At 38.8% G+C, this 121896-nt stretch overlaps 1 protein-coding gene across 4 annotated transcripts; it reads right to left on the minus strand.

Moving 5' to 3' along the window:
* Positions 1-3288: 3288 nt before the first annotated feature.
* On the minus strand, positions 3289-102285 carry arhgef7 (Rho guanine nucleotide exchange factor 7). 4 transcript variants are annotated; one of them, XM_012957889.3, is made up of 22 exons: positions 101482-102285; positions 92375-92458; positions 79125-79209; positions 76253-76383; positions 71902-72103; positions 65812-65900; positions 56189-56283; positions 52739-52834; positions 43153-43275; positions 33442-33580; positions 32076-32135; positions 30339-30485; positions 28460-28546; positions 26207-26285; positions 24907-25046; positions 23798-24022; positions 21555-21648; positions 19553-19642; positions 14661-14837; positions 7328-7427; positions 6908-6962; positions 3289-5578 (listed from the first exon to the last, which is right to left on the minus strand). In XM_012957889.3, the coding sequence occupies exons 1-22, from the start codon at positions 101644-101646 to the stop codon at positions 5456-5458; spliced, it is 2586 nt and encodes an 861-aa protein (XP_012813343.1). In that variant the 5' UTR covers positions 101647-102285; the 3' UTR covers positions 3289-5455. The 4 variants fall into 4 exon arrangements, with proteins under 4 accessions (XP_012813343.1, XP_012813345.1, XP_012813344.1 ...); XM_012957891.3 differs by lacking the exon at positions 101482-102285 and adding an exon at positions 92670-92805; XM_012957890.3 differs by lacking the exon at positions 101482-102285 and adding an exon at positions 92615-92805.
* Between the last annotated feature and the right edge of the window lie 19611 nt (positions 102286-121896).

Below are 121896 nucleotides of genomic sequence, written 5' to 3' on the forward strand. Positions count from 1 at the left end.
TATGTCATATATTTTTAACATATTTATTTAGGGATCAGTTATTCATATTATTTTTCTAATTACATATAACCACTAACCTCCTCCACATGATGTTTCTGCACCTGCAGGAATGGCATTGGTCTGGGTACAGACACACTGAGTGGATATTGGGACAAATGTGCATTCCCTAAGGATTTTGTTATGAAATTCACTCCATGCGTCTTCACCCAGGCTGACACCAACCCTGCAGAAGCAGAAACATCATGGAGTGAACGCATGTGGTCAGGCTTGGGAATGCACACCAAAAACAGCCTTGTCTGGCTGTGTGATGCCACACTGTGCACTTCATCATCCAGCAGGAAATCTCTCCTTCCGTGGGAGATTAAGCCCCAACAATACCTCCTCTTTCCTTTCCTTTCAATTGACACATGTAAAACATATTACACGCAGCAATCCTAGGTGATCGCTCAAAAAATGCCTCCTTCCAGATTTTTGGACAAATACCAGAGATCGATGCATGTAATGCGTTTTACATGCTGCGATTGACAGGACAGGTAATATCAGGCGCTTCATTGCCATGGAAGAGGGGAGTTTTGAGGACCGATTAAGCACCCTGCGTGTCAGGACCTTTATTGTTAATGCTATCAGCTTTATATATTGTTCCAGCGGAATTTTATCAGTGGCTATGCTGAACTCAATAGACTCAGTTATGCACTGATAAAATATTTTCATGAACTGTCCCCTTAAAGCCCTGCAAAATAAAAAGTTTTTTTTGGTTAATAAAAAAATGTACTTCTCTTGTTCCAGTTATGATGCTATGCAAATATAATTCAAGAATGTAAGCGATTAGTACACAGTGGGGAAAAAGTAATCAAATGGCAAAGACATGAGTAAAGGTGACCATACACGGGCAGCCTTAAACTGCTGATTTACAGAGCTGTTAAATGTCCTATATTACGTGGGAGACTGACGATAATCCCTCCCACCACCCCAGACTCCCAACAGGATTTTAAATCTCCCAAATGCTCCAATTGCATGTGCAATAATGTGATATCGTCGGCGTGTTGCGTGCATCTATGGTCCTTCTGGATTTTTTTCATTTTATCTGCCCTTATAGGGCCCTCAACAGGCCTCCCCGATCGGACAGGCTTGTTGGATGGAGGACCACATTGGCTTATTGATGTGGTCCTTGTTCTGACTAGTCATATCTTCTTAATTGCAATGTGATAGTTTGGCCAAACGATCGCATTTGTATATCGCCCACACAAGGCTGGCATATTGGGGGGTAAGGTTCTCTTGTTTGATGACCTCGCTTAACGAGCGAATCTTACCGTGTATGAGTAAATCAGAACGGAAAGGCAAAAATAAGAATAGAAATGCCAGGGTTAACCTAGAAAAAGTGCAAACACTGAATTTTAGAGGAAAAGCCAACACAAATGATATTCTCTGCTCTGTGCTTAGAGCCCTAATCAAGAGTAAAGATAAGAAAACTTCCTTTTCTATTATCTTACATAACGTCACATTTATTATAAATTACAGCTGATATTAAAAATGTTACAACCGCTTTTCTAAATAAATCCACTAAACATATGTTTAATAACTCTGTTTTACAAGTGAAGTTGTAGTAACTTATTGATTTATGCTTCCAATTACAAGCAACTTTCTATTTATGTCTCACTTTGTCTTATCATTATAGGCTTATACTGAGCATAGCCGGTGGTTGTAGTTGATTTCTGGTTGATTAAACTCGGGTGGGGGGGGGGGTAGTCACATTCCTGTGCTACCAGTAAAGCTGGGGATATGATTTGGTTTGTAAAAAAAAAAAAAAAATAATAATCATATTTTGAGTTTCTCTTTAATGAGAGTTTTGTGTATGTTCACAGATTGTGTAACCATTCAGTGGAATTCAGGACCAACACATGTGCAAAAAGTAAAGGGGAAATTAAATATAGTTGTAGACAATAATAATAAATAGGGTGATCTTAGAAAATGCTGCATTATGAGAATGTTACAGAATTTGTCTTATACATATGATTTTTTATTTTTTTTTACAGTAATACTGATCGGGACTGTGAAACCTTCCCAACTTTTCCTGGCCTTAAACTCCCAGCATTCTCTCGAACAAACAACCAGCGGAATGAGAGATATATGGTTGATGCACAGGTTTTTTAAAATAGTAATTATCATAAGTATTATGATGTGTTACATTAGCACAGAAAAAAACATGTTTCACCTGTTGTTCAGGCTATAACTAGAGAGCAACAGGATCTACACTGATGTAAAGCAGGCCATAAAACATTGTTCTCTTGGTAAGGTTGCCATATAAACTCTGCCTGATTTGGCCACCCACGAACTGGGTCAAATAGAGCTGATCACCAAGGATCAACAGGATTACACTGTGGGCCAACAGCACATTGATACAGTCCTTCCTCGATGTGATTTTCAAACCAGTCAGTGCTCCATCAAAATGACTAAGGGCTTAAAGTGATTCTGACAGCCAATTAAACATTTTTTTTTACTCCGGCTGTTGTGTTTTAATTTGTTTTTTCGCTTCATAACTATGGTAGCACTAATTACAGACCCACGGAGCAGCCATGTTTGTTTCCCTTCCCCGGGTTTCAATTTAAATGCCTCCCAAGTGAATAAATATGCCCAATCACAAACCTGCAATGCCCCTCCTGCTTTTAGCCGGTGTGTGACAAGCTCAGCTCCGTTGTCTATGTGTAATGGGGAGGGGGGAGGGAGAGCCCTTAGAAGCAGGCAGGCACGGGAAAACTATTTCAATTCTTTGTGGGAAGAGCAGAAAGGGGGGGGCAGTCCTTTGAAGCAGACAGACAATGGAAAGATCAAGCCTGCCTGCTATCTAGTTCACAATGCGAGGATCGAGGGAGGGAGGGGGAACTCTTTGAAGCAAATGGCAAGCTGAATCCTCCAAGTTTATGACATAGTCCTTTTGACAGATTGAGAAGTTACAGTCAGGTTGCCAGTCGGGTTCAGGATCTTCAGGAAAAAACAATCAGCATGACCTATAGGTAGGTTTGGAAGTAGGTTCATATTTTTAAAAAAAATTTTTTGGTGTCAGTATCACTTTAATCCCATTTAAGATTCTAAAAATTACACGGTTCCAACTTTTTGTTACAACTGGTTTTTCCTGTGCAGAAGAAGTGCTCCCTTATGGATTCACATTAAGTTCTACAGAGGCATGGAAAATTTCAATACTTATACACGAATAATACCCATTCTCATTCATACAGAATCAACACATTTTTAGCAATACTTTATATTTAAAAAAAAAAAATCAGCACTACATATTTGTAGAAAATGTTTGTTATTTCCAGGATAAGTTCAAATGTTTCCCCCTCCTATATACAAAACAGTCATATTTTATGCAACATTTCTCTGACATCCAAAGTACCAAAACACAACTATACTGATTCTTAATATTTCACATGTAAGGCATATAGGAGAACAATACAATGACAATATGAGATACAACATTAGACTGCAGAGGATGAGCCCTATCATAATATTTAGTATATATGAAATAGTCTCACATGCTAAATCCAGTGTTGTTCATGACAGATCCTAATATTTGGCGGCCGTTGTTCTTTGAGTTTTTGTCATCTACAATGGAATGTTTCTCTACAGTACTTCTCAGTGGAAAAATAGGGAAATAGTTTGTGCATTTGTGAAGCTAATTACCAATGGCTTTTCTCCCCAGCAATTATAGTTTTGCACCCCCATGTAACAACGAAAAAAAAATGACAGTTTAAGAAAAGTGGAGGTACAGGGAAAAAGAATATGAATACGTGTTTGCAGCATTTTTATTATGAATGGCACAGGCAGTCATGTTGTGGGGGAAGACTAGTGCTCAGCAGGATGAGGAGCAGCATTTTGGCAAAGTGTTCCTCTGTAGAAACAAGAATGCTGAGAGTTGGAACAACTTCAGTCTGTAAAGTGTGAAATACCAACAAAGTAACACAGTGCTAAAAAAGCAAAAGCAAAGCTCAGTAAGATTATCTCAAATGGATTGTCAAAAAAAGTTGGTGATGGCCTGCCCACTATAAGGCAACTACATTTATATGACATCTTTAATTAGTCTGCGTTTCAGTGTTTTCAGATAAGTTGTGCACCAAAATGATGATGACAACTTTTAGGCCCACAATGCACAATGAAGAGCTCAACCCACTGTATAACTTGCATTCGTGTTAGTGCCAGGTGCTGGTCCGGAAAACCCCTCTCCTGCAGAGAGGTCAATATTTGGCCAACAGAAAAGAATCCAGTAGCACTTCTATAATTGCATAGCATAATAGGTGATTTTATTCAGCCCATATAGATATGCACAAGGGCCCACAGCACACTGGGCGTAGTCTCTGCTGGAGTTATTGCACCATCACATAAGGACCCGAATATGGTGGTGCAGCCTGTCATTTACTACCTGTCACTACTAGTGCCTGGCAGTGAATGACAGATGGCAGGGCCACATTTTTTCACTTCTGTTTGAAAACCACCAGTGCAGAATAAGGCCCAGTGTGCCTTTTTTTGTTTTAGGTCAATATATGGAAGGTCATAGGTTGCTCATAGCTATCACATTGCATGTGCTGCACTAAAAACTCAAGCAACAAATGTGTCCAGTTTCATTTAAAGTAACACATTTGTTAATGGTGTACAAGTTATAGTAGAATCTCAACAAAAAAAAGCTGTTAGGTGCCCAACAAAAATAATTCATGTTAGTGTTTGGTTTAGAGAAAAAACAAAGCAATAAATATATATTTATATATGCATAAACATAGGGCATGTGTTATTAGAAGTTTTACATTAAAATGGCTCTAGATTCCCATTGTTTGCTTCAGCGTTTTTTTGCTCTTTTTTAAACTGTGTTGTTTACATGTATATAAATAAGGCAATTAAATTACTTAAATACATGGCCTAACAAACTATTTCACATAGACTTGATCATGTGAAAGCATTTGAGATGTTGACTTTTTTCCATTCGCCACTTCTGCTTTAAAGGAGGCTATCATAGTAGAGACGTCTACTAATGACCATTAAGAGTATTTAAAGGAAAAACTAGGAGGAAAAAAAGATAGAGCCCCAAGTGCCTTTCACATGTAAGCATTCAAAACATTATATACAAGAAAAAGGAATACATTATCAATAGTTCTATAGAAAGTCAGTCATCAGGGGAAATGGATTTTCAGTTAGCAACTGCACTTTATGCAAAATGAGGTAATTAATGTGTAAAGGTAAAAACATTATTGGTTTGGTACAGTCCAAATTCTCTGAGTTTTACACCTGTAGCTGTTGACGTGTCTGGGGGCAGTCACCTATGCATGGTATCAAACCAGTGCAAGTGAGAGTCCTGCTAAGATCCAGTAAAATCTCATTCTGCAGTGCCCCCAATGCAACAAGGCTCTCCAAATGTCAGAGAGCTCCACTCTTGATCCCTGGGCAGAAAAGAGGAAGACACGAATAATTACAAATTGGTTTCATCCCAAGAAGGATCGTTCATGTTCTTTAGGACTTTTCTTATAAGTTTTTCAAGCTCCTTGCGAGCTCTTTGTTCTTCTTCCAGAGATTTCTTCATCTTTTTACTATCCTAATGATGAAAGAAACAAACACAATCAGAAATATGACAATGCTTTTGAAGGTACAGATTATATACACTTATTTATACTTTTTTAACAATATTCTGCATTTATTTTTAGTCTGTTAAGAGGATACAAGTCAACAGATTCAATCTGAAATAAAATGCATTTTATGGTTTTAATCTAAAAAACTGTACTGTAGGCTCTAAAATTGAACCTGCAGGTAAGCTTCTTCTCTTTAGTTAAAACCTTAAGGGCAAGTAAACCAAGTAAGGTAATTTCAATGAAAGCATCCTAGCATTAAATTCAGCTAAAGACCAAACTGAATGCTAACCCCAATCTGTGCATTCAAGCTTCAGCAAAATGAAAACTTTCATTCTGTGAAAGAAAACTGGGGTCTTTGGTTGTCTAGGGGTTGAATGTTTGATTTGGTTTCGCTACACATTAAAAAGGATTAAGTTACAGTATAGCAACATGTTGCTCAACACCCCCTTTGATGGTGCTCCCAGTGGCCTCAAAGTAGGTGCCCATTTTTAATTCTTTGGCTTGGAGGCAAGTTTTGGAAGCAAAGAGACACAGTATTACTCCAAGCAGAAGCTCTGCAGTCCATCAGTCCACATGGGGCTACCAAATAGCCAATTACAGCCCTTATTTGGCACCCTTAAGGAACTTTTTCATGCTTGTGTGGCTCACCAACACTTTTGAATAAAAAATGTTGGGGATCTCTTTATTTAGGGCATCTCTAGCTGCTGAATCCTGCTGAAAAAGGAAAAATCTTGGCCAAATCCCAAACCGAATCCTGGATTTGGGGCATCCCTAGTAACAACCAAGCTTACATTAAATTTGTATAAATGATGATTACAAGTGCATTTATTTTAATGAAAGGCAATAATACAACTGCCTCCTACTCCTTCAGCCAGTAAATGGCAGGCACTCAATTCTGTAGCCAGAAAGAACATGCTAGGAAAAAGGATTTGAATATGTATTTTCCACACTGGAACAAATCATTTCAGTGCAGAAGATAAATTGTGTAATCCCAAATTGCCTAGTTAATAAACCTTCGCGGGCAACACTAGTGCAGTATAATTTAATTAGGTTTTCTACATCATCATTTGTAAAATCTGAACATAAATCTGTGACTTTAATCACAGCAACAGGGCCACAAAGGTGGACAAGCTCAGTGGCCTTCACTTGCTTACTTACTAAGGGATATTGTTATGCACGGTTATTCAGTAAATATTTTACTTGCTAAATAATTCATGGGAAAATTTTGAAACTGATAAAACATGAAATTATAGGCTGAACAAAAACAACAACAAATTGAAAACTAAAACACAAACCTGTTTTAGTTCCTGAACTTCATCTTTTAATGCATAAACTGTATCAACAAGACTCCTAAAATGTTAGAGGGAAAAATTGGTCAAAAAAATAAGATTCTTAAAAACTGTGGGATCTTACTGAAAAAGTACATTTCATATTATATTTCATATTACATTTCATATTACAACAGAAAAAACAAAAAAATATTGCTGGCCAGGACAAGGACAGTGTGAATTTGCTGGCACTATATCAAGCCCTCGTCACTAAAAACCATGTGACTTTTCTAAGATGTAAGTCATTCAATGAAATGGTGAACCTTGTATTTCACAATCTGTGATCTGTACTGTAGAATAAGTTACAATAAAATGTCAGGTAGTATGGATGACATTCTACCACATAAGACAATACCAATATAAGACTATATTAAATTCATTACTCACTTTTCTTCTATAACTGTCTGTCCATTGCTCCTGGTTTCTTCTACTATAATTTTCTCCTCTTCAGGGAGCAATACTTGAGGAGTTGATCCTTTGCGGCAGCCTAATAGGGAACAAAAGGTAAAACAGATGAATATAAAACAGAAGCTGGCACTTTTTCTGTACTATTAACCACATTGTTAAGTCTTAACCTCCTGAGCATTCTGCAGTCAATCTTTATTGAGTCTGATCCCTTTGGTTTCGTTCCCTAATTCTCACAGTGACTGCCACCTGTAGAGTGCAGAGCTCTCTCACCTACTGTCTGCATTATCAATCTGCATATTTTTATTAGTATTTGGCAATTAAAGTTCCTGAGCTTCAAAATAATATTGTATACATACACAGTACTTGGTGGGTTTTTAAAATATTTGTAGTCAACTTAAAATTGGTCTAAGCTAAATGGATTTTAACCTTTAGTACAGCTTGAATACAGAACTAACTGGTTTTAACATACCTGAAAAAGTTTTTCCATGCCACAAAGATAAGAACCACAAATTACACAGCTCATTACAACATCAATGAAGTATTACATATTCAGAACTTACCTAACATAGGCATTTATATAAAAAAGAAATAAATTAAAAAAATGCATTATTACAAATAGCACATTTGTTAAACCAGATCTTAAAATAAAGAATACATTTGAACAAAGCATTATTACAAATGGCGTCAAAAATCAGGTCAAAAGTTATAATGTTACACAGATGTATACATAAAACATCAAACAAAAACACAGAACAAATTTTGCTTTTACTACTAAATAGGTTTCCTTTTAGTCCAAGTTGTTTACATTATGGTCAGGGTTTAAAGTGGATACCAAAACATTTAAAGGACAATGTTTTCTGCACCCACATCTGTACTAATGACTATAATCACATTATAGAAATAATTTTATATGATTACATTCTAAATAAAATGGTGCTGTAAACACCAGCCATGGGCACTGGACTTTTGCCTAGAAAATTTGACTTGCACACTCTGTACTCCGTGTAACATGCTAAAAGAATATAGAAGCATTTTTTGCAATTCTGGTGGAAGTACATTTCCAGAAAGCATTGGATAAGGAAGAAACAGATTTTGTCACTTCTAGGAGAATGCATTATACTGGCAATTACTGTGTGCTTTTGACATTCTACTTGGCATAAGTACAATGCTAAGCCTGTCCTATATTCTCACGTAACCTTCTTCATCCCACCTGCTGCTGACATCCTAACCTACGTCATATCTCTCTGCTGTTCTGTCTGACAGATGCTGCTATGTCATCGATGTTTAGAATAATAACAAAGGTATACTGGTTATTCTAAACACATTTACTTTCTTAAGAATTTTTGTTGTTTTGTCACCAGTGACAAAATCATTTAATGCCCACCCTATGCACCCAAACCTTATATCTGTTTCACCTACTAGTACTAAAAGTTATAATTATTAGCCAAAAAGGTTGCCATTAAGTTGCTAACCTGCTGTCAATGACAATAAAAAGTTATTTGTAAATATAATGGCTACTGAAGAAGTGTGTCCCATACTACTTCAGTAGTCAGCTAGAAGTGTAAACAATGTAGCTCAGCCAGCTGATTAACAGACTTGAGACATATGGAGTTGTGTCTGGAGGACAGTTAACCTTTGCCAAACTGTTTCAAAAGTAAGAACCAGAAGTACAGAGGCACAAACCAATACTGCTTTAACTTGCAATTACATTTACAAATAATTTCAAAACCATCAAAATGTTGAATGCATATTGAAAATATGTATATTTTGTGTTTTTCACAATAGATGCCTATGGAAGTTTATCGCCAGCAATAAAAGTACACATAAATAAATATTTATATACAAATTATGAAAAAAAACCAGAATCTCTCCCCCCCATTTGTGAGAAGGAAAATTCTCCCCAGCAAGATGAGCTAAATCACTACAAGTGATCTTAAAGTACATCAGTGTCATTCAAGTTTACTGGCTGCTTGCTACTTTTTAAAGGCCGTAAGTATTAAATGCATTACAAGCACATTAAATATGGATTGTCTGTAGCAGATGCACAAGAGCAATGTGTCTGGTGTCAGGCAATAAGTTTGTTTTCCTCCCAGCATCAGCCTATGATGCCTATGTGGTGTGCAAATGCTAGAAGCTATGGAAATGTAATGTGTGCTAATGAATATTGATATCCTGTACATCTACAGGCAAAAATAGCATAATAGATTCCTTACCCAATGACTACAGTGTGAGCGCTGCACTTATGCTGAGCAGGGAACAACATCAAAAGCAGGAGCAAATTGAACCAAATTACATTTAAACCAGTGGAAAATATCAGACTGTTCATGGGACTATTGTACAAGTTTTGGACCAGTTGCAGGACTAGATCCGATATATGCAGTCAACTATGCATTGTTCCATGCAACCTCTCCACCAACACAAGGAATAAAGAATAATTCACAGTTGAAGGCACAGACTAGCAAAGGCAAAATTTATTTGAACTGTACATAACATAAAATTGTTTGTTTTTTCCTTTTTTTAATAAAAACAAATAAGTGTAATAAGGAACCACAGAGCATATGTATATTGTACAATACAACATTCAGATATACATCTGTTTCATTCTTTGAAGTCTTAAGAAAGGCAATGTGCCATCCCTTGTATCACTTAATCATACAGCTGTGAAATAGGTTTGGTTGGGACTAGCAAAACGTTCTAACAGATGAACATGATACTGTACTTGAAAAACTGTGGAAAAAACCATTTCATGTGGGTGGAAAGGGATCCAAAGTGTACAGTCTAAACTCTAATTGGGCTCCAAAAGGAGTCACTCAGAATACAGCTATGTACATGAATATATGTATATTTATATATAATATGTATATATGATACAGAATTGCATAAACATAAATCTGAAGTCCCACAAAAATAGAAACATTGGTGTAATACTGCAGTTAAGGTACTAATAAAATTGCTTCTGTAATACTTTGCAGTAGTTCACAATACTTTACAAACATGTTAACATTTTATAGATAGATTATGAGAGATTGGAGGTTTCCGAAGTAAAACGTGATTAAAAAAATTCAAAAGCAAAGAGTTAAATCAAATAAAGAGATAAAGACCGGCAAAATGCAACCACCTTGGCATTTTATAAACTCTGAGGGCAGGGATGTGCAATAATGTCCTTAAGCTGTCATGGAGCTACAACTCCAGGATGACCACATAACCCAAGAAGCAGCATACTTCGTTAGAAAGGCAGTGGAACCCGTATAAGAGGGTAGCTTGTGGTGGTATAAAAAGATATAAAAGCACCATAGTAAAGAAAAACAAAGCATCCATTACGTGATTACATGATTCTGTCCTGTATGACACAGCCACAGGACTGCTCTCACCTGTTGTTACTGGGGAAACATCAGAAAGCTTTGGTATTATTACTGATGCTTGGTAGAACACTAAGGGGCATATTTATTATAGTGAGCAAGTCAACATCACCGGTGATGCATCCAATCAGCAATCAGAATTTAAGTCACTTCTATAATTTAGAAAACAAAAGCAAAGATCTGATTGGTTGCTATGGGCAATATCACTGATGATCTTGGCTTGGAGGGGTCTTTTATTATATGAGTTCTAAGGAGAACACATTGGAAGTTGCAGCTTAACAAACAGTAAGGCTACAGATCGGACATCCATACTTCAATAGAATGGGTAGGTATATGCTGATCTGGACTTTTTATCCACCTATGACAGTATTTTTTGGACAACTGGACAAAACCATTATGACTTATGCAGAGGAATAAATCATATATTATTGGTTAGTCATCAGAAACCTTCAGTGGCCCAACTGCTGCCAAACTGCAGTGATTATATAAATGGTGAAATTCAGCACACAGGATGTGATAGTGTCATTGAGACATTAATAGAATAAAGCATGGGAAATATATGGTTGTATTTAAAAAATACATGTGTGGCATTGACTATAGGAACGTTAGTATCTGTATGCATGAGCTATCCAAGTAACGTACAATAGATGATGAGAAAATTAATAATTGAAATATCATGGTTTCCAGAAATTTCTGAATAACTAATGATACCCAAAATATATTAAGGGCTACACTCAAGTGTACCAGTGTATATTTCCAGCGTATTATTCATTTTCTGAGCCAGACTTCCATCTTATATGTAATTTATACATTTCTCTAAATATTTACTATGCACTGGGCAGCTTAGAGTTATTTGTATGTGAGCAGTAGCTTTCCAGGATTGACTTACAGAAAATGATGAATGTCATCCATGACACTAAAATTAAGGCCCATCAAGAGAAAAAAAATTATGAAGAATATTCCATATAAAAGGCATGATGCCACAAGGAACAGGGCAAAAAGACAAATATTCCAGAGTTATTTTAGGGCGGAGTGTGTTGATTATGTCAAATACATATGAACATGAATTGTAGCCTCTCTTTCTATGAGGTTAAATCAGTTTTAATTAGTACACTATATGATTGGAAGGCCTTTTAATATGATATTTTTGCCAGTCCTTAGGTGTGGTTCCATTACTTTGGAATGACTGCTAGTTCTATTTAGTATATTAATCAGGTTACTGGCAGACAAAGAAAACCAGAGCATGCACCTCCCCAATGGCCAGCAAGCTGAAACAATGGATCAGTGCAATTTGGGTATTTTTGTAGTTCCGGGTAAAGTTTTGGTACCATGTTGAAAAAGTTATAAAACTATATAATAGATATTATATTTATTCTAAACATTTGATATAAAACATAAAAGAGTGGTGTGAAGGTGATACCTTTATTGTAATATCTTACTGATGGTCCTATAGGATGATTACTTGGACAGGACTCACATCACCTAAATTTAAGTACTTTATTTGGAATGGAAATGACTAGGTAGGGAGGCACACCACAACCCAGATTTTGTAAATAATGACAAAGTGCTTATTAATAAACCAGGTGCCCCAATTCCTGCTGTTACAGCTGAACACAGAATGTATTTTTTTTTTTTACCTTTCAGACTGACCTCCGTTTTTTTAAATGTAATTAGATTAGTCACTCTAATTACAACAACCAAACTGAAAAGCTATGGGTTTTGCAAATGAATAACGTTTGTCAAGCGAACGGATCTTCTCCCGATATCCCCACCTACGGGCGGGCGATATCAGGAAAATGTAGGCTAATGCGATCGTTTGGCCCCGGGGCAACAAGCCGATGCGGTCCCCAATCCAACCGAATCTTTTAACCTGCCCGATCGATATCTGGCCAATTTCAGGCCAGATATCGGTCGGGTATGGCCGTCGTTCCTGCCCCTACACGGGCCGATAAGCTGCCAAATCGGCAGCTACAATCGACCCGTGTATGTCCACCTTAACTGTGCATCTGGCATAGAGCACAGCTTTTGAGTGCCCTGTACTTACCACCTGTGGTAGGAAAGCACATGAAAGTCTATGAATGGCAGGCCAGGAAGCACATGTGGATCAGCATGTGAAAATCTAAGGGCAGCCACTTGTGCTCCATTCACTGTGAGGTACAAATCTGCGTGCCTGACAATAGCATACAAATACAGTAAGGTGCATTGCGGGCACATTTGTCAAATAGTGGAATTTTTTTTAGACACATTTATCAAATGGCGAACTCTCATAGGAATGAAATGAGAGCAGTGGAATTTCACTCTGGCAGACTGTGACAAGCCTTCATTTAGATTATATTTGAATATGCCCCATCATGTCTGATATTTTGCACTTAGTCAGGATATCAACCAGGCTAAACCCATGATTTATGGCCTATGGCATACAAACCATTTGACTGCCATCATGATGAAGGTGTCCTGAACAATTCTATAGCATCGAGGCTAAATCAGGGGTCTGTTATGCCATGTCTGTGTAGTAACAAGCATGAATGGAATCTGCCTGTCACTGACCACATAGCGTGGTCAGTAGCCAAAAACTTTTTTTTTGGCTACTGGCCCATTAGATATCTCTTGTGTATTTTCTAATTAAGCCTAACTTCAAATATTAGGGGATGATTTATCAAAATATGAATTTAGAGATTAACAAATAAAAACTTACATTCTACTTATTTCTATGGAATTTTTATAGGTGTATATCAATGGGTGAAAGTTAGAACTCACCATTTGATAAATACGCTTCTAAAAAGGAATAATAAAACATGGATGAGTTTTTATGTATTAAGCTCTAAACTCACTTTTGATAAATCTACCCCTTAGTGCAAGACTGCATGATGTTAAATAAAATTACAGTTATTACCTAGTCAAGGTTCTATACAATTTCCTGACAAAATTCCAAAAGACTTTATGACAGAGAAATTTAAGTGTATGCCCAATATTAATGGGAGCTTAATACAATATAATTATTGGTTCAGATAAGAACATATTTTGTGAAAAGGAAAGTACTTTACATCCCTAGAAAAATTATGATCCCTTATTGCTACTGACATGTTACCAGAATTTGTAATACCATAGAGAGCATAAGGCATTATTTCTAACAGCAGGCTGCTGATCTTACTGCCGTATAATAAAATTAAAAGATTTTGGAGTAAGATGTTTTCAGAATGAAAATGTTGCATTCATGCAAAGAAAGGACAAAAATTAAAACAATGGGGTATGGCGGCAGCAGCAGTAGTGGCTGGGAATCTGCTGTTTCATTCCTCATTCCCGATCGCTTCTTAAGAAAAGAGAGTCTGCAAATGAAGTAGTTATTTTAAAAAGCCTATGGTATATGTTTGACATTGCCTTACCATTGCCAGATACATTGAGCAAACTCAATCCACTGCCAGCTGCATGCAGAGCAGAGGATGGATTCCACAGCAACTTACAGTATGTATGAGTTAACCTCTATACAAAACTAGATCTTCACAAAATTCCTCACAAATAGGTATGGTTTCAGTTATTCAAAATACAAAAATGCACATAAAATTATTCCTTCAAATTAGACAAGACAGAATATTAATCTGTCCCATTAAAAATAAATAAACCCCCAGTCCCCCTCACATAAACTAAACTATAAATGCACTACACGCATTAAGAATGTGAGGTATTTTATCAATACATGTATGACTTTTTTCATTACCTTTGTAAATTGATAATAATAATATAGAATGTTATTTGATGTTGAAAAGGTTCCTCACTCTGCATGTAGGAAGTACCAGAGACTACCTCAGTTGTCAAAACAATCACATTAAAGAGACAAGAAACACGAATAAACATCTAAGAAAAAGTAGGTTGTGGTATAACAAGCATTTTGTTAAGAAAAAAAAGTTTAGAAGTGCATTAGTTCTGGTGAGAGATATATGAGCAACAGCTCTTACGAGAAGTAGACCCCATTCTGTAACTATGGGCTGTCCATATACTGTCATAGTCAGAGTCTTCGGAGAGGTCTGAAGGCTCCAATCGAGAAAGACTACTGCGACGACCCAAGGAGTCTAGACTTGATTGGTCATCATCAGCCAAGACGTGATTATGCATCAGGTCAGTGCCTTGCCATGCTAAGGATGTATGGGTGAAATGAAATAGCAATGGTGGAGAGGCAGAGATGGATGGAGGAACAAAGGAGGAGGAAACAGGATAGGAGTAGCCACAACCAAAAATGTAACATGAAACAAAACAAAAAGCAAAAAGGGTGATGGGAAGAGAGGGAAAAAAGAAAATATTGTTAAAAAGGACACCAGAGCTTTGTAGTTTTAAGTTAATAAGTTCATGACATAAAGACTGCAGCCAGGGGGGGAAAAAATTGAGTACCAGTCAATGCATTTTGTGAACTTTGCTTTAATAGACAGTTCCAAAACACATTGTGGAGATTAGCCCTTGATTAGCTTTGGAGGGCAGGGGGTGGCTCTGCATGTGTATTTGTATTTGTGTTTGAAGGGTGCTACATTATTTTTTGTATGGCCACTGGCAAAACTCTCAGCATTATTAAAATGTATGTTTTGAAAGGGATTTCATTAAACTGGACCAGAATTACCTTAATATCCTTAAAATCTGTCAGGTGCTTCTGAGTGTGCGATGCAATATGCACAACAATCTCTAGGTTACTGGGCATGCTGACGCACACAACTGCACAAAGCAGCAGTAATTGTAGTAGTAGTAGTAGTAGTGTAGTGTAGCTGAAGTCTGGTACTGAAAAAATACTTATAGCAAGCTAGGTAAATGCTGCAATAATATAGATGAATGTAAATAGGAAGCTAACAATGAGAAGAGCCAACTGATCTGCACTTTTAAGCAGACTTTTTGACCACTCCACACTGGGTAGAGATGTTAAGCAAACAATTTCAGAGCTACCACAACATGCTAGAATGTCAAGAGAAACAGGGTAACTGGACTAGGAGTGGATATTATATTTTTATGAAAAAAAATGTAGTTCGCCTCTGGCAGAAATGAAGCAGAATACATTACTGAAGTTCTATGACAGCTTTTTAGAGCAGGGTTTCAATCTTACATTGCTAAAGGGTTTGTTGAAGGTGGTTAGAATGAATAGAATTTAGTTAACAGCCACTACAAAGCCTAGTTGGACTCCCCCGTTCCAAAGAAATCACTCTAGACAATATATCTTAAACTATTAGTTAATCATATTGATAAATTTAGTTGGACTGAACAAACATTACATATTTAACAAGTGCTCAACATTTACAGAGCATTCTGCATCTGGTTTGGTGTAAATTTAACACAAATGAGAAACTCATTTTGGCTAAAAGAAAAAAGTAATTGTGCAGAGCATAAAGGCTAAACATGGAGCAAAAAGCATTTGGGAAAAGCCTGAAGAACATCCATGTAGGGAGACTGCAACAGCCACTTAACTCTGTTTGATACTTCAACAATTAGGCAGCAGAAGCACATGGGAGGAGCACACTTAGGGTGATAGATAAGCAGGCCAGCAGAAGCAGCAGCAGCAGCAGAAGTGAATACTGTTCATTACAACCTTACTAACAGTTCACAAGAGTGTGCAAGCTGTCAGACTGGTCTCTTCTTGGTCTTTTCTTACCTGCTGTATATTAACACTGTAAAAAAATACAACCATACTACGGTGCCATAAAATGCATAAACAGAATAGAGCATACAATATATAGAAATACAGGAATAGGACTTATTACCCAGAATGGGTAGGGCCTGGCATTATATAGATAAAGGGCCTTTCGATAATGTGGACCAAACTGCCTAAGGCTACTAAAACACCCAGAATGCGTTAATCCTGGCATTTTATAGATAAGGGGTCTTTCCATAATGTGGACCACACTGCCTTAAGGCTACAAAAACACTTAACGTTGCAGAAAAAAAGCAGATGAATCTAAAATGTTGTTTGTTTAATTAGGGTAGAAAGGGAAATGGCACTTTCATATTTTGGTGCTTCCTGGACAAAGTGTATATGGATAATAAATCCTATTCCTGTACTTATCTAAGATTATTCGTGGTTCAACCCACCAAATCTCTAAATACATTTCATTTATTCAAGTGGAAATTCAATATATAGATTTTCTTATTACCATGAAACCTTATGGAACAGCTTAGACCTGTCTCTAAAACATTGCCTGTTATAAATTTGCTGGAATAGTCTAAGACTTAAATACCATAAAATGGGCACACAGAAGTTACTCTAAGGCAGAGGATTGTCAAAATTGTGGGGCTGGGCCAAATTACAAGGCCCTCATCCAGCCTTAGTGCCACTTAGGGTAAAATTTGTGGTTACAAGCTATTAGCTCTCCTAAATACACCAGCAAGTAAACACTAAGGCATCAACTGTCAGTAGCCTAGGTATTCTTGGAAGGTTGGCTAAATACCTAATAGAGAAATGTTTTCACACATTTGTAGAATTCCATGGGGGTAGCTCAATTAATTAATAGGAAACCCACTTGATTTCCAGTGTATGTGTTTGTTGTGATGTGTAACCAAGCATAAAAGCATATTGGAGTCTTTTCCTAATGTCTCTTTTCTATAAAAAATCTATTTATTTTGTAACGTGTAAGGTAACATTGTCTATATTTCAGTCGTAAACCAGGACTATCCTTAGGTCTCACAGACATTTGTGGTTGTAGAGTTTGAGGCAGTTTAATGAATAACTTCTCAGTCTAAACTGGATTAAAATCACAGATAATGTTCTATGACACTTGCACAGCTGGTCCAAAATTGCAACACACTGATTTGATTTAGATTGGATTTATATAGTCATATATTCATATAGTAGTAAACAGGGTTTTATTGTATTGATGCAAATCAACCAAAGTGGATATTTTGTTTAAAATGTCTAAAACATCACTACTTCAAATCACTGGTAAGTTATGGGTTTTGAATTTAATTTTTTTGGTGCGAAGCTTTTAGTCTTGGAATGGTAACAACTATCTCAGTGAGAGGGCATAAATAGGAGTTGGAAGCCAGAATATTAGATGAATAGTACCAGGGGCTAAACAGAAATATTATACAAATACCAATGAACTGAACTGAAGCCTCAAAGACTAAAAGCCTGGTGGTTCCAAAACACCTGAAACAGCCCACCCACAGACATGAAAGCACATCAACCAACAAACAGTAACACAAGAATTATCAATAGATTTTCTATTATTTCCACAAAGCATGGTGTTTATTCATGCATCAACAAAGCTAAATAACTTAAATTACTTAAATATATCCATTTACAAAATATAATTTTTCTATTTATAATTTTTGTTTACAGAATGTTTAATAGTCTAATTTACTAGAGATTTTTCTCATACAGATATTCTGTTATAATAATCATCCCATCCCATTTAAAATTGTTCAGGAATTTATCACATTTAATTTTGCTCAGTTTAATATTTGCTATTCAACCAGAATTTTTCTTATTTATTTAAATGAAAATTCTTTTTCATCCCATGTCAGATAATTATGTTGTTTCACTGTTTATCTAAGCCTTGCAGCTAACGGTATTATTTAAATCACTAATTAAAAGTACTTCATTAACATATACAAGAGCCATGAATATCCTGAAAATGATATCCTTATAAATGGTGCTTAGTGATGTAATTTCTGTCACATGACTCAGAGACTTGTGTATTATAATAAATAATGGACACCATTAAAATATAAGGAAGTTCCATTTGGCCTCATTCTTTTATATAGTCATGGAACTCCTTGGTGACTTATAATCTCCTTATATTTTACTAACCCTAACCCTACAGGGGTTATATCTATCTGTAAGACATCACAACCAGCACAGGTTTTGCCACCTGTTGAGAAGCCTGGACTGAAAGACGAAAGCACCAGGTGGTCATTTGTTCAATGCAGGGGCAGTTGTTATACCAGCTTATAGAACTCCATCTCCGTATAATAGCACTTACAGTATGTGCATGAGATACTTTATTGCTTCTCTCAGCAGAAGCATTCTCCATAGCTTTTTCTGTGGTGACAAGGCTGCACTAATGTCTGTGGACAATGTGTAAAACCATATGACTTATTGCATATCAATGGGAGCAAAGTATCGCAAAATAATAATAGTAATAATAATAATATGCTTAGATGTACTCCTATATAGAAAGAAGAGGAACAATATTTTTATATATGTTATAATTTCCCTTTTAGCTGTACAAGAGGCAAATTAATTATTTTCCTCAATCTTATAAGTCATTGTCAGTGGTTCTCCCTCTTCCCAAAATCCATGGTTTAATTTCTAATTTAGACTCACTTGGGAAATATTAAAAAAGCATCTGCTGCACACAAAGCTAACTATATTCTGAATTATATTCAATTCCTAACAATTTATTTTCTCCATAACAGGCTAGCCCTCCTGTTTTTTTACTACAAGCACCAACCTTCCACGGTATTTGAAAGCCATTTTGGGATGCTGGTTGTAGCATTCATGTAATGCAGTAAAATGTATGTCATTACTAAATAGATAGCCAATATCAAGCTTGACACAGCCAAACAGCATTTAGAAGCTTCCTCCAATCCATATTAGCCAGGAAAAGCACTTTGTGGGACTGAAAGCAGCAGCTAAAACTAAAAGGAATGATGCAAGCATTGCCTATAACTCTTCCTTAGCCAAGGAAATTTCATAATTTATTAACAAATATTTAAACATCAGTAGATGAATGTGGGAAGCTGTCCATTTAGATGTACCTGCTCTGTTACTATAGAGTGCTATGGGTATGGTGCAGATTTGTGACATGAAAATAATTTGCATAAATGTTTAGGTTCACTGAAATTTAACATATAGAATACAAATAAATGCACTTACTGGAATTTAATGTTTGCCGTGTTTTGGCACTCGTGCAATAGGCCTCTATAACCTTGAGAATCTGAGCATCTTCTTCTAGTGCAGCTGTACCTGTTAAGACAGCAAGAGCAACTTGGCTTAAAATTTGACACATTACGGTACACTGTTATGATATGCTTAACAATCTAAGGTAAACTGATCCAGTGCAGAAGTGGAAAGTATGCTACATAAACCAGCTGAGCACCTGGAGTCCTTTAGCATAGATTAAGCACTCCATGAATTATTAATGGTTCTCAGACTGAGAACGTGGCACACGTTAGTTGATAAAGGTTGGTAAAGGTTGGTCAGCCTTCACTCAGCCTTTTATGGCAAACATAGAAAATAATTCAGTTACCCCATTATGTTATAAAAAGGCACTAAGCTGGCCCAAGTGTATTAACCGATAGCAATCAGTAAGATACTTGCCATTGACCAGTAAATGCTAAATGTTTATTGGTAAGTACACGTTACTGCACCTGCTTCTGCATGCATTTCTAATTAACACATTACTGTCAGAATACTTTTTAGCTTTTATAAAAAGATAGAGAGAAACAACTCTACCATAAGAGAAGTACAATTCGTAAATTAGTAGTTAGTATGGCACTACTGGACCTTTTCCTTCCTCCATGGATTTTACTATGGGATGGAGATGTTTAATAATGTATATTTATATTTTTCTTTGCTTTGTTTCTGCCAAGCTTCAGTGAAAGGATTACTGGTTCATTCTGCTATTTTAGTCTGACATAAGCAGCCAATTCCTCACTGCAGCATGCAGCAAGGCCACAAGCCTCCTTATCAACTTCCTAATGCTTATAATCAAGGCTGTGGAGTCGGAGTCGAGGAGTCGGAGGCAATATTGGGTACCTGGTGTCGGCAAAAAATGAACCGACTCCTACTAAATTTAAATGGGAATTAAAAATAAAGCAAATTTAAATGTCCCAATTCACAAACAGTCATAATTAATTACTTCTTTAAACAAGTGGCTGGATAGTAATAGCTGGCATAAAATCAGGAACAGCAACTTTACCAGTTCAAAACAAACCACATTCTTTGGTAGTTTTAACTTTTGTCTTTTGCTTTAATTGGGCAATACAGTAGAGTGTTGGCTTCCTAGCCAGTAGTTCTGTGGTTAAATGACATGTATGTCTCCTTCCTTTCCTTCAATGAATGTATAAAATACATTAGCATGTTAAACACAGAGGAGCCGGAGTCGGAAGTATCAGAAACTGAGGAGTCGGAGTCGGAGAATTTATCTACCGACTCCACAGCCCTGCTTATAATACCATTGAAAGGTGGCAGAAGGGACGTGGCCTGATGTGGCATGGTAAGACTGAAGATAAATAGCATTCTCCTAATCAGGGGCAACTCTCTGGGTTTTCTCATAGGATGTCAGAGAAGTTCCATTAGTGCAGCACATGTATGTCTGCAGACTACTGGCTAAAGAAACACACTTGTTTTAAGGCAGTTTGGGATTATTACACAAAAAAATTATTGAAAGGGTGGAAATTGCTTCAAATCAAATCAAAATATCTATTTTTTTCCATAGGGTTCAAGACAACAGTGACACCTTTCTCAGTCTATAATAAAAGTCTTTAATGTGCCAAAGGCTACAGTAGAGCTCTCATTTTATTAGACTGAGTGATATAGTAGCAGCTATCTGTCTTGCTCACAGGGATTGCATGCATTACTTTTCAGAACCTAAGGCAGTCCTATCGGATCAGATCAGCTGACCTGGCAGCATGCAGTGTATATTATTAACAAGAAGAGGCAGCACTTCTACATAACTAGAATTTAACAGATCTACCTGACAAACATTTTGATTTGGTTCATACTGCTGTAAAGCTCATATACAGACCAGTTTCCCACATAACTGTCTTTGCAAAATTAAGCTGAGAAGCCTAAGAGTTACATAGATCAGTTTATATTGACAGAAGCATGGTCGATGGTTTAAAGTTGATGAGAGGTGTGCATAATGGCATCTTACTTTTCCTCAATGCAAACTCCTCATCTGATGGCTTCCTCTCTGGCTTTCGTTTAGGGAGTAATTTTTTCATTGTTTTTGGGCTTTTGCTGAGGTCCTAAAATACGAATAAAAGTCTCATCAAAATTATTAGACACACTTTTTGGTCAGCAAAATATACTAGAATTAAAACAAAACTATTTTTTATATAAATCCAGGATTTCAAGAAGATGAGCTGTCAATCATATATTGCCTGCCTCGCATCTATGTCTGAGGCATAGAGGCGGGGCAGGCAAAATATAACTGTCACCTCCAATTTTTTAATTACAATCACTTTAACTTTCCATTCAGCACTTCCCAGATATCACCTAGATGGCAAATGCATAAGATTTTGCAGTGATACAAAGCTTGCCTTAATAACACTGTTCACAAAATGGTGGCTGCCTGCTTGCTGTGATTCTAAATTCCAATACTGAAGGGAAAAAACGACTTTATATAGTGTAATTAAAGTTTGCTTTTGCTCAACTATATATATATATATTACATGATAGAAAATGATTTGGAATTATTTTTTAGGGTTACAGGTCCCCTTTAATGCTGTTAATGTGTAAGCACTACATAATGGAGCGCATCATGGGACCTGTTAACCAGAATGCTCAGGACCTGTGGTTTTCCGGATAAGGGGTCTTTTGGTAATCTGGATCTTCATACTTTAAGTCCACTCTAAAATCATTACATAAACCAAATAGGATTGTTTTCCCTCCAAAATGGATTAATTATATCTTAGTTGAGATCAATTACAAGGTACTAAACAATATTACAGAGAAAAATTAAATCATTTTTAAATATTTGAATTATTTGATTAAAATGAAGACTATGGGAAATGGCCCTTATGTAATTCAATACTTTCTGGATGTTGGGTTTCCGGATGATACCTGTACTAATAATAAATACAATAGTTTGTTCAAACACTGTTCTCTCTAATGCTACATATTAAACATTATATTGGTAGTGCCCCTAGGTGCAGAGCATTAGCAACTTTTTACTTAAAACATTTGTAACTGCTTATGTTTGAAACTATCAGCAGAGCTAAAACACTGATCCAGCCCAAAGCTATATAAAAGGAGGGGTGAAGACTGCAAGTGATAAACAAGCACAGAGACAGTTTATTGTGTTGAGTATCAAGTGAGACAAATCAATTTGGGTAACCACTAAAAGGAACAAGGGCAGGAGGAGTGAGGATTTTGTTAAGGATAGAGGACACCTTTTGTTTACCATGAAAGGAAAACAAGTTGTCTTACTCAGAGGGAGAAGGCCTCAAGATAAGGTGATTAGCCACAGTGTACAGCGGATCTGCTCTACAGCATGACATGCCATTCCAAAAGAACAGACAGATTCCTATTCCTTACCTTGAGTATACATGACATCCTCTAATATAATGTGGAACAAAGGAGCAGAAAACAAAGTAATGAGCAAGAAATTGCATATGGGCATCAAATGCAGTTTCAAACAATTCTCATTTTAGTCTGCATAGAAAAAATGTTTCTAAATATAAGCAGTGCATACTGAAGGCACATTTTTGTAAATGCCCTATTTTTTTTATTTACTTAAAGGTGGGTTTAATTGCCTGTAAAACCAAGAATGGCATATATGAAAACACTGGGTGCCTAGAGATCTGTGAGTTGCTTTTATTCAGGCAATCATACTTAATATAGTTACAGACACAACAGGTAAAATGCATTCTCCAGTAAAGCAAAGGAAGCAATCTTTCTGGGGGACTGGGGGTTAAAATTGAAAACACTCTTCCCACTGCTGTTATTAAAGGACACATAAAGAGTTACATTTCAGTAAAATGTTTTCTTTGTGTGTTTCCTTGCAAAATTGCTTATTTTTTTTAAGATGATCTGTAATTTCAGCAAATATTGAAACTGTAAATAAGACCTGCTGCACTCATGTGCATCAGAAAGCCACTGAGCCTGCTGCCTGTACCTACACATCTGCACAAAAAATTGCATCTGAGTAAGACTTGTTTTTACTTAAAAAATACGACCATATGCATTGATTAAAGAACAAAAATACACATGAACCAATCTGCTATTATTGTATAGCTGCATAAAAGTTCTATTATCATAAAATACAGTACTTTTTGGCAAATTAGCCACTTATATAAAGTCATGCTGGGTCTAATAACAATAAGATGTGTCTGTAGATGTTTTTATTGCAGGCTTTAGTTATCTTTAAATAAATGTATAACTTATTTCTCTTACCTCTTTGTAACACAGTGCTGCAGAGGGACGAAGAGGAGGGGCAGGCCTTAAGCAACTTAAGCTCCAGGGTTTGGGGGTCTTGGGTGGCTCCAGAGGACTCCAGCTAATGGTGCTATGTGGAGTTCCATGGTGTGAAAGGTGTGGTAATGTGTGATAGGCTGGTGTTAGTGGCATGAGCTTGCAGTCTGAATGCTTGCTTGAAGGTGTGACAGGATGAGACGGAAGCTGAAGATTAAAAACAACTATTAGCATAACATCCAAAGAAAATAAGGCAAATACGTGCTACACATGTGATTCAGGCTCTTTGAGTGCATTTTCAAAGAAGCCTTGTTGACTTCCACGCAGATTGCCAGCAAGCGTTTATCAGTCATTGCCATCTGGAAATGCAGACTGCTGTTGTTTTAGGCAACTTCAGCTTGGCAAGTGCTTGTAGGCAATTCATATGGAGTCAGTAGTAGTGGTTCAGGACACTCTGGTTTCACATGTTTGGGGTACATAAAGGAGAAGGTATAATCACTTGGGGGAGCCAACTGTTATGCACCCCAGTAATTATAATCAGTTTTCAGGCCCCCAAGCTGGTGGGCCTTTGAAGAATGAATAAGTTTTTAGTAAACAGGAGCACCACCCTGGGTATCAGGTAAGTAATTATAATCACTGGGAAGGGTGGGGAGGGGCAGGAGTGGGTCTGATATGGTACCAACCAGTGCATATAACCCAGTTCTCAAAGCAGTTCTCTTTAAAGGTTTTGTACCTTCAAAAAGACAAAATTTCTAAGCTCATAGAAAACATTCCTGATCTGCCATTCAGCATTTCAGAAGTTTCCATATTGATTTACGATGCATTTAGATCTTAAACATTTGATCGCACAATGGGCACATAAAATGCTATTGCTCTGCATCTAAAAATAGCTTAATGGCTTTTTCTGTATGAAATAGTATTCTATTATACTTCGACATGACTAACACTTTTGGCTTTTAAAGCGTGGGTTTTTGATACAAATGAGCCACTTTAGAGTCCCACATCAATTGGCTGGTGTCTCAAGCTAAAGTATGGCACCCTGTTTCTCAGGCTCCACACATAAACCAAGTGAGACTTCAGATGATCCTTACAGTGTGACAGGGCACAGAGTGGGGCTTGATTGTAGGGTTTATCAATGAAGTATACTTTGTTTGCTTATGTAGGTAGTCAACCCACTCCTGCAGATCTTGTTGGTTGTTACATGAAACTATGATCCTCTCAATCATGTTACCTACAACAACATCGGAAAAGCAAAATCAGTAAAGCTGAAATGCTCAATAATTATGTACAATTTCTTCATTTAAGTTGAGTTATAAAGTTCACATACACCTAGCAAAGTGTATGAAACCTATTTACCCACAGTAAAACAAAAATGGTAAATAAAAGCTGAAATAAATCAGTATATATATATATATATATATATATATATATATATATATATATATATATATATATATATATAGTGCTTGAGAGAGGGTCCGCACTCACAGGACTTATACAAACAAATTATTTTATTAAAGAGGAGACTAACGTTTCGGCTAGCACTCTTTCAAAAAGGCTAGAGTGCTAGCCGAAACGTTAGTCTCCTCTTTAATAAAATAATTTGTTTGTATAAGTCCTGTGAGTGCGGACCCTCTCTCAAGCACCTTCAACATTATTTGGACCTGCACCCAGGCAACAGCAACTTATCTATACGTGAGTGCCGGCATTTACTTGGAAGTTTACATATATATATATATATATATATATATATATATATATATATTTTATAGAAAATAATTATCTGTGGCCAGCACACCCTTCAATGTTTCATCAAAATTTTTTTTATTGTAGATATATTGTTAAAACCAACGAGATATATATATATATATATATATATATTACACTGTGTCATATACTGCCTTTCCATAATCTATGTCTGAGGCACAGCTATTAATTCAGGACCCCCTTTCTGTTGCATGCATCAGATTCTGAAATGATACAAAGCTTGCCCTGATGTCCATTTCCACAAAAAAGGCACCCTCTTACTTGTGGATTTCAAAGGAATGAATGAAGCAAGATTTTGTTTATTAGAAAGTTTACTCTGCTTAACTGACATGATAGAATAGGATTAGGAATTATTTTGTAGGGTGGCAAGCCCCCTTTAATACTGCCAATTATATACTTTCTGCCACACATCTTACTGCAATACCTAAATCAATATTCTAGTTATTACAGACAAAAAAAACCCTCTTCAATAAATTTTTGTTTCATTGATTTCTCTGCTTATGGCAACCAGTTCTTGGTCAATGAATTTAAACTGATGAGTGAACATAATAAATGACGAAGTCTTTGCAGTACTATGATCACATCACATGCATTGAAAGAAAGGTTTGGAAATAAATACCTTACCTGCTATTTCATAAGCATTTTTATGATTTTCGTTATCTTCAAGTTTTGTGACACACATTCCTGTTAGCGGTATCTTCCCCTGAAAATTACAGGATATATGGGTGAAACCTAGTTTTTATGGGAAATCTCTGAAACTGTTTATTACACATTGCTTTTTATACACCACCATTAAGTAAAAAGACAAAACTACTGTATGTAAGACATTATTGTAAGACATTAAGTATGGTCCATTCAAGAGTCAGTTTTGACAGATCATCCTGCAGCCCCACTGCATGGCAGTCTCTCCAAAAATAGCAATAAATACCTAATGTGTTGCATTTCTCCAAGAGAGCAGTTTTTATGGACTTTGAGATTCAGGGTACATTACTACAATAGTGGGAAATATAATAAAAAAAACAATGTTTAAGTTTGTTGGTTTAGCATAAAAATAATTAATCAGGACTACTACTTTCTATAGAAATTACATATGAGTTTTACCTTTAAATTACATTTACTTTTCAAGGCTAAACGTGTGTCTGGTTTTCTGCCGTGTGTCTTGCTATTATAGTAATATCCTTCTTGTGTTTAACCATCAAGAATTAGTATTTTAATTTCAAAATTAGACTATTAGAGAGAGAGAGAGAATGTTGAACATTAAATTCTTGCATTCTGAACACTAGATGGCATTATAAGCAAACAATCTGGGAGGTTAGGCTTATAACATGTGTAGCTATTATGTCTTGTTCTTACATTTATGAGAAAAATATATTAAAAAACCTAAATTTTATGAATGCAGAACAATCATGCAGTAAAGATTAACTTTGCAGAGTACCTAAAGACAAATTAAACAAGCAAATACTATTGATCACTCATGTATTTGGAAAAACTTTTCTGAATGTAGAATGAATAGCAAGCCTTGAATTGAGATGGCCATTTATTAAAATAAAGTAGAGAGACAGCTGACTAGAGCTTCGTAATCCAGCAACTGGTTAATTAAGTAAAATGTCAGGAATGGGATACATTTATCAGAAGAGAATATCAGGAGCAGAACATTAAAACTATTAATTAAAAAGTTAAGCTATCAGAGCTGAGATGTAGTGGTTAATAGTCTTAAAGTGTCACGCAACATTTGACAACAACTGTGCCCAGGTGGAACTCTTATCTACTTGCCACTGCTACCAATACAGATTTATTGAAAACTCTGGAGCGATTAGTTGTGTGGAAGTTGACATATTATAGCCAAGTCTGCGTCAGGCAAAGTATTTGCCAAATATGTCTATTGGAAGCAGTAGCTGTGATTTTAATGCCAGCCTCTAAGAAGGGTAGAGCAAGCATTACACATTAGAACTGCTTTCAGGTAAACTATTGTTTCTCCTATTCCCATGTAACTGGAGGAGTCCCAAGCCGGACTTGGATTTCTTACTATTGAGTGCTATTCTAATATCTAATGGGAGCTGCTATCTTGCTACCTTCCCCATTGTTCTACTGATCAGCTGCTGGGAGGGGGGTGATTCACTCCAACTTGCAGCGTGACGGAAGTGTATCAGAGTCACATGGCTGTGGCACCCTGAGAAATGAAGAATATGGCTAGCTCTGTGTAAAATTATCTGATCTATTAATTTTTTAACATTAACTTTATTAAAGTTTTGAAAAAAAAAAACAAACAAACATGGTTTTCCCATTTAAGTTAGGTATAAAAAAAGAGGTATAAAAGAGACCTTAAGTCATAAAGGGAGTAAGGCAGTGAGTCTGCAAGGTTAAATTAAAGGTAACACTTAACTGAGAGTGAAACCTAAGGGAAATATAGAGATGGGGGAAATAATGAATGCAGTTTTATAAAATTACCGTTTTAGTTCACCTTAAAGAGATACTGACACCTGAAGTTAAACATTTTTAACATCTATCATAAAACTGTGTTGGCATGCTTTTTTTAGGATTTTGCCATAAAAGTATTTTTTGTGATGTTTTTACATTACCTATCTAATCCTTCATATTCCTCTATGAAGGGGCTGTCATATTTGTGCAGCATTAGTCTTTAGCATTAGAGGCTATAGCTAAAAGGTTGAGCAGAAACAGTCAGGCTGGCAAAATAGATTTAGGAACTGTTACTTACAAGAGTAGCCCTATTAGTGAAAAACGATCAACGTGACCCATAGGTAACTTTTATTGTACTTGAATATTTTGTAGAGTAGTTTTTAAGTGTCAGTATCACTTTAATAAAATTTACTGTTAAAAAAAAAAAACTTTACAAAATCTTAATACAAAATATCTTACCTGGTATATGAAACCACTCATCCTTGGACTGGCTGACAGCATTAACAAGACATTGGGAAACAGCAGCAGATATCGTTCATTCTTTTCCTTAATAAGATATAAAAAAAAGTGTTACACTGTTATCTGTAGAATTTTTTGTTTAGAAGAGCAAGATGATAGGAAAATACATTGTTCTCTAGTACTCCTGACAATGCCCTTTAAAGAGATTTTTAAAGAAATCGCCTAACAACCTCTTGCAAATTGTCATTTCTTTAGTTTCTTCAGTGTTAAGTAGTGATGAGCAAAATTTTTCATCAGGTTTTGCTGCAAAAAACACCCAAAGACTAATGGCTGTTAAAAAAAAAATAAAAAAAAAAAATTGTTGAACGTTAAAAACAAACGTTGTGTGGTAAAAAAAAAATTGTCACCTTTGAGTTCAGTGTTTTTGCAAATTATTTTGTGCAGCGAAACAGGACAGATTCGCCCATCACTAGTGTTTAGAGGACAAGCACAGACTGTGTTAAGGTTACAATCCATGGGGCATGGGGCCCTAGCCAAACAATTGTATTAGCACAATACTGCCCACCATAAGAGGACAATATGGGGGAAAGATCCATTTGTTTGGCCAACCTCGCTAAGTGCTAATGATGGCAGAGAGTGTAGCCCCCTCGATCTCCGCTTCGCCGCGAGATTTAGTGGCAAGTGTCTGGTGACAGGCGGGTGAATTTTTTTGGCATGCATTTTTCTTTTAGATAGTTACCGAGGACTGCCCTATAAACTACACTAAATTATGGTGTAACTACCATACAGCAGACCCTGCGACTGCACTGGTTGCGAGCTACTCGCCACCTTGCATCCTTTTTCCTGCCTTCCAGCTACCAAGTGAGCACGCACACGTAGGGAAGACAGCCAGTGTAAAATTGCAGCTTAGGTGCCAATCAAAAAAAATTGTGGTCAGGTCATTTTCTTTATTCTTCTACAGACAAAATTATCCTCATATGTATACCTCATAATCTTATAGGGATACAATTACTTGCAGGCTATTAATGCACTATTACAGAACCTTATATGCAGTACCACAGGTGCTTCATGTTTTGAATTTTGCTCTGCATATAAGATCCATGCATTGGAAGTAAATAACATCCAGAGTTGATGAAGGCCATACATGGCTTGCAGTTCAACTGATCATCCTGCAATCTTTTATGTGCCTGTGCACCATGCTGGTGAGTACATCAGCAGAAGAGAAAGTGAATAAATGCCATAGCTCCACTTCACTACCTGCAGTTCAGCCCATTGGCTGGAATGTGAAGGTGACTATACACGTGTATCAACACTTGATCAGTATCTCTTCATTCGGCCAGTGTATAGTCAACTTTATTTACAAGTAGTTTTCAAAGAGCAATTGCACACAAGCCTATTTTAGGCTCTTTAGTGCCATGTTTTTTCAACACTTCTTAAGGGATAGTATTCTGGAAATGCAAAGAGTTGACACAATTATGCGATTAACATAAAAATGTATGGTGGGCTGCTTTGAGAGCTTTCAAGTATAAGGGGACTGAATTTAAGGGGTACCAAAAAGTAGGGAACTTAAAGCACCCGACATAGCCTTTTATGTATGAAAATGCCATATTTTTAAACTGAGCATAATGCACCATCAGCAGCTCTATAAAAGTAATGGACAAATTAATAACATATATATCATAAGACTATGATATCAGTTCTAAACAGGCACCAATTATTAGTTAGTATTAGTATTACTGGTTGTATATATATAGTTTATGTATGTGAGTGTATAGATTGGTTAGTATAGGTTGTGTGCTGGGTTTACTCGGATGGGTTGAACTTGATGGACAATGGTCTTTTTTCAACCCTATGTAACTATGTAACTATATGTAATTACCTCGCTTCCTGCACATTGTATCATAACCTGGGACATGTATATAACTGTGCCTAATGTCTTAATGTCTTCCCCCTCCCATCCACGAATGGTTTCTGTCAGGATTTGCAGCTCCAATTCTTTTCTTTTTCTTACTTCTTGACACTGCGCCTATAGAAGCAAATAATGGTTATTACTAAACTATAAATAAAACCCAGACTTCAAATGCTTATGTAGCACCAATTTCTTACTATAAAGTGCTAAGATAATTGATGCTTCAGTGCACAGAGTAAAATAAATATTGTAATTAAATAATGGAATTAATTTATTGCTCTATACATAATCAGCAATAATTCATAATAATGCCCCATATTCTGTTCCTGCTAGAGACTCCAATTAAATAAACAATTAATCATTGAAATTAAAAAAAACATGAAAGGAAATAAGTTATAGAGAGGCACATGAGATGTGAAGATTACTTGAAACTTGCTTTATTGCTACATAAGATTGAGTTTGGTGCCGGGTTTACATTTTTACTTCTATGAAGCAGTGTTTTAATGTTTGTGCTTTTTCTTAGATTATAAAAATTCTACTAAATAGTAGCAGGTGTTTAAAGGTGAAGGAAAGTTAAAATCACTGGGGGCTGCTGAATATTAGCCACCACCCAGTCATTATAATCACTTATCTTATATTCTAGGCCGGTACCCTGGGTAACCTCTGTATGAGCACCAAATAGCGATCTTTTTTTCCCCGCTTCTTTTTTCTGTTTCCCCAGCACGTGTATAGTAGAGAAGAGGTATTAGGCACCCACAGTGATCACTGGGAGTGCCTAACAGTTGGCACTCCCAGTAATTTTAACTTTCCTTCTCCTTTAAGGACACAGGGTGCTAACATGGCAGGTATTGGCAGGTGATGAAGTGTCCACCAATACCTGCCCCTAAACCTTCCCTAAAATTTCCACATGTAAAACACATTACATGTATCATTCCCTAAAAATCTAAAAAATGCCTTCTTCTGCATTTTTGGACAATTCCAGGGAAAGTGAAGAGCCAGGTGTTGTTGAGCACTTCATCACCCATGGGAGAGGAGATTTCCAGCCAGGTGACGAAGAGCCCCATCTCGAAAACCTTGGTTTTGTAAACATTATTTGTTGTTATTTTTTTTGCCAATATATTTATTCGTACATATGTTATTCAGCAGCATTCATGCTGTGAGTCGCAGAAAGGTTTCACCTGATCTCGCAGGCTGATATCAGCAATCTAAGGCTGATGCCAGACGCAGGCACATGTAGCCAATATACGCATGAAAACACGAGACTTTGCATTATCTCGCGTTTTCATGCGGATATCGGCTACATGTGTCTGCACCCGAGCGTATCTCATTCATTTGGGTGCAGGCACAAGTAGCAGGCGTAGGGCTGTATTTTCGCCAAGCGTTTTTCCGCTTGCCGAAAATATCAGCCCTACGTCACGTCTGGCATCAGCCTTAACAGCACGGTTGCACTGTTTTTTTTAGTAGGACAAAAAATGCTGGATTAAAAAAAGCATACTAACAAACAAAAAAAGTACAAAACCTACTTGTGAAAAAGTAGTAATTAAGCATGAACTACACCCTGTGGTAGCCAGATGTATAAAAGGAAATATTTCAAGAACAAGTCCAGTGTACATCATATCACCAAAATAAAAATAAATGTAAACTAAACACATGGTATACATTCAAAGCCTGACTCTTTCCCTAAATATATAGATGATTTTATCTTACAGAGAGATTCTTAAATGCAGTCATAGACTTCTGGATATCTGGTCGATCTGGGTGATAGTCCTGAAACAAACAGGTACAAAAATAAACATCATACTTTTTTCTCAGACAAGCAGTAAAAAAGCATAAAGGGCCACAGCACCCTCAAATCTTCAGCACAAATGTTTGCTCAAAGCAGATAAATACTTACGCAAGAATACATGTATGGAATCTTTGTACAGGCTATAAGATAACCCAGGGAGTAGTGCTTGGTAAGAAGAGTTCAATTTACATCTTGTCAATGACCCCAATAATATAATGCCCCACCCCATAACCAACTGTCGACACCCCCACCTAGAGGGAACTATATTGCAATACAAAGAACAACATAGCTGCTGTGATTAATCAGACACAGTACTCCTCTAGCCAGTTTTATATTCTGCATTACTTCAGTCAATCAAGTAGAGTTTGATCAATCAAGTGGTTGGCCCTTAATAATTAGAAAGAAGGCAAACTGGAAGGACCATGGACTTTGTATATTCAAATTGCCTTTCTTTACCCACTAGGAAGGAAGTTGAAATGTTCTTGGTAAATACTGGTGTTTTACCTGTCACCCCAATAAAAATTAACAGATCAATACAAGTGCAGTCATTTCTCATATAAACAGAGAACAGATATGCCTGAACAGTGAGGCTCTAGTCATAGCCACTGAAGATTCACTGAATAAAATCAGTCTGACACTCTCTTTTCACATGGCACATACAGTAGTAAGGCCACAGAAATCAAAGATAAACTTACTTTTTTCCTTTAACTTGGCAATGGTATTGCGCCTCTAACTTTTCTATTTATGCAACAGTGAAGCAAAATGTGCAAAACTTAAAAGAGAAGTGTACTGACAATCAATTATGACGGTCCAGGGCAACTGCATTCTAGATTTGTTTGATTTATAAAAGGGAAGCCCACAATCAATAGTAGAGACCAATCAGATGAACATGAAAGTACAATTCTAACCATTTTTAGATTTATACTTTTTAAAATGTTATATATTTTATTGAAATTCAGTCAGCAGAAATCATTTCCTTAAATGTTTTATATATCAATCAGAGTAATGTTCCTTACAGTACCGTGATGCATTATGTTAATGCGCACTTTGGTGTTGGATTTATCCTAGAGGACATACTGCATCTAATACCTTTTTAGTGCAAGCTGCACAAAACAACACAGAATACTACAAACATGCCTGATATTAAATAATGTGATAAAGGAATATTTGCAGTGTGATCCACAAACAAAGCATTATTATTGCAAAAACACAATGAAAACAATTGTGCTTGTGTTTACAATATACAAGTCATTCTGATTGGCAAATAAAAGAAAATTCCTAAAATACCTCCATATGTCGTTCTAACTCTTTTAGCAGTGTTGGGTATTTGTCCAGACGCATAAATGGCTTACTAAGACCTGTTGTCAGTACAAGGATCCCTGGGCTGTTGGCACCTTTCATTTCCATGAATTCACCAAGTTCCTCACTATCAAAAGAATAATAATAAGAGAAGCAATCAGTGTGCATCATAACTACTGTTAACTGCATATAAAGTAGAACACTGTATGTATAAAGCATTAAGTAACTTTCTTAAAGAAGAGCACCAAAGAGAAGAAAAAACTTCTCCTGGAGTATGTTTCTGATGTATGGAGTGCACTCCTCAACTGGAATCTGAAAATGTCTTAGTCTGCTTCAACAATCTCCTTGTTTATTAGATTGACAATTGAGATAAATATGCAGTATATTATTATTAACATTTATTTATAAAGCACCAACATATTCCGCAGCGCTGTACAATAAGTGGGTTTCATACATTGGACATACAGAGTAACATATAAAGCAATCAATAACCGATACAAGAGGTGAAGAGAGCCCTGCCCAAAAGAGCTTACAATCTACAAGGAGAAAGGGTTGTGAGACGTGTGGCACAGGTTATTGCTTTTAGCAGCACACTGAGGTTATTTTAAACAAGATTAGGGTAAGCTTCTCTAAATAAATGCGTTTTTAGAGATCTCTTGAAGGCAGAGATATTGGGAGAAAGTCTGATTTGTGGGAGCAAATTCCAGAGAAGGGGGGCAGCCCTTGCAAAATCTTGAATGCGAGTGTGTGAGGAGGGAATGAGAGAGGAGTTGAGGAGCAGGTCAGTAGAGGAGCGCAACAAGCGGGTTGGATGGTACCTAGAGATAAGTTCAGAGATGTAGGTTGGGGCAGAGTTATGAACTGCTTTGTATGTGAGATTCATTAGTTTGAATTTTATCCTGGATGGTAGGGGAAGCCAGTGCAGGGCTTGGCAGAGTGGCATGGCAGAGGAGGAGCGGTTGGAGAGGTGTATGAGCCTGGCAGCAGTATTCATTATGGACTGGAGAGGGGACAGTCTTTGGAGGGGAAGGCCAATTAATAGGGAGTTACAGTAGTCCAGGCGAGTTATTATAAGAGAGTGAATAAGAATTTTGGCAGCATCTTGGGTGATAAATGATCGTATTTTGGAAATATTTCTTAGGTGAAAGTGACATGATTTGATAAGTGACTGGATATGAGGAGTGAAAGACAGGGCAGAGTCAAGGATAACCCCAAGGCTACGGGCCTGGAAAAATGGGGTGATGGTGGAATTGTTAACCTTTATAGATACCTCAGGAACAACGTGGGCATTGGATGGGGGAAAGAGAACCAATTCAGTCTTAGAGAGGTTTTAATTTAAGTTAACGTTGGGACATCCAAGTGGAGATAGCGGACAGGCAGGAAGAGACGCGAGTTAGAAGCTCTGGGTTGAGATCAGGAGAGGAAAGATAGATCTGAGTATAGTCAGCATAGAGGTGGTACTGAAAGCCAAAAGAATTGATTAATTTGCCAACTGAGGAGGTATAGAGAGAAAATAGTAAGGGGCTCAGGACAGAGCCTTGAGGAACCCCGACAGAAAGAGGCAATGGAGAAGATGATTCCCCATTGTAAAGGTGCCCATACACTATAAGATCCGCTCGCTTGGCGATGTAGCCAAGCGAGCGGATCTTCACCCGATATCCCCACCTACAGGTGGGCGATATCGGGTAGCAACGATCGGATTACATTTGAGGTTATGGGGCAGTCGGTTCGGGGACCGCATCAACGAGCCGATTCGGTCCCCAATCCAATTTCAGGCCAGATCTCGGTCGGCCAGGCCGCTCTGTTCTGCCCATACACGGGCTGATTAGCTGCCGAATCGGTCCAAGAGACCGATATCGGCACCTATAGTCGGCCCGTGTATGGGGGCCTTTAGAGACACTGAAGGATCGATCTGAGAGATAAGATGAAAACCAGGATAAGGCAGTGTCACGAAGGCCAAGAGAGGAGAGACTGGAGGAGAAGAGGGTGATCCACAGTGTCAAAAGCAGCAGAGAGATCGAGAAGTATTAGTAGCGAGTAGTGTTTTTTGGTATTAGCCGATAGGAGGTCATCTGTTAGTCTAAAACCACACTGTAGGGGATCCAGGAGGTTGTTGTCAGAGAGGAATAGTCGGTTGTAAACTAGGCGCTCGACCAGTTTGGAGATGAACAGGAGCAGAGAGATAGGTCGGAGGTTAGTAGGATTGGAGGGATCAAGGGAGGGTTTTTTCAGAATAGGGGTTACAAGTGCATGTTTTAGTTGGGATGGAAAGATTCCAGTAGAGAGCGAGAGATCGAATAGATGAGTTAAGGCTTTGATAAGACAGGGGTTGGCATTGCGTAAAAGTTTGGTAGGAATGGGATCAAGCGGGCAGGTAGTAAGGTGAGGGGAAGCCAAAAGTTTTGAGACTTCCTCTTCAGTCACTGGGGAGAAGGAGCCAAGAAGAGACTGGGTAGCATGTAGAGAGGGAGGGGAATGGTTATGGGTATTAAGTTGTGCAATGTCACTACGGATGGTGTCAATTTTATTTTTAAAGTGCTCTGCAATGGGTTGAGCAGTGACCGTAGCACACGGAGGAGGTGGAGAAGGGGACAGCAGAGTTAAAGGTAGAGAAGGTTTTTTAGAGAGGGAGTTAATGAGTGCAGTGAAGTAGGTTTGTTTAGCTTGGCAGAGGGTGATATTATAGGAGAGCAGAGCAGATTTGTAGCTGCAGAAATCTGATTCTGATCTTGATTTGCGCCAGTGGCACTCAAGTGTACGAGCAGTGTGCCAGGGTTGGAGTGGTTTGGGCCTCATGCATTTTGTCTTGGCAGGAGCAAGCTCATTAAGGGCAGTGGCGAGTGTGCTGTAGTAGACAGAGGTAGCCTGCTTAGGACAAGAGACAGTTAGGATGTTAGAATGAAGAAAGTCAAAGGAAGAAGAGAGGTGTGACGTGTTTAGGGATTGCAGGTCTCGGTGCATGTGCATGTTTGGGGGACAGCAGAGGGTGTAGAGGGAGTTAGCGAGAGTTATTGTGATCAGAGAGGGGGAAAAGGGGAGTTAGTGAAGTTTGAGATAGAACAACATTTCGTAAATATAAGATCCAGGGAGTTTCCATTGGAGTGAGAGGGGGAGGGGGAATCAAAGCACAGAGATAACCCAAAGGAGGATGTTAGTGAAAGGAGTTTAGAGACAGCAGGGGCATTAGGATTGTTAACAGGTAAGTCACCTAGTACAATGGATGGGGAATCAGAGGAAAGGAAGTAAGAAAGCCAAGCAGAAACGTTGCCACAGAATTGTAAGGTCGGTCCAGGAGGTCGGTATATGACCACAATGCGAAGCGAAGCAGGGGAGAGGAGCCTAATAGAGTGAACCTCAAATGAGGAAAATGAAAGAGAAGGTGGAGGGACTTTAAATGAATAGCGGGGGAGAGAAGGAGTCCTACCCCACCCCCCACCCTGTTTCCAGGTCTGAGAGTGTGAGTAAGGTGTAGCCTCCCAAAGGACAGAGCAGCAGGTGAGGCAATGTTAGAAGAGGAAAGCCAGGTCTCTGTTATTGCAAATAAGTTAAGCAATTTAGCGATGAAAAGGTCATCAAAATTATACACCCTCTGTAATTCAACATAATAACTGAAGATATTATTGTGAATGCTTTTTTACTTTAAACAGACTGTATTATAACTGTCAGGAAGCAAAATTATAATTTTAGGGATAAATGTACATCCATCAGCAAAACAATCATGCTGTTTTAGTGTAATGGCACACAGGATATCACTCGCAATACATCTTCGCTACCACGGGTGACAATGTCCTTTGTTTCCTTTCCACTGACTAAAATGTTATTTGCCGGTGGGGAAACATACGCATTGTGAAGCTGCAAAAAATAAAAAAAACACCAATACCCTAAAGAGACAAACCTATTACGCATTATAAAAATAGGCTTCATTAAAAGAAGAGCACTCCCATACTAGGCACAGATATGGGATCTTTCCGTAGTTTGGATCTCCATGATTTAAGTTTGCTAAAAAATAATTCAAACAGTAAATAAACCCAATAGGAGTGTTTTGCTTCCAATAAGGATTAATTATATCTTAGTTGGGATAAAGTACAAGGTACTGTTTTATTGTTACAGAGAAAAAGGAAATAATTTCTAAAAATTAGAATCATTTGTTTAAAATGGAGTCTATGGGAGATGATCTTTTCTTAATTCAGAACTTTCTGGATAATGGGTTTCTGGAAAATGGATCTTATACCTGTACTGCAATTTCCATTTCAGCAGCTCAGATATGTGGAAGATATTTAATGTTATTTTTATATTATCTTTATGCAGATACATACAACTTCAGTTTTCACCATCCCCAGCACATTTTGGTCAGGTGCATCAAGCTCTGGCCCAGGAGAATCTTAAAAATTACATCCCTATAAGCTTGTAACACAAAGCAGAATTACTAACTAATGGCTACTTACAGTCAGCTACAAGGGCAATATAAGACCAATTGCAAAATTGTTAATAACTGAGAATGGAAGAATGTTTTTAGACAAAACTATATAAAGGTGGCCATACACAAAGCAATTATGAAAGATCGTACCCATATAGGAATTTCTCTAAAAAGGTAAACCCTAACCATACTTCTGGAATTTTGAAATACAGGAGTCAATAAAAACTGAAGTTACAGGAGTACTACAGCAATACCATGCATACACCACAGGAATTAATACATGGTTTAACAAAAGAATCTGTTTAAAATTGTCTGAACTAATGCAGCAAATGACAGAAAAGGGGACATTTCTAGGTCCTTGGTGTTGACTTCTTCACGGTGACAGAAGCCCAGTTATCTCTGAAAAGGGGGCAACAAAATTATAAGGATTCTGTGTTCCCAGCTGTACAAAATAGGACAAAAGTTCTTTTATAAAACTGTTCTAATAGCTGTACGTGCTATGCAGTACATCTCTGCATTCGGCTGACAGGCATTGTAAGCAGTAGGACACACAATAAGCCCTAGCACAAAGACCCAACACAAGCTTTATTTATAAAGACCCCAACAACTACCCCATCAAACACAAGCAGAAGATTTGAGGTATCACCATAAAATAGGTTAAGAAATCACTAGTTAGCCAGTTTCTAGCAATCTAACAGCACACAAACCTATAAAACTATGACCATAAGGTGAGACAAAAGGCAGCATATATTAAGAGTGCCAATCAGACACTGCACAGATCATGCCTGTTGTGTAAATAAATTACTAAAGAAAGTTACTAAAGCTCCTATGCCAATGAAGGTTTATATGTATCATAGCAAACAATAATCACAAACCCACCCTAATTTATTTATTAGCATTGTAATATTAATGCTGTAGTGATAACTAGATATTTTTCTAATACAAAGGAGGTGAGTTGCTAAGACGTAAACTAAATTCAGTTTAGCACAACACAACAGTTTATATTCTGCCTTCTCCATCCTACCCTACTGTGCGTGTATGACCTTAGCCTAAGATGTAATCCAATTACATCTCTTTTAGACAGATGGCTCACTAGGAGAGCCGTTAGCAAAGAGGTAGGAGCAATGGCTAACTCAGAAAGAAGACTACTTTATAGAAAATGCTGGTATGACTCACACTTCTGATGTTGATCTCTGTTTGTAATAAATAGAGCAGGAGCTTTCAGCACTGACAGGTCTCAGGACGGCACACAGGCACCGCATTGTACGATCTGCTCAAAGTCGCTATGCTGCTGTACACTTGCTGGATGGGTTTTTGTGTCCTTAGAACTAGAAGGCTGGGACTCCTTTCTCTGGGCTGCTGATGGTAGAATGACATCACCCCTTGTGCATAAAAGCCAGCTCAGGGGAGGCAGTGAGCGGGACAGACAAAGAGCTCCTTACTCGGTTATCCATGCTCCAGTTGTCAGGGATGAATCAAGCTTTGACTTGATACACTTACCTTAAGATAATGGCATGCAGTGCAAACATGCATTATCACTTTCAGCAGCTGAGCCCAATAAAGATAATTTGGTTTAGGATTTCTATTAACTACCAATTTACAAGAAAAAAAATGACCTCCCTCATCTCAGCTACAAGAGGCCTTTACTAGTTGAGATCCACTATCACTGTGCACAAGGAATGCACTTTATTTCCGTTTTATAGCTCATGCTTTGTCTCCACAGTTAAAACAAAATAAATTAATACATGAAGTTCCCACTTTGTCAAAAACTTTGCAGGGTGCTACAAATTTGTAGGCATTCTCACCATTTTCCCTACTCTTATATTTTTATTACTGATAATATAAATTCCACCAGGTATGAGCAGGTGAATTTTCAAACACATTGCTAAATTTTTCATTTCTTTGATGGGAAACAAAGTTACTGGTTGTAGCAAGGGTGTGATTAGTTGCTTCTCGCTCACTTGCCACAACAGTAAATAGATTAAAAAAAAAAAACAGCAGCACAACAGCTTTAGCTAGTATGCGTTAGTTACATGGTAAAAGCAAAATATAAGCACTTAGGCTTATGTCCCACGGAGCAAGTTAGTCGCCTGCGATAGATCTCTGCTAGCACGGGTAGCAGAAAAAAACATTACCAGCCGCATGGATCTTACATTTTTGATTTTCAATTTGATCTGTGCAGCTCTGCATGTTTATTAGCAACAGGTGCCATGGACAAGATCAAAAGTAAATAAATTATTTTCAATTTATAGTTAATGGCCCTTTAATTATTTTTAGTAATTCAAACCATAAAATGTGTTTGTGCTTGGCCACTGAAAGGTTGTACAAGTTCAACCCCCTTTCCAAAGAAATTGGGACACGCTGTAATAAACAAAACAGAATGCAAGGATTTGAAAACATTTATTAGGTAGCATTTTTCAGTTTGAACATTTGGTCTGTTGTCTTTGCTGCAATCGAATATTGGTTGCATCCTATTCTTATTTTACATAGTGTCTCAACCTTTTAAGAAAATAGGTTGTATGAAACCCGTTATCTGAAAAACTCATGTCAAGATTGCTCAAGGGCTCAGTAGACTTTAGTGTATGAGTAAGAATAAGTGAATTTCAAGATATTGTCTTTTTTCCGCAGTTTCAACACACACCATCCACAGTGTGATAACAACTGTACAATGAGATTTAGGAACAACACAGAAACTGCAATACTTCAGTCTGCAATATATCTATTATTGGTGCATATCACAACATGTTTCGGGAACTTGTCCATTTTTCAAGTGAAAAAAGGGACAAGTTCCCGAAACATGTCAGTCGTGATATGCACCAATAAAAGGTGAACTGCAGACTGAAGTACTGCGGTTTCTACATTGTTTCTAAATCTCGTTACTTCGACTTCAGTGTATAACACAGACATAAATATTTGAACACAACCCAGCCCTCAAATGCAGCATTAGAAATAATTGTCCCTTTGCATGTAAACAGTTGTACACCAATGATTAAAGTACAAATCTCTAAACACTTAAAAAAATACACACCCACAGATAATTTCCTGTATTAAGCTATAAGATTTTTAGATCCTTCGTAATTGCCTAATAGTCTAGGCTTTTTATTTGGGGGCTTAGGTGCTTAGTTAGAAAATTCACTGACCACTCATACATTGCAAATGACACAACAAACAAAATCTGCCCCTTATTATCATTTAGTGAGTGGGGTGGAATAATAAAACAAAATGGGTTAAATATGCCACAGAATAGGAGGGGGAAGTATATTAAACTGCATGCTGCTTCCTTTGAACACAGAGAAAAACATGCTGCTAATTCCCCTATGCAATGTAAATGCATCCCAAGATACAGAATAGCTGGACTGTTCTTGTCACCCACAGGAATTCCAACATTATCTTGGTAAGCAGGCCCTACACCTTCACAGGGCTATTGTTAACTTAGTGCTAGGAAACATGCTCTTGACAGTGGAACTTTCTGCTGAGCAATGACTTCTCCACACATACGATATATGCTTTTTCTTTGTCTAGTGCTCAAACACTGGTGGGAAAACTTATAAACACTGTGCAAGTAAAACATTATTTAGTATTTCACAAACAAAACCCAACCCAACACTTGCCTTTTCTGATAAATTGCTAACTGCTGGCAAAGTAAGGGAAATACTTCTTCAGAATAGGCCAGTTAGTCAAGCACTGGACCAAAACACACTGAGCAATAACGACCAAAACACACAGAGCAATAATATTGTTAGCACCATGATATCATATATTTTATAACTAATAATCTATTTATCTGTTATTAATCCGCCCCTGCTGTGTGGTTTTTTTTTTTTCATTTACCTTTTTTTGTGTCTGGAACTAAAGTTGTGGCAATTGTTTCATTCTCATCAAGGATTTATAAAGTGGCAACATAACACAAGAGCCGAAATTGAAATTACACTCAAAAAAAAAAAGAAATGGTGGTCATTTATCATTGGAGCAGGCCATGCTATGGGGGCAGAAAGAGGCAAAATACTGCCTGTTCTCTCTGGCCTCTATCATGCAAGAGTGTAAGTAACTTAGTCTTGGCCAGCATTTGGAAGCTGTGCCAGTCAGGATCAGGTCTGCCGAGCTCTTCTCTGCTGAATGATTTCATTTAGTATTGTAAAAAAAACCCTATCCATTCAGCTGAGAGGACACAGTATAACAGCCTGATGATGATACAGATTCCCAGAGTAAGCAACTCATTATAATGAAAACACACTTTTATAAATAATATTAAGCTGTTGTTGTCCATTTGCATCCCCAATAACAACTATATAGGGTGCACCAGGAGGCTGCAGTTTTAATCCATTAAGAACTGTTGGGTTGCTTCAGTCTGTAATAGGCACCTGTCTGTTTCTGAATAACAGCATCTCTAAAACAGCAATATGCAGCAATAAGAATAAAGAAAAAGTGAAGGTTGCGTAACTGGTGCAGATAAGAAAGCCAGAAGTCAGGAAGCCATGTTTTATGATGAAATCTACTTGTTTACTCGTCTTACTTTGTAATAATTGTAAAAATATGCACAAATGTAATACATTCTCAGAAAAACAATGTATGGGACCTAAAACAATCAACTTCTATCAACTGCAAAGAGACTAACACTTTCTTCATGCACTAAAGCATGGCAAGAGGCAGCCCCAAGCTGAGAATCATCAATGGAAAGTGAGGGTGTGTGTGTGTAGAGTGCAAATTTGGAATTGACTAGATTATGATGACCCAGGATGCTAGGAGTTGTTTCTCAGCAACAGCCGGCAAGTCACCGGTTACAGATATCCGGTTACAAAAAACCTCTTAAATATTCTGCCTTAAAACAATTTTTATTAGGTAAACAAAAGGACAAAACTATAAATGGGCAGAGCTAATTTCAGTAAGAGGTAAGTATGCATTATTTAGTAATATTGCGTAGAACAATGCTAACCTGTAAGTCAACTTGGTTTCATTTTTATGCTCACTTGCAAAACATATAATGCTAAGTACAATGGAATAAGGAATAGCAAAAATCTTTCCAAGTCCAGTATTCCAGTTCAGCTACCTCATTCAAGCAGGCTATCACTCCTGTGCTCCTGTTGTAGCACTAATTGCATGTAGTGCTTTGCCCAAAACATGTAGTGGAACACACTATTAAACACTATTTGCAGCAAAGCCCTGCAGTGTCAGGTGTCCTCCATTACCTTATATGATGTCTACATGGAATAAGGAATAGCATGGGCAGGTGAGTGAATGTCTGTGGCTCTGACACCTTACACAGCATTAGGAAGAACACCTACCTGTGTTGTGTGAGGACATTAACTGCGGAAGGATGATTGGCACAATAGGCAATGTACAGACTCTTCATTTGTGGCATCAGACTCATAAAACATCCCCCAACCCTCTGTTGCCCTTCTGGTAACCTAGAACATAAAAACAATGAAAGTCAAGAAGAAAGGTTTGATCACTGTAATAAGTGTCCCACTCAGGGCTGCATTTAGAGTTAACCTGACCTGTCATAATATCACAGTGGGTGAGAAGTGTTAAAGGTGGTTATTTCTATATTTAAATCAAACCAAAAATATTGTTTGTTAACAAGCGTTTTATGGCAGTTTTGAATTTATTGCATTTTTTTAATATCGTTGCTGTTATACGGCAACTTTTTTTTTATCTTTTCTTTTTTGTTAAGGACAGTGGGGTAGGAATTACAAAACATTAACTCCCAATGCCATCTCGGCTGAGGTAAGGGCAAAAGTCACTACTCTAGGCTGTGTGGCCAAGTATTTAGGCGCAATCTATCAGTCAGATGATTGTCAACCCCAAAGACAAAGCACTGGGCATTGCTTACCAAAGTCATTGTCAGTGAGTGTCTGACATCAGAGGGCATATTTGGAATTTTACTTTCAAGCCCAGGCCTAAGAGTGAACACATGTTAAAGGGAACTGTATTACAGTTTAGCAAAAGTTATTGTACAGTACAGAGAATTGTACAGTCAAATGCTGTAGGGAAGTATTTAGAAGGATCAAACAAAAAAAAGTATTTTAAAGTATTTAAAATATAACATTTGTTGCCCTATAAAAAAAAAACTAATGATTAGTGACAAAGTATAACTCAGTGACAAACTTTTCAGCGGGGAAAAGAATGGTTACTATAGATAATGTGCAATGTGCAGACAAAGCATGAAAATTCTGGCTATGAGACCAGTGCTTGATCCTTAGCATCAAAATGAATGTGCATTTATTCCCTTTTATATATTTGAGACAGACAGACAGCAATTAAGTAGGACTGGACTGAAGATGCCATGCACAATGTATCTATTCATCCACTGAGGAATTATATCACCTCTATTTCTGAATATATATCAGGTTATGGAACACACAAGTATTTTATCCTTTACTTAAAGGGGTTGTTCACCTTTAAATGACCTTTTAGTATGATGTTGTTATTTTGTGATTGGTCTTTTTTTTTTATTTATTCAACTTTTATTTTGTGGTATCAAGTATGAGCATTTACATTTTCACAGACATATAAAGGTACTTTATCCATTTTGTTTTGAATTCTTATACATTTGTTACATAAATTGTGACATTGTGCTTAACATTTACTTAAGTACACTTATATAAAGTTGTATCTTTAGTTTGTTTTGCATGGTTATTACCATCGAAATAAAGAAAAGAAGAAAAAAAAAAAAAAAAAGAAGACAAAGAAAAGGAAACTTATCAACATTTAGGGGCTGATTTACTAAGACACGAATTCGAATTGGAAAAATTCCGATTGGAAAACGAACATTTTGTGACTTTTTCGTATTTTTTTCGTCGCCTTTACGACTTTTCGGAAATTGTCGTGACTTTTTCGTAACCATTACAACTTGCGCGAAAAGTCGCGACTTTTTTGTAGCCATTACGATTCGCTCGTATCTTGTCGCGACTTTTTCGTATTGAACGCTCGTAAGCGGTGGCCGAAACTTTCAGACTTAGCATGATTTTAGAAACCTCCACCCATAAGACTCAATGGCACCCTGCAGCTCCAACCTGGCCCAAGGAAAGTCACCATACTGAAGCTTGAATGAATCCGAATCTTTCGTACTCAGCGCGAAAGCTTGCGAAACATTCGGAATGGCTACGAAAAAGTCGCGAAAAATTGCAAAATACCGATCATTACGAAAGAAAACGCATTCGGACGCATTCGGCCCGTTCGTGGGTTAGTAAATGTGCCCCTTAGCATAGGTAACATAATATTCGCCCTTTCTCGCTCAAAGTGTTACAGTTTTGTACGATTTACTGTCTTTTCTCTATTTTTCCCTTCCTTAGGTATCTACTTCCAAGTTATTGTGGATCCTGGTAAGTGCCTATATTTTTACTATATAATTCCCTCTTTTTTTGCCATATAAGTTTATGGATGTCGTTTTCCTTTTTTGTTTTTTAGTCCCCTACCTTAGGTTGGGGTCTTAGGGTCCCCTATCCTCCACTTTTCCCAATACATTCCTTCCAGGGGAGCCATATTGCTGTGAATTCTAAGTATTTATTATGAATGGATGATGTTAGGTCTTCCATCAGGCATATTTCATTTATTATTTGGTACCATCTCACTATTGTTGGGGGGGTTCTCTTTTCTCCAAATTCATTGGAATAAGGGCTTTCGCTGCTAGTAGTAGTTGAAGTAATAGGTATTTTTTAGAGTTTTCTTTTGGTTCGTACTTGTGGAAAAGAATTAGTGCTTGCATATCTAGCGATACTGGTTCATTGATTATTTCTGCGCATTTCTCCTTTATTTGGGTCCAGTAGTCTTGTATGTTTGGGCAAGTATACCATATATGTGTTAGGTTCCCTGTGCCCATATCGCATCTCCAGCATGTGTCTGTCGCTTATACCTTAAATTTATAGAGCAAAGCTGGTGTCCTATACCATATGGATGTAATTGGTCTTTTTTATGGATCCAGTTATTTAGCTTTTTGTTCAGCAGCGCTCTAATTTGGCATTTTAGCAGCTATCTAGTTGCTACAGTCTTATTTTCCCTAGCAACCAGGCAGTGGTTTAAATAAAAGACTAGAATACATACAGGAGGGGGACTAAACAGAAAAATAATTAATAAAAAGTAACAATAACATTGTAGCCTCACAAAGCAAGAGTTTTGAAAGCTCAAAAAAGGGTAGAAGGGGAAGGCAAATAATTAAAAAAAACTATAAAGAATAAATAATGAAGACCAATTTCAAAGTTGCTAGGAATAAGACATTCTATAACATACTAAGGGAAAAGACACACAGAGCTACTTAGTCGTAGCTACTTGTAACGGCTACTAAATGCCAGAAAATACCCTGTCATAGACAATACTGAGAATTGCCTCTGCTAAAACACACTTAGAGACAATTATCAATAAATGATTAGCATTGTCTATTTTTGTAGCCCATTTGTAGAAAATGAGTTCAGTGCATTTTTTATTAGCTAAACAGGGCAAACACTGTGATTGAAGCTACTCCATATTTCATAATTGCAAGGTACATAATTAGATTACCAATATACAACCTCCTTCCTCCCTCCTTTGTTGTAAGAAGGAGTTCATTATGCAGGGGGTTTATCTGTGCAGTAATACAAGTCTTGTACTATTTCTTACTGCTGCCTATACCATGAAAATAGTACATCTCAATTTGTTTTCAGCGCATAAATGAGTCCTCAAGTTCACAATTTAACTTAACCAACTGATTCAAAGTTAATTGGAGCTAAAGTGGATCAAAACCACTCCTAATGCTGCTTTTACCTTTGAAGGCTGCAGCACTCATGGCAGAAGTGATGCCAAATGAAAAATCAACCTTGGGGTTTGATTCAAATTGTGTCGCATGGAATGTCTGAAAGCTACTACAACCTGTAACATAGTAACATAGTAACATAGTAAGTTGGGTTGAATAAAGACATACGTCCATCAAGTTCAACCATAATGCCTATACCTAACCTGCCTAACTACAAGTTGATCCAGAGGAAGGCAAAAAACCCCATCTGAAACCTCTCTAATTTGCCTCAGAGGGGAAAAAATTCCTTCCTGACTCCAAGATGGCAATCGGACCAGTCCCTGGATCAACTTGTACTAAGAGCTATCTCCCATAACCGTGTATTCCCTCACTTGCTAAGAATCCATCCAGCCCCTTCTTAAAGCTATATAATGTATCAGCCAGTACGACTGATTCGGGGAGGGAATTCCACAACTTCACAGCTCTCACTGTAAAAAATCCTTTCCGAATATTTAAATGGAACCTCCCTTCTTCTAAACGGAGTGGGTGCCCTCGTGTCCGTTGGAAGGACCTACTGGTAAATAAAACATTAGAAAGGTTATTATATGATCCCTTTATATATTTATACATAGTTATCATGTCACCTCTTAAGCGCCTCTTCTCCAGTGTAAACAGACCCAACTTGGCCAGTCTTTCTTCATAACTGAGACTTTCCATACCCTTTACCAGCTTAGTTGCCCTTCTCTGGACCCTCTCTAACTCAATAATGTCCCGTTTGAGCACTGGAGACCAAAACTGAACAGCATATTCTAGATGGGGCCTTACCAGCGCTCTGTAAAGGGGAAGAATAACCCCCTCCTCCCGTGAATCTATACCCCTTTTAATACAGCTCAAAACCTTGTTTGCCCTTGCAGCTGCTGCCTGGCATTGCTTGCTACAGCCAAGTTTATTATCTACAAGGACTCCAAGGTCCTTCTCCATTATGGATTTGCCAAGTGCAGTCCCATTAAGGGTATACGGGGCTTGCATATTTTTACATCCCAGGTGCATGACCTTACATTTATCCACATTAAATCTCATCTGCCACTTAGCTGCCCAGATTGCCAGTTGGTCAAGATCCTGCTGCAGGGATGTCACATCCTGGATAGAATTGACTGGTCTGCAGAGTTTTGTGTCATCTGCAAACACTGATACATTACTCATAATACCCTCCCCTAAGTCATTTATGAACAAATTAAACAAAAGTGGACCCAGTACAGAACCCTGAGGGACCCCACTGAGAACCTTACTCCAAGTAGAGAATGTGCCATTAACAACCACCCTATGTACCCGATCCTGTAGCCAGTTTTCTATCCATGTGCAAACGACTTCACTAAGACCAATAGACCTTAGCTTAGAAAGCAGTCGTTTGTGGGGAACGGTATCAAATGCTTTGGCAAAATCCAAATAGATTATATCTACTGCATCCCCACTGTCCAGCTTCTTACTTACCTCATCATAAAAAGCAATTAAATTAGTCTGACATGACCTGTCCTTCATAAAGCCATGCTGATTACTGCTCATAATGCCATTCTCCACTACATAATTTTGAATGTGATCCCTTAACAAGCCTTCAAATAACTTGCCCACCACGGATGTCAAACTTACAGGCCTATAATTGCCAGGCTGAGATCTTACTCCCTTTTTAAATATGGGAATGACATTCGCCTTCTTCCAATCCCTAGGTACCATACCTGATGAAAGAGAGTCTGAGAATATCAGAAACAAGGGCCACTGCAATTCTGCCCCTAGCTCTCTCAGTACCCGAGGGTGTATTCCATCTGGCCCCGGTGCCTTGTTTACATTTATCGTGTGTAACCCTTTAAGCACCATATCCTGTGCCAACCACTGTATAGTTGGAGCTGAGGCAACAGTGAAGCTATTGGGTGGGACTTGGCCCACTGGCTCCTCTACTGTATACACAGAAGAAAAGAACTGGTTAAGCACATCTGCCTTTTCTGTATCCGCTGTAACCATATTGTTACTATAACTCAATGGGGCCACACCCTCAACCTGCATCTTTTTACTATTAATATACTTAAAAAACTTTTTGGGGTTAGTCTTGGCCTCGGCCGCGATGCGCTCCTCATTTTCTATCTTTGCCTTCCGGATTGCTGTTTTACAACACTTATTATAGTGTTTATATTCATTAAACGCAGCTACTGTCCCCTCTGACTTATATTTCTTAAAAGCTTTCCTTTTTCTCCCTATTAACTTCTTTACCTCAGAGTTAAGCCACATAGGGTGATTCTTAACACTTCTACTTTTTCTTATTAATGGAATGAATTGAGAACAGTAATGATTTAATATCATTTTAAATGACAACCATTTCTGCTCTGTGTTTTTATCAGAAAACATAATGCCCCAATCTATGCCCTGAAGCGCTGCCCTTAAGGAGCTAAAATTTGCCTTCCTAAAATTCAGTGTCTTTGTTGCCCCCGTGTAAATTTGTTTCCTGCACCAAACATCAAATGAAATAACATTATGGTCACTATTACCCAGGGGTTCAACCACTTGCACATTTGCTATACGTTCTGGGTCATTAGAGATCACTAGATCTAGTATAGCATGGTTCCTGGTTGGCTCCTCAACAACCTGTGACATAAAGTTGTCATGCAGCAAGTTTATAAACTTGTTCCCATTTACTGTCCTGGCAGTACTATTGCCCCAGTCAATATCAGGGTAATTAAAATCCCCCATTATTATCACTTGCCCCAAACTAGCAGCCTTTTCTATTTGCAACAGGAGCTGGGCCTCCTCCTCTTCGCTTACATTAGGGGGTCTATAGCATACCCCTACAATTAGTTTGGTAGATTCTTTACTATCTGTGAGAAGCTCAACCCATAAGGATTCAGCTCCCTCTGTTCCCCCCATAACTTCCTCCTTAATATTTGCTTTTAAGTCGTGCTTAATGAACAGACACACTCCTCCTCCTTTTCTATTGCCCCTGTCCCTCCGAAACAATGTATACCCCCCAATATTGACTGCCCAGTCATGAGACTCATTCAACCAAGTTTCAGCAACACCAATGGTGTGTTCCTTCAGTGGTTTTATGTGCAGCTACTAAGCACTGCTTGTCACAATTATTGTGGAATTTCATGGTCAGGTCATGGGTAATATGATTACACTCACAGCAGAGTTCCTAGTTCTACTCCTAAACACATAAGCTTCCTTCTCTTCTCCTACAGTGCAAACAAATAATTATGCACAAGTTGCCTAGAAAATGAAAAATGCAGTGCAAATTATATAGCATATGTTTACATTTGACTCTCTATTACTGTTATTGCTGTTGAGTGTACAAATGGAACAGACTATAAATAGCAACTGAATAACAAATGCACAAAAATACATAAAAAGGCCTGCTTTTGAGATTTCTATGCATATATGTAATTATGTACATTTATCTTCAGACTAATGGAGTCAACTAGTTCAATCTCTGAGGACCAGGTTAGTGATGGTTAAAGAGATGTTGTGATCCATATCTGTTAAAAACAAACATAACTCCCCATAACAAAGTTAAATAAATAAATAAATAACCAGTTTAAAAACTGTTTTGCTTTGCTGAGAAGTTGGTTGATGCATTTGATTTGCAGCTTCCTTACACACAGAATTTCAGATGCAGTGAGTGGTTAGTTAGACAGTGCATGCTACTGCAGGCATGGTTTGCAATCAGTAGCACTCTACTAAAGAGGGGCCAGTGGTCCCATCTTCTATCCATCCTCTTACATTAGCATAATTCAGACATGCAAGTTAGGGAATGGCAGAGGGCAAAGGCTGCAATAGGGCCCTGCCTTTACTGTCCAGCAGAGATGCTGAATGCTGCCTGAATGAGGGACACTATCTTTTATTCCTTAGCAGTCTTGCATGTATGCCTGGGTGGATTTGGAAAAATGACCCTTTATATGAGGTCATAAGAAATATAACGCACTACATTTTTAATAGTTAACATAGTGCAAATTTAATTTTAACGTGGACTGGCAGCCTACATGGGACCAGGGCTGGCCTTGGGCCGATTGGACCTATTACCCGCAGTTGGGCCCCGAACCCTGGACATGAAGTCACAGGAAAGCACTTTTTTTTTTTTTTTTTTTCAAAGCAAATTAGTTAACAGAGATCGTCATTTGTATTGTCTAAGTTTGGAGCTGGAGTGCTTACTGGGATGAACACTGCAGACAAAATTTTGCATATGCAGAACTACTACTATAAAGAACAATTACTTTGCCCAGTGTCTATAAATCTATACCCTTACTATATTGCTTATCCTGCTTAACCTCTTTTATGTGTTGCTAAATAACATCCCCATAGCCCCTTCCATCTGATTTCCTGTGTGACTGATAACATATTCTGCTATCAGAAGACAGCTCAAAAGGGCTGAAAACAAACTGCTAACATTTCAGGCTCACAAAACAAACAGTACTGTGCTGCAGCAATAATGCCCTTCTGTAAAGTTCACAAAACACCACAAGGTGGAGCTGCTTACTGGGTTTGCTATTACCGGTAGATGCAAATACATATTCAGAATGTTTGTTGTCTTATTAGCAGAAAATCACACCAGCCCAGGGTACATGCAGGTGAGCAATCCTCTTCCTTTCTTCTGCTTTTGCGGAGATCCTGGGGGGCCCATTAATGAGCAGTAGAGTCTGCTGCTTTTTTAGTGGCAAATGCACGGCCGGCACAAAGAAAAAAGACATAAGAGGTTTGTTTGCCTGCATGTGCCCTGGGCTGGTGCGTTTTTTTGCTAACAGGAGCACCAGCCTCTGAATGCAATCGCTGGGGGGGTGCCTAACATTTTGGCGCACCCCAGTGATTCGACCTTTCCTTCTCTTCAAATAACCCCAATAGGATTTTTTGCCTCCAATAAAGGCAAAATAATAAGGTTTAAATTTGAATTATTTGATAAAAATGGGAATGGCCTTCCCGCAATGAGGAGCTTTCGGGATGACTGGTCTCCAGATAATGGATCCCATAACGGTCGATTATTGTCCTATTTTTTCCTCTGTAACTGCCATAAACTCAAAGCGATTTGTAATTAGTTTTTCTGTATTAACATCACTAACAATTAACACAACAGCATGGAGGTGAGCAAATACATAGTTTTAGGGGGAGATTTACTAATCCACGAATCCGAATCCCGAAAGGGAAAAATTCGGATTGGAAACTAAAATGTCACCGTTTTCGTCACCGTCGCAACTTGTTCGTATTTGTCGCGACTTTATCGTATTTTGCGCGACTATTTTGTCACCGTCGCAATTTCTTCGTATTGAGCGATTGTAAACGGCGGAAAAACCAATCCGATTTTTTTGCGACGCCGACGAAAAAGTCGCGGAAAATATCTGAAAAAGTCGTGGAACATAAGAAAAAGTCGCAAAAATACCGTTCATTACGAAAAAAAACGCATTTGGACGCCTTCGGACCATTCGTGTATTAGTAAATCTGCCCCTTAGTGTACCAGTGAAGAAGTAGAGTGATGAAAAAGTAAACAATGTTTTTTTTTGTTTTGTTTTTTTTAAATGTGCTGGCTTTTGTTAGATTAAACAAATCTGTTTTTGAGATTTGTTAAACAATGCAGTGCAGTACTCTGAAATTACAAGGATAATTTCATTTAACCTTTTACACAAGAAAAAGCATTCTATTTTTATCTGTTGCATTAGAGGCTTATGCCCATGAGGTTTTAATTCATCCAGGTATTGATAGACTGTAATTATATAGCTGTGGGTTTTTGACCTGTATAATTTAGGAACCTTACTAACCATATATACTGTGTACTTAAGAGTGTTGGACTTCCAAAACTGCATTTAAAATTATTTCTCACTATCTATTTCTGCATATCCTAGGTTTTTGGTTTTTTTATTTAGAGACATATTTTGTTAGCTACAAAAGCAGACCTGCACACTACATTTATTTTTTTACTGATATATCCCTGTGGTTTTTATAGAAGGACAGACAGACAATCAGGTCTACAGTTAAGTTTATGTCATAAAAAGAATAGAAAGTATTGGCAGTCATGTATTGCCTCCTACCAGATAGCACTGCAATCATCTTCTATGTCCTATTTATACAAAAATCAAAATGCAAGAATGTCAGGAAAAATATCCAAAGCAGAAAAAACTGCACAAATAACTTACTTGGTGCATTCTTCTAATGACTGTACCAGTATCTGCTGAAAAGCACATATCTCTTCCAGATTACCCAATAAATAAGAGATATTTGTGGGGCTTAATCTGAAATTAAAAAAGTATTTGTTAAGAGAGTGCTATTGTATCCATGCAAACTCTGTTCATAAAAGGTACTTGCATCAACATATTCTCCTTGATACCTGCCTTGCGACAATATGTGCGCAAGTTGCAAAGTATGGAAGAGAGCTCTGGAATTAACACCTGCCTTGAGGAGGTTCGACTTCCAGGTCTCCCTGTGTCTACACATGTTTCTGATTTCATTAAAGAAGACAAGTATATAGAAAAGGGGGGATTGATTGATTAATTCACATTCCCTGGTCCTATGATTCTTTAGTAATTTAGTATCTGTGAAAGATATATATACATGTGGCTTGCAAAAGTATTCGGCCCCCTTGAATTTTTCCACATTTTGTCACATTACAGCCACAAACAAGAATCAATTTTATTGGAATTCCACGTGAAAGACCAATACAAAGTGGTGTACACGTGAGAAGTGGAAGGAAAATCATACATGATTCCAAACATTTTTTACAAATAAATAACTGCAAAGTGGGGTGTGCGTAATTATTCAGCCCCCTTTGGTCTGATTGCAGTCAGTTGCCCATAGACATTGCCTGATGAGTGCTAATGACTAAATAGAGTGTACCTGTGTGTAATCTAATGTCAGTACAAATACAGCTGCTCTGTGACGGCCTCAGAGATTGTCTAAGACAGTGCTGTCCAACTTCTACGGTGCCGAGGGCCGGAATTTCTCTAGCATACATGGTGGAGGGCCGCTAATGGAAGCCAGTTTTGACCACTCCCCTTTTTGAAACCACACCCACTTCAAACCATACCTATTTTATCACAATGGTGGTAGCACAGCAAAATCCCAAATGCTTGGTCCTTGCTGTGGGGATATCAACCATCATTCATATGTGAAAGAATTATGTCATATTAAGATATACCCTTAAATTCCATATGCCTCCTCCTCCCCTGTGGATAGCAGAGCAACCCCCAGTACATAATTACACACCTTAGGGACCATTTAATGGCTATTTCCAACTGCTAACAAACTCCCACAACAAACCCCTGCGAGGTTCACCTCCCACAAGCAGCATAGGGCTAGCAGAGTATGGCACACACAGGCAGCACTCTGCCTGCCCTACCCTGCTTGTGTGTGCCATATTATGCCTGCCCTACCCTGCCTGGGTGTGCCATACTCTGCCTTCCTTATGCTGCCTCTGTGTGCCATACTCTGCCTGCCCTACCCTGCCTGTGTGTGCCATACTCTGCCTGCCCTACCCTGACTGTGTGTGTCATACTCTGCCTGCCCTCCCCTTCCTGTGTGTGCCATACCCTCCCTGACCTATGCTACCTGTGTGTGCCATACTCTACCTGCCCTATGCTGGCTGTATGTGCCATACTCTGCCTACAGTACCTATGTCTGAGGTGTGAAGAAGTGAACAATGGGGGTGATTACAGGCTGAATCTGAGGTGAGAACCATGCAGGGGGCCAGTTAATCTCAGTACTGATACCATTTAAAGCTTACTCAAATGTAAGCCATCAAAGCAGCCAGACAGGTGGGGGGCCACACAGAGGGGGGTCGCGGGCCGCATGCGGCCCGCGGGCCGCCAGTTGGACAGCACTGGTCTAAGAGAATATTGGGAGCAACAACACCATGAAGTCCAAAGAACACACCAGACAGGTCAGGGATAAAGTTATTGAGAAATTTAAAGCAGGCTTAGGCTACAAAAAGATTTCCAAAGCCTTGAACATCCCACGGAGCACTGTTCAAGCGATCATTCAGAAATGGAAGGAGTATGGCACAACTGTAAACCTACCAAGACAAGGCCGTCCACCTAACAGGCCGAACAAGGAGAGCGCTGATCAGAAATGCAGACGAGCTGCAGAGATCTACAGCTCAGGTGGGGGAATCTGTCCATAGGACAACTATTAGTCGTGCACTGCACAAAGTTGGCCTTTATGGAAGAGTGGCAAGAAGAAAGCCATTGTTAACAGAAAACCATAAGAAGTCCCGTTTGCAGTTTGCCACAAGCCATGTGGGGGACACAGCAAACATGTGGAAGAAGGTGCTCTGGTCAGATGAGACCAAAATGGAACTTTTTGGCCAAAATGCAAAACGCTATGTGTGGCGGAAAACTGCACATCACTCTGAACACACCATCCCCACTGTCAAATATGGTGGTGGCAGCATCATGCTCTCGGGGTGCTTCTCTTCAGCAGGGACAGGGAAGCTGGTCAGAGTTGATGGGAAGATGGATGGAGCCAAATACAGGGCAATCTTGGAAGAAAACCTCTTGGAGTCTGCAAAAGACTTGAGACTGGGGCGGAGGTTCACCTTCCAGCAGGACAACGACCCTAAACATAAAGCCAGGGCAACAATGGAATGGTTTAAAACAAAACATATCCATGTGTCAGAATGGCCCAGTCAAAGTCCAGATCTAAATCCAATTGAGAATCTGTGGCAAGATCTGAAAACTGCTGTTCACAAACGCTGTCCATCTAATCTGACTGAGCTGGAGCTGTTTTGCAAAGAAGAATGGGCAAAGATTTCAGTCTCTAGATGTGCAAAGCTGGTAGAGACATACCCTAAAAGACTGGCAGCTGTAATTGCAGCAAAAGGTGGTTCTACAAAGTATTGACTCAGGGGGCTGAATAATTATGCACACCCCACTTTGCAGTTATTTATTTGTAAAAAATGTTTGGAATCATGTATGATTTTCGTTCCACTTCTCACGTGTACACCACTTTGTATTGGTCTTTCACGTGGAATTCCAATAAAATTGGTTCATGTTTGTGGCTGTAATGTGGCAAAATGTGGAAAAGTTCAAGGGGGCCGAATACTTTTGCAAGCCACTATATATATATAATCATAAACAGAATAGAGATTAGCAAAACCAAAGCATTTGTTTTTCAGGATTAATCCTCCCCTGCTTGTGGCATTTAAACAAGAGAGATCACCCAGACCAATACCCATTTTTTGAATGCATAATGCCACCATTTAAAGAGATGGGTGAGAGGGTGCTGCAACCACATGGAAGTCTGGTCATTCTTCCTGCATTTATTAAGGGGTCATTGATGAAGTCCCCTGAGGAAAAAGCATTAGTACTTTGCACCCGGCCTTCCAATCTAGATGAAGTGACTTCCCCCACAGCTGTCACGGGTCTCTGTGCACCAAAATAAGCACAGAGACCCGCAGAAAATCATCTAAAGTAGAAGGCGATGTGGACTGTAACATGAAAAAAATGTAGCTGCACTTTGCACCCTGCTTACCACTTCATAAATGACCTCTACAGTTGTCCACAATCACACCACTTTTACTTATACACCTAGTCCTTTATCTAAAAATAGAATATCAATATTACATATTAATATGCATTAACGTAAACACATACTTCTCACTAGTTTGCAAATGTCGCAGGTAGTTGGAAAGTATGTCCTGAAGTTCTTTAGAGTATTCGCCTTCTGTATCTAATATATTCTGTAGCACCTATTTAGAAAAAAAAGAAAAGAGTTAAATGGAAGAGTACATAAAAGTTATGGAGCAACAGAAAAAAACAACAAAATGGAAAATACAGTTTCAACAAGCTGGGCCAGCACATTATATGTTCCCACCTCTTTAACTATGAAGCATGCGATAAAACCAAGTTGCAATGCACTAGAGTTAGAAATCCTTTGCATAGTCATTATAATAAGGTTGTGCCACACAGCACTGCAGGATGCAAAAAATAACAACACAGGTACATAGGACATTTTGTTGCCTCCACAAAATCTTCTCCAGTTCAGGTGATAAAACTTCCAATTCCTATTGGCATTAAAGGACATGTAAACCCCACACACAAAAATGTAATCAGTGAAAAGCCTCTTTGAAATCCTTCAATACATGCCACTCTGGTTGTCCAGAGGTTAATAGTAAGGCTGCAGCATCCCCTTAGTCACTTGGATTTCCTTCTCCTCCTGTAACCCACTTGGCCCCCACCCTCAGGAATTTGCTTTGGCTGTTGGCTCCTGGGCATGCTCAGTTGTTCTAAGTTCAGGTTACTAAACACACCCTCTAGTCTAGCAGCCAATGTAGAGATGGCATATTGCTGGTTCCCATATGTTTACAGGGTAACCCTTCTGAAATAAGAAATAACAAAAGTGGTATAAAGGTGACACCTTTATTGGTTAACTAAGATAATCATAGCAAGCTTTCAGAACATTCTAGTTCCTTTTTCAAGCTGATTACCATCAGCTACCAAGCTGGTTCCCATAGAAACTCAGCTCCTAACCGCCTCTCCTGAGCTTAGCTTAACCATTAAAAGTGCTCAAACAAAGTAGAACTTCTATCAAAGACAGTTCTGCCTGTGTGAGCCTTGATCCTTGATGAATTTAAATGTAACTGATTATGTATCAGAGGAAAAATGGCTGCTGGTGAAAGCTGCTATTTGTTTTATGAAAATGTGATGGTGCTGGCAAACAAAGGGGATATATGTAGTACAAATAATGCCATTTGGGTGGGGGAGACCTGCCCAACTGATATACATTGTACGAAAATGTAGGGCTTACATATCCTTTAAAGGACATGTCAACCCCAAAAATAAGTTTTGCCTAATAAAAGAAAACTCAATTCTAAGCAACATTGCAATATACATTCATTACATATTTGTAATGGTTTTTAAGTTATTTGTATATATAATTGCTATTAAAATCAGTGTTTGCCTGTGCTTTCTATTCTCTGCCCTGGTGGCTCTGGCATTTGAAACAATGTAACAAACGCCAGGAGATTTTACAGACCTTACAGATGCTGCTTTCTTACAGCAATCACATTTACAAATAACTTTTAAAGCACTAATAATTTTTAATGAATTGATATTGGAAAGTTGCTTACAATTATGTTTTATTTTATTAGGCAAAACATTATTTTTGGGGTTGACATGTCCTTTAAGGTAAATTACTGATAGTCAATGCACGCGTTTTCCTATGCTCCCCATAGTAGCTCAAAGTTGTCTTGCTCTGTTTTACCAACTTCATTCACTTATTAAGCTGGGCAAACACTAGCAGGTTAAAGTTGCCGATTTGGACTCTTCAGAAAAAGTCAGTTGAAAATTAGGCAGGTTTGGAAATCCCATCGGGCAGGCACTCTTTACGATCCGACTGTTGGCCTGCAGAACACACAACTGGATTAGCCCAATTTGGCCCAGCATGAAGGTGGCCAAATCAGGCAAAGATTTCAAACAGTAAGGCCAGCTTAATACTCCCACGGTTACTACAGATGAAGATACATAATGGATCCGATGTGTGAGAGGCAAACCATAGAAGAGTGTAGCCTGCTAGCCAGTGCAAGATCACCATAGCAATAGTTTTGGTGCAACACACTGCTCAGTGAAAAATGAGGCACCATAAAGTCACACGCAGCTTTAGCTACAGAATCCCCATAATACAATAAAACCTAAACGGTATATAAAATTGTCAATTTGGCATTGTTAGAAGCTTTGTGTAAAAAATGAAAATATTACTCTTTAAACTAAGGGAGACCAAAGTAATGTAATCTAATCCCAAAGAAATGTTGTGTTTATAGAAAGATTAAACCCTACAATCTCACATTAACTTCTGGCAAAGGCTTTTGGAATTGCAGAATGTTAATAATTATGTGAACAAAGATGGTGCTTCTATTTGTAAAACCTTGTAAAAGTTAATTTACTTGTGCAATCAGTTTACACAATTAATGGGGAAAAATACATTCTGAAAACTTTACCAATAGACCACTTATATCCTAATAATTACCTATTCATATTCTTATGTGGATAATGGCTACATGGTGCACCTGAGCGTATTCCATTCATTCGGGTGCAGGCACAGGTAGGAGCGTATGGCGTGTATTCAAGGCAAGTGTTTTTTAACTTGACAAAAATATACACCGTACACATTGTGTGGCATGAGCCTAAGGTCCTTAATCACCGCATCATGAATAGCTGTTTAATCTGTTCACCTGAGGCACAATTTTTCTTTTACAAAGAGATTTTTTAAATAGCCCAAGAGGAATTATGTGTAAACAAAATTACTAGTTATTTATAATAAAAAAAAAAAAAAAATCATAGAAAGAACAATTACAATAAAAAAAGGAAGACCAATAACAAATTGTCTTAATTACATTTTAGTATAATGTAAACAGTTATATACTACTACTTTAAAAATATAAAACACTTTAGTGGATTTTACTAATCTAAATTTATACAAACTGTGCAAATACTGTACCAGCAACGAAATGAGACTGTTGTGGACTTCCAGTGCATAAAAAAGCTTTGGCCTGAACATCTTTATAAGCAAAGAGTAATGAGGGCCCAGTACATGTACAACTGCTCACTACATTAGTGCCCCTGCACAAGCTATAGAGCCTGGATCCAACCTTACCTCTGAAGCATTGCTCTCATAGGAAAAAAAGATCAAGGGATGAAGATATTACTCCTATTGCAGCTTTAAACAGTATAAAACAGTGAATGGACAACAATTAGCGGAGGAACGCCTTGATCTTTTATTTTGTGAATACACAAGATGCTGTTCATTTTCTATGAATGCTTCCATTCATTTCAGTCTATTATGAGAGAAAAAAGAGAAAAAAAAGAATTCTTGTTGCTTTTTGACAGTTCATTCACTGCTGAGAACCAAACTGCTGACCTCCAAGCCAACTCTATCTATCCAAGGCCATGTGAATCTGTTTGGGGGACACTAGCTCTTTGGAGTAAGGGTCCTATAATACAGAAATTAGATAACAGAACACAATAAAGGGTGCAAGTTCACCAAGTAATATAATGTGCCCTGTCCACATACATGCAAGCCTTGTATAATTTCTATAGCTGTAGGAATGAAGTGGTGTAAACAATGCATTTGACCATGCACGTTGAATGTATCACAACTTCCTTAATTGTTATTAGCATTATGATTATTACTAATATGTATTTATAGAGCACCAACATATGCCATAGTGCTGTACAACAGATGGGTGTATACACCAAACACATAGATAACATATAAATATTGGGGTTGTTTTCTCTGGAAAAAAAGGCACTTGCGAGGGGATTACCCTGTACAAGTACATTTAGAGGGGATTATAGGCAGGTAGGGGGTGTTCTTTTTTCCCATAAAAACAAGAAATGCACCAGAGGCCACCCCTTTAGAATAGAGGGACGGAGTTTCCATTTGAAGCAGCGTAGGTGGTTTTTCACGGTGAGGGCAGTGAGGTTGTGGAATGCCCTTCCTAGAGATGTGGTAATGGCAGATTCTGTTAATGCCTTTAAGAGGGGCCTGGATGAGTTCTTGAACAAGCATAATATCCAAGGCTATTGTGATACTAATATCTACAGTTAGTATTAGTGGTTGTATATATAGTTTATGTATGTGAGTGTATAGATTGGTAAGTATAGGTTTGTGTGTGCTGGGTTTACTTGGAAGGGTTGAACTTGATGGTCTTTTTTTTTCAACCCTTTCTAACTATGTAACTATATGCAACTAATAAAAGATGTAAATCCACCTCTTCTTGTTTATACACTCAACACAGAATGCTGTTCAAACAAAATAAGCATGTACTTTGAGCAAATGTATACAAGACACCATAGAACTGCAGGGGTATAAGAGAATAAGATTAATAAGAATATATTAGGCAGTATTCTTCAACCAACAGCTCTTTAGTGGTTGCTAAACTACAATTAACAGAATACCAATAACAGCTGTATAGTAAAAGGCTGAAGATCACTGGCCTAAGAGGTTACACAGCTGGTTTACCTTACAGAAGTTCAGGTCGGTAGAACCAACAGATCAGAGAGACTGTTACCAGGTATAACATCATCCTAAATTATCTGATCTGTACATAAGTACAGAATACCTGGTTAGGCACACAGCCACACAAACATATATTTTAGTTTTTGCCACCACTGCATTCAATAAATAAGACCAACACAGTGGTTATACCTCTTTTTAACCTGACAATTTAACCCTTTCTGGATGTTAACTAGCATATGTTAATTTATGCTAATTAGGATTTGGTTCGGACTAAACTGAATCTTTAAAAAAAAGCCCGGATTCGGTGCAGCCCTTATACAAACACATAAATTCAAAAGATAAAAAACTAGATATCCCACAAGGGTGTTTCTAGCAGCTGTTCAATGCTACAGTGTGGGTTAGACCAAGTGCTGGCGAAAAGACTAGATATGTTAGAAAGGCACACATGTATCTTGCATTATAAATCTGAGATAAATATTATTCTCATGGCAAGAATCAGAAATATAATCTCATGCTGTGCAGCCTAGAGCGACATTCATCAGACAGTCTAATAACATCAGCTACAGCTACTAGACTGCTGTTCTTGCTGGAATGGCATAACTTGCATATAAAACTTTCACTAGTGTTCAAAAGGGGCATATTACTTATTAATTTACAGTTTTAATTACAGAAGGTAATTGGTTGCTTGGGTACAGAAAAAAAAACCCAGCAGGTGCGATTAAAAATAGGGCTGTTACATAGGGGCGTATTTATTAACACTGGAGACAAACATCACTGACGATGTTGCCCATAGCAACCAGATCAGATTTTTCCTTTTGTTTTCTAACTTTTAAGTAAAAATTAAAAATGTAAGTGATGTTGTCTCCTATAAATATGCCCTATACACCTTTTATCTGTGATTGTGCATGTATTTATGGAAAACCCTGATCAGGTATCAGAATCATTTTGTCCATTTATTTTCAAGCAAGCTAATAAATTATGACTGGTGTAAAAATGCCAGTAAAAAAACTTGCTTAAAGTAAGATACTTAATGCTATAGGATCTTGGTAGGTTAAGTTGGGGGGGGGGGGGGGGGGTCATTTTGGGAATGCAAATAATAACAAATCTGACCATAAAAGTTAATTTTAGATCAATTCATTTAGAAATGTACCCAGTATGACAATGACCCAAATAAACAATACATATATTAATGATTTGAGATGTACATATATCACCAAGTAGTGTTTTGGGTTCAAGTTTAAAAGAAGCATTTCATCACTCACCATATGCATAACATGGTAGGGCAGTCAAATATCGTACCCTGTATGCACAAGGATCATGCATCTATATACCATGAAGACAGCAGATGGCAGTATTATCTTTTCAGTGGGTGAACGTACCAGTCTTTACTTTTATCAGTTACGATACAATAATGCTCTCATACCTTTAAGTGCTCACATTCTGTGAAGACTGAGGTCACTGAAGACACGTTAAGATCTGCTTGTTTGCCAAATGAGTAGATCTTCTCCCAATATGCCCATCTACAGTGGGCAATATCGTATGGCAGCAGCTTTTCAGTTTATTACTTCAGTAGCTATCTGGTTGCTAGGGTCTTGTTCTCCTTAGCAACAAGACAGCAGTTCAAATGAGAGAATGGAATATGCATAGGAGAGGGAATGGATAGGAATATAAGAAATACAAAGTAACAAGTAAATAATAAAATTGTAAACTCACAGAGTTTTTGGCTGTTGGAGTCAGTGACCCCCACTTAAAAACTGGAAACATGTAGAAGTGGAAGACAATTAATTTGAAACTATAAAGAAATAAATAATGAAGACCAATTATTAAGTTGCTAAAAACAGGCCATTATATAACATACTAAAAGTTAATATAAAGGTGAACCACCCATGTAAAGACTGGATTCTACAATTCTCTGGAGGTTGGGTTATGCTGGGGGGTGAGTTGCCATAGATCAGAACAGTTTATTGAAAATATAGAAGATCAATAAACTTGAAGCCTAGATTGCATTAAAAAACATTCCTGCTAGTGCTCAGTCAGTCATTTTGTTTTAACTATCAAAGTGAGATTAGATTGTTAGCTCTTTTGGGCAGGGCTCTCTTCACCTCTTGTTCAATTGATTGCTTTATATGTTACTCTGTATGTCCAATGTATGAAACCCACTTATTGTACGGCACTGCGGAATATGTTGGCGCTTTATAAATAAATGTTAATAAAAATTACTGTACAGTATTAGTTTTCTATTAGACTGTAATACTAGATGCTGGGTTGAGACAAAAGTTGCAATGCAACACTATTTGCTCGCAGCACCACTGCCATGGAAAGTGTGTTCCCTTTTGCAAATCAAGTGACTACATTTCCATGCAAGCAATATATCTATTTTAATTAAAATGTGCGCATACAGAACATATCTGTTAAAACATTCAATTTTGCCCTATCTACAGTGTCCACAGTGACCTGGCAATAGTAGCTGTACAAATCTTTCGCCTTATGTATTCACAGCCAAAAACGTGTAAGGTCTTAGTCAAAAAGATATAATCTCAGACCATGCGCTTGGAGTCTGTATATTCTTGCCAATATAGAAGGTTTTATTCCAAAAGATATAATCTCAGACCATGCGCTTGGAGTCTGTATATACTTGCCAAAAAAGGTTTTATTCCAAAATATATCATCTCAGACCATGCACATGGAGTCTGCATATTCTTGCTGTTCCTGTGTTAGTTCCCTACAGGTGCTCCAGTTTTAGCTCACAAACCAGAAATATACTGGCAGGTTAAAATCTTATACTGGCAAGTTAAATAAACCCTAGGGCTTTGAGACTGTGGTAAGAAAATTATAAGGTGCACTCCACTGAGGGTAGAGGCTGATGTGGATTAATAAAAATTCTCTTGCAAACAAGATTCCCTATTTAAATAATTTTGAAACTTGCTGTTCCTCCCAAAGAGCTTCTAGGAATCACTGTAATAATATAAGGCGATACCCTACATAACTTGAATGGTGAGGAAGTTTTCCAGCAGCCAAAACTGACAGTGTAATACCCTGGGTCTATTGGTCCTAAGTGGTTTTAGTCCCCATATCTAAATGAAATGGAATATATTTAAAGCCTTCCCAAATGGCATATAACAGGGCAAATAGAAGGGCTGCCTGGCTCATGGGATTCTAATGAGCATCTGCACACCGCAGCCCTATAAGAGAACTAAGGGCGAAGACACGCGGGGCAATTAGTCGCAAGCGCTTCTATTTAAACCTGTGATAGAAAAGTCGCTGCAATTAGTCGCAGAAATTAAACTTTTCAAAAAGTTGCGGTGACTAATCGCCCCATGTGTCTTCGCACTAAGTGTCCCCAAGAAGATAAGGATAATAAAGAATATAAGTATGTTATCCTGTCTAAATGCAGAGTCACATAGCAGCTTGAATAACAGGATGTGATCTTTTATGGAAGAAAAGGAAACAGATGGAGACACAAAGATACCCAATTTTAATGCTATTTATCAGATATTGTGCCAAAAAAATGCAGCCTGTCACAGATCTAAGATATAAGGTCCCCAGTATTAGCATAGTTCTGCTTGCTCTCTGCAAAAAAGCATGAAAAATTTTATAAATATATCTTATTCAAACAAAGACATACTCATGTACTTCTAGTCTAGACATAAATAATATCATAGAATCATATATATACAGGAACCTTCACAATAAACACGTTGCATCAATATATCTTCCGATATATTTTATTAATTGCTAAAACTGGTATACCTGTTCCCAAAACAGGTAAGGGATCCCATATCTGGAAACCCGTTATCCAGAAAGTTTCAAAATATGGAAAGGCCGTCTCCCATAGACTACATTATAAGCAAATCTAATTTTAAAAAATGATTTCCTTTTCTCTGAAATAATAAAACAGTACCTTGTACTTGATCCTAACTAAGATATAATGAATCTTTATTGGAGGCAAAAAATCCTGTTGTGTTTATTAAGTATTAAAATGATTTTTATCAGACTTAAGTTATGGAGATCCAAATTATGGAAAGATCTCTTATCCGGAAACCCCAACCCCAGGTCCCGGGCATTCTAGATAACAGGTTCCATACCTGTACTCGATGGATGCTCCCATTTCACTACAACTTGTACAGTAAGAAAAAAAGAGAGACCTGGGGCATTCAAGTTATTAGAAAAATTAAAAAAGTGAAATTTATTTGTGCAGCAAATTGTTCAGGCACCACACCCCACAACTGTGCACCCAATTAGCAATCCACATAAAACCAAGTACTGGGTGGCGTCCCACCCAAAACTACAATCTACAGTTATGCATGGGAAGTGCATCACTGAGCGTGCATAAATTTGAAAGCAGAAATTATCATAAACTCATTCAGGTTGATATATAGTTGCCCATAAAATAATGTCTAGTTCAAAAATTCCTCATGAGTTGGGGGACCAGGCTGTGCCAAAAATCCATATAACATGTTCAAATAAGACTTTATGATCTATATGAGGGAGCGCATCAAACACCAAGCACTCTCCTCCAGCTTTGTCAAAGAACCTTTAGGGAGTCCAAAAGGACTGATGTATGCCTTTCTCATACAAAGAGTGTGTAACAGGTTCAGTTAAAGTGCACCTTTTACCTACCTTAATATACAATTCAGTATATCTGATGGAGCACAATAAGCAAACAGTCACTAGACGCTCCCTCTCTGGGCTCTATTTGTAACGGGTGGCTGTGTTACTCAGCATGCTTCATTGTTCAAATGCACACACACGCTACCAAAATAGCGTCATATAATAATGCGGTTACTTGCGTATCCTAGTGTTCCAAACTGCTGCACTCACACATAAGTAATTAATTGGCACCTGTGCTCATTCCATGCTTCCTTCTCTTGTGCTGCTTGGACCTATGTACTATTAAATATCTTCTGGTATATTCTTGTAAACCACAAGATTTCACCAGCTTGTATTGCATACAATACATAACAAATTAAAAAAATATGGAAGAAAAACACATTTATAAAGAACAAGAGCTCATGTCTGCTATAAAATACCCTTAAGCCAAAAAGAGGGGGAACAGTCTGTAAATATCTCAAAGCATTACACAGCAAACTATATAAAAAAAAAAACAACTATAACTACAAAAGTGTCACATGTTTGGCAATACATTGCATAGACTACTCTGTGCAGTAACAACGCTGAGTGCCAAAAGCTAAAATGATACCTTATTTGTGCAAGTAGCTCATCGTGGAGCTACGCAAAAAAAAAAAAAAAAAAAACTCACCACATTGTAGTAACTTTTGTTGATTGCGGATGTGTCAAACCCTTTAGGTGGGCTCTTTAGTGTTGTGGACTTTGGAGACACTGGCTTTTCTAAAGAAAAAGAAAAAGCCATTAATAAACACATATATTAAACTAAAGTTTTTACTTGTTTAGAGAGGAAAGTGAGATAATCTAGGGCACATGGCAATCTTTTCATATTATATATTCATGCTAAAACAGCCCGTACACTATTCTACATAGTTTCTAGTTCAGGCTAGAAAGCTGCAGGGCACTGTAAGTAAGCCCTGCACTCGACATAATAATAAACCTAGAACGTTACATCATCTTAAAGGAGAAGGAAAGGTAAAAACTAAGTAAGTTTTATCAGAAAAATGTAAAAACAGCCATAAGCACTTACAGAACTACTGCTCAGAGTCCTCTGTGAAAAAAACACCACATTTCTTTCCATTTATTTTTTTTATACATGATCTTCTGTGTCAGAATTTCTTCTCTCAGAAAAATTCTTCAGGGGACATCTCTCCTCTCTCCCCCTTCCCTCTCTGCTTTGTAATCTGAGTTTAGGACAGCGGTTCTCAACCTGTGGGTCGCGACTCCTTTGGGGGTCGGACTACCCTTTCACAGGGGTCGCCTAAGACCATCGGAAAACACATATTTCCAATGGTTTTAGGAATAATTTTATGGTTGGGGATCACCACAACAAGAGGAACTGTATTAAACCCTTCCATACCTGCTACGCGCAAAATAACCTTAATTTTGTATGTAAACTGCAAGTACTTGACCCACTAAGGCACTGCAGTTTGCCTCTTAAACACAAACATGAAAACAAGAAACTTAGAACTGAAATTCTCAAAACACAAAGCAGTTAAGTCAAGGTCTAACTGGCATATTATAAAAGTAGTCATCTCTAATGACCCAGAACGTATAGCAAATGTGCAAGTGGTTGAACCCCTGGGTAATAGTGACCATAATGTTATTTCATTTGATGTTTGGTGCAGGAAACAAATTTACATGGGGGCAACAAAGACGATGAATTTTAGGAAGGCAAATTTTAGCTCCTTAAGGGCAGCGCTTCAGGGCATAGATTGGGGCATTATGTTTTCTGATAAAAACACAGAGCAGAAATGGTTGTCATTTAAAATGATATTAAATCATTACTGTTCTCAATTTATTCCATTAATAAGAAAAAGTAGAAGTGTTAAGAATCACTCTATGTGGCTTAACTCTGAGGTAAAGAAGTTAATAGGGAGAAAAAGGAAAGCTTTTAAGAAATATAAGTCAGAGGGGACAGTAGCTGCGTTTAATGAATATAAACACTGTAACAAGTGTTGTAAAACAGCAATCCGGAACGCAAAGATAGAAAATGAGGAGCGCATCGCGGCCGAGGCCAAGACTAACCCCAAAAAGTTTTTTAAGTATATTAATAGTAAAAAGATGCAGGTTGAGGGTGTGGCCCCATTGAGTTATAGTAACAATATGGTTACAGCGGATACAGAAAAGGCAGATGTGCTTAACCAGTTCTTTTCTTCTGTGTATACAGTAGAGGAGCCAGTGGGCCAAGTCCCACCCAATAGCTGCACTGTTGCCTCAGCTCCAACTTCACAGTGGTTGGCACAGGATATGGTGCTTAAAGGGTTACACACGATAAATGTAAACAAGGCACCTGGGCCAGATGGAATACACCCTCGGGTACTGAGAGAGCTAGGGGCAGAATTACAGTGGCCCTTGTTTCTGATATTCTCAGACTCTCTTTCATCAGGTATGGTACCTAGGGATTGGAAGAAGGCGAATGTCATTCCCATATTTAAAAAGGGAGTAAGATCTCAGCCTGGCAATTATAGGCCTGTAAGTTTGACATCCGTGGTGGGCAAGTTATTTGAAAGCTTGTTAAGGGATCACATACAAAATTATGTAGTGGAGAATGGTATTATGAGCAGTAATCAGCATGGCTTTATGAAGGACAGGTCATGTCAGACCAATTTAATTGCTTTTTATGATGAGGTAAGTAAGAAGCTGGACAGTGGGGATGCAGTAGATATAATCTATTTGGATTTTGCCAAAGCATTTGATACCGTTCCCCACAAACGACTGCTTTCTAAACTAAGGTATATTGGTCTTAGTGAAGTCGTTTGCACATGGATTGAAAACTGGCTACAGGATCGGGTACAGAGGGTGGTTGTTAATGGCACATTCTCTACTTGGAATAAGGTTCTCAGTGGGGTCCCTCAGGGTTCTGTACTGGGTCCACTTTTGTTTAACTTGTTCATAAATGACTTGGGGGATGGTATTATGAGTAATATATCAGTGTTTGCAGATGACACAAAACTCTGCAGGCCAGTCAATTCTATCCAGGATGTGACATCCCTGCAGCAGGATCTTGACCAACTGGCAATCTGGGCAGCTAAGTGGCAGATGAGATTTAATGTGGATAAATGTAAGGTCATGCACCTGGGATGTAAAAATATGCAAGCCCCGTATACCCTTAATGGGACTGCACTAGGCAAATCCATAATGGAGAAGGACCTTGGAGTCCTTGTAGATAATAAACTTGGCTGTAGCAAGCAATGCCAGGCAGCAGCTGCAAGGGCAAACAGGGTTTTGAGCTGTATTAAAAGGGGTATAGATTCACGGGAGGAGGGGGTTATTCTTCCCCTTTACAGAGCGCTGGTAAGGCCCCATCTAGAATATGCTGTTCAGTTTTGGTCTCCAGTGCTCAAACGGGACATTATTGAGTTAGAGAGGGTCCAGAGAAGGGCAACTAAGCTGGTGAAGGGTATGGAAAGTCTCAGTTATGAAGAAAGACTGGCCAAGTTGGGTCTGTTTACACTGGAGAAGAGGCGCTTAAGAGGTGACATGATAACTATGTATAAATATATAAGGGGATCATATAATAACCTTTCTAATGTTTTATTTACCAGTAGGTCCTTCCAACGGACACGAGGGCACCCACTCCGTTTAGAAGAAGGGAGGTTCCATTTAAATATTCGGAAAGGATTTTTTACAGTGAGAGCTGTGAAGTTGTGGAATTCCCTCCCCGAATCAGTCGTGCTGGCTGATACATTATATAGCTTTAAGAAGGGACTGGATGGATTCTTAGCAAGTGAGGGAATACAGGGTTATGGGAGATAGCTCTTAGTACAAGTTGATCCAGGGACTGGTCCGATTGCCATCTTGGAGTCAGGAAGGAATTTTTTCCCCTCTGCGGCAAATTAGAGAGGCTTCAGATGGGGTTTTTTGCCTTCCTCTGGATCAACTTGTAGTTAGGCAGGTTATATATAGGCATTATGGTTGAACGTGATGGACGTACAGTGGAGGAAATAATTATTTGACCCCTCACTGATTTTGTAAGTTTGTCCAATGACAAAGAAATGAAAAGTCTCAGAACAGTATCATTTCAATGGTAGGTTTATTTTAACAGTGGCAGATAGCACATCAAAAGGAAAATCGAAAAAATAACTTTAAATAAAAGATAGCAACTGATTTGCATTTCATTGAGTGTAATAAGTTTTTGAACCCCTACCAACCATTAAGAGTTCTGGCTCCCACAGAGTGGTTAGACACTTCTACTCAATTAGTCCACCTCATTAAGGACACCTGTCTTAACTAGTCACCTGTATAAAAGACACCTGTCCACAGAATCAATCAATCAAGCAGACTCCAAACTCTCCAACATGGGAAAGACCAAAGAGCTGTCCAAGGATGTCAGAGACAAAATTGTAGACCTGCACAAGGCTGGAATGGGCTACAAAACCATTAGCAAGAAGTTGGGAGAGAAGGTGACAACTGTTGGTGCGATTGTTCGAAAATGGAAGGAGCACAAAATGACCATCAATCGACCTCGCTCTGGGGCTCCACGCAAGATCTCACCTCGTGGGGTGTCAATGATTCTGAGAAAGGTGAAAAAGCATCCTAGAACTACACGGGAGGAGTTAGTTAATGACCTCAAATTAGCAGGGACCACAGTCACCAAGAAAACCATTGGAAACACATTACACCGCAATGGATTAAAATCCTGCAGGGCTCGCAAGGTCCCCCTGCTCAAGAAGGCACATGTGCAGGCCCGTCTGAAGTTTGCCAATGAACACCTGAATGATTCTGTGAGTGACTGGGAGAAGGTGCTGTGGTCTGATGAGACCAAAATAGAGCTCTTTGGCATTAACTCAACCCGCTGTGTTTGGAGGAAGAAAAATGCTGCCTATGACCCCCAAAACACCGTCCCCGCCGTCAAGCATGGGGGTGAAAACATTTTGCTTTGGGGGTGTTTTTCTGCTAAGGGCACAGGACAACTTATTCGCATTAACGGGAAAATGGACGGAGCCATGTATCGTGAAATCCTGAACGACAACCTCCTTCCCTCTGCCAGGAAACTGAAAATGGGTCGTGGATGGGTGTTCCAGCACGACAATGACCCAAAACATACAGCAAAGGCAACAAAGGAGTGGCTCAAGAAGAAGCACATTAAGGTCATGGAGTGGCCTAGTCAGTCTCCGGACCTTAATCCAATAGAAAACCTATGGAGGGAGCTCAAGCTCAGAGTTGCACAGAGACAGCCTCGAAACCTTAGGGATTTAGAGATGATCTGCAAAGAGGAGTGGACCAACATTCCTCCTAAAATGTGCGCAAACTTGGTCATCAATTACAAGAAACGTTTGACCTCTGTGCTTGCAAATAAGGGTTTTTCCACTAAGTATTAAGTCTTTTTTTGTTAGAGGGTTCAAAAACTTATTTCACTCAATGAAATGCAAATCAGTTGCTATCTTTTATTTAAAGTTATTTTTTCGATTTTCCTTTTGATGTGCTATCTGCCACTGTTAAAATAAACCTACCATTGAAATGATACTGTTCTGAGACTTTTCATTTCTTTGTCATTGGACAAACTTACAAAATCAGTGAGGGGTCAAATGTCTTTATTCAACCCAACTTACTATGTTACTATGTTACTATGTTACAAAGAATACATTAAAAAATATTTTTTTATACAAAACATTTTAAAAAAAAAGCTATTAAGTCCCTGTGTGCAATCTCATGCATTTTTTTTTGCAGTCTTCTCACATGGAAGTTCGTCAAAAACTACTTTTTGTCAAAACATCATTCCTCTAATTAAAACTGCCCATCAATCTGACCAACCAGAGTTTAAACCACAACTTTAACCAACCATAAACCACAACTTTAGTGCATACAAAATAAAAAAAAGCACAGCTCTATATAATGGAATTATATAGAATTCAATATTACAACCTAGACTCACATTTTTTTTTATTGATAATTTTTTTTTATCTACAATAATTACAGAATACAAAGAAAAAAAAAAAGAAATTTTTTTCTGAAAAATAAATTGTTGTGGGTCATGAGAACAATGGCTTGCAAGGTCGGAAGAGGGCATTAAGGTCAGGTGCAAATCCACTTTTTGTTGACCCGCACATCACTACTATATGTGGCGTTTTTAAAAGTTAGAACTAGAAATCATTTGTGTATCTTTATCTCTGGAACTGGAAAACAAAAAAACTGCTATCAATATGTACTACAGTAAAACCTGTTTTGTGTATAGTAGAATGTATTGATATCCTTTATTTTGAAGATATCACATCAAACTTCAAGGACAAAGCCAGTTAGACACCATAGCCATAAAAACTGACCATGCTTTTTATAACGATTGGTCATAAATTTAAACCCTCTTTTTTTTTAAAAAAAAAAAAAAAATTAAAATGTACATGAGCATGAGTGTCTTATAACTCGTATAAAGGGCCATGACTTGTATAAAGGGTCATTTACCTCTGTAAGTGCAGTGAGCAAAGTGCAATTTCAAGCAAAATTGCCATGTTTTTTCCTCATAATGCATTGTTTCTCATAAAGCAAACATCTCTAGGAGGGACTGCAATAATTCTGAGAATGTGTTATATGGCTTTTCCATATTGGAAGAAATCAACAGAATGGTTTAATTTCAAATAAAAAATGCCCCCCTCATACTTCCTGTTGAGATTGTTATGTGACTAAATACAAGCTCACATTAGACTCTTTCTAACAATGTTGTTGTGCTTCAGCATTGTGTAAAACAACATCCCTTTTGAACTGCAAAAACAACAACAATACATACCAGATGACTTTACTTCTCGGACATAGTTGCTTGGGAACCATCCTGTTTTGCCACTGTGTGTGCCTTCCCACCAGCCACCTTCTTCCAGGCGTGTGACGTGAATGAGATCCCCCTTGTTGAAGGATAGCTCATCCTCATTTGTCTGCTGGAAATTAAACTTTGCCCGTACCACCATATGATGGTTGCTGTTTTCGGTCATGTCCTAAAGGAAGCAAAGTAACAAAGATGTGATTTCTTGCCACCCCCAAACATGAATAAGTTTGCTTTCTTGATGAACTTTTTGTACTGGCCAAAGGTGCAGGGACTTCTAGATCAATCCTGCACTATATTTTTCCCAATTATGAAACAGGAAAGCACTGTTTTAACTTGTATAAACAAGAATATCTATTATCTCCTATACAGCTTGTTTGGGAATGACAAAGTAAATGGTGTTCATGAGCAGGCAATAAACATATCTATCCTCACTACACTAAAGGTGGGCATAAACGGGCAAAATTCAGCTGCCAATTTGTTTCATTTAGACCAATTCAGCAGCTTATCTGCCTGCATATCAGCAGCCCTGAGAAGCCTACCCCATTGGATTGTAAGCTCTTTTGGGCAGGGTCCTCGTCACCTCTTGTATCGGTTATTGATTGCTTTATATGTTACTCTGTATGTCCATGTATGTAACCCACTTATTGTACAGCGCTGCGGAATATGTTGGCGCTTTATAAATAAATGTTAATGTAATGTAATTGGGGACCACATTGGCTCGTTGATGCGGTCCTCGGTCCAACGGCGCCTATGCCCACAGGTTTAATTCGATCGCTGGGGCCCAGAGCCAAACAATTGAATTAGCCCAGTAGGTGGGCATATCGGGAGAAGATTAACTCGTTTGGCGACCTTGCCAAATGAGCGGATCACAATGTGTATGGCCACCTTTAGTCTACAGCTGGTCAGTCTTCCTTTAGACTACATGCAAGAATCATAAGACAAATATCAGTGATTAGTGATGATGTATCCATTAATTTATCTATCATTACATAGCAAAATTGACAGTGTACTCAGTACATACATTCAAGAAAAATAATGTGGGTTTACATTAAAACACACTTCAGAGCCGCCAATGCGTGGCCAGGCGCCAGGCGTGGGGGGTGCAGTCGTCCTGAGCCTAGTGGGGGAAAGAAAATGAAGGAAGACTAGCACCTGCCCTTCCTTCCAAAATGTGCAGCTTACTGACAACAAGGAGTCCGGCTAAGCAAAGTGCATACTACTTAACAGTGAGCCATAAGCCTAGAAGGACCATGAGCAGAAGGGGGGGCATAAAGGGGACATATTAATGTATAAATTGGAATTTTCCCCCATTTAAAAATAAGGAGTGTCTGTAATAGAAATTATAAATCACACAGTTCAAAAGGGTTAAAAGGATAGTTACACAGTTCAAAAGGGTTAAAAGGATAGTTTCTAATAAGGAACAGTGCGATATGAGGCTGAACCAGATGTCTGAGCGTTTTGTGGAAAGGGGGTATCCAAAAAGGGAGTTACAAGTGAGTTTGGATACAGCTAAGGGTGTTTGTGACGCACAGTTGAGAATCCCCCTTGATAATGGAACCAGAGAGAAGGGAGAAAGGTTGGCATTTGTGAGCCAATTCTCAGTAGCCAGTGAACACGTAAGGAACATTATTAGGAAACACTGGCAGGTATTAAAAATGGGCATATCTAATGTTAAGGAATTTTCTATACCACCTCTAATGGCTTATAAAAGGAATAAAAATTTGAAAGACCTTTTGGTTAGGGCTGATTTAGGTCCACAAAAGAAATATTCACAACGGTTTTTGGGTATCCTGCGCACATTGTAATAACATTACAAAGGGTGAGTTCTTCACACACCCACACACGGGTAGAACTATTCCAATTAGAAAATATTTTACATGTGACTCCACGTATGTAGTTTATCTCATTAAGTGTCCGTGTGGCCTTGCATACATAGGAGAAACTACACAGAAGGTAAAGGATAGGATTAAGCAACATAAATCCAATATACGTTGCAAACAATTGCAATTACCTATACCTGCACATTTTCATCAAATTAAACATTCTATTTCACAGTTAAGATATCAAGTGATAGATAATGTCGATCCACTTAGACGGGGAGGAGATAGACAGCGATTACTAAAAAAATTGGAAATGCGTTGGATTAATACATTAGGTACCCTGTCACCTGGCGGTCTCAATAGGGAATATACCCCTATGATGTTTATATGAGTAAGTTGATGTTAAGTGCTTGTTTTTAACAAATACTTGTGTTTTATGTCTTAAATTTTTGCTTATATGTTTTGTTTAATTTTTCTTTAGGACAGTAAGATTTAAATATGTGGGAGCTCCTGATCCATATTAGTTCTGGGGTTAATTGTCCCCTGAATGTGGCATTGGAGCCAGAGAGATATTTGATGGATGAAATAAACTGCAGTAAGATACTGTCCATTTCAAGAGCTGTTCAATTTACAATATGTGATACATGTCACAGGGCACTTAGTATATTGCATGCACAGGCATTTATCTTGTGATTTATTGTATTTACTAAATATATTCACTAAATTTTATGGGTTAAATGGAGGTGAATATGGGGTTAGTTGTCCCCTTAATTCGGCATTGGAGCCAGAAAGATATCTGAGGGATGAAATACACTGCAGTGGGATGCTGTCCATTTCAAGATTTGTTTAATTTGTTATATATGTTATATGTGATACATGCCACAGGGCACTTCTTATATTGTATACATAGGCACTTAGTTTGCATTTCATTGTGTGCACTAAATATATTCACAGAATATTATGGGTTAAATGGAGGTGAATATGGACTGATCCTCCTCTTCCTGTGGGTATTTAAACACTTGTTTGTATTTGTACTAATAGGCTTGATAAAGGGCTGGAGTGAAGCCCGAAACGTTGCCTTTGGCACTTAGTAAAGATTCACATTTTTCAAAACAACCGGAGTGCTGCTGTTTTCTTCATTTTTGAATTTATCTGCCCGGGCAGTGGGTACAGCGTGCACCTGGGGCTGCAAGAAGCTATTTTCACTGTGTAAGCACATGTTAACTGATTCTATTTGTAATAGAAATTATGTTTAGTTAAGGTCTGGGGTGCTTACTTCACAGCCTTATGTGAATAATATGTGATATTAAAGGGTTCCTATTAGTCCCATTCATTAAAAATAATGTGTATTCATTAAAAATAAACTTAACAAGAGAATTTTTTTAGGAATACTTGTTAGTACAGTTGATTATATATTAAAGGAAAGGTAAAATCACTGGGGGGGGCACCAAAATGTTAATCATTCCTCAATGATTGTAATCACTTACTTAATACCTCAGGCCAGTGCTCCTGTTAGCAGAAAACTGCACCAGCCCAAAGTGCCTGCGAGAAAGATTGATCCCCTTCCTTCTTTATGCTGCTTGCGCATGTGAAATAGAGTGAAAAGTCGAACTTTGAAAAAAATAGCTGAGTTTTTCACTTTACATGCGTTGGCCCAGGGATCGAGAAGAAAGAGGATGGAAGGAAGGATCACTCACTGGCAAGTACCCCAGGCTGTTGCAGTTTTCTGCTAACAGGAGCACCACCCCGGGTATCAGGTAAGAGATTGCAATTACTAACGTTTGGCACCCCCCAGTGATTGTACTTTTCCTTCTGCTTTTATATCTCAGGATTCCGAAGAGAGAATTTTGTACAGTGTATCAAGTAAAATCCTGCAATTCAGAAAGCAACGGAGCAAAATAAAGAGTCATGTTAAAGATAACATCATTATCAAAACATTACAAACAATATACAAGCATATATTATTTGAAAACCTTCTGAACCTGCCATTAATAATGAGCGGAGCTGATAATGTTAGCTGTTTGTTACAGTGCTTGTGGTGCTAGTATTTATATCTCCATTCTCTTTGTCATTTAACTTTTTCTTAATATACAACAACACTTCTGTTTGGGTCTTGTTCAAAAGTCTAGAGAATATATTTCTGCAAGGAAACTAATTTAACACTAATGAAGTCTTTTTTCAACAGAAAAAACCCTTTGCCAAATCCCAAAATAGTAAATGTCAATCCCACTTTCATAATGGTTTGGTTGCTAAGGTGTTACTGTTCTGGAGCAAATTATCAACTATTTTATATGATGATGGTTAGGTTAAAGTGTCCCATGCTGCCGTTATGAATAAACCATTATAGACCTGCTTTGCTTGCTGTTAATGCAGCAGTCACCCCTTCAGACTAAAACAGGGCAAGCATTTTCATGGAATGAATGCATATCTGTTAGACTGGAGTGTCATATCCCTCCAATAAAAGCTGTAGTTCTTCTAATTATAAAGGTGTTACTCACCAGGCTCCTATATTGACTCTGCAATAATTTTGAAGAGCGACTAAGCACTGACTGAGACCCAAGGGAATCGAATGACTTTATCCGATGAGAAGATGACCGGGCACACACAGAGTCACTTCCCAAGCCAATATCTAGAGAGGAACGACAGAGAGAATAAGTCTTGCATGCTATAACATATTTTCTACTCTTCTATATATCCAATAAAGAGACATAATTAATGTTATTAAAACATTTATTTGGGTATAAAAACAGCGCAATGCAAAAAGCAGCAAGCAGTGCTAGGAAAAGTTATATTGTACAATAACACTGGCAGGGCCAAATTAGGCTGACTGGATCATTTGGTGTCAGGGCCAGGGATTGAATCATAATGGGAGCAGAAACAGAACAGTTGGAAGAGAACTGTATGAGCAAGCTTCAGTGCAAGTTGGGAGATGAGGCAGCCAATATTGGTAAAAACCTTGGTTCTCGGTCATCTCGCCGATCAAGCAGGACTGAAAATTTTGATCAATATTGTAATGGTAAAGCTGAATCACCAGATAGGGGGTAAAGAATTCCTTTATTTTTATCTGCATAACTGAAGATTTAGCTCTTAACATCAGTAGAGTGGATGAACAATCTTTCCAATAACCAATGGGCAAAGATTGTAATTGTAGTGTGTATGGCCAACTTAACAATGAAAAGTATAGCTTTTATCAAATTCTCATCACACACAGTAAGGGGCCTTTAAAACTGTTTTTATCATTTCATATTATAATTAGTATTTTGGACTTCTACATTGTAAAGTATATCGTGATACACAGATTATGTCACGTAAAAATAGCATAATCTTTTTACGTTTTTTTTCTTAGAGCAACATCCACTGGAAATAACGGAATCAAATCTGGCATTCAGATGGCAAAAAATAAAACACACCTTGATAAGTTTGTCATTCATTTTACTGATTTTTTGTCAAATTTCGCTTTGTATAATAAGCAGGGTGCTTTGGCTATTATGGTTCTGCACCAAGTACAATCAACAAAAAAGAAGCAGAAGCTTGTGGGATGAGAGAAGGAAAACCAGAGGGGCATTTACTTGTACTCTTTCATAAGTGCAAAATTTCTTACTGTACTACAGATATGGCATTAAATCCATTTAGCTTTAGCTTATTTAGCTTATTATTTCCATGTGTTGTGTCATGCTCTGTATTTTTTTTTTTTTTTTTCTTAAAACACCATTTTCTTTCCAGTATGTCATTCAAAATCGAATGGACCCAAACAACATCCCACTCAAAAAGCACTTCATATATGAATAAACATCATAAGGGGTTATCACAGTTGTAGCAGGTAGTCTGAAGATCTTACCCTTCGTAGAGATGGGTCCAGGTGCTCATGCCCCAGACCTTCAGCTTAGGGAGCCATTATGGAAATAACACATATAGAAAATGCTGGGTACCCTATTGGTATGAAAAGCGAAAGGCTTCCTTTTTTTGATTTTTATATATGGATAAAATAAACTTTAAAAAAAATTTTATCTACTATTTGGCTGCTACTGACATCTTCTTTTGGGGAAACCAGAGTGCCTGCCAGCATTTTCTCTATGGGGCACATTTACTAACCCACGAACGGTCCGAATGCGTCCGATTGCGGTTTTTTTCGTAATGATCGGTAATTTTGCGACTTTTTCGGCGTCTTTACGATTTTTGCGTAAAAACGCGATTTTTTCGGCGTCTTTACGATTTTTGCATAAAAACGCGAGTTTTTCGTAGCCATTACGAAAGTTGCGCAAAGTCGCGATTTTTTCGTAGCGTTAAAACTTGCGCGAAACGTCGCGCCTTTTAAGTTTTAACGCTACAAAAAAAGGCACGACTTTGCGCGCAAGTGTTAACGCTACGAAAAAATCGCGACTTTGCGCAACTTTCGTAATGGCTACGAAAAACTTGCGTTTTTACGCAAAAATCGTAAAGACGCCGAAAAACTCGCAAAAAATACGAAAAAGTCGCAAAATGTTCGTTTCCAATCGGAATTTTTCCAATTCGGATTCGAAATCGTGTCTTAGTAAATCAGCCCCTAGGTGTTATTCCATATATGAAGCCTAATGCAGAATTATAGATTTTAAACACTATGATTTGGCAAAGGTTGCAAAATGAGTAGAACAAAAAAAATCTATATATACTGCCTTCCTAATCATTTCTACGAACACAGGCAGTAGTAATACAGAGCAAGAAAAAGTTAAAGACTTGTGTGAAAAGCCAGGCAACAGTTTGTATTTGAATGCAAGAGATGGACAGGATTTCCTTTCTCCCGCTGCTCGCCTGTGCCCTCATTGTTCAGAGCTATAGCCTGTATCCTGTAGGTCACAGGAAACAGCTGGAAGACAAGAGTGCTATGGGTTTAAAGGAGAGGTTCACCTTAAAATTGACTTTCGGTATTTTATAAATTGGCTATTTTTAGCAACTTGTCTTTATTTTACATTTATGTCTTTTAGTTAAATGACTAACTATTCTACCACTTGTCTGCCACTTGAGTGCTATTTCAAATGTTATTTGGTTGTCGGTGTCCCTGGCCTAGCAAACACAAATCCAGTACTCTGAGGCTACACTGTTATTGTTTATCTTATCTTCTTACAGAGGCCCTTTCCTATTCATTTTCCATTCTGCTTTCCAATCTGTTGCCTAGCTGCTAGAGAAAATGCAGCATTATAATACATACTACCATCACATGTTTGCACAAGGCAAAAGTAAGTTTACCGAGTTGGAATAGATCATTGGTTCAAAATAAGAAACCCCCAACCTTCTGGGGGAAACCATTTGTCATGGGGAGGCAAACATGTAATAACCTAAATATTTTCCTTTAATGATAATTTAAATTTCATACACCAGAGTGCTTATACTTACCTGCTGTAACCTTGTTGAGAAGCACCAGGGAGTTTAGCACCTTGTTGAAGTTCTGCCCCTGATAGAGGTCATTGGCGTCAAAAGTCTGAAAAAATGAATATATTGTTTAATTATTAGTATTTTTTTCCTATAATAATTATAAAGATTTTTTTTCTTGATATGTAATAATTAACAGTGTATTTCGAATTTTCAAATACATGGATGCTAATAGACCTTCATTGTGAGTTCTTTTAGATGCTCTTCATTCAACCACATCCAGAAGTAGATTGAATAACAGGATGCGTGGCTTCCCACTGCTTCCTACTCCCTCTATACTAATATACTTAGAATGTTATGTGATTGGCCAGAAAGAGGAAAGTCTAGATTATCCATGAATGGTAGAAGCAGACCTATGAATAGTTCAACAACACATTTTTTTTCTTTTACAAAAGGTATCCTAAACACCAATATGCTCCAGAACATAAAACAAAATAAAACCTAGTTTTATTTCATGCACTACTATTTTAATAAAACTTTAATGACACTTATAAAGCACCATCTCCTTCAATGTCTTTCTAGTGCATATTAATTACTAACAAAATAAAGCACATCTCAAATACTGTAAAGAGATTGTGGGATTATTAAAAGTAGGAAGATAATAGGTGAATGAGGAATTTACTAAACAGGTAGTGATAAATGAGATGTTCTAACGATGTGATGTTGTTACCACCAATAGCCTTTTGCTGCACACTATACTATTATTATTAACATTTATTTATAAAGCGCCAACATATTCCGCAGCGCTGTACAATAAGTACTATAACAAGTGATTTTGCAGTCTGGCCAAGAATTAGCCCTTAGGGCGAAGACACATGCCAGAAAATGCTCTGCCATTGCCTCTGCAAAAAATAAAATGAAAGAATTGTTTAATTATTAGTAAATGATCAGCATCGTCTATTTTTGTAGTCATGACAAGTAGCTCCATGTGTCTTCACTCAAAAACCCAGTATAATTGCCAAACAGCCTTCTGTAGGCTTCCAGTCAACATAGGGGCTATCAAATAGCCAATTATAGTTCTCATTGGCTCCTCCAGGAACTTTTTTTATGTTTGTGTTGCTCTCCAAAATTTTTTCCATTTGAATGTGGCTCACAGGTATAAAAGGTTGGGGATCCCTGGCGTTGGGTGAGGTGCAGCCACCCACACACACACACAGAGGATTTTGGTGCTGAAACGCACGAGTATGCATTACATCAGTGAAATCCACTCCACATGCCTGCACCTGGGCCAACATTGAAGCTCCGTGTGCAGGCACGGGGGTAGGCTAATCCGAGCACAGAGATGTTCCCGTATCCAGATATTTACATTTACAATATTTAGCATAAGTACAAGCAAATATAAAACTGTATGTAATAAGATGGTAGCACATACAAAATATGGTAGATAAAATAAAAAAGGAACACAGTGTTATATACTTTAAAGCAGGTATAATATACACAACAAGCTCCAAGCCAAGTCAGTATCTTACTGGCCGGGGTATGGAGGGAACCTTATCTTATTAAAGAATTTAGGTTCACATTACCCTAGCCCTAGTAGCCCTATGTCTTTATACTAACTAGCATGGTAATGCTTGCTCAGGGCCTTTAGGTCTGCTGTCAAACATTTTACTCTAGGGTACATATGTTTCATTTCAGTATGGACCATAAATATGCACTTTAGGGCCATATCCATATATGCATATCTTAATGCTTTCTCATTGGAGACCATTTTTATGGTAAGGGTTTTGATGAATGAATTTGCCTTAGCTGATGGAAACATAGATAAAGTGGGCACACTTCATGGTATGCCTAAACAACTGGATTTTATGAAATTTGGTTTTAATGGACAAATTAATTATTGGACAAATGCCACTGACATGTTTTTTATGAGCTTCCCATATGACCAGTCAGATTGTGATCAGATGGACCAAGGTACAAGAACATGGCACACTGATGCATTTTGTGCTCACAGTAACAACATATTTTCATGTCTGCCATATAATCAGTCAGCAATTGAATTTGCACCATGCTGTAAATCCAAATCTTTGGATCAGGCCAAGAATCACATTAAAGTGTATTCTTAAAATTGTAAAAGGAGTTTTTTTAGGGACTTGTTATGGTGGCCATACACACTACAATTACGATGGAAAATATGGTTCATCCACTCTAATAATGGTAAAAAATTAATTGTCAGATATGCAGGTAAAAACAAAGGAATTCTTTACCCCACCTGCTATTTAGCATTAACATTATGATTCAGCACTAATGTCACCTTCAAAGGCGCCCATTCAAAATTTTCGACCAATATCCAAGGCTTTTACTGATATCGGTCACCAACATACACACTGATTACAGTAAACAGAATTATATGAAACTTGAATATATCTAGCTAGAAAGGTTATCAGTCAATTACTATGAAAATCTGATGAGTATTTTCATAGTAATTGACTAAGAATTTAAACTACAGAATTTTCAAGATTTAAAGACAGTTTGTGTGGAGAAATCACACCTGAGAAATGCATGCAACTAGTTTCTCCTGTCAGGAGGCTCCTTGAAGCTGTCATTACCAACAGTAATGACTAAGTAGTAAGCCTTTTCAGTGCTTATTCCCTGTGTCATTCCACACAAATTAATTTAAAGACATATTTGTTTTGATTTCTTTGTATGTGTGTGTTACTGACATATGGTGTAAATTTTATGTCAATAGCCCCATTAGAAATATATTTACTGAGAAAAACATTGACGTGTTAACACTTATTTTCCACGATGTATGTATGTGTATATTATATATATACATAACTGCCAATCCAAGGCAATCGCTCAGTTCAGTCAGACAGAGAACTATTCTTCAGATGTTATCCCTATGTAACCTCACATTTCCTCTGCCAAGAAACTGCTGCAAGTGACTTATGTCACAGCGAGTGTTTTGTTTCTACCTATCTTCTGCTCCCTCCAAAGTTTATTGCTCAGTGAGCACAGAGTATTTTTATTGCTGGACAACAAAATAACAAAATAAAACAGACAGGCATTTATTGGAAAATGTTGAGATTTCCTGCCAAGATCTCCTGAATGTGGACTTGTCTGGCAATTCTTTCACAACATTTTGGGTGGTAACACACCTTGAGCAAAAAAAAATAAATCACACAATTCTACTAACATAATGACATCATGCTAACAGAACGAGGCCTACTTTTGTGCCTCATGGAAAGAAGTAATCTAGCCAACTCACTGTAAAGGGTCCAGTCCATAAAGGGAAACCTTACTTGCATTTTATTTCTTAATTAAATAGACAGTAAAGTATATGTGCATAAAACTGAGCAGGATTACACAGACCCTCCTCTTGTAAGCACTACAGGGCAATGTTTTTTTTCGCCTAAAAGAATACAATCAACTTTAACTAATGCATAATACTATATACCTACAGCTATAGCACCAACTTTTTAATGACTACTAGGGAAGAGGCAGATATTATCTAGGAATATTTTCCAACTTTTCTTCTCTGGGGACATTATTACTGTTGAGATCATTTATATGAATTTAAGTATAGATGCATGAATTGTAATACATTAAAATGACAAGTGGAAAATAAAAGTGGAAGCAACTACATCAAAACCTGATCTATAAAACACAGAAGTCACATGCTATGACACCAATTGCCAGCCTGGATGAAGGCTAAAAGTGGTACAGGTATGGGACCTGTTATCCAGAATGCTTGGGGCCTGGGGTTTTCTGGATAAGGGATCATTCCGTAATTTGGATCTCCATAATTTAAGTCTGCTAAAAATCATTTAAACATTGAATATTGAAGCCCAATAGGTTTGTTTTGCCTCCAATAAGGATTAATTATATCTTAGTTGGGATCAAGCTCAAGGTACTGTTTTATAATTACAGAGAAAAAGTAAATCATTTTATAAAATTAAAATTATTTGCTTATAATGGAGTCTGTGGGAGATCGCCTTTCCATAATTCGGAACCTTCTGGATAACGAGTTTCTGGATAAGGGATCCCATACCTGTAGCATTCTATTGACTTGTAAAATTTTTACCAGTCTAAAACACTGTTTGGGTGCCTGCTGAGGGAGCATTAACATTATGACTATAAGGGCTGTGGCACACGGGACGGGCGACTAATCTCCCCGATATGACATCCCACCGGCGAAAATGTAAATAGCTGGTGTGATGGCATATGCGGTGCCGCAATCACCAAATTTGCCTCTCGAGGCAACTTCGGCAAGTCATGGGCGACTAATCTCCCCATGTGCCACAGCCCTAAGTGAAATCAGCTAATTTCAACTGAATGATATCTTAGCACAGACTTCCCTAAAAATATTTACATATCCTAATCTAATCATTTAGACACCAGTAGAAGGGCTGCTACTCTGCACATGAATGCAGGATTACAATCTTTCTGTGATTTTATTTAGGAAAGTAAAACCCTTAACTTGAATTCAATTAAGGGCTGCGAAACACGGAGAGATTAGTCACGCCGCGACAAATCTCCCTTGTCGTAGGTAAGGCTGATGCCCCACATGGCGTTTTTCCGCTGCGTTTTTTTTCAGCCTAAAAACGCCATACAAGCCACACAGCCCGAGACTATGGGTTTTTCAGCCTAGTACTGGTGACGTAAGCAAATCCCGTTGCCATGGTGCTAATAGTGCGAAATAGCAAAAAATGCCGCGTATTTCCGCTAGGTCTGGCAGCTGCCTTTGCGTATACATAGGAATAGCTTGCTTTGCAAATACTGGCGTATTTCGGCCTACGCTTGAAAAATCCGTGCTAAGGCGTTTTCTAGCGTATTTCCGCATTGTGTGGTTTGCTTTGAGTCTTTTCAAGCTATTTCTATGGATGATGATATCAGGCGTTTTTCAGCCGCCAAGAGAATTAGAAAATATGCAGCGGAAAAACGGCATGTGTGGCATCAGCCTAACTTATCTCCCCGAAATGCCATTGCACCGGCTAGAATGTAAATCACAGGTGGGATGGCATATGCAGCGGCACGATTTGCGGAAGTCGCCAAAGTTTCCTCTCAAGGCACCTTTGGCAAAACGCGCCGCCGCGTATGCCATCCCACCGGCAATTTACATCGAGGCTCAACTAATCTCCCCAAGTGTCATAGCCCTAATACAGTTTGTGCTTACATACTTTTTGCCTATTGTGTAGTCATGGAAATTCTATGTTATTCTTTGTTATTTCATGAGCTAAACAGGGCAAACAGGAAAACTGCAGAGGGATGAAAGGAGCAGGTTGTATACCAGAGATTATCTACCTTCCAAAGACCTGTTCAGCTCAAGAAATAACATAAGCTATTGAGCTAAAACTTATTTTTGTTGTTAAAACTATAGACAAAAAAAATATGTCCAGTCCTATTCACCAAATTCTTGCTGAACTAGGGGCTATATAGCCCCTTAAAATGTTTTGATAAAAAGAGGCAGTTAGCTTGGAGGTGTACCTGTTTGATGCTATTGACTTTTTTTAGCCTAAAATATATCCAAAATTACATCCATATCCAAATTACATCTTAAACTATATCCAAGCGTATCCAAGCATATCCCAGGCTCAACACAAAAGTTCAAAAGAACTTCTTTTGAACTTTTGTGTTGAGTCTGGGATACACTTGGATATAGTGGCTTGCTTTGCCCTTTAAATCTGGGGGCTGTGTCCCATTTACTCTGGCCCTTTTTGACTGGCCATTGAGGATCCTTAGTTATGTTTAAGTGTAAATTTAAAACAACACCAATATATTTTAAAGGAGAACTAAACCCCCAGACAAAAGCCCCCATCCACAGATATCTAGTTAGCCTCCTCCCTGCAGAGTGAAGAGTGTCTCTGATAGTAAAGCTGATCTGTATTAGCAGAACAGCGCAGCAGAGCTAGCAGGCGCCATCTTCTGAATTAAACTTAATCCCAGAGTAAATGTATCTGCGCACGTGCCAGCAAGTTCCATGTCACTGAACTAATCCGAACAGCTTGCTACAGAATGCTTTACCAAACCTGAGTAAACAGCCATAGAAGCTTGCTCTGTTTGTTTAAGATAGTAGTTGCCATTTTAGCTTGGTCTGACTTCACTTCTGTGCCTGCACACTGCTCCTGGAACAGCTCTAAACCTAGATTACACAGTAGAAATGGGAGGGGGAGAGATGGAAGGAGGAGAGAGGCAAGAAGAGGAAACTGAGCAGACTTGTGCCTTGCCCTGAAGGATTATTCTCAGAGCAGGAAGCCTGACACAGAAGATCATTTATACAGAATAAGGCCGAAGACACAAGGGGCGATTAGTCGCCACGACTTTTAAAAGGACATGGAAAGGCAAAGTCACTTGGGGGTGCCAAAATGTTAGTGACTTAAATCACCGACCTTTTACCCCAGGCTGGTGCCCCTGTTGGGAGAGAAAAGCACCAGCCCGGGGTAGCTGCAGCGCTTCCTCCTTCCTGCTTCCGTACGCGCGCATGCGCAGTAGAGTGAAAAAGCCGAACTTTAACAGAGAAGTCGGCTTTTCACTCTACTGCGCCTGTGCCTATCGTATAGTTGCAGCTAAACGAAGCAGGAAGGAGGAAGCGCATCGCTACAGGTACCACGGGCTGGTGCAGTATTCTCCTAACAGGGGCACCAGCCCGGGGTACAAGGTAAGCGATTAAAATCACTTGGGGGTGCCTAACATTTTGGCACCTCCAAGTGACTTAGCCTTTCCTTGTCCTTTAATTAACCCAGTCACGGCAACTAATCGCAGGGGCTTTTCGGGCGTAGAGTATATTGTCACGCGGATTATTCGCTGCGACTTTTTAGTTCTAGTTCTGTAAGTGTTTATGGCTGTATTTACATAGACCTTTCTGATAAACCTTACTTAGTTTTTACCTTTCCTTTTCCTTTAAAAAAAGTCTGAAACAAGTAGTCAAATAGTTACTTTGATTGTTGTTTGTTGGCGGCTTTTCTAATTTCTTAACATTTTGTTCTGCAACTAACTTGCTACTGATAAAAAATATCTGATTGCTGAGGTCCCACTGTGGGTAATACTTAATGCCCACAGTTATCATTTTAGGGGTTTTTTTTGTTTGTTTGCTGTATTACATGAGGAGCAGAAATGGTACAAAGACTTTCCTTTGTATCACAATAATCCAACTCAAAGATTAACATTTCACGGTTGTTCTTTTGCAATAAAGACAATGAATGGCTTTTTTGTGTCCCTTTAAAAGAAGTAAAGCTCTGCTAATTGCAACTTAATGCTACACATAATTAACTCAGTAATATAAATCTGTTAATAACACTTTGCGTTCATGTATACATTCAGTATTCACATGCAATTAAAGGGGAACTATAACAAAATTGGATAAGATATATACTCTAATAGATATTTTATTGCTTATGAGTTGGGCCATCTTTATTGTATGTAATTTGCATGTTTTATGAAAACACCCCTCTATTGTACAGCAATGCAAATATGAAGGATTTAAATACAAAGTCTTCCCCTCAAGCAGCTGCTACATTGCTCTGCCTCCGTGCTACCCAATTGCACTGGATTTTTAGCAGAGCAATCTCCAGCACCAGTACGTTTCTTTCTGACCTTAGGTATTTGTGACTGTATTTGTAATTGTCACTGTGAACTCATTTAACAGAATGGTCAGTCAGAAAGTTAATGCAGGCACAAACGAAGCAGACTGGGAATACAAGAAAAGTGAGAGAAGCCGAAAACTGGCAGCTGCTTTACATAGGCACAAATTCATTCTCTCACTAGTACAGACAGCAGAAAGCTAATACTCTTCTCCTTCTCTAAAAGTAAAGCAGAGCACCAAAAGCACTGGGACTTTCTGAAATCTGGCCAGTGCTGAACGTTAGACTAATCAAAATCTAATGCAACTGGGCAGAACCGTAGGGAAGACTGAAGATGCAGGCCTTAATATTTGTGAATTGCTCAAAATTTTTAATACACATAGAGAAATTACACAAATAATAATCATGCCAAAAATTAAAAGATAGATGGAGACAGTTCTCCTTTAAAGAATATGTTTTTTTTTAAGCAATAAACATGATTATTATTAGCCTGTACTACGATTATTAAGTGAGTTGGTCAAGCAGTACTGCAAAACTACATCTTTGGCTTATGGTTAGGGAAGCACTGAATCCACTATACGGCCAAATCCGGATCCTGCTGAAAAAGGCAGAATCTTGCCCGAATCCCAAACTGAATCCTGAATTCGGTGCATTCTTACTTATGGTCCATGGGGGAAATTAGTCACCTGTAATAAATCTTTGCTAGCGCTAGCGATTAATCTTCCCAAAGTGCCTTCTTTGTTTTCGTCTAATCAGGATCTATTGGTGTGTGTGTTTGTAAGTATTTTAACAAATAAGAACTATATTTTAAAAATATCAGGAGCAGATCCACTCCCTGCGTGTAGCTCTAATGACTGGCACAGCATCGGCCTGAGTGCAGCTTCAAGTTGTACAGATTGGCATGAAAATGCCTAATTTTGCATTTTTCAAGCCAACTTCCATTGCATGTAGCAGCAGGTTGACACTGTGCCTGTCAGTAGAGCTACACAGAAGAACATATATAAATGGATTCACTTTTCTCTGTCTGCATTTTGTAGACTATGGGGCACTTTGAACCTTCAGTGCATGATTTTGGAAGCCTCCCATGGGACTCAATGGCACTCTGCAGCTCCAACCTGGCCCAAGGAAAGCCACCATACCGAAGCTTGAATGAATCTGAAACTTTCGTACTGTTGCGTCAAATACGATTTTGTTGCACAAATTTTTGCGCTAATTGTCTCAAAGTAAGAAAAAGGTTGCGCAAATTAGTGTAAATATCACAGAAAATACGCAAAAGTTGTAAACTTTAGAAAAAATAAGATTTTTTTGTATTCGGACCTGTCGTACTTTGATGAATGTGCCCCTATGTGTGACTAGGCCAATCTCTCTGCCTGTCTACAAAACTCAGGTGGAGAAAAGTGGACTGTACACCACATGTGAAAGGGTGCTTGAGAAAATGTTCTTACATTTACATGTGTTTGAATGGCCTAGTCAAATCCCAGACCTCAATCCAATTGAGAATCTGTGGTCAGACTTGAAGATTGTTGTTCACAAGCAAAAACCATCCAACATGGAAAAACTGGAGCAGTTTTGCCTTGAGGAATGGGCAGAAATCCCAGCGGCAAGATGTGGCAAGCTCAAAGAGACTTATCAATAGCAACTTGCAGCTGTAATTGCCACAAAAGGTGGCTCTAAAAAGTACTGACTTTGCGGTTTGCTTTACAATAAAAAAAAAAATACATCTTCATAGTTGTAGGCATGTTCTGTAAATGAAATGGTGCAAACTCTCAGAACAATCCATTTTAATTCCAGGTTGTGAGACAACAAAACATTAAAAATGCCAAGGGGGGGGTGAATACTTTAGCAAAGCACTGTAAATAATATTGTATTTAATTTTGGAGCAGAAAGTGTTTATGCACCTTTTCTACAGAAGCCCATTTAAATTACCTCATATAAAAACGAGGGGCATATTTTTGCTTTAAAAGGTTTCAAATGATATCTAAGCAGAATTAATAATTAAACTGAATTATTTCTGTTTGCAAGTACTGCCTTATCTATGACACATAATTTACATCCACTATAATTCCTACTAGTCATTCCTGTAACCCAGATAAACCCAATAAATGTACTTACTCTCCTCTGATAGAAGAGCTAATTTTATGCATTGATTTTTATATTCTCCATCACCATAATCCGATTTATACTCTACATCATAATAAAAGTTAACTCAAAAGGTGAACAACCCCTTTAAATTGAATATTGTACTCATGGAGAACTGCAGCAGTCAATATGCCCTAGCTCATATGCTGTCACTTAATATTAAAATAAAAGTAAAATGCTCTGTCTGTGACAGGTGCGGACACTATCAGACAGGGAGTGATCACTGTTATACAGTATAAGCATCTTATAGACAGGACATTAGCAGAATCAGAATTTCTGTCTAGACAGACCACTAGTTATCGGCTTTACCACAGGACTGTATGACCAAAAGGCCACTGACCAGACACATAGGGGCTGATTTACTTACCCACGAACGGGTCGAATGGAGTCCGATTGCGTTTTAACGCTACGAAAAATGCGCAACTTTTCGCGTAAGTTTTAACGCTACGCAAAATGCGCAACTTTTTACGCAACTTTCGTAATGGATAGGAAAACTCGTGTTTTTACACAAAAATCGTATTGGATCCGAAAAATTCGTACAGAATCCGAAAAAGTCGCAAAATATTCGTTTTCAAGTCGGAACTTTTCCAATTCGGGTCGGATTCGTGGGTTAGTAAATCAGCCCCCTAATGTAACAAAGAATGATACCAGCCAAACTGCAGTTATCAGAGTTTAAGGGCAGCATAAAGGCACTGCTTAGAATTATATATTTATATATTTATATATATAAAGCCATCATTTCACGCAGCACTTTACAGAGTAAAGGGATACAAACACATGACCAAACAGTTAACATACGCAGACAAATCTTTTTCTAAAAATTATTCTGTTACAATTGGATATTGTTATAAGACCGCAGGGGGAGGGTCTTACTGGTGAGAGCAACATTCTGCAACAATGTTAGCAGCCCAACCCACTTCAACAGGGTCTGAATGCTAAATCACTTTTTAATCAAAAAATTTTTTTTTATAAGAATAGTTGAAGGACCTGCAACGTAGGTCTTTGAAACCTGGTGCTACATAGACCTTATACGCTGTTCACTTTAGTGGGATCTCTCATCCAATAACTCAAAATGCAAAAATACCTGTACTGTCATTATGTACCATGTTAATGTTTTAATGAGCAGTCAAAAAGAGGTGTGCCCAAAGTACATTTCCCCAGGCAATGAAAATAGTTCCAAGTTCCCCAATATTCACTCTCAAAGTTATTTACACACAAGTTAATATTACATAAAACACTTAATTGGCAGATATCACCTGCATGTGACTGCACCTGGGCAAATTAAATACTCACGGGTACAGGCACAACTTGAAGATTTTTTAAGCATAGGGAAGGATTGTCAGCCTATGCTTTAAGCCTGGGGAGAATTGATCCCTCCTATCATGATACTGATAGCTAGTATTCAGACTGCATATTAGCACTATATTCTGACAATACACTGAATACAAATAGTGTTACTAGATATACCTATAGTGGGTGCCCAAGTCAGTATCATGCTATGAGAGGTCAATTCTCCCCAGGCCTTTAGGGCTCTGGCACACGGGGAGATTAGTTGCCCGCGACAAATCTCCCTGTTCGCGGGCGACTAATCTCCCCGAAATGCCATCCCACCGGCGAAAATGTAAATCGCCGGTGGGATGGCGTACGCGGCGGCGCGATTTCAGTGAAATTCTGAAGTTCTCAAATACCTGCCTGCCATATTTACAGTCTTCTCTTTGACCTATGCCCCAGCCTGGCAACAAGCAGTGCAGCAAGACCACAGACACTAGCACCAAAAAAATCAAAGGCAGTTGCCTGTGGCTTTACTAGTCCTCTTACTTTAACATCCCTGCTGGTATGAAACAGAAGGCAATGACATACTCCAGAGACTACGGTTATAGTTTTAACCATTTCCCTGCCAACAATGTAGAATCTACGTCACTAGCATAAGTAACAGAATGCCAGCAATGTTGATTCAGTGCTTCTGCATTCTATGTAAGGGTTCTTACACACAGCCATTTTTTCTGCTTCTTTTTAAGTGCAGCAAAATACATATGTTTGTCTGTGTCTTTCAAAATGCAACTTTAGTGTGCACCGAATCCAGGATTCTGCTTTTTTCAGCAGGATTTGGATTCGACCAAATCCATATGCCTGGCCAAACAAGACTCTTTAAAATCATGGGACTTTTCTTCATCTATAACCTTTAATAGTTTTATAACTATTTAACTGTGTATGTGTATTAAACAGTTACACAAGTGGATAAATATCTTCAAGTTAAAACATTTGCTCAAATAAATTCTACCTAACTTATAAAGAGAAATCTGAAAAGACCCTATCTGTAGCGGTCATACCCCCCAGAAATAATTACAGATGAATAAGACCAGAAATATTAATAAATGGTCACCTTATATAAAGCTATTTCTTTTTTGTGTATCAATTTTCTTCCAAGTTGCAGACAGGTTATCAACATAGGTTATGACAACACCACACACAGAATTTACTATTTTCTAAGTGCCACATATTCTATGCCAAAGTTTCTACCATACAAGGATGGATAGTCACAGCTTAAAAATCCCTGGGCCATAAACTCATTAACTGGAATTAGTAGTAAGATTTAAAATGGATTTAAACCCAAAACCTGTATTTTGCATTATGAAATAAAATATAATTCTAAGCTAGTTTCTAATATATAATATTAAAAGATTTCTAAAAGCAGTATATGTATGTATGTCTATAAACTACTGGTTCTAACATCTGAACAACAGAGGTGGAGGTGAAGGGACTTCTGCTACACTGTTTCCAGAGGCAGACCTACAGATAAACATATACTCCTTTCACTTGCAGTTACATTTACTAATAACTTAAAAACAACTGCAAAATGGTCCTTAAAGGAACAGTAACACCAAAAAATTAAAGAGTTTTAAAGTAAATGAAATATAATGTACTGTTGCCCTGCACTGGTAAAAGTTGTGTGTTTGCTACAGAAACCCTACTATAGTTTATATATAATAAGCTGCTGTGTAGCCCCGGGGGCAGCCATTCAAGCTGGAAAAAAGGAGAAAAGGCACAGGTTACATAGCAGATAACAGATAAGCTCTGTAGAATACAATAGTGTTTTATTTGTTATCTGCTATGTGCCTGTGCCTTTTCTCCTTTGAATGGCTACACAGCTGCATTCTTTATATAAACCATAGTAGTGTTTCTGAGGCAAAAACACCAGTTGTACCAGTGCAGGGCAGCAGTACATTATATTGGAATTTCTTTTATACCCTTGAATTTTTTGGTGTTACTGTACCTTTAATGTATACCGGAAAGTCACTTGAAATTACATTTTCTTTCATAATGCAAACACATCTTTTTGGTATGTTTCCCTTTAACTGTGGGATGGCAATACAAGAGCCTGACAATAGGATGGTCCCACATTCCAGAAGCAGACACCCATGTACAAATGAATCCCCTCAGCCCGCAGGAGTTAAACACAGGCAAAGGCGACACTGAGTGCTCCCTTCTATGGCACAGGGTTGCAGATGTAGAACAAGTGTTGTTAATGGAAGAATAGAAGCAGGAGCCACTTACTTCCAAGTTGAAGGCGCTGCAGCCTCGCAGGAACTCCCTGATGTTTCCCAGGCACTCGGTGTCAGTGCGCGGCTCCGGGTACACCTGCAATGAGAGCGGACAGCTTGTTACCCACACAGCACCAACAGGAGCTGGCACCAGCCCAGAGCAGCCCATTCCTGCCTGGCACCCCTTACACAGGGAAACACAGGGCATGTACGGAGGACACAACGTACGAAAATCAAAACCTCTTTTTTTTACCTCTTTTTATTTCTTTCCATGCAAATCTGAAGGTGTCTCTTTTTTTATTGCTTACCAGGAAGCAAATCCTAGTTCAGGAAATGACGTGTAGGGAAGAGCATCTCTCGCCCACCCTCCGCTCCAGGGAAAGAGTTCGGGTTGCACCCCTGGCTCTGTACGAACCCTGTGCGCTTTGCTGAGGCACTGCCTGTTGTCACTTATTATAGAGCTGCATTATCGGCTACGTTAGCACGGTGGGAACTACCGACCATTTAGCTAACTAAACTGGTGCAGGACTTCTGGGATTTGTAGTTCTGTACCGTTTGGAATGCTGACTGCAATGCCTAACAAATTAGATATACAATCCATGAATTAACATCCTATTCCAACTGTTATTATTACAGTTCGCACAGATTTAAGTAAAATGCTGCGTTCAGCACTAGTTATAACCTGGCACTTGTAAAAATCTTTTGAAAAAGGCAGAATTTTCAAATGCAGGGCTGCCATTAGAACCCCATTTTCCCACTGGGCTCCATACAGGTACAACACTGTTTCTTTGTTTCTTGGGGTCCTGCCACTGACCCACTAACCTTGTGCCACGTATGGACATGATAGGGTTACCTGGGCTTTATTTTACTGGACTGAACAATAAAACATTTGCTTGATGCCAATGTAATAAATAGGGAAGAATCAAAAATATAGGAAGGCCTATGTTTTTTTCATCTGGCTAGGATCCCACTGGCCTACATAGAAAAATACCATACAGGATAGGTATTGCAAATTTACAAACATACTTGCCAGTAAGTTTGTAAAGCCTTTACATCACTGGCCTGACCCTCCTACATGATTGTAAACCCCAAACACTGCTGGCTGGTATTTTATTGATAAGGTGGCAACCCTAATCTCTAGTAGCAGCTAATGTGAGCCAGTCAACCAAAACTGAGTACACTCCAAAGGATGTGATATGATCTAACTCTATCTTTTTGTGATGGCATGCCTCATACTAGAAATACACTTCCATACAAATCTGCCCAAACTAACATATTTAATACCCTTTAGCTCAATATAATATATATAGCTCAATTTGTGGTCATCCAGCCCTCAATATTTTGCATTATTTAAAATTTAAAAGTTTCCCTGTAAATTGTTGCACACGATAGCTTACAAAATGTTTTAGTACTTTCAGTGTATTAAATATTGCTATCAAATATAACTACAAAAAGGTTGATGTATTCTAAAAACTGTAGAGATGTACTCTCATTAAAGTGCAATAAGAATACATGCAAGCTAAAAAAAATACCCTTCCGGTGTGAGACAGTATAGTTATCAAATGTGAATTCAACTGGCTGATACTGAACAGTTTTGCTGCAGTATATTTAAGCCATAGATGCTAACATTTGAAAATAATTTCCAACAACACTTTGTTGCTGGGCATTTATGAAATATAGAACTCTTCCCCCATCCGAGAGACCTGCTGAATGAGAATGATGGTTGGCAATTGTCTCAGAAAGCTGGAAAAAGGATATCAATTGGCTAGAGATGGCCAACTCCACTGATCAACTCCTCTGCATTTTAACAGTTACTACAAACAGGGCATACTGAGGAATAGAAATAGTGTTGTTCAGTAAGGGGCCTCTGCAAACAACATGTGATATATATTTGGGTATCCTTGTTCATTAAGTTGTAAAAAAAAAACTTTTCATAAACAGCGTACATAATTTGCAATCAATCAGAGACAATGGTTTCTCATATGAAATGGCACAATGCAGTGCTCTCATGTCCTTTACTGTTTGGACTCTTGCATAACAGCTCTTTTCTCACTGGTTTATTTTTAAATGGAAGTCACACAATGACACTGGCAATGAGATTGTAAGTTCTAAAATGATGCCTATAGGCAATCATTAACTCATCTGTTGGTAGGACCTATAACCCATTAGCATTGCTGAAAACATCTGACTATTACTGAGTGATTATATAAGGAAACCAGTTTTTACAGTTCCTTCTGCCTATCTGCCCCCACACTGGTGCATAAAAATATGACAACAGTTGTGGAAAACAAGTATTGTACACAAGAGCTACATCTTTCATAAAGTCAATTACCTTGTCAAGCCTGACCTGACCGAGTTTATACAGAACAGGGCTGTCCAACTGAACGCACACAGGCTGGTTGTGGCCTCCAAGGATTTGTTATGGTTCCCAGTTTGTTCAAAGGCTCCACAGACTTCACTGTATGACATAATCACTGAAATTTAATGTGGCCCTCAAACATACTGTATGAGAAATAATCTACCCACAACGTGTGATTGTTGTACAGCACTGGAATAGCCCCATACACATGCTGTCAAATCAACATGTAGGGGTCCAGTTAGCAGCTTTTATCAGCTAGTGTATGGCTAGCATTATTTAGAGCCCTGTGTCACCTTACCAACATTGAATGCAGAATTGTGTCTATTAAAACAAGTACATAAAAACAAGCTTATGAAGATAATTGCAAAACGTATTGAAAATTAAATCCTACAAGAAAGTTGTCAGGAATGTCTTTCATGACATACTTTTGTCAGCCATAATGCCAAATAGGAATGAAAGGTGCAGCTCATGTACCCCAACGACAAGAAAATTGAGTTGACAATCTTGTTTGCCAGTCATTGTCCTAAACTAGGCCCGTGAAGTATCTTATGGTGAATCTGGATGAGATGTCAGCTCTGGTCCAAATATGGCTGACTTTTTCCATACCTCTAGCCGGCTCCAAACATGCCAAATGCTACTGCTTAATCACACTAACTATGTGTTAATATAATTTTCTCATTTTTATTGTCTTCATTCGCTATTAAAATTCATGTATGCATGTTCCAGGTACAATGCATTGTCTGATGTGTTTATGTTCCTCTTATAACTCAAATTTTTAATTGTCATGATATAATTTTATGATAATGCTAAAAATTGGTTAACTATATCAAGTAAAAGCACTAAAAACTGTTACTATATTACACATATTACTTTATAAGCACCAGCCTACCCTACAGTTCCACCACACTACAGTATTATTTGCTGTCTGGAAGAGTTTGTGGTGCCAATGCTGACACTGGAAGATGAGATTTTGTTTAAATTGAACTGCACTAAGAATAAGAGTTGTGATACGCTGGATGGGCCCTAACATACTCACCAAGGACTCTTGGATCAGCCTTGTTAACTCTGCTATTGCCCTTCAAACATTCTCATGGGGCCAGAGGGACACAGAAAAGATTTGAGAAAATAAGGAGTCCTTGGTGGGAATCAGGACTAGGTTCCACAGTATACTATAACAATGATGATATTAGTAATGTTAATGTTTCTTGAATTATGAATGTACTGTATATCACTAGACCTCTAGGCTTACTTATGCATGCTTTGTAATGTTCTCTTTTCTTTAAATCAGTGATAATGTAGTAACTTGCCATGTACACTGTATTCTTTTGTTTTTTTCTTTATTGGTTTGACGTGATGCTGACACTAAAAAAACTTCTCTTCATATATAATTAGATATTAATATACATAAAAATGTAGCTATTTATTATGTTGATAATTTGTTGCTGCAACGGCTGTTTTTCTAAATAATTGTGACTTTTCTAAAGTTTCTAAACCTGACTGTACCTTCTCAACCTGTCAGATATAGCTTCTAATGCTATCAGACTACTGTTGCACAAGTATGGTAGCCCCCTCATAGTGTGGAGAGTAGTAGTCAGCACCAAGCCTTGTGATTAGTTAGAAGTAGTGCAGGTTCCCCAATGGCCACTTTCCATCGGCACATCCAGGTACAGAAGAACAGGAACAGCACCTCTTGTCTTTGTAGATTAAAATGCCTTTATTGCAACATTTTTTGGGGGGCAAACAACAATAGCAGCAGCAACGTTTCAGGTCACAAGACCTTTTATCAAGCTTGATAAAAGGTCTTGTGACCTGAAACGTTGCTGCTGCTACTCATAGTGTAACATGGGGGGGATCAGGCAGGTGATGTAAATTTATAAATAGCATGCAAAGGCAATGTTATGATAAATGTAAAAAAGGTTTAATTTCTGGTGTCAGCGTCTTTTTGAGTTTAGTAGTTGCTAAAAATCTATAAAGTGTGCTGCTCAGATAGTGTTTTACTGTGCATACTGCCATGACTGTCCTATTCTTTTCTTTGCAAGAATGTCTGCTATCTGACCGCTTGTTGTTTATACCACCTGATGCTGTCACTGCCTATCCAAAATCAGCTCAAAAATTTTTAAGAAAGGGTACCTAGGTGAGACACAGGCTGCAGGCTTATGTGGGGCTCTATATGAGCCGCAGGCGACTAACTCGTCCCATTGGACATTAGCCAAAATCAAATGTAAGTGGAAGCCTGTATAATTGAATCTAATCATGGTAGAACTGGTACAATATAAATACCTAATGGAAAATGAAAGCTACAAAAACTGTAATTTATATATTAAACACATTTATCGGCATTCTGATTTTCTTGGTTTTAGAGGTTTTTAAAACCATAAAAAAGACATTTCCACTAAAACCACGAATGTCAATTATAGTCATTTTTAAAGGATCCAAATTGAAAAAACACAAATGAATAAAATTGCGAAAAGAAAACTAAAAGAATAGGAGAACCACAAGTTTTTTGTGGTTTTACATTTTCCTACAAATGTTTGTGGACAAAACCCCTGAAAACCTCTTTTATATGGCAAAGTTTTGTATTAGTTTTTTTGTGATTTTGACACAATAAATGGTGAAAAATTCAAATTTTTCTCCATGAAAAAGCAAGTTAGCACAATAAAACAAAAATCATGAAAAAAAAATATATGAATGTTAAATTCCTCCCCTTAGTGCTGCCACTTTTCCTTTTTCGGAAACAAGAGAGGGGCAGGCAGATGATGTTGAGGGGTCAGGGTCGTCATGATTAGGGGAGGACCACTAATATCTGGGGGCAGGACAATGATGGGGCAGCCAGGAATTATTGATTTGATAAACTGCAGCAGCAGATTTTTGTCCCAATTTCAAAGCTCTGGGACCCAGACAGCCAAGTGAAACTGGACATTGCAAAAGAGATGAGGCAAAGACACCAACAGTAGTACTTTATAGCTTCCAGTAAAAGATGGAAAGGGTGCAATTCTACATCAAAATATTGGCACAGCGGACTTGCATCTATTCTATTTCCCATAGATTTTTGCACACTGACTGTAAGAGGTTTGTATCATAGTGTTAATTTGCATATTTAATTATTTAATCCACCCCCACCAAAAAACAGCCATCATCCAAAAAAAAAAAAAGACGTGTCCTTCAGCTGTCAGTGCGTTTAAGTCACATGGTATTATAGATTCACATACAGTTCAGCCAGGCACTCAGAATTTATCTGGAATTTTGCCAAATCTTGAACCAAGTACTAAAGTAGTCATATCCCTAATTAAGTAAGTTTGGAGTATAAAAAAAACCTGATATGCTCACAGAACTTCTTGGTAATGACTAATTTCCCTATAAATTACTATTACCATGACGAATATCCTTATAACTCACAATTACTCAGTATATACGTAGTAAAGTCTAGGATACCACAAAATCCTTTAACAATCCACAAAAAATGTGAATACTTCCTCTTTTGGGCCAAAGCAATTATTCAAAAATAGTTACTGTCATTGTTCCTAATATCGCTTTTCTGTAATTGTGTTTTTATTCCAACAAATCGTTTATAAAGGAGAAATTTATCAAGCATTAACAATGCTCTTGCCCAAGACATAAGTAATCAATAACATAATTATATAAAACAGTTTGTGTTCCGAATAAACATGATAATAATCATTCTAGACATGGAGTAAATGAGAAGTAATGCAGCTATCTCTCTAGTCAATGCACTGCACACTTTCAGAATGCTGCTTACACATGTTGCTGTGATATCTATGGGCGGAGGTACACTGAGCATCATTAGCCTATGCGAAAATCTAATCCAAATTCAAGAAAATATATACAATATATAATCAGAGATCTTCCTTTTTATGGTCCAGCAAAGGCTCCATAACTTATAACAATGGTACAGAAATATAGGCAATAATGTAAACCCTATTTACTAAGGAGATTAGTTGGGCGCAGACTAACCTCCCCGTGTGCCACAGCCCTAAGGGTGAAGACACACAGAGGCTACAGAAATAGACAATGCTGATCATTTATTGATAACTGTCTCTAAGTGTGTTTTACCAAAGGCAATTCTCAGTATTGTCTATGGCAGGGTATTTTCTAGAGTTCAGTAACTGCAACAATTAGCTGCTACTAGTCGTGGGCGACTAATCTCCCCGTCTGTCACAGCCCTTAGAGGGAACATTGGTCTGCACTATTATTAGCCTTTAGGACCCCTACTCTCTACAACCTGAAATTGGCCAGATCTTGATCAGGCAGGTTTGATTTTTAGTCGGATCGGGGACTGCATCGGCTCATTGATGCGTTCCCAAACCGACAGACACCTATACCCCAGGGCCAAACGACCGAATTAGCCCAGTATCGCCCACCTGTAGGTAAGGATATCTGGAGAAGATCGGCTCACCTGGTGACCTCGCCAAGCGAGCGGATCACAGTGTGTATGGCCACCTTAAGACTAGCTTAAAGCAAACTGCATAGCAATTATGAATTGCATGAAAAAGTATGAATATCTGTATTTATAAAGCGCTAATTATGTACGCAGCACTGTACAGTAGATAGAAACTTTTACAGAAAGTCCAATAAATTCATTTTACACACCTAAAACTGATTTAGTACTGCACACAAAGGGAGGCACTGTAAGGACCATTCAGACACTGGCAGCTGTGAGGCCCTCACCACAGTGCTCTTACTAGCTTGTCTGAGGTTAATGGAGTACTCATTGGCCATTTCTGCCCTTATCTTACTGGCAACTCTGGGGTTAATACTTTGCTCATTCGCCATTCTGCAATAATCTTACTGGGAAGTCTGCTTATTGCCCATTTCTGCAATGTTATTACTGGTATATCTGGTTTTAATACAGTGCTCATTGGCCTTCCGCAATGATCTTACTGGGACATCTGGGGTTAACTGAGTGCTCATTGACGATTTATGCAATGATTTCACTGGCATATCTGGGGTAGATGGAGTGGTCACTGGCCATTTCGGCAATTATCTTACTGGCAGTAAGAAGTGCTCATGAAGTGCTCATTAGTCACTTCTACAGTGATGTTTTTGGAGCTTTCATTGTTCATTTCTGCAATGATCTTACAGGTTATATGGGGTTAATAGAGTGCTCACTGGCCATTTATACAGTGTTCTTACTGGCATAAAATATATATTACATGACACAGTATTGTAGGTGATCTTCTCACAAACACTGTTTATTTGTAATTTAAGACAATATTATTCTTTGCAATTTTCCAATATACATTAATTAAAACATTTCAATGCATTAAAATTTATTTGTAGCACTATCTGTCTGGTATCTGTCTATATTCTGTACACTACTGGTTCTGACTTCTGATACAATGCAACAGAAGAAAGCTGATTAACAGACCTGGAGGAGAACTAACTTCTGCTACACTGTTTCAGCAGACAGAAAACAGGAAGGTAAAAACAAATGCAGCTTCAACTTTAACATTTTTCAACTGAAAATTTGTAATCAATGTATATTGGAAAGTTGTTTATAATTAAATTTTCTGTCATTATGCAAAAAGTAGTTTTTAGGAGGAGATCCCCTTTAAATTCAAAGAGTTTTTTTTCAAAGCAAAAAATCAACTTCTTGACCAGGAAAACCAATGATTTCCCAGTCTGACGAACCATTCATATTCTCCACTTCAGTGAAATAAACTAGCATTGTAGCATTCATAAAATCATAAATAAAATCATTCATAAAAGATTTGCATATAAGTGTTTCCCTGGCCTATCTCTGCACACACACAATAGTAACATTTACAAGCATAGCAATTTTCTATCAAAATATCAACAGATACCAAAAAGTAACAAAGAAGTTTAGTCTTTGGTTTAATGCCAATAACTCAGTGACACAGAATTGACTTTAGACATCCACTGATTTCTTATTGGTTGAAAGCTTAGGTCTTAGCCAATAGAAGCTGAAGAGGAGCCTTCTACTGTGAAGATCCTACTCTGACAAAGAGCTAGGAGAAACTGTCATATGCATCAGCTGCCAAGTAGCATGTGACACCTTAGAGTGCAATGGCACCCCCCTCCTCAGTGCCACCTATGCAATACAAGCAATACCCAAACAGACCATATAGGGAAATATTTATTTAAATCAGGTCCTTGAACAGTAAGTCTGGAAAAAATTCTTCTCTTGTTAGCATACATAGGGCCTCATTTTGTATTGCCTAAAAAGCTATAAATAATGTTTGCTTGGTAATGGATGGGCTGCCAACTTACTATGTTACTAAATGGACGCAGGCTCCCATGTTGGCTTTTATATTTGGTCAATGGGTATAGATTATCTGTAGTGTCTGGCTATACCTGTCTACACTATAAAGCTGAGATAGTATCAGAAGAGGTGATTAATGGTTGATGGACTACACAGATAGAGACACACATAGAGAGATAGGTAGACCCTTCCTTTGGAGCTTGAAGTCAGCATGGAAGACCCAAACAATTTTTGCCCCCCCCAGTGCAATGCCACCGCCTCCCCTCCTTGTGTTTTTGTACAGGGTATCCCCTCCTCCCCCAGCTGTCGGTCACACCGCCCTACTTGATGGGGGTTGGGATGCTGCTGCAGTTAACCCCTGCTGAGAGCAATGTGCCCTAAGCAAACAACTTGCAGCAGTGCTTGCCCAGCTCCCTAAGCAAACAACTTGCAGCAGTGCTTGCCCAGCTCCTGGAGGGCAGAAGAAGAAAGAAGTGGGCACACGGTCACAGCAAACACAAGTGGCAGCCAGGGGCTTTACCTTGTCTATGGAGCCAGGCAGAAGCCTCTCCAGCAGCCGGCACAGGACCACCCCGTCCTTCAGGGACGTTTGCAGGAAGCCCTCCGGATCGGAGATGGTTTTCTTGGGCGACTCCAGCACCCCGAGAGTTATAAGCCATGTTACGGTTTGCTCTGCAGAATTCATGGCTCGGCAGCCAGACACGTAAAGCCAGAGACTGCAAGAGCGAGGGGGGCAGGGGCAGCCAATGCAGTATCCCTCAAATCCAGCCCCTTCCCCCCTTTGTAGATGGAACTGGCTGCTGCTGCTTTGCTCCCCTTGTAGGTGGACATGAAACCCAGGCTGCTGCTGCTGCTGATCCCTCCTTCCCCGGGCAGATGCAGATGATGACGCCTCGCTGCTGTAGGAAATGCAGCAGGTCCGCTCCCCCGTCCCCCTCCTCCTCCTCCTCCTATTCCTGTCTTCCCTCGCTGCCCCCCTCTTCCCCGCTCTGTGCTGGGCGCTCTGGCAGCCTGTCAAGTGGCTTTTGATTGCACACGGAGCCTGCAGTGTCGCCACTCTCTTCTTCAGGAGAATCAGTGCTCAGCCAAGAGATCTCCGGCACTGCATGAACCAGAGCATCCCCAGGGCTTGTACCTGCCATTCCACATGTTACAGACAAAGGCCAGCCTGACAGTGTGTGCAGTGGAACATGTCACACACAAATACATTCCTTTCTCATCCTCTGCTTGAGTGAGGGGGGGGCGGGGTATAATATAAACATATATGGTATTTGACAGCTGTAACTTGAGTGGTTTGTGCCACCTTTTCACCCTTCCCAGCTACAGTCATGTGACCCCTGTGATGGCCATTAAAAGGGCAACCATCTGGGAGTTTTAACCTTGAAAGTGAGCTAGTTGCAGGTAAAACTTGTGACCCTATCAAAAATGTATAATGAATAGTAGAATTGTGAAGGAATCAGATGAAAGTGAGTGTAGGACTGGCCAGACCAAGGTTGACTTCAACATAGTTGGCCAGCTTAAAAATATTGCAATATATGGACAAAAGACAGGGACGCTGCTACCATAAGGCCAGTTGAGAAACTCACCTCAGGCAGCAGCACAGACAAAGTACCAGTGGCGGCATAAAGAGTTTGCACTCTACGCTAGCAATGCAGTTCCCCCTGAACCCCCTCCAGCACTGTAAAGGTAAGCACGAGTGGGGCGGCATTGGAGGAGCCACCTCAGGCAAGTCAAGGGCAAGAAAGGGGAGGGCATTTTTAGTATCTTAATGCACAGAATGTCTTAATGTCCTATATATATATACTAATAATGGATGAGCGCAGAGGTGGAGTCGGCAGCTTATTGGCCCTTGTATGGGGCTCTCAGATGGGCCTGCATGACCGATATATATATCCAAAGATCGGCCAGATGTGGATCAGGCAGGTTTAAAAATCCAAACACGATGAGGTGTGCATTGTTGGGTTGATGTGGTCCTTATCCCTTGTCCCTGCAGCCTCCATACCAGAAATGTGATCCAGTCATCCAAAACTGGCCACCTCAAGGTAGGCATATCAGGGATTCTGCAGCCTTGCCAAATGAGCAGATCTTTCAGTGTATAGCCAGCTTGAAACACTCTTCTCTACATAACCAATAAATGGTTCATAATTCCAGCTTTAAAATGCTGATATGCTAAATAATCAACTTGTTCTTTTCCCAGTTTCTTGCTGTCTGTATTCATTTGCATATGGAATATGTACCAAAAAAGCTGTAAACTGGATTTTCCTTTAGATTGATGATTCCTATTCATGATTGTACTGTAGGTTAAAGCTGTACACATTGAATTTACAGCATACATTGTGTTGGTTGTACATTACAAGTCTTGATGGGACCTAGTGGCTGTTGCATTCAAGGTTAACTACATGGATAATAAATTAGCTCTCCTGAGCTTAGGCCACATATGTTGTGATTGTGGTCTCCTGAGCTTTCTGTTGCCATGGCAACAGCAAGTGACAGATTGGGAGGCCTTTAATAAAAATAATCTAGGGTATATCAGATTGCAATTGATTATTGGCTTTGCATAGACAAAGCTGGAAAGGATTTCTAAATTAGATGTGCTGCACTGTGGATGGGGTGACTTTTTTGCATACAATTTTTGCTTGCTCCTTTTGGGTGGCACTGAGTATTTTTTATGCTGTTACTTTCTCATAGCAACTAAAAAAAATACATTTGCTGGTTCAAGAATAAAATTTTAAATATTAGAGTGAATTATTTGCTATGTAAACAGTATTATTAAGAAATAAAAAGTACACCATTAAAATGATGACAGTATCACTTTAAGCAGGAGTACAGAAAACTCCTTAGGTGCTGTTACGTACATAGTTTCAGTATGTGTGTGAAAACTAGAGTTTAGGAGATGTGATGGCCAATAACATAGTCATGCCACTAGATTAGTGCATCTTGTAGATTGTAAGCTCTTTTGGGCAGGGCCCTCGTCACCTCTTGTATCGGTTATTGATTGCTTTATATTTTTATATGTTACTCTGTATGTCCAATGTATGTAACCCACTTATTGTACAGCGCTGCGGAATATGTTGGCGCTTTATAAATAAATGTTAATGTAATGTAATACAGTCTGTGCATACCATCTCTCTGTATGCATAAGGACTTGCCATTGCTGACTAAGATATGGCTACCAATAAGTCAGAACAGATGCTTATTTGTTCATAGCGTATATCACCCCACCAAAACATTACTCTGTGAGATCATTAAGGCACTGCTGCCCCCTCCCAATTACCCAGTTTTCTTAACAGTAGCAAAATGTTGAATTGATTTTCCATGTTACTAGAAAGAATTGTAGTGTGGCAGTAAAGAGCCCTCTAGTGGTATAGCCAAAGTAAAACTGCTAGTTTTAAAGTTTCTTAGATAAAACATTTATTGTGATTTGTTTGCAGCTATGCTAATAATACTGTATTGTACACAGTTATTCATGCACAGTGATGTCTATGTAATAGAGCTAATTTTATGTACAATGCAATGGAGTTTTACATAAATGTACATACATCAGTCAGTTTACACCATTATTTTAAATGCTTTACTAAAAATTACATGACAAGGAACAAAAAAGCATAATAAAGTGAAATTTACCTGAGCGAATAAAACCCTGCCCTAAAGGGATTTACTGTTTTAGAGAGAAATAGTCACCCATGATAAATCTTTGCTATCTCACCAAAATACCTTTTCACTGGCAACAATATCGATTGAGTTTTCCGAAGTCATGCAAAGTTGCCTGCAGAAGGAAACTGCGTGACTTCAGTGAGCGATGCATAGTCCTTTCCACCAGCAAAGGTATTTTAGAGGGATTAGCCGCCCGCGGTAGCAGAGATCTATCACGGGCGACTAGATCTCTCCATGGGACATCAGCCTAAAGGCTATGACAATCAAGGTGTTTTTTTTCAAGAGCTTTAAAAGGACTGCCCTGCAAAGCTCAGCAAGCAGCCCTTGATCCAAAAGATTTGGCCCATAAAATAAGCCAGTGAGGGCTTTCAGGTCAGCCCAACAGTATAATTTTGGAAATGCTTTTGGGCCTTTCAGCAGCAAGGGTTAAATTTACACTCAAACTATAGGAAGCAGGGGACCTAAATAGGGATGGTTAAAGCCATGTCAAGGTGGTCACCATGGACTAAAGTCTACGTACTAGGGGTTATTTACTTATATAAATAAACCCTACTGAATGTTCCGCCACAGGAAATGGGAAGTGATCTGCTTTGGTCCGTAGATTTTCATCAGCTATTCACCAAATATGATCAAAAATGTCATGTGTCACAGCCCTAACTTTTACCAGTGCAGCATAACTCATAACAATGTCAATTTGAATTCTAAATAGCCTAGAGGGGCATGAGTAGTTCTGAGATCATAACATAGGTTCATTTGTGTAGGGACATATACATCACCAAGGATGTGAATTTTAGGAGAAGATATAATATGATGATGGCAGGTGACTTGTGTGAGGGTCTGTAGAAATGAGAAAATCCTTGTTAAAGGAGAAGGAAAAGTAAAAACGATGTAAGCTTTATCAGAAAGGTCTATGTAAATACAGCCATAAGCACTTACAGTACTTACAGTATCAAAAGAAAAACAGGATTTCTTGTCTCTTTTTTTGTAAATATGATGTTCAAGTATCTGACTTCTTTTCTCAGAAATATCCTTAATTCCTGTGGCCAGAGTCTGCACAGTTCTCTTCTCTCTCCCCTTTCCTGCTCTCCCTCCCACAAGAATGCTAAGAACTCCCTCCTCCCTCCCTTAGAAATTTGTGATCTGAGCTATAACTGCTAGACTGCAGGCAGAAAGCTACTTAAAATAGCAGCTGCTATATTAAGGAAAATGGAGAAAGCTTCTAATGTAAGGATACATTACATAGCTTACCCCACTGCAGTGACGTCAGTCCCAGTCCAGTGTCTTCCAGTGCACAGGCGTGTACATTGCCACGCCCATCTGCGTACCAACGCTGGTGCGATTGCATCACAACGTTATGCATCATTACGCAGTGCGTCTTTATGTGGTGTGTCTTTATGCAGTGTGTCTTTACGTGGTGCATCTTTACGTTGTGCGGCATGACGCAGGTGAATTGGCACCAAAAGACAAGCTATTTAAAGCAGTTTGTAGTACTGATCAGTGCCTGGTTATCGTGGTTATCCTGTAGCCTAGCTGTTATTTCCTGTTGTTCTCTGCTGACTTCTGCCTGTCAACCTTGAATCCTTGCCGCCCGCTCTGGCCTCTGTCTGATCCTGAATCTGAACCTACGCTGCCTGCCCTTGACCCGTAACTGCCTGACTACACTTTTGCCTTCTCCTTCTGTACCTCATTTTGGTTAGTCACTTAGGCTTCTCTCCACTCTCGAATCCCCCTGTACACACCCTGGGAGGCTTTCTGTTGTGCGAGCTGTTTGTGTGACGCTAACTTCGTGCTGTCCTAACCCTAGATGGTGAGTCTTGGTGACCCCGACAACTGAGCGACCGAGTAAGCCTGACATCTAAAACTGATTACTCAGGTATGGTAATGGTTTCTGCAGAACAAATATATTGTTCTAGGTGGCACTAATGTGGCAAATCTATTGGCAGTAAAATGCCAAAATGACTTTCCTTCTCCTTTAACCCTTTAAGTGCCACAGGACGTAGATTCTACGTCCTGGGTACCAAAGTATGTAGAATCTACATCCTGCAGCACTTTCAGGTTTACAAGCGCTGCGCTCGCTTTTAAAGCAGGGCTTGTAAACCCCTCCACAAACCCCTAGGCAACGAGCAAATGAAGACATACTCACGGATCCGGTCCCCCAGTGCCGCCGATCAGGTCCCTCAGCCAATGACAGCAGTGGGCACACGATGATGACGTGTCCACTGCTGTCCCTTTAAATAGCACCCCCCCTACTGTCGCCTCCTCCTCTCCTGCCTGCCACGTGGACCCCCCTGCTGCCTTCCTGCTGGCTTCCTGCTGGATTGGTCGCCCTGATCGCCTGCCTGCCATGGGTGAGCTGAACTACAACTCTACACCAACAACTCTATTTTGCTTATTTCTATCTAAACACCTGGGTTTACTTCTGGCCAGGGCACTATCTGCAAGCAGTATGTTCTGCCTGTGCTTGGGTGGCTGTGCTCTGGTTTTCTTGAAGAAATAACATGTTTCAAGCTTCTACCCTTTATCAGCACTTGATAAAGGGCAAAATTTAGAAACATGGATGTAAATAACATGATTTTTTTTTTTATTAAAAAGCCAAGTGGGATGGAGGCAGAGATACAGGTATGACTAAGGTATCTTATCGAGTCTCTGGTTTCCTCCCACCCTAAAAAATATACAGGCAGGATAATTGGTTCCTGATAAAACTGAAAATATGTGAATGTGATAGGGACCTAAGACTGTAAGCTCCACTGGGACATGGACTAATGTGATTAATGTATAATCTCAATGAAGCAATGCGGAATATGTTGGTTGCTATATTAATAAGGAATAATCATTTTGCAAGGATGTATACAGACTGTCCTAATTTGCCACCCTGTGCCCTTCATATACATCACCAACCTCTGAAACTATCAAGTTTTATCATATTAGTACCAGTTATCTATTGTAAATATAGATGAAAAACACACGTTTTTAGTCTCTAATAAAACTAGTTATTATAATGCTTGTAACATAGTTTGCTTTAATATTGTACCATCAACATAGTGAGTAGCCCTTTAGGCTAGAGCCACATGGGGAAGATTTTCAGCCTGTAGATAAATGCGGCGTGAAACTGCTCCCATAATGAGTTTTGCGCCAAAATCCACTTAGTGTGGCTTGCATCCAGGCCAATGCGCCAGGTGAACTATCAGATTTTTGAAGAATAGGGGTCGATTTTCGGCCAAGAATCTGCCCCATGTGCAGGTCTGCACTGAAATTCAAAATAGGCCCCCACCAGCTCACTGAATAGTAATTTTACAGTAGACCCTCTGGTGTTTGCCAGAATCCACAGTCTGAGCCTGTCCATGAGTCATTTAACTTTTATATGAGCTATGGATGCACTTCAAGATGTGCCTTGTTGTGGTGATAGAAAATAATATTGGCTTTTAATAATTAAACAATTACAGTAATTCCTTTTGTGTTTTCATCAGTATGCAATTATCCAGGGCAGTGTCAAACGGGAAGATTGCCCCGTGACAAATCTTCATTGCTGTGGGCGACGCAATGCCATCCCACCAGCAAGAATGTAAATCGCTGGTGGGATGGTATACGCGTCGCTACGATTTGCCGAAGTCGCCCCGAAGTTGCCTTGAGAGGAAGTAGCTGCTACTTTGTAGCAACTACTTGTCACGGCGTTTTGTAGCCGTGACAAGTAGTTGCTACAAAGTAGCTCTGTGTGTCTTTGGCCTTAGGGTGATTAGTAGCCACAACTTTTTAAGAAATCCCGGCGATTAATTTGCATGGGAAAACGTAGCGTGATTAGTCGCCGTGACTTCTATAATAAACTATGGCGGAAAAGTTGCATCGATTACTACTTTTTAAAATGTTGTGACGATTAATCACCCTGTGTGTCTTCGCTATCTTGGATTATTGCTAAAGACAGACAGAGAGTGAAATATGTTGAATCAAAAGAATGGAAAGTTTGAAAACCATTTTAATGTATAGCCATTTGTATACATTTTTTCTTGTAAGTACCTTTTACAATAACTCCCACTATAAAGCATATTTTGAAATGATTTAGGTATAATATTTTCATTTCATTTAAATTTAGCATTACACAGATAGAGAATAGGCTATAGGACTCAATCTAAATTGGTACTACACCATCTGTTGTTTATATCTAATTGGCTGATATGTCCAACTGAAGCAGCATAGCTGGCTTCCTGTGTGTGAGACATAGCTATGATGGCATTAGTATTACACAGTCTGTGTAGGAAAGAGGTTTGCAGATTGTTTGGGATTGAAGCAGTTCTTAGAGGGATTGACAAGTGTATAACTATGCATAGATCTATTCTGCTCACTGCCTGGGATTGGTGAGTGAAACATCCAAACCCAGTACCCTCCATCCCTACGATCCAGTTCTGCATTTCACTATCAGGTGTGGGGAAGAAGATTGCTTTTACAGGGGTTGGTTTGATGTTGTTAGGGAGAAGGAAATGTAGTGACAACATGAACAGGGATCATACCACTAGCATAACTATAGAGGAAGCAGACCCTGCGGGTCTATAGTCAAGTAACTCATCTACCACAGCTGCTCTCCTACATCAGGGTAGCAGAAGAGGAGTGTGGCTAGGGCACAACAAAGAGTACCTTTTTTCCAACCCCTAGTTCAGCTTTCTGAAGTTGCCTCAATGCCTAGCGATGAATGATGGATGCTATGCGCTCGTCACCATAGCGCATCACTTCCATTACCACCTCCTGCTGCCCGCTCCTCAGTCCCCCCCCCCCCCAATTATCACTTTGCTGGGGGGGGTGATCAAGGGCAGGGGACATGCCTAAGCACCACTTACACTGGGCCTGGCACTAAGGTAGCAGCACTGTAGCTACTATAGTCTGCTCCAAACACTCTGCTAGTACAGGTACGGCACCTGTTATCCAGAATGCTGGCTAATTTAATGCCTTAATTTAGATCTCCATACCATAAGTCTAAGAAAAAGTCATTTAAATGTTAATTAAGGATTAATGATATCATAGTTGGGATCAAGAACAAGGTACAGTTTTACTATTACAGAGAAAAAAGAAATCTTATTTAAAACCTGAATTATTTGATTAAAATTGAGCCTATTGGAGATGGTCTTCCCCTAATTTGGAGCTTTCTGGATAACAGGTTTTCAGATTATGGATACCATACTTGTATAAAAAGGGCTTGCTAGACTAGTTGTACTCATATTTTAATGCTTTATATGAGCATTATTACTAATTATGACTTTAGGAAGTATATGGCCCATTAGGGCTCTGGCACACGGGGAGATTAGTCGTCCGCGGCAAAACTCCCTGTTCGCGGGCGACTAATCTCCCCGAGTTGCCTACCCCTGCCATCCCACCGGCGAACATGTAAGTAAAATACATGTAAGTCGCCGGCGGGATGGCAGACGCGGCGGGGCGATTTCAGGAAATCGCCGAAAAAGACTCACGAGTCTTTTTCGGCGATTTGCGCGAAATCGCGCCGCCGCGTCTGCCATCCCGCCGGCGACTTACATGTTCGCCGGTGGGATGGCAGGGGTAGGCAACTCGTGGAGATTAGTCGCCCGCGAACAGGGAGTTTTGCCGCGGACGACTAATCTCCCCGTGTGCCAGAGCCCTTAGTTTCACCCAGTATGTTACTTCCTCAGAGACCCATACTCTGCAACTCCATTGCAACTCTGACACTTACCTCAAAGAGCTTTTCATTTGGAGTGTGAAACATTTACCTCCTTTAATATATATCTTCGTCAGTATGTCTGTATACAGCCCCTTCCTGCTATGTTTTTACTGTAAATATGTGTTTTGTATTGGGATACCATATCATTTATTTTTTTTTGAAGAAATAACTTTTCTTTTAATTTAAAAGAGTTCCTGGCCCTTTGTACATGTACAATATGTACTGTGTACATATTACTAGAGCCCCAAACAGGACCAGCCCTGCCCTAAGTGCAGAAGTGAGAGGTGTCCCATACCTTCCTAGGCCTGGTATACAAAATGTTAATGTTTAATAATGTCATTGTTCTATTATAGTGCTATATGAATTTACAGATAAATACATGTTATTTGTAATACATTCATCTAACTACACAAGAATAAAAATGCTTGGGAAAGATATAAAGATCAATGATTAAATTTATTTTTACTGGTACTACCGGATCATTGTTTGTTTGCTTACTGCAGAGTGCTTCAAGCACCTTATGTTTCAGCCAGTCATTATCTGATTTTCCTTTTGGCAGTAGAGACATATCACTTATCCACTTGGCCTTTCAGCAGGTGCTACACATGAATAGCTTCAGATGACTTCAAATCAAATCCAATAGGAAACACTATATTTCACAATCAGGAGCACAATTCAATAACACATTTAGAAACAGCTTGAAGTAGAGGAAGTATTAATGATCGGATTTGTACATGAAGAATGAGTCTGCAGTTGCGTGCAATATATATTGGCGAATACTCTGTATTCAAATGGCTTTTTACAATAAACAAACTGAAACTGAGTTCTGTTTTGCAGCAATCATATTGAGTACATCAGTTAAACTAGTGTCTTGCTTTTAGCTGTCTTTACTGAATACCTATGAAATTATCTCATAAAAAACCTTTTGCCATATTAATAGAAGTTAGAATACCAGCAGAGAATGGCCTATCAGCCATAGTTATAGAGCAATCTAAAAATGATCTAGTTTACAGCCATATGGTTTTGTAGATATCTGGCCCACTGCTTGATAGTACTGCTCTTTACATTGCATGTTAGAAGCATCTCTGTACATACTTCTAGAATAAATGAAATGAATGTGTTGAAAGTATCTTCCATCTATTCTTTTAACTAAAAAATCCATATTTTCTTCTATATTTTTTTTTTTTTTTTAAATACTCATGGTACACAGTACAAATTCTCAGAGTAAAAAGTCATAAGTATTGCTGGAAACCTTATTCACCAGTGGTGACAGGTAAATTTGGCCAGGATACCCACATTTCAGCACTTTCAGGCTCAAATCTGCTGTCACTGCTAATGGAATGGCAATTTACTTTAAAACTTATGGCAAGCTCCTCAGCGGGATTTGGTTACTTCTTTGTCAGCTGAAAAACCCTGCTGTAGAATAAATCAGGCATTATTAAGCACTGATAGATTTTTGGTTTTACCCTTACTACCCCACTCTCTCTTAATTAATTTTCTGTTTTTAGTGGTTTTGAGATATTTGTATTTTCAGGCTGCTAATACCACACTTTCCACTCAGCACATTCCAATTTAGTGTCAGTAAAACCTGGACAGATCTTTGACACTCTAATATTCATAAAAAGTTGCTGACCCGAAAGTTTGGTATTAAGAGCAACATGCAAACATCTTGGAAAACAATAAAAATGGAAAATGAATGTAAAGTGCTCAAAGAACTTACAGAAACTTGACATCAGATTCACTTTCTGTTACTTATGAGTGCCCTTATGTCCTAATGTTTGTCCAGAAGCACAGTAAGAAATGCACAAGAAAATACAAAATGCAGATCCCGGGCCCATTTAGCTACCTAGTGGCTGACATGATAAAGTGCAGGGTGCTAAGATTATAGGCCCTCCTGCATGGCCAGAGAAAGCAACCAACAGCAAATAGATTGGGTAGGGGTTACTTGTGGGGTAATAGGGAGATTTTTAGTACAGTAGCACAAAAGTAGTGATGTGTGGGTTGACCCACAACCTGCAGGTTTACCCTTAGGTTAGGCAGGTTAAGGTTGAAATTTGGCCAATCATTTGGGGTCCAGTTTGGGTGCAGGTCAGACTAGGGAAATACACTCTTCCTCTGCTCCCAAGGAGCATATTCCTTCTCTTTTAAGTGGTGTATTATGCAATGGGAACAGCCGTTTCTTGAACAGCATAGATACTGGCACAGCAAGGCAATTATAAGCAGGTAAAACCTGCACGTTTATTTAGTGCAACACAGTAACGTTTTGGGGTGAACCCCTTGTCTGACGATAATTGCCTTGCTGTGCCAGTATCTATGCTGTTGGAGAATGGATTGGAGGGTGCCGTTCCCTCTTGATACCGGGCACCAGGCTAAAGTTTCTTCTTTTGGAGGAGCCAGGGTGTGCTGGTGAGTTTTTCTTTATCAACAGCCTTTTCTTGACACTATAGTCATTTACAAAATCCCCAGACAAAAGCAAAATTGTATCCCTTCTTGCTTATTTACCCAGCACTTGTGTCTTGGGCATTGCTGCTCCTTGCACCAGACTATAAAATAAACGCAAGATGCAACATTTACTTCCAAAACTAATGGTATCGATATAAGATTGGTCAACTTTTTGCTGCTACTTTTTTGGGAAAGCCTTCCACTAGATGCTGGAATGTTGTTAGTGGGGTTTGCTTGCATTTAGCTATATGGGCATTAATGATGCAGGACCCAGGACAATCAGGTCTGAGTTACCATTCTATTCATATGTGCAGGCCACTCAAGTTCTTCTACACCCATAATAGCAAAGTAGTTCTGTACAGAACTCATTTTGTGCCGAATGGGCATTCCCCCACCGGCATTGCCAAAAAGTAGCAAACATGGTATTGTCAAACATCTTGATGGTAGGTCTACTGTAACTAGCACTTGGTATCTAAACATTAAGAAAAATCCCAAACCATGATTTCTTCTCTACCAAACTTTGCAGTCAGCATTACACATGTAGTGTTTTACAGGCATTCACCAAATGTAATAGTTTAATAGTTTTTTTTGGAACAAAGCCTAGAGTCAGAGACCAGTTAATCAAGATTTGTAGAACATATAATGCACCCAGGAATTAAGACCTCCTTTTGTTTTGAATTTGGTGTCAAGCCAAGGAGAGGAAGACATCACATATGTCATATTGTCACACCACACCAGAGACTTGGCTGCCAGGATTGCTGGGAAAATTATACTGTGGCCCTGGAAGCAGTTATTGGATTATGCAACCAGAGCTCCTTTCAAGCACATAGCCTTCCCTTTCTGTGAGTTTGTTTGGTCTACCATGAGTTACTGTTGCACAGATGTTTCCACAATCACTTTACTTACATTTTACTTAGTCAGCCCTATTTACTAACATAGTAAATAAATATTACTGAGCCCTTCAGCCCTCATTCTACTGTTTGTTGCTATAGCTAACTATAGCTAAACAATGCAAGCATAAGCTTTTCCATGTACTAAGCAAAATTAAGCAGAATAGATACATAGTTCTTTAAAAATGCATTCATAATAGGGTGTGTCTTCCTTTTAGTTTTCATTAAATAGATTCTGGCATTCAAGGGATGATATATTTATACTGTATAAAAGGGAGTTGCCATAACTTGGCTGTGCTGAGGAATTTCTCACAGACTTCACCAGAAAAGAGACGTGTAGGCATGTATTAGGTATAAATAGATTACATTGTTCTTTTAAAGTCTATGGGGACTACCACTTTGGAGCTATAAAATCAGTATGGCAGCTCTACCTCATAATTATACATGCAAATAAACAGATAATAAATTTATTGTGTACTGTATATAATAAATTGTATGCTCAAATCCACTATTGTAAAATCAACAGAATATAAAACCTATTTAGGGTTATATTTTTGTTTTGTCTTCATTGTTTTAAGTGTAGTTTTAATTTAAAGGCCATTTAACCTTAATATTTGCATTTGTAGATATATAATCAAGATTTTAAGAAATTTAATTATGTTTAAGAAATGTAATTATTTTTATCTTTCACCATATTACCTGCTTTTCCTGAGTTTGCAGTTGCAGGCTGCGGTTTTCATTTTTTATTAACTTGAAGGCCACAACATTGCTTTTTTTTGTAACTTTTTTGTATTGATGATTTTTATTGCATCATTTCTGGAGTAGAGAACAATACAAGCAAATACATTTGGTAGTAAAATACAGATTTTGCTATAGTACAGATGTGGTATGTCAGTGCAAACAAAAGATGAACTATATTTACCTGATGGAAGTCAGGTTTTATAGTTAACCAGGCTGTAGCAATTATTGTTTTACCCCCATTAGTGTGCCCTATGATCTTTCTCCCGGATATAAAGTCTCAACATTTCTTATCGCCTCCTGGTGTTAGAATACCCTTGCAAGCAAGTAGCACTGATGTGTGTTTGGCAGCCAAGAAGCTTGGCCTAATGTAATTAGAGGCATAAGCAGCTGAAAACATCTGGTAATCAAATTATACAAGCATGGATACAAGTACAGTTATAGTCGTCAGGGGTCCCCAACCTTTTTTTCACCACAAGCTGAAAATTTTTTCCACGGACTGGGGGGGGGGGGGGGTTGTTGCGCGCGCACGGTGTTTATTCGCACGTTCATGCACGCCTTCTATCTGTGTCTCTATGCTCGTCTTTATAACTTTGAACGCATGCCGCTTTATTTTGTGCCTTTATATGTACGCCACTTTGTGTCGTCTGCATTTTTACTGCGGGCAGGAACAGAGGAGGCCCACTTGAAAGCTGCCCACGGCCCGGTACTGGTCCGCGGCCCGGCGGTTGGGTACCCCTGGCCTAAGTGACCACTAAGGCTTCCTACTTCATAAGACCTTCATACTGTATGTATTCATGACAGGTTCCTGGAATCCACCTAACTAGAAAATGATACTGTTGCATCTTTAATATGGAATTTGAACTTAACCCCATAACTGAGCAACTCTTTCTGCAGAGCCTGCATTTTACGTTTCTGTCAGTACAGGCAGACTGTGGTCAGATGAATAACTGTTTGCTGAGGGGATTGTAGAGTAATTGTTGGGGGAATTCAACCAGTGATACTTGTTCAGAGAACAAAGAGAAAATTGTTCCATTTGGCTACGCTAGACCTCAAACCAATCAGCAAGACCATTAGTCCTGTAACAGTGAGCTTTCTGCTATTCTGGGTAGTAAATCTGCCTGTCCCCACCAGATGAGTGTATACTCTGCAACGCAAGGTACATTGAATTGACTGTGCTGAATATTTTATTCCTGTGTGGTCTTGGATCAGTCTAAAGGAAACACAACTCCTCACCTGTGACACCCAGGGTTGGACTGGGGGTGCAGGACCCACTGGGGCTACCGCCCCAGGGCCCCGCACCTCCCAAGGTGCCCCCTCCCGGCCATGTCCCTCGCCACACTCCGTTCCCAGATGAGCCCCCCCTAACTCCCCACAGGGGCCCCCTCCTGACATCCTCCCCTGAGCTAGCATAAGAGAAATGAGTCATGGGAGGACACCGGCGGCCAGGGGAAAGGTAACAGGCATTGGGTCTGGGCCACCAGGTTTTTTCCCAGTGTCCCTGCAGCCCAGTCTGACCCTGGTGACACCTGTGACTGTTTTAACCTTTTAAGTCAGGGAACCCCAACCTTTTAAACCCATGAGCCACATTTAAATGGAAAAAGTGTTGGGGAGCAACACAAACATGAAAATGGTTCCTGGGGATGCCAATGAGAGCTATAACTAGCTACTTAATACACCCAATGTGGATTGGCAGCCTACAGAAGGCTCTGTTTGGCATTATACATGATTTTTACGCAACCTAAACTTGTCTCCTTACCAGAAATTCAAAAATGGGCAACTACATTGAGGCCATGGGGAGCAACATCCAAGGGGTTGGTGAGCAACATGTTACTCACGAGCCACTGGTGGGGGACCAATACTTTGACCTTGCTGCGTCATGGACCATGCACAATGCGAGTAGTTTGTGCCTTCTGTAGGAGCATACACAGCATGCTACATTTGATAAAACATGTATATTGAAAAAAAAAGCCAAAAAACAAATGAGAACAGGCCTGCCAGGGTCCCACCTTTTTTTTTGCTGAGAACCCCATGCATACACATACACACAATACCTGTATATCCCATGCAGTTAAGGGGAAACTGTAACACAAAAATAAGATTTTATTAAGACTTTATTTTTCTATCACTAAAAGTAGAAAATGTGGTAGTAGTGCAATATAAACGTATACATGCATACCAAAGTAACATATATAAAGACTGTAACATCCAGTGACACCCATTCTATTCTATATTGTTATTAACTGTATTGTCACTCTGTATTGTTGTCTCTGTCCTTTCCCACAGTGCTACAGAGTATATAAATAAATGGCACATAATTTAAAAATTATTAACGCTGCAGACTGAGGTGAGTCTGAGGCGCTTGTGCTCACAGGGCCAAAGGTGCTCATTCCAGACGTTTGGCCATCTGCTGGTCAGATACGAGAAGGCGTCCTGTGAATCGCTGCAGAGTGACATCATCACCCAAATACTATAAATAGCAGTCGCTCACAGCAGCACAAGTGAAAGGTCAGACATGGAAGAATGGCATTTATTTTATTCCACATTATTTGGAAGACTCTATAGAGCTTTATAACAGGTGTTTTTCGTGGATGAGAAATAATAACAAACAATATCTAATTAGCATTGTAAATAAGTTACATCCTATTAGCAACATAATGCATCTGTATTGTACATGTTAGATCAACTACATTAGGCATTAAGGGTTCCTAATTAATTGCACCTTAGGCACTAAAAATAAATTATTTTTTTTACTAACATATAATAAAAACTGCAGCGTGGAAGGGACAGCATACACCATGATATGAATGAATACTATGGTGGGATTTAGAAACAGATGATAACTAGGGGCAGTGTAGTTTGGATGGGACACAGATGCAGACACCAGACCAACACTGAACACAAACACAATAAACAATAAGGAAAGCTTCTGCTTTACAAATGTTTATTAAATTGTGACCCCTCGAAATGAGAAATCAGACGTGTCCTTCGGCAGATTTTTCTGGCCCTTACCTATAGAATGATCCACTTTTCCATTTAGCTGTAGATAGGAAAGTTATCTTTCTTGACTTCATAGAACAATGACAAGAGCTTAAGAAATCAGAGTGTAAGTTTTTTACACACGGGGTCGTTATCTTTAAGTGTACAACTATGGCAGATGGTAAGGACTGGGCTGGGCTGTGCCCCCTAATGCTGCGATGTGCGCTTTATGCCAGATTATTTTTTATAACAGTAAGAGAAGTATTTAGGTCCTAGGCACCAGACCTAAATATGCTCCCCAGACAGCAGAAGTGACATCATGCACACGGATGCCCGTGACACAGAGTCAAAGTGGGGGGTGCAGGGCCCACTTGGGCTACTGCCTCGGCCCCCTCCACCCCCTAATGCACCCCCGCAGCAGCCTTCACACCTCCTGCAGGGGCCCCTCCGCGGGGATCAGGTTGGGCTGCCGAACCCCACTGGCCCAGTCCGACCCTGCCGTGACATTACTTTCAGACCCCTCATCCTCCACAAGCTCTTTCCACTGGTAGCTTTGGTGGTAGCTGGGGGTTTTTATTTTATTTTTTTCCTGCTAATTGTCCGCTCTCCTATCTAAGAGCTGGTGGGGAGCAGAGATATACAAGCAACCATAGAGGAAGCAGACCCCCCTGTCCCCCGGTCATCCCTCACTACTGCAGGGTCTGCTTCCTCTATTTTTACACCACTGAGAGCTAGAAGAACAAAGAAGATGGTAAAGTAGGTAGAAGGCCTGAAAAAAGACAATATGGTAAATAAAGTATCATAACATATAATACTGAAAGAAATCAGAAAAACACTGAGGTAGATTGAAAAGTGACCCTGTTCTACAAACTTGTTGGTGGATAAAGGTCCCCATACACAGGCCGATTCTAGCTGCCGATATCGGTCCCTTAGACTGATTTGGCAGCTAATTGGCCTGTGTATGGGCACTACCGACGGGCCTGCCCGACCGATATCTGGCCTGAAATCGGCCAGATATCGATCTGGCAGGTTAAAAAATCTAGTTGGATCAGGGACCGCATCGGCTCGTTGATACGGTCCCTGGACCGACTTTGCCTATACCCGTCATTATAATTAGATTCGAATTAGCCTGGATTCTCCCAATATCACCCACCCGTAGATGTGGGATATCGGGAGAAGATCCGCTCGCTTGGCGACATTGCCAAGCGAGAGGATCTGAAGGTGTATGGGCACCTTAACCCTGATAATAGGTATAACTAGAGCAATAATTTAGTATCAAATTATTAGCCATATTATTTTAATAGTTGCACATGGAAAAAACATTTTGTTAGAGCCCTACCCAATAGTTTTCAGCCTTCAAATCCATGTGATTACATGTTCATTGGCAGCCTTCCTGATGCCTCAACATATAAGCAATTGTTCTGTGTTCATGAGTCATGTTGCTGGGATAACTCTGCGGGTGTAGTTTTCAGTATCATAAATAACTGAAAGTAAGCAGAGTAAAATATCAGTTTATTGTATCTGTAGCTTTTTATACCTAGTTTTCTTCTTAAGCTCTTGCTTTGCTGTGTCCCAAGTACATTAAGCTCAGGTTTTGGACCCATTATCCAGAATGCTCGGGACCTGGGCAGTGTCAGACTGGGATCCCAGGGGCCCACCAGAAATCCTTAGTCCAGGGACCCACTCTCCACTTTCTCTGTCCTTCCATCTATTTCTCCTCTTTGTTCTCATTCAGAAATAGGGAATGGCCATGAAGTAGGCCTAATGGTTAGGAGCAGGAGGGTCCACTGGTATCCCGGTGGGCCAGTCCAACACTGGGACCATAAGAAGTTACCTTCCCTCATATTACTTTCTTATTCTGAACAAATATTTCCAAGTTTTTCTGCAGTATGCTTGATGTGTGGTGCTACAATTATCCAACCATGATAGCTCTATAAAGATTTGCATGCACAGGCCAAAAAAAGTTACCAATGAACCACATCGGCAGCTTATAAATTCAAAATCCAATATCGCCCACCTCAGGGGAGGTTGCCAATCAAGTGGATCTTTCAGTGTATGGCCAGCTTAAGGTCTGTGCCACACAGAGCAGATTCCGTTGCGAGTGCATGCGTACTAAGGGGCAGATTTATTATGCTGTGTAAAAAACGACAACAAAATTCAGCAAACATCAGCAGGCTTCACTGCTTACAAAGCGGCATAAAATCTGCATAATCTTTTTACGCATTTTTTCTTCTGCCAGAACTTACGTAAAATAATGGTGTAAAATCTGGCGTTTGGACGGCAAACTTTTCCAGTTAGTTTACACAGCTTTTTACATAATTTTTTGGTGAATTTCATTTTACACGGCATAATAAACAGGCCCCTAAGTATAATTCGGCACAAACTGCATACACTGCACTTCTAGCAGGCCGAGAATCTGCCCAGTGCAGCATTAGTCTAAAAATGTGCCACATCTCTGTTGTCGCGGGCGACTAATCTCCCTGCAATGCCATCCCACCCTTGCCTTGAGAGGAAACTTCAGCAAAACGCTGCGCCACGTATGCCATCCCACTGGCGATTTACATTCTAGCCAGTTTGATGCCATTGCGGGGAGATTAGTCACAACGCGACTAATCTCACCGTGTATCGTGGCCCTTAGGGAGCTTTAAAAATTAGTTAAGTGTAAAGAAAAAAAGCACTATGGGTTATACTTAATCTGTAGAAGAACAGGAGACCCTCCTCCTTGCGCTCAGTGCACACTGCTGGAGGGATCGGCACCGTCCCAGGGCACAATAGCAATGAGGAATGAGGAATTTAATATGGCATGTCTTCCATAAATATAGGCCATTCACTATTATGTATGTTTTTATTACAGATAAGTAATCCTCTTGGTTGCACATCAGGGATAGGTACTTTCTTTCTGTTGCGTGTAGGGTGGTTTTTTGTAACTAACTGATACATGAATTGAAACATGTTTTTAATTGCAACAATTTTAGTTTAATGTGGTTAAAATGTTTTGTATTTTAGTATCCTGTGGGGCCTGCCGTTTACTTCAACACTTGGTTTCAGTTTGGTCAGGAGACTTGAATTTTAAACTGTGTTTCTTGATGGGAAAACTGTTTATATGCACTTATTGCTCTTTTTATATGCACTGTTTACATTTTGTACACCATGCTGCTAGTGAAGTATATTTATATTTATATCATATTATATTTGTGTGTTGTTGAAATATTTATTTAAATATGTTAATTAATTATGCTAATTATGTAAATTATTTGCATATAAAATGTCGTCACTTCCACAGATCTGTATGCTTGATAAAGGGGTTACTTTGCCCCGAAACGTTGCACCTCCGAAATAAAGATTTTTAGGGCTTCCTCTCAAGGCAACTTCCGCGATTTCACTGAAATCGCGCCGCCGCTTATGACATCCCACCGGCGATTTACATTTTCGCCTGTGGGATGGCATTTCGGGGAGATTAGTCGCCCGCGAACGGGGAGATTATTCGCGCCCATGTGCCAGAGCCCTTAAAGGGCTTGTCCCGTTCTGCAGCTTTGAGTGCCAGTGCTTTTTCGTTGTTATACTTAATCTGTACCAACAACTTTATCTTCTTCAACAAAAGGTCTAATGTGTCAGAGTGCCTAAATAAATACTTAATTCTATAGGTCATTTGCAGAACAATTACAAGAAAGAACGAGTTAACTTCAATGATACTAAAGCAGAAGGAGGTGACTTGTAAATACAGGTACTTGAACTAATGGCAGTTTGCATGAGAGATTAAGCAGTTCTTTACTTACTGCAGGTGGAAAATACAGGGCTCCCTTGCATCTCTGTGTGGTTCACTGTGTCTTGCATCTCAATCTCTGGCATATTTTCACTAGGTGAGAGTAAATATAGGCACAAGCACTTTATGCATGCTATTTTAGATAGCAAAAATTTGTGTGCAATTTTGAACATAGAGCTCTGCCTACTGATAGTGTTGTGTCACTAATAGCACATGAGGCCCAAACACGTTCAGATTTTAGTTGTCTTATGATGAAAGTTCAGATATCGATGGTACATTGTAATGCAATGATCTAAAACTTACAGTCAGACTGAAATTGTGGGATTAAAATCCAAAAATAACAAATCCGACGATGCTCTAGTCATTAAAAATTGGCAGACAATTAAACAAAAGTTATGTCCTGGAAATACTTTGTAGGTCACCCATGGATATCGTCATATATTATCGATATCTGACAAAAACTTTTTCTTACAGTGGTGTAACTATAGAGGAAGCAGACCCCATGGTCATGGAGAGGGACAATTGGGCCCAGACCACGGGGTCTGCTTTCTCTATAACCACTCTCTTTGCTGAAGTTATGCACGCCCGCTACATAACTTTAGCGCGCACATAAGTAAGTGGGGAGATGGTGGCTAAAAATGTTCTTGGTGCGCCACTGTTTTCTAACATGTCCGACTGGCTACACAACCATTCCCATTGTATAAAAATTGTCAGGATGATAATTTGGAGCCCACATACGATCCGAAACTCATAAAAAAAATTGGAATTGGTGCATGTATGGAGAGCTTAACC

This window comes from Xenopus tropicalis, chromosome 2 (genome assembly GCF_000004195.4).
Source record: "Xenopus tropicalis strain Nigerian chromosome 2, UCB_Xtro_10.0, whole genome shotgun sequence".
Taxonomy (NCBI): Eukaryota; Metazoa; Chordata; class Amphibia; order Anura; family Pipidae; genus Xenopus; species Xenopus tropicalis.

Bases quoted from the DNA above. Each gene is read 5' to 3' on its own strand.
- arhgef7 (XM_012957889.3), bottom strand. From the start codon at position 101,646: ATGAATTCTGCAGAGCAAACCGTAACATGGCTTATAACTCTCGGGGTG. The intron at 43,276-52,738 runs GTAAGTTATTTG...TTTATGTTCTAG, and splicing joins TCATTAGAAGAATGCACCAA to GTTACCAGAAGGGCAACAGA. The intron at 21,649-23,797 runs GTAAGAGAAATA...TTCGTATTTTAG, and splicing joins CAGCACTGTGTTACAAAGAG to GACCTCAGCAAAAGCCCAAA.